Source organism: Corvus cornix, chromosome 4, assembly GCF_000738735.6.
Source record: "Corvus cornix cornix isolate S_Up_H32 chromosome 4, ASM73873v5, whole genome shotgun sequence".
Classification (NCBI taxonomy): Eukaryota; Metazoa; Chordata; class Aves; order Passeriformes; family Corvidae; genus Corvus; species Corvus cornix.
The window spans coordinates 11,028,094-11,142,749 of NC_046334.1; the positions used below are offsets into that span (position 1 = coordinate 11,028,094).

The 114,656-nt window shown below is 42.0% G+C and overlaps 2 protein-coding genes across 4 annotated transcripts; one reads left to right on the forward strand and one right to left on the reverse strand.

Annotated features, from left to right (window-relative positions):
- Positions 1-8,854: 8,854 nt before the first annotated feature.
- ELMOD2 (ELMO domain containing 2) lies at positions 8,855-19,558 on the forward strand. 2 transcript variants are annotated; one of them, XM_039551001.1, is made up of 8 exons: positions 8,855-9,066; positions 10,217-10,245; positions 10,856-10,950; positions 11,720-11,849; positions 12,694-12,827; positions 13,395-13,463; positions 14,584-14,717; positions 15,113-19,558. In XM_039551001.1, the coding sequence occupies exons 1-8, from the start codon at positions 8,922-8,924 to the stop codon at positions 15,268-15,270; spliced, it is 894 nt and encodes a 297-aa protein (XP_039406935.1). In that variant the 5' UTR covers positions 8,855-8,921; the 3' UTR covers positions 15,271-19,558. The 2 variants fall into 2 exon arrangements, with proteins under 2 accessions (XP_039406935.1, XP_039406936.1); XM_039551002.1 differs by having other exon boundaries at positions 8,855-9,000.
- Positions 19,559-23,701: 4,143 nt separating this feature from the next.
- Positions 23,702-72,177, reverse strand: TBC1D9 (TBC1 domain family member 9). Of its 2 annotated transcripts, none has more exons than XM_039550927.1 (21): positions 71,894-72,177; positions 57,952-58,062; positions 53,277-53,395; positions 51,534-51,762; positions 50,293-50,554; positions 48,987-49,194; positions 45,970-46,176; positions 44,345-44,515; positions 43,745-43,895; positions 42,035-42,249; positions 40,472-40,589; positions 39,272-39,557; positions 38,426-38,555; positions 34,814-34,912; positions 34,623-34,691; positions 33,087-33,327; positions 29,433-29,498; positions 28,081-28,167; positions 27,115-27,189; positions 26,875-26,975; positions 23,702-25,955 (listed from the first exon to the last, which is right to left on the reverse strand). In XM_039550927.1, exons 1-21 carry the CDS (start codon positions 72,018-72,020, stop codon positions 25,233-25,235), a joined length of 3,795 nt encoding a protein of 1,264 aa, XP_039406861.1. In that variant the 5' UTR covers positions 72,021-72,177; the 3' UTR covers positions 23,702-25,232. The 2 variants fall into 2 exon arrangements, with proteins under 2 accessions (XP_039406861.1, XP_039406862.1); XM_039550928.1 differs by lacking the exon at positions 71,894-72,177 and adding an exon at positions 60,184-60,223.
- Between the last annotated feature and the right edge of the window lie 42,479 nt (positions 72,178-114,656).

A 114,656-nucleotide genomic window follows, 5' to 3' on the forward strand; every position in this document is an offset into this window, starting at 1 on the left:
CCTCATCTCCTTCATCTTCTCTTTGAGGTCCTGGACCACAGCAGAGACGTGAACTTTCAGCGGGCCATTGATCATGCTGTCATAATGCCTGAGCTTGTTGGCAACAGAGTCCACTGTTTCTCGGTTATTGTCAGCATCAATCGTTGCAATGAAGGTGGTGTATTGTGATGGCCCTAGCCTTGCCAGGTTCCACATCATCTGTCCTGTGCACCTGACCTTATCGGGGTCATTATCATGCTGTCCATCCTTCCCAAAGAGTACCTCTAATATTGCCACCTCTCTTAGCTGTTGGATCCCTTGCTCGAGTGTCTTCCACTGCATTCTATGATGATACTCCTGCATTCTTTCTTTGTGAATGAACCTTTCTCTCACACTCATTAAGAGCCGCTCCCAGAGAGAGAGAGGCCCTGGCTCCCTCACAAATATCTGGTCCACACCTAGGTCCCGGGTCAACGATCCCAGATACCTTGCCTCACCACTATCCAGTTGCACACTTGTACCCATAAGGTCCCAAACCCGAAGCAGCCAGGTGGTATAAGGCTCACGCCCCCTTCGCACAATGTTGTTTCGCATAGCACGGAGACTGTCGTGCGACAGGGACTCAGTGATGATTTCTGGCTCTGGCTCTCCTGCTGGTTGTGAGGGCCCTGGTTGCCCATCATCATTAACTGGTCGTACTGATTTGGTCTTACACTTCCTCCTTTGCACAGGGGCGACTGCTGCTGGCTGTGGTTGTCCTTGTGGTTCAGCTGAAGCCTGGACGGTTGTAACATCCGTGGGTTCCACTGCTGCACCATCGGACTCACCCTCTTTGGGGCAGGGAGAGGGTTTTTCACTAGCTGAGGAGGTGTATTCCCTTAGCAATTGGCATATCTCCTGGCGCACCTGGCCCATCTCCTGGCACATCTCCTTGCGCACCTGGCCCATCTCCTGGCATATCTCCTGGCGCACCTGACCCATCTCCTGGCATATCCCCTGGCGCACCTGACCCATCTCTTGGCACATCTCCTGCATCCCTTTTGCCAGTACCCCCACCCAGTTTGGGTAGTCCATTTCTGAGGTGGACTGTTGGGCGGTATCAGTCTGTGGGGCGGGATCTCTAGTGTCTGGGGCTGTGGCAGGCTCTGGCTCTGGGGCAGGATCTCTAGTGTCTGGGGCCGTGTCAGGCTCTGGGGCAGGATCAGGCTCTGGGGTAGGAACTCTACTCTCTGGGGCCATGTCAGGTTCTGGGGCAGGATCTCTAGTCTCTGGGGCTGGTGTCCGGGTAGATATCCAAGCCAATCTCAACTTATCCTTGAGTACTAAATAGAGTAGGCCTATCAGCAGCAGATGGTTAGTATTCAGAGAGAATTTAAACCCTTCGAAAATTGATGGGGTGGGCACAAAGAACTGGTTGAGGGGTTGGGAGAAAACTTCCCCTGGTGTCATTTCCTCACAGAAGGTACCATTGTTAACATAACCCCAAAAACATGTGCTCAGTGTGTGATAGCTGTTTATCCATGTGCCCACATTCCGGAGGAAGTTAAAAACCCATGAATTCCTCACCTTCTCGACCCATAACGCAAGCTGGATAACAGCAATGGTAGCCTTAGTCAGAGGACCCATATTCAAGTAAGGAGCTGCAAAGGGGAAGAATATAGCCACGGCCACATGCCACCCGAACCAGGGTAAACTAGACCACATAGTGCTGCCTAACAAGGTTCCAATATGCAGCACACAAAATAAAGTTATCAAGGAACTGTTATTCCTTTTTCACCTCTATCTCTTAATGCCCTCAGGCCCCACATTGGGCGCCAGAATCACGGCACCGCCCTCTTTTCTCCTGTCGCCATGCTCAGCTCCGTCCCACGTGACCCACTTCTCTTTCTCTCTGACTCTGACGCCGCCATGTTGAAGAGTGCTCCCGTTCAGGCTTTACGGTGGTGAAAACCTCGCTCCCTCTGTGCTGCTGGCTGCATGGTGTCCTCTTCAGTTCAGCACGAAGTGTGCTGGCTGCAGACAGGAGGCTCTGCCGGCTCCCGCTGGCTCCGCCGGCTCCGCATGGAGAGGAGAGGGACCCGCCTGTCCCCAGAAGCCGCACTGGATGGGTTTAGCTGTGAGCAGTCCATGGCTGGTTTTAGCTGCCTGCGGCTCTGGGACAGTCCCCCGCAGCGACCCAGGGTCTGTGCCGCAGCATTGGGAAAGGGGGAAAGGGGCAGTGGCCCCGGCCCGGCCCGGCGGGGCCGGGAGGCTCGGAGCCCCCCCCACCTTCCAGCAGGCGAACTCCGACCAAAGGGGAAATCCCGCCTTTCTGTGCGGTTTAAATATGTAAATTGTGAGAAGCGTAATTGGTCTTAAAGACTGTCCATCAACTCAGGGTCAACCCAACACAATATTAAAGACTGTTTTTTCACCATCACATCCTCGTGATGCACCCAGGTTTGCCTTTTCAGTACCATCCTTGAATCGGCAAGCTCCGCTTAAAAGGTACCATTGGCAAGTTCTCCCGCAAGGGATGAAAAATTCACCCACCATTTGCCAAGGGTACGTAGCCCACATCCTCTCCCCAGTGCGGAAGAGATTTCGAAGGCTGTGATATTCCATTACATGGATGATGTCTTAGTCTGTGCTCTAGAACAAAATTACCTAGACATAACATTGCAACAGACCATCCAAGCTATTGAAAAGGCAGGGTTTGAGATCCAACAGAAGATACAATGCGTTTGCCCATGGACTTTCCTTGGACTCTGGATAGGCGAGCAGACTGTCTTACCCCAGCAGCTTACCATCAAAGATGACCCAAAGATCCTTCGAGATCTCCAGCAGCTTTGTGGGTCTATTAACTGGGTTCGTCCTCTGCTGGGAGTGATGACAGAAGACCTCGCGCCACTGTTCAACCTTCTCCGTGGCAGCGAAGAACTAGACTCGCCCAGGACCATCACCCCAGAGGCCCGAGATACTATTACCAAAGTCCAGCAGGCGTTGTCATCCCGCCAGGCTCACCGTGCTGAACCAACCCTGCCCTTCAATTTCATTGAAGGCCAATTTCATTGGGCTGATTTTCCAATGGGACACTGCCCAAAAAGACCCTCTGCTCATTACTGAATGGGTCTTTTTGCCACACCAACCTGTAAAATGTATCACCACACCACAAGAACTCATGGCTCAGCTCACTATGAGAGCAAGAGCTCGCCTCCATACCCTCGCAGGGTGCGAATTCACATGCATACACCTTCCATTAACCACGGAGCTTTGGAGCATTTGCTCCAAACAAATGAGCACCTCCAGTTTGCCCTAGACAGTTACACCGGTAAAATTTCCATACATGAACCAAGTCACAAGCTGTTTAATTTGACTTTTAATTTGGCCCCAAATTCCTTGCAAAGTCAAAAACCTCTCAAAGCCCTGACAGTATTTACTGATGACTGCGGAGGGTTCCTCAGATCTGTCATAACTTGGAGGGATCCTGAGACTTGAAAGTGGGAGTCCGATGTCGCTGTGGTGGAAGGCTCCGCACAAATTGCAGAATTAGCAGCCGTCGTCAGAGCTTTTGAAAGGTTTGAAGAGCCAATCAATTTAGTTACCGATTCGGCTTATGCGGCTGGAGTAACTGCTCAGGCAGAACATGCTCTTTTAAAAGAGGTGTCCAACCCAAAATTGTATCAGCTACTTTCAAAATTAGTTTACTTACTCTCCCACTGAAAGCAGCCTTTCCATGTTACGCATGTGAGGTCACACACCAACTTTCCTGTGTAGGTTACGGACGGTCGAAGACGAGAGATCTCTGAAGTCAGATCTTGGGACACATGGTTTATTGCAAAGGGTGTGGGTATAGGGGCACTGCTCAGAGCTGCCAGACTCAGCTCAGAGCAGGCCCAAGAGAGCAAGAGAGTAAGCGGGTAAGAGTGAGAGAGAGTGTAAGAGCAAAGAGAGTGAAGAAGAAGTAGTAAGAGAGACTGAAGTCCTGGTTACAATACAATAAATCATCTTCTGTACTGAATATTTTAATTGTCACTAACCAATCTAATACAAGATACAAATCCTATAGCATTTACATACAGCCTATAAGAGTTCTTATATTACCATAGTGTGTTACATCTTAACTTCTAAAAACTACTCTTTGGACCCCTTCTGCTGAGCTAGTAGGGTCTGCTCTGACCCTTGGACCTGCCTGCAAGCAGAGGGTATTGTTCAATCAAGAGGGGATTACCTTCAGTCGGCCATACCATTGTTTTCCAGTTGTTCAGTAACTAAGACTTGGTATTTCAAAAGTGGCTTTCATTTCGATGTTGCCTGTAGTTTTCATATTCCCAAAATCTTTTGTCAGGCAATCATATTTATAAGGCTTTCCTGTTTCATCTTCCCCAACATTCCTGGACCCATCACCAAGGGAAACTGGAGAGCTGATGCTCTGGCCATGCCTGTGCAGGCTCCCAGTGTGCCAGACATCTTTGCACAGGCCAGGCTGAGCTATGCATTCTATCATCAGAATGTCCCAGCCCTAATCAGAATGTGTCAATTGCCCCGTGAACAAGCAAAAGCAATTGTAGTGACTTGCCCTAATTGCCACATCTATCAAGTACCATCACTAGGTTCTGGGGTTAATCCCAGAGGTTTAAACAGCTGCCAGTTGTGGCAGACTGATGTCACCCACATATCACAATTTGTCAGATTGAAACATGTTCACGTATCAATAGATATATTCTCTGGAGCCACTTTTGCATCAGCCCATGCAGGAGAAAAAGCAAAAGATATCATAAAGCATTTTCTCCTTGCTTTTGCCACCCTAGGAGTCCCATCTGAAATTAAGACTGATAATGGCCCTGCTTATGTTTCCCGCAGACTGCAAAATTTCTTTAGTCAGTGGGGCATAAAGCACAACACGGGTATCCCCTATTCCCCCACAGGACAATCCATCGTAGAGCGGGCCCATCAAACTATTAAAAGAGTCATTGATCAACAACAGGGAGGGGCAGAGATAAATTCTCCAGTTGAGAGACTTTGCAAAGCTCTTTCTACAATCAATTTTTTAAACAGCTCGTTCTCAGAGCCGACCCCCAGCGTAGTCCGGCATTTTACAAATTCCAGCCAAGCCAAATTAAAAGATCACCCGCCGGTGTTGATCAAAGACCCCGAGAGTCACCAGGTACTAGGCCCTTTCCCACATATCACTTGGGGGAAGGGATACGCTTGTGTTTCTATGCCATCAGGCCCAAAGTGGCTCCCAGGGAAAAATATTAAACCATACCTTGGGTCGATGACACCTGCCCCAGAAGACCCCAAAAAAGATGACAGCACACCACAATCAGACAAAGAAGCTCCCAAAGATGAGATCAGTGCCGCCTGGAGACAAAAGCAACGCAAATCGACTGGCCATGACAGTAACATCTAAGCGTCTTTCACCAGGCAGTTTTTTTACATATAAACCCCCTGTTACTTACCTGTATCTGTGTCCCATCCCTTGTTTTTCCTATTACCCTACCCTTAACCACATTCCCCATCCCCCTTATTTTAACCCTCCCCCTTCCCTCTCATTTCTCTTGGGGGGGGGGGGGGGCAGAAAGGAACCAACAATTTTCTTTCGAATTTCATTAATAATTTTGCTTTAAAAAGCCCTAGAAGAGCCAATCCCAACCCCACATACCACGATGATTGCCCACCTTCCGTTCCTGCTTGCACTATGAATCTCCATGGAGCTACCACCTGTCATTGCATAGTAAAAGCATCCATGTGATGATTCAAGAAATACAAGACCATGCTAAAAGCTGCAAGTAAAGAAGGAACCAAAGTGGTTTGAGGATCTCTTTATCTCTTTAGACATTGGGGGTTGGAAGGGTGGCTGAACTTCTTGGCCTCGTTTTGCTTTATGGAATATTTATTTTTATGTGTTTGTTTAATTCCTTTAAAAGGTTGCTTTTTAAATCTTTGAGACAGGCCCTTTCTTCAAAAATACAGAAGGGGGAAGTGTTGCAGTGTGTGAGATTAATGTATGCTGTTCCTGTGTTTTAGATTGGCCCGTTGGCCTCCGCCCCTTTGTACCTTATCTGGTCCCCATCTAAAAAGCTCCCTTCTCCTGGTTCTCCTATTAGTTTCTGTTCTCCTGCCTGCCCTTCTCTCTTCCCCGTTGGTTGTTGCACCCTTGTCCCTCCCTTACCCCACCTCCTGGCCCTCAGCCCATTGGTTCTGGTTTCTTCCTGCCCATAGGAACCCTGATAAAAAGTTGTACCCCTGCTCTCCATTTGGTCTTTTGTTGTTTGTGCGGGGACCCTCCACGCGTGGAATAAACCCTCGTAGCTGGAACCTATACAAAAGACCCTTCTCGTTTCTTTTCCACTGATCGCCGCATAGTGGATGTGTGAGTGAGTAGCTGCACCACCTCGAGTGTGTGTCTGTGCCTTTGTTTGGCCCCAGCGCCGAAGCAGCTTCCCCCCCCCCCAGCTGGGGATGCTTTTGGAAGGTCACAGCATTTCACCATCTCGCTCCGCCCGCAGCATTTAACTATAAACATAATGAAAAAATATTCATGTTGGTATGAAGGTATTTAATCCATTAAAAGATGCCATGGAGCAGCAGAACAGTTTAATTTTGGTATAAAAAAAACAACAAAAGTCTCATCAGCTAGAAATTTCCCTGTGTTATTTGTGCATACCCATGCTTTAAGGATGCACCTGCTGGACTTCCTAAAATTCCAGTAGCTCATGCTTTTAATGAACTGTCTCAGCACAATCCATGCGTGGGCATAAAGACTGACAAGAAGGACCTGACCACCCTTACGTTTCTTCACATTGTTGCAATTCATCTGCCTTCCCAATATCAAACTAACACCCTTCTGCTGCTGGTGTAGCCAGGACTCCTCTGACAAGAAGCTTTCAGCCCAGCTGTGTTTAAGCACCACAGGAGCAGTGTGCTGCCAAGTTGTCAGATGGAAGGTATAGCACCATCTTTTTTTCCAGGAGTATTTGCTCAGAGCTGTTTCATATACAAGGTGGGAGCTGTAGCTTACACCCAGGTCCCGCAATACAGACAAATTCTTTCCTCCAGTTTCTGTTACCAGTTCGTAGGCACAGTATCTTTGATTTTTTTCAATATATTTTCTGGGGTTTGGCTATCTGTCTTGGTTATGGGAGAAAATTCCTTTAACAGGAAAAAACTAAAACTACACTAAGACCCCAACACTATCTTAGAACAACTTATATGCAGGTAATATGATAAAACCATCATATCATCTTGCCACCAAGTAAGAATACTTTTAAATAAATACTTTCAAGCTTATTTTCACACAATGCTCCAGTGCTTTGAAAGTCAGATTGCTCCCATAAGCAGTTACATTGCCTCTTAACATGCAACATGCACCACCTCTCCTCACTTTAAGAGTAGAAATAAGATATGCAAACAATTGAAGTTCACACAGCAGTGGTTTCCCCACATGAAACTCTTCACCCCTATGAGTGTAGAAATCCAGAGAGAGGATGCCAAACATGTTGGTCCATGCTGTGAAATCCTCTGTGGGACACAGGCCACCAGGCCTGCTGTGTGACTTTTGATTTTGTGTAAAAGGTACTTCAATTTCCACACATCAAAAATATATCAGAATGTGGTCAAGCAAGTCTGCCAGCTCCCTTTCAACACTCCAAGTTTTGCATACAATTCTGTGTTCAAGCCATGTTTACTGAAACAATAATTAATTTTACAATGGAAGTAGTGACTGGAACTAAATGGAACACAGGCTGAACCTCCATTCAGCAAAGGCAAGGCAGGATCCATGGCAACACACTCCTTAAAATCATCTAGCCCAACTGCTGCAAGATGTGGAATACGTAAAAATTTTCTTAAGAAAGAATGTCCTTTGGTGTTTCGATCTTTATCTAATTTCAAGTCTAACTAACAAAAAGGGAGATTTAACCCATGAAACAGAGCACCCAACAAGCTCTAGGTGATATCCAGGTGCTGGGAAAACAAATTACTTTTTTGTAGAATTGCCTTGTTAAGGCAATTCTTGTTTAGGGCTGGACATGCTTCAATGATCTCAGATCTTCACGGATCTCAGGGATGTTAACAAAGCTTGGGAAGAAGGATGTACCTGTGGACACAGTGGATGTCCCATAGTGCACACCAAAAATGCAGAATTTAGGGGCCACAAGGACATCTGGCAGAACTCCCCAGATAAGGAAGAAACAAATGAAGACAACTCAGTAATTGTGCTGAAATCGGCTCCAACTGGGTAACAGGTAATTCCGGCAGGGGCAGATCCCGACCAGTTCACGGAGCAAGGACCCAAAAAAGGACACCGGCCCAAAAGGAGAGAGAGACTGAGCATGGGGTTAGTTACCATGGGAAATGAGAGAATCATTCACCAGCAGAAGATAGAATACTAATTAGTAAGAGAACTATGTAACTTGTAGCAAACACACTAATCCCTTTGTTTGCTAAAATGTATAAATAGGAAAAAACTGTGATAGTTGGGGCGCTTGATCTGTGGATTATCAGGGAGCACCCAGGGTTGTGCAACTCTGAAATAGATACTCGATGTTTCTCTCGAGTATTGGATTGCTGCACACCGGGCGATGAATCCGGTTTTTGCGGGCAGCAGTCACAGCGCTGCCCGGCCCGGAGGGGCAAGAAGCGGGCGGGCGGCGGGCGAGGGAGCAGCAGCGCCCGAGGCCGATAACGGCCGCCGGGAAAGGGAAGCCTCTCCCCAGCCGGCACTTCCGCCTCGTCCCGTACCCGCGATCACTTCCAGGTCGGGAGTTGGCTTCCGGCGGGATGCGGGGGGCGGCCGGGCCCTGCTCGGTCCCCGCCGTGCTCTGAGGGGCCGCGGCGGCCCGGCCGCGAGAGGGCGCCGGCGGCAGCGCGCGGTGGGTGCGGGTGGGGCGGGCCGAACGCAGCGCCCAGGGCCGGGCCGGGTTCGGGCCCCGCCGGCGCGGGGCCGCCGCCCGCGGAAGATGTGGGCGCACATCTGGGGGTTCCTGTACAGCAACTACTTTCGGTTCTGGCTGAAGTGGATCCTGCGGCTGCTGACGGGCAAGTGCGAGCTGCAGCGCGTCCTGGGCGGCGCGGAGGCGGGCGCGCGGCGGACGCTGAGCATAGGTAATGGAGGGGCCGGGGCAGGCAGGGGCCGCGAGATTGCCTCGGAAGCGTCGTGTGGAGCAGCAGAGTCACAGGATCATTTAGCGTGGAAAAGACCTCCAATATCATCGATTCCAGCCAGTAACCCAGCACTGCCAAGCCCACCACTAAACCATGTGCCACATCTTTTAAATCTCTCCGGGAATGGTGGTTACTCCACTACTGCCCTGGGCAGCCTGTTCAGTGCTTGATAACCCTTTCGGTGATGACACTTTCCCTAATATCCAACCTAAATTTCCCCTGGCACAACCTGAGGACGTTTCCTCTCCTGTCACTGGTTACCTGGGAGAAGGGACTGAACCCCGCCTATCCACAGCCTCCTTTCCAGCGGTTGTAGGGAGCCATCGTGTCCCCCCTGAGCCTCCTGCTTTCCAGTAGCTGGAAACCAGTACCTGGTGTGCATCCCCAGAATTGTCACTCTTCCTTTCATCCCAGCTATCCTATGAGAATTCTAAATCAACGCCAGAGCTAGCTTCCTTGTCTGCTTGCTAAGGAAATTCCAGTGTCATCAAAAAGTGAATCAGAAATCATACCTTTTCCCCCAGAGTCTTCTCATTACTTTGTGTACATGTTTTTACCTTCCTTTACTAAAAAAAATTCACACTGGATAGACATAAATGCATTTTTTGGAGGTGAGGGAGGAAGAGTGATTTAACTTACAATTCTGCTTGATGCAGAATTTTGATCTAAAATAGCAATTGAAGAAACTACTGAACATTTTTGTGGTTTTAGAATAACTTGCGGAAGTGACTGTACTTCCTTATTCTTCAGTAATAAATACGAAATAATTTCTGAGAACAGGAAAACATCAATTGACATACTTCTCTCCTGACACCTTTTCAAATTTGTCTTGGTTTTGTACCTGTAATTGATGCTTTAAAAAATCCTAATCCACTTTCAGCATTGTACTGAAGAGTTATAAAAAAATCTGTGTAAATTAAGACATTCTGTTACCTGACAACATGTTCATTTTAAGATTGAGTAATTTTTTATTATATGTATAAAAGGGATGTAAAGTTTTATAATACTTATATACTGCAGGAAGACTTATTGTCAGTTATTTAAAATAGTTCACTTTAACTGTGGCATCTACTTTTTTTCCATATTGCAGAACATTCACTGGAGTCATCAAAAAATAAGGTAAGAGATACTAGAGATGAAACTGTAATAAAACCTTTTTTCAGAGACAGATCCCAGAAAAATAACACATGCATTTACTTCTTGAGAGTGGAGAACTGAAGAAGAATAAAGGGCAGAGAGGAGAAAACTTGGAATTTTGTGTTCTGTATGCTAGGTTTATTTAAGGTTTCTCAAAAGCAGTCCCATGTCCTTTCAAATGTTTCTTTCATTGAAATCTCAGCTTTGTTAGCTACCTGTCTCCTAATTCTGAAGCCTTTTTACCTTGGCTGCACTTGTTCCAGTTGGACTAGGAAGAACATATTTCAATTCAGCAGTTGAAAGCAAACAAGAATCTAGACCAAGCAACTCTCCAGCTCTGTATTTATTCTTTATGCAACTCCTATGTAAACATTGTTGTTTACAGCCTAACAAAGTTACAAATTATGCTTTTATGCAATTATTGCAGATCTCTTATATGCAATTTGAGCCAGTGTATTGTAAGCAATTACCTTAAATTGACCCTTCTTATAGTAAATAATACACACAACAGATATACAGAAGCTGAGCAATAATAATAAAGTAGATGATGTCTTCATTCCTCATTAAGTCATATACTGTATTAACTTCCTAGGTTTTAAGAAATGCTGTACATGTTGAAGAAGCTGAAGTGGAGAAGTGTGTCAGAGATATAATGAAAGAAAAGAAGATTGAACAGAAGGATACAGGGTGTGTTTGGAAACCTCTCTCTGTTCTCACTTCTTAGCATGTTCTTCCAGTTGCTTAACCTGATGCAATATTTAGGCCATTCAACACAGGTATTCAGAATGAAATCTGAAAATAAGATGTGGTTATGTCCTCATCAGTTCTAGAAAATGAGTTGCAAAGTTGTAATTGATGTGGATTTGGGATTACTGTATCTCTGTTTTGCGAGTCCCTTCTGTTACTCCATATTTCTAGCTAGTATGATTATTGCGTAGGTTGATTACAAGAACTATGTAATTCCTTAGATATATTTGAGAGAGTATAGTGATGCCTGATTAATATTTGCATTCATCTGCATAAGTAATTAGTGAGTGACGGAATAACCAAAATTTTAAAGTCTAATGAAATTCTTCTTTGAAACTGTAAGTATGTCTTACAAAGTTTGAATGTAAGACTTACAAAAAGTTTGGGGGTAGGTGGAGGTACAGGGGTCAGGATGATATATAGAGTTTTCTTACGTCATAACAGATTTTAGCTTATTTTTTTTCTTCTGTAATATAGGGTAATAGAGTCTGACTGCAGCACAGGAATCAGCTAAAGATACTTAAAGTATGTAAGATCCATGTGATAGTGTACCTAACCAGTATGCTGTAGTTTGAAAGATACGCACTTCCTAGTTCTGGTGTTTACATTGCATTAACATAAGAAAGGTCTTATCTGGTAATTCAGCAAGAATTTATGGCTAAGTAGGCCTATTTAAAAACTTCTCTATGGTGTTTTGTTATTATTTCAGGTTTAAGACAAATTTGCATATATCCTTACTGCAGATATCAGGTTATAAAAAACTGTATTTGAATGTGGAAAACCTGAGGAAGGTCCCATATGATTCAGAAAATGAAGAACACGAGGAACAGTTAATTGAGGTGAAATAATTTTTTAAATACAAATGCTGTTTGTTTTTTTTTCCCCCTCCAAGTCCAATACATTGCATGAACTTATTGGTAGCATTCTTACCAGCTGATCTATTTAAAGCTCTTTTCTACTTGCAAACTACAAAGCCGTTATAGAACCGACACACTAAAATAAAACCTCAAGCCAAAAAAAAAAAAAAAAAGGTAAACTAGAGTTACTTGCAATGGAATTATTTTGTGTGAAATTAGACATAACACATCTAAGTAGCAAAACAGGTTTGTTATGGGTCACTGAAGAATCACTGCTAAAAAGGTACTTAACCTTATGGATACATCTAACTTTGTAAACCACTAGTTACTAAATTAAAAGAAGACACTAATTTTTTCTTATTATTGCATCCCAGTCAATGTCAAGGAAGATAGTTTGATGCTGGAAGATAAAAACTACTTAACTATTTTCTTAGCACTTCATAATTATCTCAACTTGCTATGGAAACCCCAACCCTGACAGGTTAAATAAGTATTCATTGAGAATTTGTATTTCAGTTTATAGCTGTCCTATTACAAAATGATGCAGAAATTAATTTCTGAGGTGAAACAAGTCTTTGTTTCTTTGGTATTCATACAGCATCTTTGTCTGTGAAGGGAAATTACCACAATTAATGTTAAATGTAATAACTTTCATAACTGCTGAAATGAGACATTGTAGCAGACTCCAGATTGCTACTAAGAGAAGAGCAGCATGCACATTGTATCCTGTTCCTTGGTGAATGGTTTCTAGTGTGCAGCAGCAAGTGTTCTGAGTTATGTGACTTGGAATACTTGAGCAGCATAACATGGAAGTATATTTGTGCAGCTCTGGAATTTGCTGATGCCTTACGAGAATCTGAAGGCCAGAATCAGCAAACAGTGGTGTGACATCGGCTTCCAAGGTGATGATCCCAAAACAGACTTCAGAGGAATGGGGCTGCTGGGCTTAGTGAATCTGGTGTAAGTGAAAAGAAGTATTTCATTCCTTTGTAACTAATTTTCATTATCTGTATTTTCTCTAGTTAATGATATTTCTAATAAAAACTGAATAGAAGCAAATAGAAAGCAGTATGTTCAGCATCTCTAGTGGCTGCACATTGTAAACGTGGTGTGGTTGGGTAAGGACAAGAAGTGAGGGGAGGGACAGAAATTTGCCCAGGACAGGTTATTTTTTTGTTGCCATATGATAGCGTTAGTAGGTTGTACCTAACTTGTCAAAAGCTTTAAAAATTCCTGAATGTAAAAATGCCTACTGTAATGAAAAATAGACAGGTTTACATATCTTTGCTAAGATAATTTTTGGACTAGGTTGAACTTCATATTTGATGTTCAGATCACAATGATTTTTTTTTTACAGTATTAGTTCATGCTGAATATAATTTAATTTTCTACCTTTTCCTTGGTTTTCATTTTGTGCTATTTTTCAGTTACAGGCTAGTTTTCACCTTTAGTTTAAAGCTACAGATTTTAATGTTGAACACAGTATTTTTTTTTTCATGAATTTAAAATAATATTTTACACTGCCAGGTATTTTAGTAAGCATTACACCAATGAAGCTCGTCAGATCCTTTCTCGATCAAATCACCCAAAGCTGGGGTAAGTCACTCTAGGATTTTTTCTGGTCTTCTATGTAAGAACTCATGTGAAGACTGCTAAATATGTGTCCAGAAAGTAAAGAGGAAAATATATGTGAGTTTTTTCCATTAAAGAATGAAAAAAGGGTCAAAATAGGTGGGAGAAACCAACCACAGAAAGCAATTTCTAGCTGGGAACTAAGTGCAGATTTTTTTTTTTTTTTTTTTCAGAATGGATTTGTTGGGACAAAAATGTTGCAAAATATCATCTTTATTTAACACAGTGAACACCTTTAACATTATAGTTAGTTTTATTTGTAATAGACTTAGATTAGATTTAGAAATTCATACTTCTTTTTCACCTTCTTACTGATCCTGTGTTGGGATAGTATAGGTTACCTCATAAGGTCCTTTTTTTTTTTGCTAGGTTCCTGCTCTGTACTAGGTATTTACAAACAGGTGTTTTGTTGTTGTTCAGCTTTAAATTTGTTTTCGAAAACTTTGCATATTTGAACATTTAGCTAATTTTACAGGGAAATACACTCTCAAATCAGTCAGATAAAATAATCTGATCCATCTAGTCCCTAGTTAACTTGATGACCTACCAAATAGCAGGAGCCCTTCATGACTTTGATTGTAAATAACATTACCCTGTGCAACTCTGTCATGAACAGGATATGTGAAACTTTTTGCTCAATTACGTAACTATATAATTGGCACAAATTAATTAATTTTTACTTTTCCTTCCTCCACAAACACTTTAACTGTTGTTTAGGAATTTCTATTATACTTTTTATACCATGTAACAGAAAACCAGATTCTTTCAGCTCAAACAAGAGGTTGAAATAGCCATTCCATTTATACTTCAACAATGTTTTTCACTTCCAGTTTTTAATATTCCAGCAGATCTAAGGATTTCAAATGAACAAGTTGAAGTCAATGTTGATTAGCCTTACCATCTCAGTATTACAATAACTTTTACATCGTTGGATGCACTAGGGAATGGTCTGTAGACTGGAATCACCTCATCAACAAGTATTACAGGAAAAATTTTGACTCTCACAGCTGTCCTAAAGCAGAGTGTGCCAGGGAAGCTTTTATGTCTTTCAATCCATAAGGTAAAACCATGATTTGTGTTGCAGATACTCCTATGCCATAGTTGGGATCAATCTGACAGAGATGGCATACAGCTTGCTCAAGAATGGTGCTTTAAAGGCTCATCTCTACAACATGGTCTCTGGGTTGCCACAGATGGAGCACTTCCATCAGTTTTACTGTAAGTATCTGTAGCTTCTCTAGAACAGACTACTCAGCGTAGGCTGCAACTTAGAGTTTGGGCTCTTTGGAGTGCATTTCCACTCTTTTCTCATTAGCCAGAGGAAGCTGTTTGTCTTCTGCATCAGGTATTGGAAATGCACCTGCTGCTTAAACATTGTGCTGCAGAAATTATGTTTAAGGATAATTTCTGTGGCATTCTATATTTTAGAGACTCCAGTCTGAAAACTCAATATTTATTCAGCAAGCATCCAAAAGCTTGCTGTAGATCAGGGTGGGATAGTCCTTGTTTTAAGGGGTTGAAGAGAATCTCAAGGACCACTCTAGGACTGGCTAGATCAAGGCATGAAATTTTGGAGGTCATTTTTGCAGATCTGTATTTTATTTTCTTCACAGGTTATCTAGTTTATGAGTTTGACAAGTTCTGGTTTGAAGAGGAACCAGAAAGCATTATGCACTTCAACCAGTACAGAGAGAAATTCCATGAAAAAATTAAGGGACTTCTACTGAATTGCAATGTGGTACTGACCTTACAAGATACAAAGAAACCTTAATTCCTCTGCAGTATATGAGGTTCTGTATCAAAAATCGAGTGATGCATTTGGATGGAAGTCTTGTGTTTCACCAAAAACTGTCTAACAATAGAACTTTTTTTTTTAGATTAAAAAAAGGAAAATTAGCAAAATTCAGTTAAGAAAGCTTGGACAATCAACCTCTGTTTACAGGTATTTTTATGCTATTCTCCAAAGGGCAGCTTTTTGAAAAGAAAGTGAAACATAATCCAACCAACAAACTAACAAAAAAAACAACCCACAAATCTGAAGAATCTCTGGATTGCTTACTTTTAAATTTTATTTTATACTTCTTGGTGCAGGGAAATTGAGCAGGTATTTATGCTGCATCGTATTTTCTATGAATAGGTTTGACTATTAATGGTCTTTTAAAAGACAGTTTAAGTTCAACTTTTCAACTTTGAATTTAAATTCCAACCTTTTAATGTAATAGTTGAAGTTCAGTTTTTAGTTGAAATTATTGTGGTTTTAGATTTTTTGTGTTCTTGTTCCTATATATGTCATTGATTGTTCACTCAACAATGTTGAATTTCTTTGTAATTAAGAGGTCCTCAAAGGGGACATATTATTTGTTTATAATTTTGGAGAAGAGGCTTAATCTATCAGCGTACTGATGTATTTACTAGAAATGACTTCTGGATAAGGAAGTTTATCTATGGATTTGTACCAGCCAATTCCTATGCTTGGAAGAAGTTTAGTTTGCAAACAAACAAAAAGAACCACGTATCATCAGCATGAGGATAAGATCCTCAGGCTAAAGCTACTCTTCCTAAAAGTATTCCTACTGTAAAAACTTTTGATTCTTTCTAATCTGACTTCAAGTGCTGAGCATGATTGACTCAGTATCTGTTGTCAGCCCTTTCTTTTAGCAGCTAAGGGGGTATTCTTAGTGGGAGGTACAACAGATCTAGTTTAGCCCTTTTATAAAGTTTAAAGAAAAACCTTTATTGCAGCCACAATCCTTATTTTGTAAAAATGAATTCACATCTGAGTACAAGTCTAAAAAAGATGTATTTTCCATGGAAGGGATGCAAATTTGATGTGTTCCTTAGTCGTGCCATCCTCAGACAATCTAGTAAATAGAAATTCATGCCTGTATTGTGACTAATTATTGCTTAGAGCAACTTTAAATGGATTTGGTATGACCATCACTTTGTTTTCTAAGACCTTCTATTAAATAAGTGCCTTCTGCAGTTTTCAATCAGCTTTTTATTTTGATTCTTCTAGCTAGATCACAGCCTTAGAAACTTGAGTAATTTCAGAAAGATTTTTTTCACCATATACCTAAATAGCTTACAGTGGCACAAAATTTGTAAGCTAATACAAGCTTTCATATTTTTTTTTAATCATCTCAGGTAAACTAGTTAATTTCTAGTCAACGAGTTCTCCAGAAGAGATTCCTGAAGAATATAAGCATTGAACACAGTAAATGCAAGCATGAGAAGGAAAAAAAAAAAAAAGATAACCCCCTTTTTGTAATGAGTGTTATTACACTACATAAGTATGAAAAATAATATGTAATATTATTATAATACGAATTTCTTAGAGATCATCAAAACCCACTTGGACATGGCCCTAAGCAGCCTCCTTTTAGGGACCCTGCTTTAGGCAGGGGATGGGACTTGGGGATCCCCAGAGGTGCCTTCCCACCCCAGTAATTCTGTGAGTCTGTTTTATGTAAATAGTGACTTGTTGCACTGCATCCACCCTTGTGCTCTTGATCCATTAAATGCTGGGGATCTCTTGCTTGTGGGGAAGCCCCTGATCAGGGTACACAGTACACGTATATGGGGTAACACAGTTCTCTTTTCTTTTTATGATTCCTTAGGTACAGACAAGAGTCAAACAAGTTGGATGCGTGCAGGGTGGGGAAGGGGTCAGTCTCACCTGTGTTGGGTTGATGCTGTTCTACCAACATAAAAAAAACCCCAAAACCCAAAAAAAACCACTGTGAAGATGGTCATAGGGAGAATATTTATGGTTTGCCCTGACTTGTAAACTGAGCAGCTGAACTGGCCAGATTAGATACAATCTGACAATGGGAAGCCCAGTTCTTTTGCTACTCCCCTGTACTTGGATCCTGGAATTCTCACCAGTGAAGAGCTGAGGTCCATGGAGAGCATTCTGGGATTCAGGTCCTGTGGTGGAGCTCTGTTTCTCTGAGCCTTGCAGATACTGGACATGCCACAAATCCAAGGAAGGAAGGAAGTGGAAAGTGGACTCTTCCCAGTGGCCCAAGTGGTTATTTTCTAGCCCCAGCTTCTCTTGGGTTTGTCTCCATTAATAACTTTCTCTACTGTTTGTAGATCTCCTTTGCAAGCAACATGAGACTGACATTTTGAATTTCAGAAGTGACCCCAATTATGTTTGGCAGCAGCCAGCAAAGGAGATCCTATTTGTTTCCATCTACTGCCTGCCAGCTAGTTACAAGATTGTTTGAGCCATCTCTAAAGGCTCATCTGAGCTGTCTGCAAGCTTTTTTTTTTTTTTTTTTGCAACAGTTGCAAAAAAAATCTGCACCCATGTATTTTCAGCATTGAAACTTTCACTGGACTCCTTGTTCGCAGGGAGACTGACATTTAACTATTGCTGAGGCTTCTAAAGCCCAACCATAGAGTTTCAGTATTCCTATCACACACCTGAGATGTTTTAGTGTCAAATGTAGTTCATGCTTTTAATAAGATGCATCTTTGCTAGTTTTTTTCTTCTTAAATCAATAGGTGATCTGGAAGTAAACTGTGGCAGTACATGAGGAGAAAAAGTAAATGCAACCATCATCAGATGAGTGAGACATATGGGAATACATTAGTTTGCATGTAGTAATTAAGGTGAATGTTTATGTTAGGCTCCAGTGCACCTTCCCAGGAAATCGTTAGAATTTGCATGTGGTTTTGTATGATCAACTAGCCCAGTAATTCTGTCTAGGAGTCACTCACTATATGTAGACTAGTACTGGGTGTCCCTGTTTGCACCAGTGGTAGGTTAATTGTATTATGGTAGTAGTTAGAAAATGTATTGAAAAAGGTAAAATTGTGTTTAGAGAAGGCAAGAACAAGGCTTTACTAGTCAGTGGTATTTTATGCTAACCGTTGAAGGGTGACAATCCTAAGGTTATGAAAGACTGGAAATGGAGGTAGGACGCTTTTTTGCAAGTTGATATAATCTTTAAACATCAGAACTTGTTGCTCACAGGTTATTCTAAGGGTCTTAAAAGCTCAGTAAATTGTTGTTTATAACCATCATGTTTTAAGTACATATCTTACTAGAACTTGCAAGTGCTGTTAGTTTTCTAACTTGCTGCCTCTTTAGAACATTCACTATGTGAAAGCTTGTATGCAATAGTATTTTAAGAAAAAAAAATTAAAACTGGAGACAAGGTGGTTCTCTAAATTTGTTGTTGTTCCTGTAGCAACTGTTTAAACAATAAAAGATAGTTTGTTAGTGTATGCTTGAAACATGGTGCCACTCTGTGAACAAAGATGCTCATAGGGATGAAGATAAGCAGAAGATAAGCAGAAGTTTACCACAAGCAATTGTAAAATCTAGTCTTTCACTAAGTAAACACATTGTTTCAGAAGTAACTAATTTGATTGGAAAGCCATCTGAAGACAATGCTACTGAGGAAGAAAGAAACAATGTTTTTAAACTGGTTGTGCTTCTGTCATCTGATAAAGCCATGTAAAGAATAGGGCATTTTGTCCTAATGGGCAATAGTAAAAGGGGTCAATTTAAACACCTCAGATAAAGAGTTTTGGACTTTCAGTCTTTGAAAAACAAAACAAAAATGCAAACAAAAATTAAATGCACACACACAGCCCTATTGGTTTTCCAAATTTTCCATCCTAGTTTAAATAAAATTTCACCAAAAAGTTACTTAGCCTTGTTTTAGGAATGATGACGAAAAAGTTTGTATTTAGGTAGGTGGGAGTTGAGCAGTCAGTATTCCTGACAATACTGCTAGTGCTGTGTGGTGATGTAACTCGTGGTTTCCCTCTGTCATTCTTGTTTGTGTTGCTGTAGTACCATGGTGACCCATCTTTGGACTGGTTGTTTCTTGTGCCAGTCTAGATACTGTCTTTCTCTAGGGAATTAAGAACAGCCCAGCCCAAGACAACTTGTGGGCAGTTTCTTATGACACTGTGCTTAGATAGCTGCATACTAATAGGAATTCCTGTTTACCACAATATAAAAGCAATAATGTAAACCGTGATGTCTGTGTAATAGAGACGTTTACAATGGTAGCAAATAAAGAACGGGTTATTCCAAAATATTGACAACAGTCGTGTCTTTGGCCTGCTAGAAAATGTAACAATTTTCAGTTTCATGCACCTGCACTGGGATATGAGTGAAAGCTTTATCCTACCTTTTTTCTTCCTCCCGTCCTCCCCACTTGCCTCCAGCTTGCTTAGAGGTCTACAGTTCTTGAGCCTGTTATGCAGATGGGCTACCATACTCTGCTGCAAGTGGTAGAAGTTTATTACTGCTTCATTTCAGTTGCTTTTAAAATTCTCACTTGAAAAGAAGCTCTGGCTTAAGCTTAAAAAAAAAAAACAAACTAGCACAAAAAAAACCAAAAAAACAAAAAAACAAAAAAAACCAAACCCAACTCCACAACACAAAAACCCCACAACCAAACGGAACCAAAACCCTCCAAAACCCCACACCAGTAATTTTGTTTGAAGGACCTGGAAGTTAACTCTCTGAGGCAACTCAAAATGTGAGCGTTTTTGTTCAGGAAGAACAAAATTTGAAAGCTGGAGAACACCTCTGGAAAAAGAAAGAGAAACCCTCATGTGTTGATGGTTTGTTGTTTTTTTTCAGACTGTATCTTCTGGCATGCCTTCATACAAGCTATGTTAAATAATTTGCTTGGGGTTTTTTAGCTTATTTGTCTCTCTCAGGCAGCCTTTGTTTCTCCTCTTGAATTCTGGAGAACAAATGCTCCTATTAATGTACCGAAGTGCCATTTCATGAGAATTACAAGATCTTACCTGGAGCAATTTTTTATTTCTACAGAAGCACAGAACAGGCCCTGCCACTACAGGAACATCCCAGTCCTCCAAACTCCAAATGTTGGGTTGATCAGTTACGCAAATGTGTTATTTTAGAAAATGGGATGAGCAAGCAGCTACTCAGGAAATCTAAACTGAGATACTGAGTACTACAGGAAAGAGAAGAACCAGAACTTAATTGTCTTCTAAAGTGACATTCTTAGAGATATCTGCCACCATTTATCAGGAACACCTTGCACTGCAGTTAAGACTGACTAAGCTGTATTTCACAGCTTGTATTCCAAGCTCTAAGCCACTCTTGCACAGCAATGGTGCTGCTATCAGCACATGTCCCAGTTTTCTATTAGTTAGCCATTTTCCAGTGTGATGTTCACTGCCACATTTTTGTTTTTTTACTATTTGCTGTCGGGCCAATTTCTGGTTTTGCTATTGAATAAATTAACATTTTAAACCGTGGCACTTTTGGCTGGGGTAGAGTTAATTTCCTTCCTGGGGCTGCTATGGGGCTGTGTTTTGGATTTGTGCTGAACACAGGGTTGATGATACAGAGATGTTTTTGTTATTGCTGAGCAGGGCTTACACAGAGCCAAGGCCTTTTCTGCTTTTCATGCTGCCACACTGGTGATGAAGTTGGGGTTGCCTGGGAGGGTGGGAGGAGACACAGCCAGGACAGGTGACCCCAACTGACCAAAGGGATATTCCAGACCATGTGACATCACACTCAGTATTTAAAGTAAAGGGAAAGAAGGATGAAAGGGGGCACATTTGGAGTGATGCTGTTTGTCTTCCCAAGTTACGTGTGATGGGACCCTGCTCTCCTGGAGATGCTTGAACACCTGCCTGCCCATGGGAAGCAGGGAATTCACTCCTTGTTTTGCTTTGCTTGTGTGTGTGGCTTTTGCTTTCCCTATGAATCTGTCTTTATCTCAACTCATGAGTTTTTAGGCTTTTACCCTTCTGATTCTCTCCCTGATCCCACTAGTGGGGGAGGGAGAGACTGGATGCCTGGGGCTCTGTGGCTGCCTGGAGTTAAATCACAATGTTAAAAGTCGTAATTGCAGCTTGAACTATATAACACTTGACTCAAGACTATCTTCCAGTTGAAAGAAACAGAAATAGCATAGAAGGAATGTTCTTTCCAACCAGAGGATAAGGCTCAATAATAGATACAACTACTTCACTTTCATTCTCACCATAACACTTCTGCTCCCCTAAACTGGTGAGCTCTAGTCACAGACCAGCCTTTTCCCTCAGCACCAGGAATTGACACCAGAATTTGAAGGAACACTGGAACCTCATACTCTAACCAAGCAAAAGGCCAGGATACCATGGCACACTCTGCCATAGTCTAAGCTGACCTACCAACTCATACACAATTCCTAGCTTTGTCTCATTTGTTCAAAATGTTTTACTCTAAGCCCAACTAGTCCATGTTTCTTACAAAAATGGGTACAACATATCAACTACTTTTTATGTTAATACCTAATTTCTGATAAAAGCTGTCTTCTAGCTACAGCATCCCTTGTTAGTACTGGATAACCAAGAACTGGAGCAGACTGGGCACCACAGGGATGCCAGAAGTTTGCAGAGCAGCAGCACCAGGATTCACCACGGCACATACAACCCAAACTTGTTGAGCTGTTCTCCCTGCCTTTAATACACTGGGAGAGCCTTCTCTGACCTACTGCTTCTGCAGTCAGGCAAGCTGTAGATTTAGTGTTTATGCAGCAGCTTCGTTGTGTTGCTCTAAGTATTCTGATGGAATTAAAACTTCCTGACTTTTTTTGTCGGTTACTGTATCACACCTACTGCTGAGAAACCCAATTACCACAGTTCCATTATGATGCTGCAAAATTAAAGATTAGTAATGAAGGCCCTCTGACAGGAGGGATCCAGAAGCTTGTGGAGTACTCAGGAGGTACCAGACCTGGCTGCACAGCCTTCCAAGCAAAAGCACAGTCTCTTTGCCTGACCAGCCACTTTCAGGCTGCTCCCGTTCTCTCCCACAGTTCCTCACATGCCACATGATATATCCCACACCAGCCTCCACCATCTGAATTTATGACACAACACCTGACTTCTACTGTAACAGAAGCTCCAACATCATTGTGTAAGAACTCATGAAGTGCTTTACACTTTACAACAGTTTTGATGTCATTTTTTCAGTAGGTTTAATACGTCACATAATGAGCTTCTTATCTGTCTAACACAAACATTTGCAAGTCTCAACCCTCAGCTCTAACACCTAGAACTCAGGAGCTGCAAGATGCTACAATGAAGGAGGTAAGTGCCACAGAACTTCCAGGTGTTAACAGCGTCTGACTAAGGTGGAAGAAAAGCCATAAAGAAATATTCTCAAGTTTTTTCTTTTTTTTTTTTTAGTAGTGAAAGTTCTATATAAAATAACATATAAAAAAGCTCTATAAAATAGCAGCCCCAACTGAACAGTACGATTCACAGAATAAGGAGACTGTATCTCCAAGCACATAAAGCACAAGACAGAGGTACTTCTAAAGCCATACTCACTTTCTGTGTAGCACACCTGCACATACAATAAGCCTTTAAAAATATTCACATTTTTCCAGAAGTTTCACACCATTGTATGCTGGTCAGTTGCATTCTTGTGTAGCTTTCTGTTCACCAGCTCCCAAACAGCTACTAAAGAATAGGGCACAGCAGACCTTGTCATCAAATAGGCAACTGCACAGTGGTCCTGATCAAGTGAGCAGCCTCATCCAAACAAACCTGGAGCAGATCAGCTCACCTGGCTGCTACCTATAGCAATGCCATTCTTAAAGAGGACCAGGCTCACACTTGGGAGCTTTCCTGATGTGATCAGCAAGGTAAGGAAAGCTACTAGTGCAAAACAGAAAGAAGTTGCCTTGACAACTGGCTCATGTTACACCAGAGATCCACTTGTGTAAAGTCTTGTTACAGTAGCCGGAACAGCACAATAATTCTTGTGAACCGTTGCATCCCCTGCCCTGTAGGTGGGATGGGAACAAAGCTGACAAGCCCTTCAAAGATAAATGTTTTGGAGCTGTGTCCTGTGTGTCTCTAGGGGTGTGTGTAAGCTTGCTGATAGGCTTAAATTCACCTTACCACCTAAAAGAGCTGCAAACTTAAAAAGGTCAGTAGTCCACTTAAGGATGTTAATTCTTACTGCTGAAGACTTCCATGACAGCTTATTCGGCTGCCAGGCATTACAATAAAGCACCCCACTCTGGCCTTGGCATCTTAAATTAAAACAAAGTAATAGTATCCAAAATGGTGATCATGGCTTCAAGTTAATATCAGTATTTAATAGATATGTTCTGTCACAGCAGAAAGACTATACTGCTTTTTCATACTGTTACCGGTAGATGTACTTATATTTGTCTGTGTAATAAAGCACAACCACCTCATTTTCCCTCTAGCATGACTTTAATAGTTAAAAATCAAATCTGTGCAGTGTACTTTATTTGTTCACATTACCTATTTGTGGTTAAAAACCACTTCATCTGACAGTTTAAAAGCATTCTTTTAAAATAAAATAATTAAACATAGCTTGTGCTAAAAAAATCTGCAAGTTACATGGATGCAGTATTATACAGGAGTATAAAAAAATCAACAGTATTCTACAGAAAATATTCTCAAAACAGCAAATAAAGATTAGGCATGTAGGCATGATCCTGAAACAAACAGATACGAATTAAAAAACAGCTAACAAAATTTAAAAAAAAATCCCAGATATCTGTATAAAAAAAGCAAGGATTCAAAGTGCAGGTGCTCCAGTTTTCATTTTAACATATTATTCAGTAAGTCAATACAGGATATTATTCATTTCATATAAAGTGACAGTGTTCTCAGTAAGATTTAAACATTCAGTTACATTATCTTGGAGATTTTTTTTTCATTACTGCTGCTTTACACTGTAGTAAATAAAGATGTATGCAATACAGGCTTTTATTTTCTTAATCTAACAAGGATATAATAAGTTGGTGGTAAAGGTTACTTTTAAGAACTAAGCTATATTTACTGTAGATCCAGCCTTAGAAGTAGATATATATAATTTTTTTTTAAGCTTTTAAAAACAGACTTCACATTTTGAAAAGAGACTCTACCAATCTGTTCTGGGACCTGCATACACTGTCTTTGGATAACACCAGTAAAGCTTCCAAGTCCATTGGTTAGGAATACAGCCCTGGGCTGTATCTCATGTTGGAGATTTTGGTGGCCGCAGCTGGGAAAGGGCTTTCTCTCTGCTAAACCCAGGGAAAGGCAAGTGGGCAGAAACCATCACGTTAATCCACATTTGCCTGATGTGGCAGCTAGGTTGGGATGGACTTCTCACTTTTACTTGAGCATACCGGTCCTCAGGCAGAGGAAGTTAGGAGCCAGGCAGGTGTCACTGAAGTGGTCTTTCATATATTCAAAAAAGTAAAATCAAAGCATACGTTCAAAGCCTCTTTGGAAAAAAATTGTATGAAATAAAACTAGGCATCAAGGATGTTGCCTGGAACTTATTTTCACCTGAGGTCCTTTTCAGGTTGACAGCGTCCCCTTAAATTTTAGGCTCTTCCCATTTTGTTAATTTTTTTTCCCAAGCATCAGATCTCTATATATGTCTATTTTAAAAATGCACATAAATATTGGCATTAAGTTTACATTTAGAAATTAAGAACTAATCTTTACCATTATACACTGACAGCAATATTAATAATACACACACTTCACTGACAAGCGTTATTTTTTTTCTGTATTTTGAATAAAATTTGCATTTGTGTCACATTTCCCACAGAAAGAGTGATTATACTTGAAGATAGTTAAGTTTGCACCCCAACATTTTCACATTAGTGAAAACAACTAGGTTTTGAAAATACCAGGGCCTCTGCCAGGTACTAATAAATAGAGAATAAAAAGAAAAAATAAAATAAAAAAACCAACTGCCTTTTATCCCGACATAGTAGAGATTTCATAGTCACTGGCCGAGGTTATTGGTTTACCCCTCATCCTTATGTTTTTAGCATTAGTAATCCTAGCCATCATGGACACAGGCTTGTCAAAGTACCTGACCAGCGCTGGCTCAGTCAGAAGGGAGGCTAAAAACTGTTCAAAGGTGATGGCCCAGTCCCTGTCAATGCTTGTACTCCTGCGGAGGGCAGGGGTGTGGTTGCTCCGCACCAGAACTGTGTCCTCCCCGATGTCCTCACAGTGCAGCTTCTCCTCATCATGTGAGCCTGCGCTCAGCACCGAGTAGGAGGACATGGAACTGTCATCTTTCGTGTCATCATCAGAAATGAGCATGGAAGAACAGGCTCCATTGTCCCTGGGAGAAGAGTCTTCCAGCTTAATGTCTTCCATCTGCATGCCCAGGGCGCTGTCAGTGCAAGCGGCCTCCTCCTCGCTGGCCATGAGGCTGCCCCGGAACGCCTTGTGCTGTTCCAGGGGGTACTGCTGGTGCTCCTTCTTCTGGAACAGCTCGCTCTGAATAGCTTTGCTGCAGTTGTTGCTGCTGTCTGTGTCGTTGGGGGGCTGCACGCTGAAGAGCTTCCCAACCTCCCCAATCTCCAGGAGCAAGCTCGTTACCGCAGCCGTAGCATGGTACAGGTCCTGCTCGTTGGGGTCTTCACTGAACATGTTGTACATTGTCTTGCACAGCTCAATGAACTGCCCCTAAACACAGGGGGAAGAAACAGGAAAAAATCATGCCGACATCTTCCAAATCAGTTTTAAAAGTCTAGGATTGAGGCATGACACAAGAGTTTATGTGACTAAAGAGAAATTCAAAATAACCCAGGTGCAGTCTAGGAAGCATTTTCTATGACTCAGCAGTCAGATATGTTGTGTTTCTCAAGGGTATTTAGAATAAATTATTGGATGCTTTGTCCAACAAATATAATTCTCTGCAGCCACAGGAGGGCAACAGAGGGTGAGCAGTGAGACACCTCGCACTCATTTTGGTGAATTTTCTTGCAGCAATGATGCTAAGTATAACTAAGGGTTTGCTAAAACTGATGAGAAGTAATGAAAAATGAAGACCTGCAGCACTCTTTAGCTGACTGAAGTAACTTAGCTGGATACAAGTCTTTTGAAATTCAAAACTGATGAACTAAATAGGAAGATTTGCTCAGGGCTACCTTAAGTAAGAATCATTGTTCTACAGGGAATAAACCTTCCCTATGTGCTCTGGAGGAAACAGCTATCTGAGTGGGTCCCCTCCTCCTTAGCAGCTGTGGATCTAAGGGAAATGAGGCTGGCATTACAAATTACAAAACATAAAATACTTCTTTCAGGTTATGTTTATTAGATATTAAGAGCTGGCTCGTGATATTCAGTGTCACATCCTTTTCTAGAGATCAAAATAATATGTTATCATACCTATATGTGAGTATCTCATTTTTGGGATGTTTTGGGAGCTGAATGCCAGTTACAGCATTTTGTAAACAGTAAACTTCTGCAATCAGCTAACTGCTGCTCCGGTAAAAAAGTCTCTGCTCAAAATAACACCTTTGCTCAGTGTTAATGCATTGAATATTTATATATATGTGAAGAAAGTTGAAAGTTAATGACAAGTAAGTGTCAGCAGAAGTACCTGATTCAGCTTTGGCAAGTCCTTTGTGGTTTTTGCTTTGGATTTATTCTCTTGGCTCCACATTCTCAGGTAATTTCGATTCTCTTGTGAGCTCTTCTTGCCTATTGCCAACAAATTACCCAGAGATGGAGGAAAAAGTCCATGAAGAAACCTTAAATTATTACTTTTATTCCTCACTTTCAAAAGCAGCATCTTTACATGAAATGAAAGATGTAACTCACACAGAGACACCAAGCATACCTTTGTCTGTTTTCAGACTCACTGTAACAAACCCATCATCTACTCCATGTTTGTTCCTGCTGTCTAGGCCAACAACTAGGAAGAGGAGGGGCAGGGGGAGAGAGAGATCAGTGTGGGTTTAGATACACACATTGTTTTCATGTGTACAGTGCAAAATAATGAAATGTTTACAAATATTTACAAACTGCAAAAAAAGCAGAGTAAAAATTATAGGAATAAATGATGATTTTTGCTTATTCTTATACCTGCTCACAAATTCAATTTAATTTATAATATCACTACTGAGGCTGGCACAATCTTAGGTTTAGTTCGTGTAGTACAATGATTAACCTGTGCTAATACAACACAACTCCTAGCATGATACATGTTTGGTGATTATACTATTGCATCTTCTTTTGCCTCTCAGGACTTAAAATTGCCATTTCTAGTCTATTAAGTCTTATCTGTACCTTCAAACAACTTTCCTCCCACTTGTAACATGAAGGATGGTTTATATTTTTCTTGAATCAGAAAGAAACTTCACATCAAGTATCTCAAGAAGGAGAAAACCATTTAAAGCAGCAGCAAATAGATGCTGGCTCTCATTAGGGCACATAAGATTTCAAACTGCTGAGCTACATTTTGATGTATCTTTTGCTCTCAGTTTTTTAGAATGTTTTAAGTTCTGATCCAAACACATCTTGAAAGCCAATCTATTTATTCTTATTCTCTACAAAATTATTTCTACAACACACTGATGGCATTATTCTGAAAGCACTTCAGCAATGCACAATTCAGTGGGATTCTTAGTATACACATGCCCACACCTCTAAAGATATCAACACATCTACAGATGCTTCTTAATTCTTTTTACAGAGAATACTTTGATAACAAAGTTTAATCCAGCTAAAAAGTAGCTCCCTAAAAAGACATGTTGATTGAAATGCATCACCTCATCTTCTCATACCCGAGACAAAAGAGGCCTACCATGTGTACAGTCTGGTGTGATGTCCTCAAAAAAGTACTGAGTAGCTTCAAAAGCAGAGTCTGGCTCTTCTTGCTCAGGGGATGGATCTAAGCAACACAGTAAAATTCTTTCATTAAAATTTCCACCCTTCAATTAAAAACTGAAAGGTATTTCCATTAATACATTTAGAATGTTGATTTCTAGAAGTAAAGGTATGAGGGTGTGATGGGCTAGGATTCATCTCTTCTTAACTCACAGGAGATAAACAACTGGACCTGAATTGTCTCCTTCCCAACATCCAATACTGTCTCATATGGAGTTGTTTGCTTTCAGAGGCTTGCTTACCCATCTTCCCATGTCTACTTCCAATACTTTCTTCTGTGCAGCTCAGTGTGTCCTAAGCAGGGTGTGAACTCTTTCCTAGCTGGAAACAGTCTGTCATCGTTTGGTATGAGCTTACCAGTCCCCAAATATGAGAAGCTGCATTCTTAAGAATAGATCTTTTCTGTAATAGTTCAATTTTTAAAAAAATTTAAGTATTTTTAAAAAGTATTGTAAGTATTTTTTCCCAGTTAAATTACTTAATCACTCAGGCTTACCTCCAAGCAAAGCCAGCTGGGAGCAATCAGGGATGCATGTTCAAAGCATAGAAAGGTGAATGTCCTCCCAAAGTTTTTAGATATGTTTACCAGAGCATGTAAATGTGCACAAGAATTAAACTACCCAAGCAGTTGCAACGTTCTTAAAGTGCAAGTTCAGAGAGGACCGTGGTAGGTTCTTTATGGCATGTGTGCGACAAGCCAGAGAGGACACAGTTCCAGTATAGCATTTTCAAAACTGTTTTGAGGCGTTTTCATCCCCTCTCCACCCTTAACTGCCTCTGTCACTTAGCTGAGTCCAGGTTTGTACAGCTCTCTGGAAAATACATCTATGAAACGATCTGGAGCTTCCCTCTGCAAACAGTTCTGCCAGCCCAGAGGGGAAACCAAGAAGCAAGCCTGGGGACAGAAATGAGGAGCCAGGACATGCAGGAACATTTCAAACTAGTTTAATTTTCAAACTCTTAAATAGAGTGCATTATGGCAACAACGAAGAACACTGGATTTATGCCTGGGGGATATCACTATCCCAGCTTAACAGGCAAGAGACATACAAATGTTTGTGGAGGAAGCAATTGAGGGCTGTGAGGGTGCTTTCAGACTTTCCAAATCTCTGTCTGGTTAGAGTAGAAGCTCTCTTATTTTACTGCTGCATAAACAGCTACAATAATTCCCACAAATTAAATTTTTAATTGGGAAAGCCAGTCATAACAACTCTGCTCCAAATTCCTGTTCTCAGCAAAACAAGAGCTATTTTAACATCATTTACTTACCAGGCAAAACATGCATTTTATACAGTAGCTTCAGCTTCTCTGTGAGATCTCCATGGCATGCTGCACCTAAACAACATTACATGCAGAACATTACTACTCAGCATTCCATGCCATTTTATTTATTATTGCTGCAATATTTTGGTTTAGAGGCTGCTATATGCACTCTGGGAAGTACTGTACCCCTCTACAGTACTTCCCCAGCTCGAGATCATATGGCTTGACTTCTAAGATCATACAGTAGAAATAGTAAAAGAGCACAGACAAATCTACCCTGAATTTTGTACTTCAATCTTGGGTCCTTTATTAAATGCCTATTTCGTAACACTCCATCTATGGTTATGGCATTATCACTCAGAAAGGCCTCCAGCTGGAACATAACATGACCTTTTTTGTGAGAACTTCTGACTTTCTGATCTGAGGATCCAATAACAACATCACATGTCTCAGAGCATTAAGATATTTACAAAAAAAAAAAAAAAAAAGAAAAAGAGAGAAATTCAAGTAAACAGCATTTATCATAGCTTAGCCATGGACTAAACTGATGTTCAGGCAATATTTTCTGGGGATTTTTTCCACATCAACCCCTATTCTTTTGTGGACTACACTACAATTAGCTGTATGAAATCCAAGAGGTCTGTTGAAGCCCCTCCTTCCAATTAATTAAATAGATAGTACATAATTTTAAAGTGATGAAATAACCAATAATCAGACTTTTTCATAAATCTCACTTCCTGTGACATGCCATTCATAAATAAATGAATTAACCTTCAATAATTAGATTGTGCAGAGATTTATTTTATGTTATAGGTGACTGTGTCAACTTGCCTATGCAAACTACAAAGTGTAGTGTGGCAAGTACTAACAATCACAGTCTCTTGTAAAGCTTAACACCCCAATAAATACAGATGTTAGGCCAAACATTAGCCGTTCTGCTTTCAACATGGTCCTTTTTAAGCACAAAACCTCCTTATGTTCCTATCTGGTGTATCATACCATGCAGATAATGCTTTCCTGTGGGGTATGCCCAGCCCCCACCCTGGAGGGACATCTGCTGAGATAAGGAGAGTGCCTAAACCTCCCAGCAGAACTCCCCTGGAAAGGGAGCTACTCTTCAGTTACAATGAGAAGAAGACAGACCCAGAATCCTCTGGGAGACCCTATGCAGATCCTTTGTAGCCCACTGGACCTTACCCTCTGATACCCATCCCCTGTATCCCTATAAAGCTAGCCCCCTGCCCCTGTGAGGGCAGAGAGATGCTCGTCCCTGGCTCCCCTTCGCCGAACTAATAAAGCTACCTCGTGTGGAACAGCTACACGGGACTCTCGTCTCTCTCCCTGGTCTGGCCTGGAGGCTGCCCTGCAGAGCTGAGCTGACAATCACTAAAGAGCTGACAGCTTCCTAGCCAGCAGCTGAGGGAAGACACCAGGCCTCGGGAAGACGATCTCTTTTGGGACCATCTCTCCGGACCAGTCACAGCTTCCTCGGTCAGAGCTACTGACCCCACACCAGCTGCCATACTTTCCCTTCTGGTAAAGGCAACATGAAGTAACCAAAGGACAGAATGGGCTGCACTTCTGCATCCTCCACCAACAGGGAACTGCAGGGAAACAGTCACCAAAACAGGATTCAGGGCACAGGGTGACATGTGTAGGCTTGCTCGTCTCTCTGTCCCCAGATATGAAGAGAACTGAAAAAGCTCCATAGCTACTGTTTGAGATCAATCTGTGTGTGCTTTCTGATGCGTACTTTTCCTTCCTCCTAATGCACCCCTTTTCCTTTTTGCTCAAAATTAGGAAGAGCATTACCAGCAGGTCAAGGGAGGTGATCCTGCCCCTGAAAGGCTTGGAGAAGTGGTGAGGTTAGCACTCTGCTTTTTGAATATCCTCCTGCATTCTGTGGTTGAAAAAAACCTGTTTGCAAAAAAAAAATACACTCAGGTACTCCTTGCAAGACACAGCTTTCATGGTGCTGACTTCGGCAGGAGGCTCTGACAAATGCTGCAGTCAGCAGCAGCCACTGGAGAAGTGGGAGAGCTGTGTGCTCTGAGAAGAGAGTATTGCAAAAACCCGACGGGAGGCAGGAGGCCACTTTGAATCGATGTAGAGATCTCTGTAGTTTACTTGGATGTGCAGTCAACAACTGTCATGCTATAATCCAGTGTGCTACAGGGGTGCAGGGGAGCTTTGTCATGAGTGAATAACCCAAAGAGCTCCTAACCAAGGCTGAAAACCTCTCCTGAGCAGCACAACTCACTGGGCAAACCACTCCTATATTTGGACTATATTATTGCAACAGGGCACAGAGTAAACATAAAGAATACACCAGTAGGAAGTTCTTAAGCTATTTGTTGTAGGGACAATGAAAAAGAAATGGAATTATTGAAAGTCCTGGGGCATGGTGAAATATGCTCAAACAGATCCATTGTTCTTTTGTTGACTGCGTTGTCCTTGCTACTACTCACATCCTTCTCAATGAATAAAGGGGTCAGCAGGCTTGACTTATATTTTTGGGGGAAAAAAGGTTTTCAAATTATACTACACTGGGCTTAGTTTCTGAAAAATGTGAGTTTGCAGAATGAGCATTTTTGATTGTTTTGCCCACTGAAGATTTTAATTCAGTCATGTTGGCTTATAGCCACATTTGTGCATTTTACATTCATTTCTGTTCACAGTGCTCAAGACTAGCCCTTGTTCTTATTACTCATTACTGATTCCAAAACATGCTGTCTCGGTCAATAACTGGTTGACTGTTACTAACAGCATCCTGTAAACAGGAAGATTAGTTAATTCCTGGGTCCTCAAAAAGCCATTGAGTGTTACCTGGCAAACAGTACCTCAAATACCAATCACTGCATCATGGGAAGCACTGGGATTTTTTGGGTGGTGTGAAGGGGAGGTGTGCAGACAGTTTTACTGTCACAGCTATTTTGCACTTAAAAGAGAACAGGTGCTGTACAGAGGTTTTAATGCAAGGCTGCATTTGGAGCCCTAATGCTTAAACATACTGTTACAAAGAGTTGCTGAAAGCCAGACTGGGAAACCTTTTCACTGTCAAAAAGGATCAAAATGTAGAGCTGGAGGAAATTCCAGGCTGCTGTGTATCAACATGGTAGATGGTGAGATGTTGGTCACTTACAGCGGACAACTCCTGCTATATTCAAAAAAGAAGTGGCTGGCTCCTACCTCATCTGTGCTTCTTCATGTTAATCCTGGGGCTCACCATGTTGACTTTCATGCCCTGAAATCTTGCTTCTTCAAGACTAAAAACGCTCAGCCTCCCTCTCTGACCTGCACCTCCACTTTCTCCTTTTCAGGGGACTTCCAAACTGCTTTCTGCAGTCTTGGTTACTGATCTCAGAAGCAACAGAGGTAGCAGCTCAGACTCTAACTGTGACTAGGAGTAATACACTGTTAAGCACACGTGTTGCAGTTAATTTTGTGTTGAAAGTTAGCAGTCAGTGAAATCCTCAAGTCCTAACAGATCTGTTCACATGTTGTCCTTTTCCAGCGATACACCACTGGCTAATGTAGATTCACCTACTAAGACCAGCCTAAACCCCAGAGGGAACCACTGTCACAGGCATGACAAAATAAGCTGAACAGAAACAAACTGGTTTGTCACGTTGTTCTGAAAGTGCTGTGGATCCTCCTTACTTAGCCCAGAGACGAATTCACGGAAGTTGATGAGCAGGTCTCCGTTTTCATCCAGAAGCCTGAACAAGCGGGCAGCCAATATATCTGAGTGAGTTCCACATGCCCAGGGGAAGAGGAGGGCAAACATGCCCTTGAACTGCTCAAAGTCAATGCGGTACTGCTCCAGGTAAGGCAGGCTGGGGTCGTGCCGTTCCGTGGCATTGCTGTTTCCTCCCCAGTAGCAGCTGGTCAGGTGTTCGGCCTGAACAGAAGGTAAACACCATGAGATTGTCAGCACCTCTATAAACAATTCATTGCTCTCCATGATAAAAAAAATTCCAAACAACTCTTCCCTGCATTCTTAAAACAATGCAAGATAACACATGCATTTCGATTCACCCAGCCCTTCCACTTCTGGAAGCGGTTTCTCCTCTAACCAGCATAAAAAAGCATCCCTCTATAAAAAAACAAAAAAGAAGGTAAAGCAAAACTTTTTCTGCTTCCCAGTCAGATGAAACATGAAATACCTGTTTTGGTCAGAGCTGTGACTTCACAGGCTTGTTGTGCTTAGTCACCCTCTGCACCCTCATCAAGCTGTCAAGTCAGAAGTCTCATGAAATCTTTATTTAATCTTTAATCATATGGAAATAGCTGTTTATTTGAAATATTTTTTGTTGCACTGTAGATTCTCAAAAATACTGAATACTGTACTATTCTTTCAGTCTTACTGAAGTCAGTGGAGGTTCTGGAGCTGATTTTGGCAGAATCTAATTCAAAATAATTCAGAAGCTTAGAGAAAAAGATCCCAGCCCTGCACAGCAATCAACTAGGGAGGACTGTCTGACTTGGTCTCACTTATTTCTGGAAGACTGAAAGAAGGCACTGCAGGATTTGGACAACTTGGACTTGTCGTTACAGATGGGAAATTAAAAGGAAGTAAATTCTTCATCATATTAAAAAAAAAATTCTGTTATAAAAAAACAGAGGAAGAAAGTAATTTGTTTTAAGACGTTGTGGATGAAGGTGAAGTTAACGCATTTAAATGCCCACCTTTAAATTTGTGGATCTAATGGCAATGCTGTACAACCAACTTACAAAGACACATCACTTTGTGACATTAAATTCCCATGTAATGCATTAAAGCATTAACAATGGCAGAAATAGGCTATTGCAATAAGAAAGTATTAACTGTCTGAGACAATAGAACAATTGTGATAAATTTCAAAACTTGGGTTAGGTAGAGAGAGACATATGTTTAGTTTCTAATGATTGATCAAAAGCCACTATCCACTTTTTCATTTAATAGTTTCATCAGTACATACTTTTTTTCTGTGGACAAATCATCTAGTGAATGAATCCTTTCCAGATGTTTAAAAACTGCTTAAGGTTTTTTTTTTTTTGTATATCAATAATACAGCAGCTAATTCAAGTTTGTATCAAGATACCCAATAATAACTGACAGACTTGACCTGGTGCTTAGACAAGACAGAGTCCCACATCAAAAATGAACATTTACACTTCCTGGAGGCACATGATCTTATCTTCACTTAGCTTTACCTTGAAAAGCGCATATAGTTCCTCCAGTTCATCAATAGTAAAAGAAGTCTCTGTCACAATAGTTCGTACCTTTTGAAACACACAACATTAACAGTTAGAGATTTGAAATCCATGTCTCACTGAAAAGTTAATTTAAACTTCAGAAACTGATTGAACTTACTATTTGCAAAGAACATTATTTCAGTACTTACCACATTGCGCTTCGTAGTATCTTCAAGGGTTTGGATGACTTTCAGTCTTTGTTTGAATCTCATTTGTTCAATTAAATCTGCCCGGATACTTCCGAATTTCTTGAAAGAGAAAAAGTAGTACATGATTGTCTGTGTATTAATATTCAGAATATTTAGATTGCCTTTAATGTATTTGAGAAATTAATTTAATTACATGATGTACCACAAATGAAGCTGCTGTTAATGCATTTTTCTAACACATTACAAAGTTACAAAGACTAGATTTTATTTTTCCCAAGAACTTATTTTAATTTGAAAGGTCTTAATTTCAAACTCTCTCATTTCAAACTGTAATCTCAGTAGTTAAGAAACTTCTTGCTGGGCAAATCTCTGTGAATAGATTGTTTCGTAAGTCCTCCTGCAGAGTTTTATTTCAGCTTGTCCTGGAATGTCTCATAATCACAACAGAAAGAGGATATTGAACTAACTGGATCTCTAATGGCTGAGACAGTACAGCAGTCCTTACATTCTGAGAATCTGAAACCAACTAGCAAGATTGCAATTTCCACTAGGAAGATATTCTCTTTAATACCCAAGTCTTACTTTCGAAAGTTTTATCACAATGCACGTAACAGTGTCAGTGTCCTGCGCATACTACAAAAGCATCCTAGGGGGAAAACCTATTAGGAATAATATTCTGTATTTTCATATGCAGAGGAATGCCTGATCCCTAAGATTTATTTTTGTAGAAGTATTATAAGCAGAAGTTTCTTGCCATCCAAAATCCACTTGTAACACTGAGGAATGCACAGATGATCAGCAGGAACAATAATGCCAGACATCAACTACACCACATGTAAAGCTATAAAGGGGTGGCAGGACACACTTTCACACAAGATGGGTTTATATTTCCAGTGCAAGTGCATCTACATAAGCAGGTCATTATTTCCTGGCACATTCTTGTAAATGAAATTAATGCTAAAGCTGCATTTATAGATAAAGGTGTTCACCTTTATCATGTACCTTAGCAGTAGAAAGAGGCTTCATGTACTTGTGAGCGTTTTGCAAATAAAGAAGTCTTCTGACAAAAATGGCATGTAGATAAACCTTCATGAATATCAAGCACCACAGAGGTCACAAGACCTTGAAAAGACAGATCTTTTGTGGCTTTTAGGCCACACCTATTCCAGTAATCAGAGTTTATTCACTGGTCTGGGGGCCAAATAAGAAGGTCTGTTCACATCCATAAAACTAAAACTCATGTAGTCTACCAAAAAGGAAGGTTGCAGGTGATTACCTTCTGGAAATGGTCCTTTGCCCAGGCAAAGTTTCAAACTGTACAAGGAGTTGTTGGAAGGGTGTCACCTGTTCTAGGTCAAAACAGTATCAAACCTTTCCACAGCACAGACCTTTGAGTGTCAGCCCTTTAGTTAAAATGGCCAAGATCCAGATACCACTGTACACACAGCTGAAGTGTTGAAGGCCTATTTTTTTTCCAAATTACCTAACATACAAATTAAATGAGTTAAACACATAACAGCTCTGATTATGAGTCTACACTCCTCAGCTAGTGAGTTATGCACAGGCTCTTAAAACTGCAGCGATTATGCATTATTTCAGCCACTTCTACTATAACTATTATGACACCAGGACCTATGGCTTCTGAATTAAATACAAAACTGAATGAAAGGATAAGAGAGTTCTTACTAAAAACTGTTTTCAGTATATTAAGAAAGCACTGGCAGTGTAAAATGTACTTGTTATGTATATGCTCTTATTTAAAGACTGTTTCTCCTTTAAAAGTAGAAAGCCTGCTCAGTATCATCACAGAGAGGGGTGCTAATCACTTATTTACCAAAAAATTCTTCTGCATCACTTCAACTTTTACTGGAGACTTCTCATATATGCATCTAACATGACTACATAAGAGCTGGACTGTGTCAGAGCATGATGGAAAGCAGATCTTTATAAAACAATTCAAATATTGTGCCTTTGCCAGTGCCATCAAGTTCTCAGACTCATCACATTCCCATGACAAATATCATAAGACAGTCAGAAGGGACAAAGTTTTCCCCTCTCCTTGGGGATGGTGTGTGTATACTTGAGGGAAAGCAAAGGTCTCCAGAAAAATCCCATCTTTTCTTCAGCTGTAGGTCTTCCTATTATTTTCAAATGATAAATGTCTACAAGACTAAGAATAGATGGTTACCTAGCAAGTACTCTTAACAGTTTAAATTCCAAAAAATAACAAAAATATGCTCACTTAGTTGATATTTCATTCTTTGTAGCTGTAACAAAGATAGCAGTGAGTTCTCAGCCCTGACTGCACATACCTCATGCAGAAACATAACAGGTGTAACAGATGCCTTAAAAGTTTTTGAATCTTAATAGTTTACTAAAGAATTGTTGGGGTTTTTTTTAATAAATTAATTAACAGCAACTCTCTTGAAACTAATTCTCTCTTTGCAAACAGCTCCTGCTTTCCTCACAGTTCCTCATTCCCCATGCTACTTGTTTTGCCTAATTATACTGAAGTGCAGTTGGTTATTTACCTAGAAGGAGCTACAAGGTTCTGTGCTGCAGAGGGCCCAAAAAGACAGACTGGCTCTGCATGGAGTCAGGTTATTCATCTTAGAGCAGTTACGCCAATGCAAGCAGTCTTCATGGTGAGGAAAATGGGAAAATGTAAGGGAAACACAATTTCACATAAACTCCCTCCTGGCCATTCTGACATCTACCAAACGTCCATCTACCCTGATACACTTTTCCTTTTAGCACAGAATACACAAAGGACTGCCTACTTCCTTATTAAACATGGTACATTAAAGCAAGGGGGGTTAGGGATATAGGAAGTGCCTTTGACAAAACTGTGCCATTGCTAAGTATAAACCAACTTCCTGAACTAAAATTACTCATTTACCCTGCATGTCAATAGAAGAGAATAATGTAAATTAAGGAGAAAAAATCTTTACATTTTTTCCTTAATTTTCATAAAAAATGGGTATGTCAGTGTAACCATCAGAGGTATTTTAACTGATGACATTTTTTTTAAATTTAAGGACAATGAAACCAGTCTGCAGATTTTAGTTGGTTTTGCAGGCTTTGTCCTGTCCTTTATAGATATTAGTTATTACTAGCTCCTTTCACTTGAATTTTTTTTTAGCTTTGGTGATAGTAGAGAATACAGTCACAATCAGCCCACGGTCACAATCAGCACTTGTTAAGAAAAAAAAGGCAAAAGAAACAAAGTTTCACTGATAATAGAAAGGTCTTCTGAAATCATACAGATTTCACTACTATTTCAGTTTGGAAAAGCACAAAAAAGCTTAAATGAGAATTAGCGTTTTTCAAGTTAAAAGTTCAGCCTTTTGTTTGTAAATCACTTTTTGGCCGTGGGCTGCTCTCCTTTGAGGCCTCAGACTTCTCTATGAGACAGCTCCAATTACAAATTTTGGTTAAAGGAAGATGAAAGTCTAACTCCTCTTCCTTGCTCCATTTCAGCCTTCTCAGATGAGTCTGCCTTTCTTCTGTGTCCTTTCTGTTTCAAGCAAAGCCAAACCATAGAGCATCAAATCCTCTGTGAAGCAGAAGTTGTGTGCATTGGCAAGTTCTTGTTAAGAAGTCTTATCCTACCTCATAGGAAGACCTGATTAGCCTGAAGATATCCACCTCAGGATAAGGCTCTACATCATCACTGAGCAGGGAGTGAAGATGAGGAATGGGAGGAAGAGTGCTGTCCTTATTAGTTATGCTGTCCAAGTACCTGGTGGGGAAAAAAATAAGGAAATGAGAAACCCAAGATAAATTTGTACACCCTCCCTTCTGAGGGTTAACAGCATACAGGTCGCATATTGATTATCAAATGTAAAAATGATCAAGCCATTATCTAGGAAGAGTAAGGTTATAGTACTGAAATTTATTAAGAAAAAAATTCCAAAGTTCCAGCAGCAGCTTGAAAACTGAACACGCTACCAAGCACAAGGAAATCAGAGGTTACACTCAGCAGTATTAGTTCCGATTAAATGACTCAAGCCACTCTATCCATCATCATCCTGCTTCACTGAGATCTGTTTGTTCAAGATCCTACCTAATTCTTCTGAGTTCTACTTAGTCTACTCCCAAAACAATCTCCCTCGACATCAAGGCTTTTTCTTAGTAACATTTAAAAGGCAGCAGGCTGAAGTAACAAAACTCATGTAATCCACTAAAATAATGAATCAAGTTAAATTTCTATAACCAGATTTGGGAAGTTTATTTGAATGTCTTGAAAGAAGGATTTATGTCTTGTTGGTCACTTAGCATTATTTTAAAATAATGGAAGGACTACCTTATGTGGATGAAAGGGGACTATAAGCATGTAAAGGATTTACATATATGGTACCGGTTTAAATTTAGTATTTCAACATAGAATATAAATCAGAAGAGCAAGCAAAAAAACCCCCAAAAACATGAAGATACTTAATTTTCTGTAATAAATACCTTCCCAAGACTGTCATGGCTTCTCCATCATCTTTACAGTTAAGCAGCTTGTCTACATTAGCTTCGAGGACAGCAAGTGCTAACTGAAATATCACCTTTATTCCTTCACAGAAGAAACAATCCACAACCACCACTGCACTTTCAAATGGCATTACACTGAGGAAAAGAGTGAGGAACCAGGACAGGGAGATGGTGGAGATTACACCCAAGTCCTGCATGCAGTCATAAAGCTGTGGAATGTAGTCACGAGCCAACTCTTCAAAGACACCTTGATCAACCAATGCTCCTGTTAAAGACAAATAAGGCTAAATTAATCCAGGAGCAACTGACACGTTGCCATTTAGGGGAGGAAAAAACCTTCTATATATCCTATGTATATAAATAAAAAGCCTAAGAATATTTTGCATGGTGCTTATGCACATTTTCTCACTTTCAAATAAGTAGCGGATTCTGTTATACTACTGAGCTATATATACAAATTGACCCATAATAAGGTTTTTTCTGTTTTAATTATATACTCCATAATAAATAAAAAAGGATTAATTTGGTCTAGCACCAGCTGAAGTTAAACAGTGGCTTGATATTATCATTACTAATTGGAGTAAGACCTCAGCATCACCTGTTGAATGAGGCCAAGGGTGACTGTGAGGGTTTAGATTTACTTCAAGAGAACCCCATGTTATACATGCCATTTTAACCAGGACAGGAAGAATAATTTCTAAGGCTGAGTATCTCAAGTATTTGTGAGACATAGTAAAAACAGATTCCATGATACACTGAAGTCACTCACTTCCACATACGCAAGGAAGCTCATCTGACAACAACAGCTTTCTGAAACTTGTGCCCTTTCAAATCAGAGGCACAGGCACAAAGACTTCTACTGCAAACTGCTAAAGCTCCTGTTTCCACCTTACCAGTCAGCTAACTGGATCATCTAAAACTCAAATTTTAGCCTCCCATCTCTTCTTAAAAATCTACTTTGCTTAAGCACACTTTAGAATGCCATCTGATCCTAAGTAAGTGATAAACTATTAACTATAACAGTACCTCTTCAGGAAATTGTCTTTATTCTCCTGAGCAAGCTGTCTTGTCACTAGCATGCACAGATACATCTACCCACATATTTGTTTCAGTACAAATACCACCAATTAATTTGGTTATTTTTTGTAGGGTCGTTTCAAAAATGTCCCCATAGCATACCAACAACTCTTGTGTTGTAGTAGTCAGGCAGCATACGCTCACACAGAGCCACCAGCAGCCAGAAAGCTTCCTCCTCTTTTGCATAAAGGAGGAGCACTGAAGTGACAATATTCATAGCCTAAAAGAAAGGGAAATACAATTATTCAATATCTAGTGCTGTACCTGGGCAGGTAAGTGGTTAGGAAATTAGCTACATCTCTCCCTGCAGATCCCAAACTGTTCGAGTACTTCCCTGTAAAAACAGCAGTGTTTCCCCGTGCTCAAAGAAAGGCTTAAGAAAGCCTCAAATCACAAAAAAATTTTAAGGTTTTTCCTTAGTTTTGTTGTTTTACTGGGGTTTTTTGGTGGGTTTTTGGGTTGGTTGGTTTTGTGTTGCGGATTTTTTTTTTAAGAAATCAAGATTTTTTTCCTAATCAAGGGCTGACTCAGGTCTGCAAGCATCACTGTTATAATGATATTGATATTCTGCCATAGGTGCTCTTGGGGAATCTGGGTCTGGTGCAGCCAAAACACCTCCCACAGCACTAGTCATGTGCCTGAATTCTCACTGTAGCTGGATCAAATCTCAAGGTTATTAATTACTGTGACAGCTTTAGGGACCAGTACTGAAGTGTCTTTCCACTGCTCCTCTGTTAAATAATCTTTGCAAACATTGTAGCTATTACTTAGTACCACACTTTGTTATTAAATAATTTATGATGGTATCTGTTAGAACTGCTTGCAGTATATTGCATCTAGAAGTCTTAACAGTCAGACATTAATCAGGCTTCTTAATACTAATGCATTTAAGTCTCCTCTTTGCAAAACTATGTAGGAAGGAAAAAAAAAGGCCCAGGTGATAAACCAAAATTACATAGTAAGAAAGAATGATTTAGGACCAGAAACTAAAGTGACTTGAATTATGGACATAAGAACCTCGAAACCATGCACAGGGGTCAGCATTAACTCTACAGATATATGGTTGGGACTCACAGTCATATCTCCTAGGACGCTTTATTTTTTGCCAAGTGTTTGGGGTTTTTTTGCTTCCATTTTTGTTTGTTTTCTTTTTTGGTTTCTTTTTATTGTTTTGAATGATTGCATGGCATCATTGAAAGAGGAAGGGAGGTTCTGGAGTGTTATAACTTATACACTGAATAATAATTCATGATAGGATGAATAGATAAAAATAGACAATAATTTAAGGCTCAACATAAAGTGTTTTGGTTTTCAGGAGATTTTTTGTTAATAAGGAAAGAACCTCTTCATGGTCCATTGTCATTTTCTGTAGACAGCTCTGTTATCATCTGTCCAGTTTCTAGATTTATGAGCAGAAAATATGCTTACAGAAAACATCTCTCAACATGTGTGGCTAATACTACTGTTAGAGCAGGTCCTTGTGTGACGTCCCTCTGGCCTCAGCACTCCTGCCTCTCTGCAGCACTGAGGCTTGAGCTCACAGCACCATCCACACCTCAGTGTACTTCACACAGCCAAACACTCATGCGCATGACTGAAGAAACACGACTGCAAGAAAAGAACTGGAATTCCAGAAACTGAAGGAGTGCAGGGTATTTCAATTACCTGACAATATCCTATGTTTGGATTTCTGAAAGCATAAGCTGTCAAGACTCTCCTTAAAGCAGCAATACCCATCTCATTCTGGAATGCAGGGTGTTCTGGAAGGGAGCGGTGCAGATCCCTTTCTATCTCTTCTGTAGCAAGATTGTATTTTCCCATCGATTTCTCCACTAGGTCCTCATAATAGCCAGGATGAGTGGCCATTTCATTAATGGCTCCTAGGAGAGAGAGGACAGTATTAAAACCAGGAGAAAAAGGAAGATTTAGCAGGTACAGCATTCCAACATTATGATCTACTCCCCTTCCATTCTGAATGTTACCAAGAACTTTGAAAGCAAATGTGAAAATATTATTTCTTTAAAGGTGATTAAAAAAAAAAAAAAAAAAAAGATGTGCCTTGATGATTATCACTCCTTCCTGTCTTCTCTACAGGCATTTTTATAATGAGGTTAAAATCTCTCTCAGCCAGAACAGGAGGCATGAAGAACAAACCAACTGTGCAGTCACATGGTATCATGAGCTCCCTCTGCAGCTGGCTGTGGGTTTTGTTATCCTAAATAACTCAAAACTCGTCTCTGAGAAAGCTACTTGCCCTGAGGACAGAGTAGATTAATGTTTGGTTGCAGAGAGTATGGTATGTCAGCAAAAAGCAAGAGACAGAAACTCATGAGCTCTATTCCTACTTCTGAAAATGACTCTGTCATCTTGGGCAGGGCACTCAGCCTGAGAGATACCACTGCATGCTCCCAGAGTTGCTATGAGATTTCACTACTGACTTTACAACTTCTCTGGAAAAGAAAAGCAAGTGTCAATAGCACAAAGTAATGTACATAGAAAACACAAATTATAGATACACTGTGAATATTGGTCCAAACTAGCTGTTAATAGGACACAAAAAAGAGCTGTGCATTCCTGTGTATATTTTCTGAAAACATTTCTTTAGTGCCCAGCAGCAAAGCGAAGATGTACATGACTATGTATTACTAGGGAAGAAACAGAAAACAAACCTGAAAGCATCATGTGCTCATACCCTAAGTGGTGTAGGTAGCTGTGGTAACTATCTTGGGGAGGGTAGAGCTAAAGAAGGCGTATGGTGATAGGTAATGAAGAAAGCCCTAGGTAGGACTGATTTCCATATAACTAATAATAAAATTCTTCAACTTCAAAAAAAAAAAACTTTAAGTGGACACAGATCTAGAGAATCCTTTTTAGCACAGAATCCCAGACAAATATTTTCCCACCGTTTTTCACATAATGGAAGCATCTAATAAAATGTTACAGTAGCTTTATTATCAACAAAAAAAAAGGTAGTGGTTACATGCAACATACCTAAACTCTGGAATTCCTTGCAACAATTGCTGTGAAGGCCAACAGCTTAACTGGATGCAGAAATTAATAAATAAATGGGAATTAGGCTTGCTGGTGGTTGCTGAACATCTAGAAGGTCCCTACACTGCTGGCTTCCAGTTACAGAGTGTGCATTCTGCTTTTTATATATTCTTCCTTAATTATGTGAGCCTGTTTGAGAAAGGGTATTTTCTGGTCTGAACGGAAATCTTGTCTAAACCTGTCTGATGCCTGTTAACAATCACAGCCTTACTTACTCCAAATATTTTCAGACACTTACTATGTGCACCTTTAATTATCTTTGAAAACCTTTCTTCCCTCATGCTTTTGCTTCTATCCCACAGACACATTCAACTGAAAACCTACCTGAAAAGAGCAGCCAAAGATCCCCTCTCATGCTTTCTGGAATGCCCTTTAGCACAAGGTCTCTTGTTTTCTCTGTACGATACATACAAACCCCTTGGCCATATTCAGCAAAGTGAATCTTCCAGGCCTGTTCCTTCAGGAACTCCTTAGCCTAAAAGCAAAGAAAGGCAGGCACAAAGATGCAGCTTCTCTTTCTAACACTCTGACCCACTAAAATCTTGAGTGCTAAAAAGCCTGCAATATCCTAACTTTCCAAGTGAGCAAGAAATAACTTGGCTACAGTCCAGTTATGTTTTAATGGGCTGCCTCCTCCCATTTCCTAGTTTCTATGCCAGTAGACCTTGCTGTTAAGAGAAGCAGTTATACTTAAGAGCAGGAATACAACCTCTCCTTGTATTACATCCAACTTGCTTTTATGTAGTGAAGTTATTTGTATGGGTAAAACAACAACATGTTCAAGCCTTTACTTCTGTGAAAAATACTGCCTTTTCTTAACTGTCTGGCAGAACAAAACTCTTCTGGGTCAGAAACATGGGTTTTAAAGCAAACATAATTTAACAGCTTTTTCAGTCAGGTGGAGCACTCAGAAGTGTATTTTACCAGCTTAGGGTTGAACTCCTCAGGTGACCTGCGCCGATACATTGTCATTAAAGCCTGAGTTGCTGTTGGAATGCCATTATCATTGAGGTTGAACTGTCGCTCTCCCTCCGACTCAGAGCTCAGGCTTTTGTGAGGGCTGGCAGAAATTAAACTACTTGACCTTGTAAACACCTGTAGAAAGCAGTCACAAGCAATACAGGCATAAAGATGAGCCAGTGTCTGGACTTCTTACTTCACTTTACTTAAAAAATTATACATGCTAACAGTTAACAAAAACATATGGCAGCAGAAATTAAACCAGTACAGAATAATGAAATAGCTTCCAGTTTTTCAATAGCTCTCCTGAAACACAACCACATTCTAGAACTAGAATTGCTAAGGTAATGTTAACCTTAACTAGCCCTGGGCAACTGAACTAGCTCCCTTGGTCTGTCAACATCATAGGACTGTTAGATTGTGATTTGGAATAAAAGGATTTTCTGACTTCTCAAACAGCTTTAAAACTGCATCACAGTAAAATCTCACAGAGCAGTTCACACCAAATGCCTGAAATTGCAAATAGGCAATCAGGCATACCTAGATATGTAGTCATATTACAAATTGTAGTAAATGTTTACAATTAATTTGTGTTTATAATTCAGTAGGTAGAATACTTAGATCCATTTACGGCAAAAGTTCCAGCACTATACATGCCTATGTGCTCTGATACACAACAACACAGTAATTACACCTCACCATCAACAAAGCAAGTAAAAACAATTATTTTAAGACACCCGTGACAAACAGGGTAGGGCTATTCAGGACAATACTATGGTATGGCTTAGTATAGACTCGGAATGTGAGATCTACCTACATAAAACCAAAATGATACACCACAAAAGCGTTTTCTCCTTTGAGATCTAACTACTATACTTTGCTGGGTTTAACAGAACTGATGAGGTCGTTATATGAAGCATCTGAATTTCATACTTAAAAGCTGGAATTCAGCAGAAGGCTTGACATTCAAAGAGCCTAAGAAAAATGTATCTAATCATATCGTTTAAGAAACATTTACTTTGCACACATATATAAGGAGGCAGTTCAGAATTCGATGTTCAGGACAGGGCTGTTGTTTTCTTGTTAGGTCAAATGTTCCGAAGTGCACTAGCAGTGCAAACCTGCTCAGCGTAGACATTATTTTCAGAAAAATCAAAAGATGGGATTTAGCAGCTAAAGTCTTGAATAAAAGGAGTTTCATGCCAACTGATAATTTCTTCAAATTATTAAAATTCCAGAATTCCATTTGAGTTGGACAAATTAATAGATATTAAAAGCACTATGCAATTAACCAGTTAATTAACTATGACACTTTCTAACAAGATACACTGTAATTTCAGAATGCAGCAGCAAGAATTAGAGTAGCTCTTCCTCAGCAGTGATGATTTCTCTTAGGTTTAACATGAAAAAGACAGATATCCCAATTGACAAATTTGAACACTTCAGCTCAAAGGCATTAACACAAAAGAGGTCACATTTCTGTGCCTAAAGGTTTAGCTTTGCAAAAACTTCAAGGTGTTTCCTGGTTCCTCTCTCCCCACACCAGTTAAAATCCCCTTCTAGTAAAATATTCATGTTCCTTCACATACCTCATCATCTGAGCTGATATAGCTTCCAGAAATATTTTTATCCAAGTATATTTTTGAAGTGGTTTGTTGCAGAAAGTCTGAGATCCTCTGTACAAGAAAGTCTCTGTCTTTCAAGTTGGCAAAGAGGAACGTCATTCTGTTTTTCGTGCTGATTGACAGTGGGCTGGGCAGCACACTGGAGCTGTCTGCCTTTTCCACTATTGTCACCTAGGGAGAAACAGTTGCTACAGCTTAAGATCTTTAGTTAATCAAGATGCTTGGTCTAAGAAATCATCTTAATACAATAAATCCATGCTCCTTCCATGCTTATATCTAATTCCTATGGACACCTCTTTGCCAGAAAACATGGTTTGCATACAAGGTCTTACAAGCCTGAAAGACGAAAGCTTTCATCCTTCAAACAACTGGCTTCAGTACATTTTCCACCAAAACTCCCCTGCACTACTCAGTTGATTTTCCTCAGGCTGTATTTTAAAAGAATCAGTAAAACAAAATTTCATCTGTGGGATACAAATCTTTTTTGTAGGACTTCCAAATCCCTCTCCTGCTTCCTAACATCATCAGCACAGGCTGAATCCACAAAAACCATTACCTACCTTTTACTGCCAATACATATGAATAAACCATTTTTGACATGACGCTCCTGTACAACTGTATTATAGTTGTATTCTGTGAAAACAGTTGCACAGTGTTATTTTAACTGCATTTTCACAGTACACAGAAACTTGCAACAAAGGGAAACTAACCCCATGTCTTCCCTTGCAAAGGAAAATAATCTAACCCTGTGAGGTAGAGGCTTCTGTTCGGCCTTCAATTGTTAGGGAAGTGGTCACTGATCTAACTGAACTCCAAACTGTAAACAGTACTCATACCACAATCTACTGAGTACAGGGAACGAGTTCCCTGAGATTTTGGTAAAGCACATTAACACAAAGAAATCTCAGGGATAAGTTATACACTGTCGATGAATTATATTAAGAGTTGTGTGTCCTAAACGTTACCACTATTAGCCTTAAAAATATATCAATCCATCAAGTTTGTGCAGTTCATACATTGAACAAAACACTTTTATGACTTTAGATGATTTCTTAGGTAATGAAAACTGACTTACTGCCTTCAGAATAGAAAGTGGCACATTTAATTTTGCTAGGACTTTTACTTTTGCTCCTTTAACCCTTTTTAAAACAGGAATCAATGGTAAGATGTGAGTGCTATAATATTAATAGCTCTCTAGCTAAATGGATAGGGTAACCATTTTTCATGCATTCTCTTTGAAGACTTAAAGACTGCAGTGCACCACTCAGGTGCTAAACCATTTCTCTGTTCTCCCCACCTCCCTTTATTCTTCTGTTAACAACAAATCTACTAGTTATTCGTTAACTTAAAGGACTTCACTAATAGCGTATTGAAGTTAGCTTAAAAGTGTTCCCTGTGTTTTCTGTTCCACTTAAAAACTGTTTGAGCGCAATCAGCACAAAAGACAGACAAGTTCTAAAGGCACAGGACAGACACTATTAAAGCAAGCTTAATTATAGCTCTGCTATAATGAGAGCTGATATCCACTTATTTCCTATTCAGTAGAGACACGCATATCTGAAGTGCTTTGTCTTGGAGAGGGCACCTGCTGTAGGTACAGTAAGCAGCGCACTGAAAAACAGTGAAAAACACTGAAAGCCACTGAAAAACATCTGTCCCCATCATAATTTCTGAATCAATGCTTTGCTATTGTCTCATCTGTCAAAACACCTCCAGGATATTACAGAACACTGGAACTAACTTAGGGTCTAACCCAAAGCTTTAATTAAATAGAAAGCTTTGCTTTAATTACTAATGGTACTGATCAGTTGTTCTGAGGACTGGCACTACCCCCTGGTATACTATTCTCCTTGCTGGTGCTGAGACTTAAAGCTGTTCATAAAGAAGCACTTATTCCTTCAGCTACTTCTGTCTCTTCAAGCTTTAAAGCTGCTCCGAATCCTGTGCTGCTGTGACTGTGGTTATCAAAAGCAGTTGCTGAATCTGCATCCAGGAAAAGAGGTCCTGTTAAATGAAGACTTTGCTCTCCTCCTCCACCACTTTACCTGCAGGACTGCCATTCCCTTTGCTTTCCAGACAAACAGTGCAACCATAGTCGAATGTCTCATCCCAAACAACCAAAGTCGTTGCAACAAGTTGCTGAGAAGCTGTACTTCAAAGTTTTTTTAACAAGTACCCGTTTTAATGATTTGTGGAGGAAAACAGTGCCTTGAAATATTCTGTGGTTCTTCAGTCAAGACAAACTGTCCTTGGTTACATCAGCTTTGCTACTACTTCCAAAACTTTCTTAACAAAGTTTTCCATTAACCTACAAATCAAGTCAACCACAAAAAAACTCCCCAACATAATTATTTTTTTATTGCATCAAACATACTCTCCATACCGAACATCTGGTTTAAGTAACCAGCTTTAAAAAGGGAAACACACCAATTTGAAAAATGTTGACAAAATATTTTCCACATACAAGAATAAACAATGGCAAGTCTGTGTGAAGAGGCAATTCAAAACTTTAGGATTATGAATCTTTTTACATCTGACAAAAGCAAATCTTAACTGATAAGATTCTTTAACAGAATTTCCACTCATCAATCTGGGAAATTTCACCCTCCACTCCTCCCTATGAGGCACAAAACATGGAAAATTGGGCTGTAAATCAGAATACAAGTTATGAGAGAGGAAGAACTCAGAGAGTTATGAAACTGATGGAAAAAACTCCATGTGAATTTTAGTAGTAGGAACTGAGAACTAAGATACGCAGTCATTAAATATTACTTAGAACACATCAGAATGGCATGCTCACAAGAGATTAAAAGCATGAAAATAGGCTTTTCTCCAAAAAAATCAACAAAAATAAACAAATAAAAAATAAATAATAATAAAAAGACTCCACCAAAATAAAAAAATTCAAAGCTAGGCTGAAATATCTAATAAGATATTGCTTTACTACTTGCCCTATAAATTTAAAAATACAAATAACTTACCTCTCGAAGAGGGATAATAAGGCTGCACAAGTTCTCTTCTTTACTAGTAAAGCAAATGTAGTTTGTAGAAACAAACATCTGACCCAAAATATGCATTTTGTTGAATGGAGTCCAAAGAGTACAGTCAGTGTGTCCATCTAATTTCTCATCCTTGGGAAGTCGGAACAATGCACGATATCTCTCGCTCTTTGCCCTGGCATCAAGATCCCTAAAAAACCCACAGAAAGATTTTCTTGTTTTAAGGAATATATAATACACTTTAAGATATATTTTATGCAAATCATTGCAAGCTACCTGCAACTCAGCTAAGCAAGGAGTGTACAGCAAAAAGGTGGAAATAATTTGCATATAGGGGAGGTATAGGCTTCACTTTTGGAAGGTTCTAAAACTACATGAAAAAAAAAGTCTGCCATGAATGACTTAGACATTCATGCTGACTTCTCAGAGAGGAAAGACTGAGTGAGTTTTTCATATTCAGCCCTACTGTCTCAGAATATATACAGTGAATCCATTTTTTGCTAATAGTTATAAAAAATGCTTCTTTGAGGCTTATTTATTAACATGATGGAATCCTTAAGGTTAGAGTTTGTTAACAATTTCAAGACAGTCTTGATAATGCATTCAGTGCAAAACACTCAATAGTAAGGACAAACAAAAGTGATATAATGCATTTTGGATGTCACTAAGTAATGAGAAATATAAACAAGCACTGGCTATAATTCTGTACGGTACACTAACATGAACAACATATAAAGAAAAAATGTAAAAGAAACTAACAAGCTGAAGTATGATGTAAAAAAAGCAGAAAAATTTTCCAGGTAACTTTTCACCCCTTCAAATTTTATGTCAATTTTTGTATCACTGTTACCTAATTCTAGATAGAATTAATAACCTAGAGTAATTTCTCAATTCCAGCAATAAGACCAAGTATGAATGCTAGGCACATTTCTTAACAACACATAAATCACTTTATTACCTACCCCTACTGACATAAAATGGCCTTACAACAGATACCTAAATGCAGCCAGTGTCAGAAGATACACTAAAGAGCTTCTGAACAAACGAGCATTTGGCTCAAGTAACTTTATTTTTGCAACATGTTAGTATTCAAGTGTTTTCCCTTCCCTATTTCAACCAGATACCAAGTAATTATATTTAAATAATTACTCACATTTTGCCACTGCTGGAATCAACTATTCCTTTTGGAGTTACAGTAAATGGCAGCAACACTAGAAAACTTTTGGACAAAATCCTGCAAGTAAAAGGACTGAGGAGGAACAAATGAGTAAGAGCCAGTGATACCTACCGTTTTAGAGCAGATACTTTTTTGGGGGATTTCTTTTTCAGTTTGGGTAATGACCTGTCTTGTTCAAATCCTTCATTGTCCAAAAGCTGTCGCATAGCTATATTGGCAAGCTGTTCCATTAGTTTAAATGTCTCACTGATATTAAGGAATACTGAGAAGAAATGTTCACTTGACCTTGTGCTCACTTTGATCATATCAGGGAAGAGCAGTGTAGCATTCTTCTCAAGCTGAGTGATATCAACCCAACGGATAACTAACTTTGCTGAACAGGAGCAAACAAAAAAACAAGATTCAGTACAAAAGAGCATATTCAGGAGCTTTTAGCTTCTTCTTCCTGTAACATGCATTCAGCTGACTTTTTCTTGCATCTTGAAAAGTTGGGAGCACAGCATAAAGAGACCAAGTTTGTACAAACAAACCATTATCACCTGACAAGCAGCAGATAAAAGAGTTTAAATATCATTTACTTTATTTACAGAACACCACACAAGCATTACAAAGCTAGACGAGCTAACATGACTTATCATTGTCACTGTACTTGCTCAGACTCTGATGTCCTCTTTTCCTATGGAAGCAAAGAAACACAGTCTAAACACATCAGACAGGCTTGTGTTATTTTTACACAGTAAAAAGTTTCAAATATTACAGCCATGACAGAACCTTAGCTTTTCTTCCAACACCAATACAGGTGGTGTCCTTATAGCAGGGGCTAAATCCCAGGACTGATCCATTGCCCGTAACCAAATACTGCTGAATTGTTCACCTCTACTGTGCTTTGAATTAACTCCCTGTAGAGCAGACTGGTTGCAGCCACACTATGCAGTTCTTTATTCTGGGTCTCCTCTGAAACCTTTCTGATGCTCTGGTGTTGTACAAATGTAGCTGTGTCATTTAAGGTTGCAAAGTCTGCCAGGATAGTACTTGAGGATTGTGTAAGAGCAGAAGGAGCCAGAACTGGTGTGATCTTGTCCCTGTTCCCTTTCGGGCATAGCCCCTGAGGTGAACTATGTTTCTAGACAATGCCAGGTACTGTTTTACACAGAACTACTTTGAGAAAGACAAAACAAACAAGAGAACAAGCACACAGATAAGCACTGTGACAATCAGGGAATTCTCCCTGCTTCTCTTTTCCTCAGCAGTGTCTTTGTACCTTCAATGATCAGTACATGAACAGTAACAAACTACAGGAGATTTCCTAACAATTTTTAGATGCACAAATTACCATTCCACTGAAAACATACCTTCCCTGCCCATGAGGAAAGAGTAAAAGCAAAGGTGATTAATGCTGAGATACACCCAGCCCTGACGGGGAACCTTCCCCTTCCAGTAACTGCAGGAGTAGTAGTTCACTAATTTCTCTTCTTCTGGCATTCCAAACAGCTTGTGAAATTTCACTATGGCTTCCTTGAATTTTTCTGTGTCATCGTCCTCTTTGATGCCGTTGATTTTGTTGTACTCAGCAATGATGCCCTGGTAGGGAATGGAAGAAGGACACATACTGTTAGTGGCCATGGGCTATCAGATATCCTAATTCCCACGGCTGGCTGGGCCACAGGCCACAACGGTTATTGCAATGCCAAGGAAGTCTTTCAGTCATTCTTTGGCTTATGTAGTTATTTACTTTATTCAAGGCTTTCTTTCTAATGACCTTACTCCCTACTGTGCATATGTCAAAAGCAACCAAACACCAACCCCTTGCCAGTACCTTGTTTTAAATTAACCAGCCTAACTCAAATACTCTTAACAGCTCAGTAAAGCACCTATGATCTGTAGTATTAAATGACTTCTGTGACCCCTCTTATTGGACCTTGAGCAAAGAAGAAGAGCAGAAGGGGGGAAAAAAAAGAAAAAAAACCAAAGAAATCTTCTATTAGATTAACTAATAGGATGGAAAAAAATTCCCATTTTCAGGTGCAGATGAAATTCATGAAATTTGAAGTGGCAACAGGTAAAAAGATGTTTTTTGATATCTCAAAGACTATGGTCCCTTCTGTTCTATACTGAAGCTCTACTTGATTAGCTTATTTTCCCAATCTTCTTTACAATCATCTCTATTGTCTTTTATATTAAAGTTATTAAATGGAAAGTGACATTTTGCCTTTAACTTGCTCCATACTTACGTGAAGGGCAGAGTATAAGACAGAGAAGCATCGTTCACATTTAGTATTTGTCCAACTCTAAGAAGTAACAATTTCCTTAAAGGATTATATTTCAAAACACAGATGTCCTCATGTATAAGGTATTTCCATGACCATCTATAGCCCTCATACCTGATTCACTGGTAAAACACAAGCAACTGTGGGATTCTTAAGAGAGCTGACTTACTATATGAAACATTAAAAGAGGAACGAGGCAAAGCCAGGGCTTTGAACACACACTCAGTAAATAGAGTAATTTTGCTTACAATCTTTTACCAAAGTGTTTATTTTTAGATAATTATTAGTACCGAAAAAGTACATTTTGCCAGTATGGCTATTATCTGTCCTATAAAGAGAAAAAGAAATTCTGAGAAAACCAACACCCCCCCTTCCCACCAAGCAAACAAATCAATGAAACAGCAACCCTTAACACCTGTATGAAGTGTAAATGCCAATAATACAGGATTTAGCTACACAGAAGAGGGGGAGGAGACATTATGAGTGCATTTAAAAAAATTGAAATTAAGCCTTGCAATGGAAAAACAGTTGCACAGACTACTGTTAAAGTTTAAGACAGTCAACACTGCAATTGATTTTAGAACTTAAAAAGCTTTAAGCCCTGCCTATATATTTATATGGGTTTTTAAAAAATCCCACTGCTGTAGCTACATGCACTAATCCCAGTTTCCCTGATTTTTTCACACGTTGCTACTTAGCATCTGGTATTCCATCAAAAAGGCAGAGCAGCCTAGGGACTACCAACTCCAGTTTGTTTCAAATTCACATGAGTTTATCTTCCACAGTCATATTTATCATTAACAACATTTGTAGTAATAAATGCACTACCTGTATTTTTCCTCTAACAAATGTGTTTATGTCATTCTCATTTTCAAAGATTGAAAGAGTTTGCAACAAATTCTGTTCCAGCCATTCCCAGTGTTCAGTGATTTCCTTCCTCGAGCAACCTATATTAAAAAAAAAAGAACCAAACCAAACCAAAAATGAAAAAAGAAATAATTCATTAATGTCAATGTCCTTTTAAACATAAACAAAAAACTCCAAGAAAACTTGCCAGTAACTGGAGATGCAATATTTTACTAGATGCTGTCCTTCTGGAAATTCCAAAATTTTCTCACATTGTATTTAATTTAACGACTCCAATGAAGGCAACAGAATGCAACATTCTGGGCAACTTCTAGGGGAATGTCACAATTCTGGTGGAGCACAGATACATAAATCACATTGCAGAACAGCCTGCTTATGTAATCAATATTTCAGAATCAAAAATGATTGCCACTGCTGCTTCTCCTTAAAACTACTGGATGCAACCAGACCTTTCTGGAACTCAGGAGGTGATCTGAACACTATTTTATTTCTTGTTGGCTTTTACACTGCTGTAAAAAGCAATGATGAAATGCATGAGCTATGTATATAAAACTAAACTGTCATCAGAAAAATTGCTTAGCTCATAAGAGCAGTGACAAGCAGTGCAGACGCTATCATGATGAACTGTTTCTTAAAGCTGTCTCCTTCTGGTTTGTGGTTCATGAATTATTTTTCATCACTTCTTCTGAAACTGCTTTGTTTGATTATTCTCAACCCGTAACAATACATTTCTTTTTTCCCACTGCTTTTTGTCTCCATTATCTTACTATTTACTCTCCCAGTCTCCTCTACAGCAGATCATGCAATCAGCCCAAAACCTACACCCCAGTTCTCAACAATTCATCATCACAGGATAGGTCTTTCTCTTTGCTTTGTTTACTCAGGATTAGAATACACATTTGCTGCAATGTTTTAAACTACAGGTTATTTTATCTCTGTTACTGGAAAGTTTTTGCCTATCTTAGCGTATCAAAAGTATTCACCATTTTGCCATCATTGGCCTCCTAGGAAAATTAAGCTCTTCCCTGGCTCTTAGGGAAGGGGAAAACACCCAATTTAACAGTTAAAACACTGCAATTCGAAATGTCTGACTGGAAATAAAAATGAAAATCACTACAACATAGCAACTTGCATGAAAATGCATATAATTACCATTACCACAAAAACCCTACAGCAGTTCTATACCTGAAAAACACACAAGCCACTGTAAGAATGACAGATTTTATAGGTGGAGAAGGATCTAAAAAAGTTGTTAATTTCCAAACAGAATTTACATATACCACAGTTTTTGCCTTAAACTGAGCACTAGCAGACTGGGAGGGACACTGGCATGGGAGACAGCAGGGCTGCTACAATACGAAAGGCTGATTGTGTACAACACTTTGCATTCCTAGCTTATCAGTATGCTTAAAATTGTTCTTCCAAAGTAACTAATAACAATTCTCCTGTATAATTCAATAGACAGAACTCTAAGCTGTGACACCTTTAACCCAACACTGCACTGGAGAAAGGGCTGTTAACAAGACTTCTTTCCAGAGCTATAAGGCTTCAGATCTACCAGCCAGAATTCTCATATGTCCTAGATCGGTAGAGTTAATATCCATGAAAATTCACATCGACATCTAATTATAAACAAATCTGTCTAAACAGTCATTTTAGAGCAGACAAACCCCCTTGGATTACTTTCACCCTCAGAATAGTCTTGTACTGAGCAAGACCAAATGTCATAAACAAATCATGAAACAATCACATTTCTTCGAGTCACTCTGTACAGCTACCTACTGAAGATAATTTCTTTATTGAAGGCAGAGAAAAAGACAAATTTCTGTAAAAATAAGAGATTAGAAGTACCAAATAACCAGCAGTCTACCCTTAGGGAACAGGGAGGGATAATGCAGGACAAAATCTGAGTTGCATAGCTAAATGCAGCCAAAGCCCTTAGTAACCCGTATAATTTTAACAACCCTTGATCAGTTCAGAAAGAATTGCTTTAGTTGCAAATTCATAAAATAACCACAGCGCAGAACCTTAGGGAGCACTGGGCTGCTCAGCTTCAAAGTTGTATAAAAAGATTATTTGCTCTCCGTAAAATTTTACCTCCCTGTAAGATCCACACTACTCCCCTCAGGTGACAAGACTATGCTAATGCAGTCTCTTAATTTAATGAAAACAACTAAGCCATCAACGAGGTATTAGGAGACTAAAAGTTCAAGGAACACTCCACAAAATGGAATCAGAGATATATACATTAACTACATTAGCAACTTCAATTAAGGCTAAGATTCATAATTGAAGAGCATGTTTATTAATACTAGCTTAAATTTAGACAGAGCACTGTACTTCTACATAAAACCCACAATATCTTTCTCAGAAGAGAAACAAAATTCTTACAGTTCAGCAGCATCATAAATTTCTACATATATGGTACATTTATTTATTCTGGGGCCATAACTCATAACTCTGCTTTCCATTTTATGTCCCTGCTTGAGGACACACTGTAGGTATAAAACTATAGTCATTATCTATAGGTGTCATGCAAAAAAACCTAAAGAGAAGTCACATGGCCTATTTCCAAAGTCTTAAAAATAAATTCTGAATATATGCATTGTATAAGGGTCTTTGAAGAAACACTATTTTGTTGAGAGCTTTGTGATGCGCTATTTTCTTTGGAAGGGAGTCTGCAAACAACAAGAAAACTTGTGTCCTCAGCTGCCCCCTTTCAAGCTTATGGGATGGAGGTGGTTACTAATTGCTGTGCACTGACATCTGGATGAAAATAAATAAACATACAAGCAAGTACTTTTACCCTTCTTTCTCTTCTGAGATCCATGGAAAGCTGACATGCATTACATATGGTCACAGCAGAGTAGATGACAGTACAAAGCATGCCATTAAATGCAGATTTGGGAACAACCTTCTTAATACTGACAACTTCATTAATATCTGGTTTTAGTATTAGTTGTCACTAAGGGTAAATTATGTTATTTTTATTTTTAAATCTTCAGGGAGTTGGTATTAACGGGTGTAGAAGGGAAAAAGATTGTTTGAAGTGATGCATTCTTTCAGGTCTGATACTACCAAAAATAGTATAAAATACTTGCTCTAATAAGAGCTATTAGAAAAACTTCTGATTGGATTCAGAACGCAATACTTTGATATCACCTTGTCAGACACAGAAATCATATGCTCCTAAGAACAGAGCCTGCTTTGAACAAAAATTATTAGATCTATAGCAAACCTTCATCTATTCCTCCTTCTCTTCCCTTTCCAAGAGGGTATTTGTCTGGAGGAAAAGTCATCCAAATAATCTAAATGTCAAATTTTATTGGGAGAACGGGCACTAATGAAGTGGCACAGTTAGGCCAGAAGAAGCAATAGCTTCGTTAACCAGCATTTTTGAATGTCAGGCAGCACTGAGGGTGCTGGAGGTTACCAGGCCATTAAAGAGATGATAGGTATGTATGCACTTCTCATTTGTTCTCTCTTCTCAATTTTCTTCAAATGAACAGAATTTTGGCTGTTGCCAAAAATGTTGTTGCCAGTGGAACTTTTGAGCTGGAGGAGCTGCACTGAAAAGTTTCCATTTGCTAAGACTGAAAAGCAATACTATCAAACCAATGATCTGACCTGACAAGCTTGGCTAGTAAAAGCTAAATGACCTGGATCTTCTGCATTTAACTCCAAACACTATTTTCAGAGACAGCAGACAAAACCAAAGACTAACTCCATTCTGTTTTATGCTACCTGCAATAGGTACCTGACCACAGAAATAAGCATTTAGTACAGGATCTGATACATGTGAAAATCCTATTTGATGTACAAAAATATCAACTCAATTGTTTTCACTACTATAATGACAAAATGAGCTCTCTTACTGCTAGATCTGTCCAAGCTGGAGCATTAAAGACCAAAACTCTTGAGTTATTCCATCTCTGTAAGAACATACACTTCTGTAGTTAACTTTAACTTAGCTACCACCTTGCTGAATTCTAAGTATGTTATATTTAGAAAGACCATACACTGCCTGAAATAAACATCCAGGAGGTAGGGCATCCCAGGGATCTAGATGGTATTAACCTGCAGGAGAGAGAGGAAATGTCACACTGCTTGCTATTTAGTATTCACGTGAGTGCTGGGGCTGCACTTTCTTCCTGGTTACCATTGCAAGGGAAGCCAGGTGCCCTGTCTGGGTAACTAGGTTGCTATAATCCAAGTACTCCTCCCAGCATCCTCTTTAGAGACACCCCATCACCCAGGAATGCTGCCATCACTTCAGAAGTGCTGCAGGAGTGAGACCCGGATATGGAGAAGAGCATGCAAGAAGGAGGAATGGGTACTGCTGGTTTGGGAACATCTTTGGGAGAAGAAAAGTGGGAAGTAACAGATGTTTCTGTCCCGGCTCCATGGCCATTTCTAGTTTCATTCAGTCATTGTGCATAACACACCCCCCCATGCTGGCATTCAAGGTCTGACTATCAGAAACTCTGGAGAATCCGAATTTTATCACTACAACAGGTTTTCATCCTGACCCATTTATTTGTCCTGAGATGACTGTGCTCAGCAGGAAGGATGCTCTCTTAGCTGTGACACAGTATCCAGGAAGAATAAAAATCCACGTCAGTGTATTTGTCCTTACCACAGGCAATAGTCCAGTAGACCAAGGAGTCTGGTGCTTGGTAGAGGATTCGATATGGTGCCACTCTGGCACTGGAGTCCAACACGACGTCAAGAGTACCCACAAGGAGACCTATGGAAGAGGAAATTCTGATGAACGTACAGTGATGGAAAATCCAAGATCCCACAGGAGGGGGCTTTGCAGCCCCTCCCCATTCCATTTCACCTTCCACAGCAAAATGCAGATCTATATATTCCTTCTCACGCTTGTAGTCTCATGTTGTAAAGAGGAAGAGTGATTTAACAGGGAAACATCTTCAGTTTAAACAGGACTTCAACTCTTTGATGTACATCAATGCTAGCACAAAGATGGGCAAATGAAGATGGGCAAAAGTTAGTTGTGTTATAAAATCATGTTTAAAAGTTATTTAGTTCTTTCCTGTGTTTCATATAGTGCTGGAGCCCTGAGCAGTAAAAAACCTACCAACTACAAACCCTCCTCCAACACCAACAAGAAACCCCAGACAATATACCCTATAAGGGTTCGAAACTCAAATGTCAGATAAGTAAAACTAAAGACTTCCAGCAAAAATAATTGTGTAACAGTCTGATTATTTAGGGTAGGAAGGATCAAAATGCCTCAGAGTCAAGCTATTTTTCAGATGAAAGGATACTGAGGAAAGACAAAGCCATACTGTTTTCCAGAAGTAGCTTTGAAAATTCTTTGCTCCTGAGGGAGCCACCAACAGCTGCATACCAAAAGCTACCAACAATTCTTAACTATATTTCCACATAGTCTAGATCCTATTTTTATAATAAACTACACATAAAACAAAACTCTAACCCCCCAAACTCTCTCCAAGAAGGACCTATTTATTTTCAAACTATGTAAAAGTTTTCCCCCTTTTCATCTCCACAAAGAATTTTCATCTCCCCTGCAGATGTCAGATTTAAACTCTCACATTGAAAGTCTCAGCAGATTGTTTCAATTGTTTGAAAAAAAATTGAAATATATAAACAACAAATAGATGAACTTTCAGGGATTTTTTTTTGGTGGAAATATTTATTGGGGTAGAAATAAGGGTTTTTTTTTAAACAGCTGAAATAAACTGCATGCACCAAAAAAATTTTAAAACACTCCTGTTAAAAGCTCTCTTCTCCTTTCAAGTCCCATGTTTTCATCTTTTACTGTCATAGGTTTATTAGTTCCTCATTTTGCTCTGTCGTAACTCATATACAGAATACTGCTTCCCTTGCTGTTTTTCTTTCAGATTTGTGCTGTGCATCATAAAGATATAAAAGCACTACCCTTTTTCCATCTCAGTAGGTCCCTCAAATCTGAACTGAAACTGATACTAAGAAATACCCCACCTATCAGTGATTTTGTATTTCCCCCATTCTATGTCTTTTATTCGTATTTTGTTTTATATAGATCTTCTCAGGTTGGATCAACTGTAATCTCTTTCTGCTCAATAAATTAACATGCACCACTTCTTAATCCAAGAATTCTGAAACACATGAGAAACAACTTGGGCACAACATCAGGCCTTAGTAAGGTATGCTACAAAGCTGTCTGATAATTATAAGATCCAAACATAAAATATGTAAAATATCCCAATGTACATAAGTCTCACTAGCTTTAGTTGCCCCTCATCTCTCACACATTCTGATTACTGGTTGTACACTGACAAGCTGCCTCTGAACAATTCTCCACCAGCCCTTCTAGATACACCCTGGCTCCTTCCAAACTCAGGAGAATGAAGTAGGTTAAAATGTACCTTTAATTATTTTTTTCTCTCCGAGTTTCACAAATGCAGTATGGGCCTGGCTCAGAAGACACATGTCACTTCAACCAAGGGCAAAATCCTCAAACACTTAAAGCTGCCAGTACGGCTCAACTGGAGTGGGGACTAAGCCAGACACTACACTTTGTTCATCATCTGGGTTTGCTGCAAATACAGCAGGAATATTTTCTTTGTGCTTTTCAACTTCACATGACTACTGACAGTAATAAATATGCAATAGGCATGATGTAATATCTAAATAGAGTTGTATGCTGGCCAAATGCAATCTTCTCTGAGATACAGAAACTGTTAATTCCCTGTACTCTTTAAAAATACGCTTGTTTCTTTCCTCCTGCTGTATTTCCAAATTCATTGGCATGTGGGCGATCCTGCCAAACAATTCTGCCCCTAGCTCTTGCAGCGCTGTAAAAACTGGGATATGCAGGTAAGATCAGGAAGTCAGAACAAACCTACTGACTTGTACAGCAACATCATGCTCAAAGGACCTTCCCATCCTACTTTCTTCTCCCCTGGATGTGGAAGACAGAGGAGGAACATCCTCCTGTGCCACCAAACACTGTAAGACAGAGCAATGCATTTAAGAAATGTGAAGAGCACTATGAAAAAAAACCACCAACAAAAGAGAGAAGCCAGTATTAACTGAAACAACAGATGGGAGGTAGGAAAGGAAAAGAAAACAAAGACTACTTTCCAATGGTGCAGTAAGTAGGAGTTGGTCAAGGGCTTTTCAGAAATTTAAACACGTTGAAAAAATAATCACATAGTGAGGTTAAAGGAAGAAAATTGACAGAATTCCAGAAGATTGCATGGAAATTCAAATCCGAGCTTACCAAGATAATTGCAACTGACAGTTTATCAGTAACATTTGACTTGTATCATGCAATTGCTGTTTTGACAGACGATATGCGTGATATTAAAAAAAAAAGTATGTGTTTTCATGACATGAAAACTTTGTGCAACCGTGCAGCTATGCCTGCTTGCTCTCCTTCATGAACTGTTCTTTCTTGTGTTGTTAGGTCAGTGTTGGTTGTTTTGGGTTTGGGTATTTGTTGTTTGGTTGGGTTTTTTTGCAATGCAGACATGTGATGCAACCAGAATGAAATCACAGCAGTTCATACTGATAATCTGTTTGAGGATTTTCTATATGAAATAAAAATGAAAATTTAAAAAAAAAAAAAAATTTAGAGCATTTAATACTGTTCATTAGTTCATTAATTCTTCATGTAGCAAGTACCTTTTCAGAAGACACGATTACATAACTGAATTTCTATAGAAACAGAACAGGCAACAAAGAATCATATTCCTCAGATTAGACTGGCCCTTGGGCAAAAGCCAGTCAATTACCCAGGCATCAAATCACACGACTACACTGATTGCAAATTTTTTCCCATTATTTCATCAGCATTCATATGCATTCTGACTGCATAATGAAATAAGGGGAGAAATTTCCAGTGTAAGAATACTAAATCTGCGAGCCATGTTGAAACGAGGTTTTCACAAGAAAAGGTTTAAAGCACATGGCATAATTTGTAGGATTAGCATCAGGCTAACTGATGGGAGCCCCAGTCCTGAAGGCACTCAAGCACAAGTAACCATATATGTTGGAACAGTCCCATCACATACACATGCCAGATTTGTAGAGCAACCATGCCTATCCATGGGGGCAGGAGTGGAAAAGGGAGGGCTAATGCCTTCACTTTGCTTGATACAACTTTTTAATAAAGTCAGTGTTTTGCAAACTTGAATTCTAAAGTGAAGGTCCAGAAGATTCATCACTATTCTCTTTCTTTTCAGTAAAACATAGGCATTAGCAGAGGAAAAATAATGATATATAATATCTGGAGCCAGGGAATACAAAGCCACAACTGGCTGGGGGCCTGGGCAATTGCTCTTGCATCACATTACTGGAAGGACATACAATGCACTAGAGGGAATTACTGGAAAAGGGGTTCAGTTACCTGATGCACCTTGTGCTGAAGGAAGAAATCACACTATGCTTTACTTATCTGACCACATTCAGTGGCGGCTCACATTTAGTCATAAATTGGAGGGGGAGCCTATAACACTTGCAGAAAGTACAGATTAGTAGTCTTTATTCATTAATTAATGATGTGCTCTACTTGTATCCTTACAACAGTAACCAATTTTCAACCTGTGTTTTTTGCTAGAAGGGATTATGACCACATGAAGCCTGACCTCCTCCATAACACAGACCCCCTTAACAAATTATTCCTATCTCACCAAAGGGTATTTTTCAGAAAGGTAAGTCATCTTGGTTTGAAAACTAAGCCAATAGCTTCAGCCAGTTGAGATTCTCCAAGCACCACTGCAGTCCTTGTGCCTTGGAGACCAGTATTCCAGATGGCTTACAGTCCAGACTGATTACAAACTGATTTCATTACTGTCCACAAACAGTAATGAAATCAAGCGATGACCTGTAGAATCAAGCTGGTACATTTTAAGTTACCACTGAAAGCACAGACACCTAAGAGTACATGGACTCAAAACCTGGCGTAAGTCACAGTATCTGTGACTATTTGGACATCCATGGCACAGATCTTTGCTGCGGGAGTATTTCTCTCTCTTTTCTTTCTTTTAAAATATAACTAGTGATTATTCTTTATCTTTCATAATAATTTGCAAGTGTCTTTGTAAAACATCAATTACTGGTGTTTTTAAAGGAAAAGCAAGTTTATGCACTGTACACATGAACAAACTCTTTATTACCAAAGGATTTTCTTATGACAAACACTAACCCTCTTCCACAGAAAGCTATGTTTTCATTTAAAACCACAAAGATTAAGTAGTCTTTATCATCCTTCTACAGTCCCCCTCACAGCAAGATTATATTTGAGAGGCTTTGTGTTTTACCTGTTCAAAGTAAATTGGATTACATATTCAAGAGTAAGGATCTGGATTATATATTACCTTTAGTGCACCCTAATAAAACACTGAAGCCAATGAATTATAATAAATAATGACACTTCAAAGCTTAAGAATTACCAGCAGCCGTGGCTTTGTTGCACAGCAAGCACCACCAAAAAGCTTGGGATGGCATCAGACAGTGATGCTTCCTAGTCAGCTCTAACCTCAGAGCACAGGTGCTTTCAGCACACACCAGCGAGCTGCGACACATTCATTCTTCAGTGACGCAGGCAACCTGTGTCACACCTTGCCTCGAGCTGAAGGACGTCACCCTGCAGTTGCTGCCACTGACTGCTGTGTCCTCCCTTCCTCCAGTTTGCCAGACATATGTTATTCACATGGCTCCTGGGAGAAGAAGAGCCCTGCCCTGTCATGTCCTCCTCCCAGATCGACATGAATCCATACCGCAAAACACCTTTTGTTAGAAGATTTTTATCTAAAAATGTCTTAACAAAGAGCATACACGTTTTTAGCACACAGAGCAAATACAAAATCATACCCCGCAAAAGAGGTGTGATATAGTACAGGTCAGACTGTGACTCTTGGAGTCATGCTCATGAGCTATCACTCAGTCTCCTGGATGTCAGCAGCCTATTTGTGTAGGAGTTCAACACTGCAACCAGGAAAACTTGGAATGTCACGTGTCACTTACAAGAACTTTTCAAAACAAGCACTGTAACATTCCAACACTGAATCAGAAACATATTGCTTAAAAGGTCCCCAGTATTTAAAGCGCGCTGATGACTCCTCTTTCCACTAAAGTAAGATGGATACATAATGAGCTCTGGTCATAAACCTGAAACACCCACGGCACCTATTTAGATTGTGTATGTCAGCTGATTTTCAAGAAAGCTTCAATCAATATGGTTGATTTAAGCCATATTTGCACTCTGAGCATTCAGTTTTATATTGATTTAATGGACAATTAATAAACTCTTCCTAAAGTTTACGCGTTACTTCCTGAGCTATAAAAACAATAACTCATAACAACACATGACTAAAACATACAGCACAAGGGATCGTTTTTCACCGTAACCGTAATGAATCGTTACTCTTCCATTCTTTCTCAAGGCAGTTCATGTGATTAGCTCTCTCATTTGTTATTACAGGATGAGGTCATCCCATTACTTGTCTGTCAAAATTCAACCTAGAGGAACAATCTGAACTCCACAGGTACTATGGACAAATCCTTTTAAAAGGGAGGGTCAATTCTACTTGATTTAATTTCATGGGAAAGCCTATATAAATGGGAAATATACACCACACAAAAATAATTAGAGCATTCACTTTCAATACTGGCAATAACACCCACAAAAGTAAGAATATAACCTTTTCATTGTGAACACAACCCTTAAAACTTTATGAAGGGCAATACTTTTTTAATAGGTGTTCATTCATATAAATGAAGGTAAAATGACCTCTAAAGACTTATTTCCTAACTGTCTTCCTATGTGGCTTATATGGGCATCTAATGTGGTATCAAGAAAACCAAATTCTTCCTCTGAACTTAAGGCAATTAATATTTTTAAATTAACTAAGAAATTAATAATCATATAGATTTCTTAAATATATGTATTTCTTAAATAATTAAGAAATTAGGATTTGTTAAGTTTTCCTCAATGTCTGCCTTTGCTGCTCTCTCTTCCTACCAACACAGTTCTATAGAGCACTGATTTGTCCAGCCACCCTTTTCTTTGCACAGAAGTTTTCAAACACGTTCAGTGAAACTGATTTTGAGGAAGAATTGTCACTCTACTGACATTCAGCAAGAAAAGCAGCAAAGCCAGTACTTAACTTTGTCTTCAGGCTGATGAGCACAAATGAGAGGAGACTGAAAACCTAACCACTAATATTTAAAGAAATTTATATTTAATATAATATAATATTTAAAGAAAAAGCTTGGGAAGGGCCAATGTGATATCTGGTTCAATTACCAAGGGATAAAGCAACAAACAATAAAGCTTTCATCTGCCCTTCAAGTTTAACAATTGTGATTGAATCAGATTATCTTCCAAATATGTTAATTTAAAAGGGATCAGCTATACTTGTTAAGGTGTACAAACAACTCATGACCATCCCTGTAAAAAATCTGTACCTTAATTTGAACCTAAATCTGGTTGGGTTTAGACTTTCAGCTTTTACAACTTTTTGCAACTTCTTCTGCTAAGGTGAAGCTCACTGAAAGAGATGATCACCAATGGGACATGCCACAGCTACAAGTATGTGAAAGCTTACAACACAAAGAAAACTGATCTTTAGACAAAACCCCAAACAAATTATATCTCACACTACTGAAAAAAAATTTATACTACAGATCAATCACACCAGAATATATGAAATTATGGAGAAACAGTGAGAAAAATATAGATGGAGTTAACAAATGCCTTCTAGGTGTGATATAAACAATTACTCATAAGTTTGTAAAAAACACTTAAGAAAAGCATAATCAAGCATCACAGATCAAAACAGCAGAGAAGTCACTGAACTTCACTCACAACTAATTATTTTTAAGTATTCCATTCTGTCAGAGTAGCATAATCAAATTTAATAGATTTCATGCAACAGGAAAATTTAAATCTGTATCTGCACCAACATAAGATTCAGACAAGCTGTGTAAGATGAAAGAACAAATCAAGTAAGTATGAGCAAATTAAGAAAAAAAAAACCACCAACAAATCCCAACATCACCACTGCTAACCTAAGAAAAATTATTGTAAACTGAATCTAGTCAATGAAATCGATTGAGGACTAAAGTGGGCACAGTAAACTCAGCTTGAACTCAGAAGGAACAGTCCTGAAGCATGTTGAAATAGTTTCAGAAAAAGAAAATTTTAAATTCTCATAGTTCTGTCTGAATACCTGCAGACAGATCAGATTTCAATAAGCTATCAGAGGAGGCACTTTACCAGGGAAATGAACAATGCTGAACAGAAGATCCCAGTAACTGTGGCTGATAAAATACTGGAAAAAGCACAGGGGAAGAACAAGACAGACTGTGAGGAAAGAACAGTAAAATCCAAAACATTAAAAATGTACTAGCTGAAACTGAGATTTATCTATCTGGAAACTTCAGGAAAAAATAATCACAAATCCAGCACAGAAAACACAGTCTTTCCTTTGGAAACAAAACAAATGGAAATATTTGGAAGAAGTCCTCTAGAACCTAAGGTCACCTAAGCACCAGATTTAAAGTCCAAATGCAAATATAATTTCTGAATATCAACATTAATCAGACAACAGAAGTATGCTTAGTAGTCAACAAGATAAAGAAAAGCAAGATTTCAGTCAAATGCTCAGGGCTCTTCACACACATTGTATCACCATGCTTTAGCAAAGTCAATGGCAGAGACAACTCCTTTCTATTACAGGAAAAGCCATATGAAGTGTGATACTGTGAAGGATAAAACCAAGTAGATTCAACCTGTACCAAATATTTACAAGAAGAAATACCACATGAGAATACACGTTTAAATTAAGTTCCAAATACATTTGAGTATATGCTAGCACACTTTGTGAAACCTTTTTTAGTTCTGCAGGAATCTAATTGAAACCATCAAGGGCCCAAACCTCTGTGAAATATGACATACTCTTACAGGAATTCGTAACTGGACAATGGAATGATGGAAATATGGAAAACTGATGTGAAGAAGTGCTACTTCTACACCTTTCAGTGTGGGACCGAAGAACAGTAACAAAAACCCTGTAAGCAACACAAACTCTGGTATAATGCAGAAAATTAGTAAGTGGCCTAAACATTGATTGCTTACTGTCTTGTGATCCTGTGCAACATTACCAACAGGGTTTCCTACAAACAGAGATCTCAGGAGAAATAGCAGGCCACCCTGGAATTCCACATGTCAAACAGTAACATTATTTGAAAGGCAAAAATGGCAAAAGGCAGCTCAGCTCAGCAGCCTTGATGGGCCACACTACTCACAGCATAGGAGATGAAGTATCATTCAAGGAAAAGTCTTTGACCAAGAAGCATTAGAGGAGAGAAGGCAAAGCTACACCAAGCAACATCTCAGGCACTGTGTCTCTAGAGCCAACAGTGCCCTGCTGCAAAAGCTGGAGATGAAGACAAGCATTAGACAGGAAGCAAGACACCTTCCAGCTGAGGAACTGGGAAAAATCTGGGAATTCAGAAAGACTGTGAGTCAGTCTGGGGAATCAAACAGCAGTTCAGCCCTGGACATCTGCATGCTCCTTGAAGTGGAAGTGCACTGGTGCGGAGAAGCAAACACACCCACAGCAGATCCTAAGGAGCATCAGAGCAGATTTGGTGTACTGACAAATGACAGCAGAGCATAAGAGACTAACTTCCACTCTGTGGGCCAAAACAATCATGGAAAGCTGATAGACAGGCTGCCCACCCCTATCCATTATGCTAATTGCATCCATTTTGATAAACATTGTATTTCAAGTATCAGAAAGCACATGCTTTCTACTCAAGTCTGACACGCAAAATTCCAACTACTTGAGTCAACAAGGGCAGAAAGTGTCAAGTTTGTTAAAACACGGACCATTCTTTGTTCAGGCCAAAAAGCTTTTCTAAATCTTAAGCATAAAAAGGTTTTCAATCAATGTCTTCCTCAACTGTCTGAGCTGACAGGCTGCAAGCAAAACAGAATCTTAGCTCTAAATGTGAGCTATTAATTGTGTTGTCCCGCAAGGCTGCAGAGAAGTCTTTCAAGTTAGAACACTGTCACAGTATTAAAAATTATATTAGATCTGACATTGATATGTCGCATCAGCCAGCAAAGCTCAGAACCTCTCCTTTTTGCCTTTCCAGTGTGGAAATTAAATGACAACTTCTTCTGCAAAAATATCTGGGGAGAAGTAGTATTTCATCAGATCCTTTTAACACCACAAGTCAGCAAATTTCCATCTGCTCTCTTCTGCTTAAACATTTGAATCATCCTTGGCAACATTGCACGGACTTACAACTCCTACTGCATCTCTCACATAGGCACTGTCGCAGCTGTAAGCATATATAACCTATTTGCAAAACAATTCACTCCTAAAAACAGTTCTTGCTATCTAAGAACAACTTCTTTCCCTTGGAATTCAAAGATCTCACAAAAACATTTTAAACAAAGTTACTCAGAATTTCATCTCCACTTCACACACACGAATGTACACAGGCAAAAAGGAGCACAGTAGCCACCAGCTAATTGTACCACGCCCTCAGTCTCCCTTCCTGTAAGCTCTAAGTGAATACATTGCTCTACCATCAATCACCAGACACAATAGATCCTTACTATAATGTCTCCAAGTAGAAGTTTGGCAAACATTATCACAGCACAGCAGCAAGCAGTTAAGAGACATTTTTAAACCTATTTGTTGCTTCTGAATGCAAGATACACTTAATAACACGAGCCTTTTAGCTGTTTATAAAGTTTATGACATTCAAGATCTTTACATCCATAAAAGAAATACTGTCATACAGGGCACAGTGCCCAAATGATGGTAGAGATCTGGGTTTGTGTTCTGTCCAAATGTCTCTGCTTCAGCTGATGCAGGCTGCTGTGTAAATAAATACACCACATTCCTCTGGAGAAGGAATTATTTCATACAGGCCAAACTACCAGGCTGCCCAGGGAAGCAAGAAGAATATGAGGAAAGAAAATACTTTCTTCCTTGTTGGTGAACAAAAGGAAGATGAAACACTTGATCAAGGGTCACACAGAAGCAAAATGGCATTATGTTCAAAATGGCATTATGTTCAAAGCATGAAACAATTTAATTACAGAGCAAGTTCATCAACCATCAAATACTTTTAAAGCAGAAAAGTACTTTTTTTGGCCTTGTCCTGGAAAATTAATGCAGTGATGCAAGATAATGTGAGTCTGCAGAACAGCTATGAAAATCCGATTTAAAATCCAATTTACAATCTTTCCTATTTTCCTTTTGTTAAGAAGAAAAATAAAACCCAAACAACCCTTCAATTAAGGCATCCTTACAAAGAAAAGTCCTACTGATGTGACTAGTACTGACATAGACACAATAATTTAAATGAGTCCAGACCCTAATTCAGTATAAAAATGTATCCACACTGCTTATTAGAAAACCTGTATCTCTGAAGTAAACTACTGATCAAATACACCTTGTTAGCAGAGATGACTTCTGTGGACTCGCTGATCAGCACTGCCCTAACACATTAAAAGATCATCATCATTCTCCTAACTTGTTACGACACAATATAGTGGAGTATTTAAATAAGAGAGCTTCTCTGTTCAACTGCTACATAAACCAAGGCCAAGAGGAGAGAACCAGTGTAGAAAGGGTGGATTTTCCACCCCTTCCCCCAAATTGACTGATACTCCTTTTCCTGCAAAGCATTGGGGCACTCAGAGTGGATCCAGGAGAACAGGTAACTCGAGTACTGTTCCTCTGCTCCAACAAAAACCCAACAAGAAGTACTTTCACCCATCCCCAAGGCTACATAAAATACTCGGTTTTGGACTGAGACATGCCAAAAGAAGTCTGCCATGATCACAGATGGAGAGAAGGGCATTACACTTAACTCTGACGAGTTTGCTGATGACAGTTTCATGGCAAACCTAGATTTGAGGGAAATGCCAGAGAATTGATGCTTCTCATTGCCTAGCCACTGCTTAAGTTACATGGTGAAGCCATCTAATGTCATCAAACCCACAGTCTCATCAATCTGAAAGTAAATTCTCATTCTACAATTCAAGACAAATGACTTCAAGAGTCAATAATGAGGGAGTAGAAGTCAGCAAAAGTTAGATCACAAAAAAAAAGGACAGCTGTATTTACATCCTCTCTTGCAAATATGAATTGAGATCATCCCTAGCACAGTTAAAAATCTTGTATACAATATCTCTAGTCAACTTCAAGGACATAGAAGTTGGTTTCCCACAGAGCAACCAGGCCAAATTTTACACCATATTCATGGGTGGCTAACTTCTTAGATTATATCTGAGCAAATTTCAGCATTATGTCACTACAGAAAGTGCAACTAAGGAGAAAAAACCCAACCCACCACACCAAAGGTTCTTTTTTTCCCCCTGTTTACTTTTGACTAGGTAACCTCCACCTTCTTCACAAGATCAGTATCATCTAGAGAGCTTCCAAAGGGTCATCCTAAATGCTGTAATTACTACAAATTACATCTCCTGTGTACCATGTCAGCAGATTTATTTATTCTTTAGCTCAGGATCAGCTAGGTCTTTTAATACCTAGTCTTTCCTACCAAGAACAATCCACTAGCTTTCTCCACCTTCCTTGTCCCTCAACTGGCAGACAACAGCTGTTAAAAGTACTAGTAGAAAATTCCAGTATTTCCATGAAAAACAAATAAACCTAAGTTCTACCTATTACTGTGCCTGTCAAGTTGGGAGTGGCTTGGAGACTCCATCCATCCATCCATCCATCCATCCATCCATCCATCCATCCATCCATCCCTATCACACTTTTTGTTGAGCACTGTGTCATAAACCCTTGACATTTTAGCACATGGTCTGGTAAGTTCCCATACATTCCTTTAAATACTGCCAACTCTAATAAAGTTAGTCACATAGGATTGATTAGTTACAGTTTTGGTAACATACTGAAAAAAGCTACAACTTTTTACCAGCCCTTTTCTGTGCAAACAAACAAAACCCCTGGAAATGGACTTGTTGCTACTACATCAATGCCACAGCAGCTGCAGTTCCAGGTAAAGCACAGGCACTAGTAAGAGCTACATGGAAAGCAGATTTCAAAATATGTGGAGAATTTCACCTTCTAAATAATACTCACTATACAGACCTCACTCACATACTAAAATAATGGATACAATGCACAAATATTTAAATTCCAGAAGGGAAGGGGTAATGCAGAAACAAATAACTATTTCTCTATTCTGAACTTCTACCAAATGCTGAAAGCTTATCTGGCCTCCACAAAAAAAGGAGTGCACATTTATGAATCCTACTTCCATTCAAGGACAAAATCTTCCAAAAGTGTTTTCTCCATCTGTAAAGTGGTTTCACCAATCAGACTATTACACATACAACTGCAAGAAGATTTAGGTATGCATGCACTGTGCAAACAGGTTGAAGAACAGAACCCTAAACTCTCAAAATGTTTCCCCAGTAACTGAGAAATGACTGGAAAATGGATGGCTATCTCAAACCATCTCTAATTCAAAGATAAAAAAGTCAGAAAGGTAGAAGAGCGCTTTGTCAGACCTTGAGAGGCCAGGGGGTAATCCATTAAAGGAGAGCCTGAGAAGAATTTTTCAGTAAGCAAAGCAGGGGTGAACTTTTGAGGCAAGACACGTTTTTTATGGATTTGCCAATCCTGTCCACACTTCAAAGATTATAAATTTTTTTTTTTAAAACTACAACCAATGTGGAGCGGCTGTTGGTCACTTCCCACAGAAGAATTAGGTAGTTTATCAACACACAACACTGACACAAGATCTCAGCAGACTACATGAAAACACACTTCACAGCGGTGCCTTAGTTTAGAACTGTTTACAAGTCCATAGAGCACTGAAGGGCTGAAGAAACACTTAATCTCACAGCAAACATGTGCAGGACCTTGAACCAAACACAGATGCAGCACATATGTTTAGTTCGCTTAGCCTGGAGTACTAGTTGTCATGGAGTGTGTGAAGATGAAAGCACAGGTTTCAGGAGAATGAGCTTGCTTATTCTGTACCAATTCAAGTACCAGTGGAAACACCATTGGGTTCTGCATCTCCAATCTCATATAAATACCTACATGTTGCCTAAGAAAGGGTGGAAGACCTCGATGAATGTATATGCACAGTATTATTAAAACCTACATGAGTATGATCCAAACCTCTACAAAAGCGTCTCCAGCTGCCAGCAGTCAGAAACAAAGCATTCAGGGAACACACTTCACAAGGACATCTGGAGAATACGGAGAAGCCGAAGCAAATCTGTTCTCTTCGTAAATTTCTGAATTACTACATTGTCTTATTTTAGGGAAACCGTGCTAAAGGTTTGGCAACAAAATTTTCTCAGAACCTGGGGCAAGTCACACCCTGACGTACGGAGCCATCGGTCACCGGTGGTCTCCCACACAAGGCTCCAGCGCGTAAATCCTCTTGGGAATCTTGGCGCATTCCACGCGCCTGAGCTCGGGCGGCCGGCAGGATCGGGGAGCGCCGCTGCAGCCGCCCCCCGGCCCCTGAGGGACCCCGCACCCCGGGAACCGCCGAGGGCCCCGCCCCGGCCCCGCTGCCGCCGCCCTTACCCGCCAGTCCCCCGCCGCCGCCATCGCCGCCGTGCCCCTTCCTCCTCTGCAGGATGAAGTAGGGGTTGGCCCGCTCCGTCACCCACAGCGCGTTCGCCAGCAGCACCTCCTCAGGGTTCACCCACATGCTCCCGGCGCGGAAAAAGGCGGGCCCGGCGGGCTGAGGGGTGGCTCACGCACGCACCGCCCGCATCAGGCGCCACCATGCCCGGCCGCCGCGGCAGACAGCGCAGCCCCGCGGGCACCGGCGGGCACCGGGCGGAGGCAGCAGCCGCATGCCCCCCGCAGCCCCCGCCGCCTATCCGCGCTCCGCCGGGCGCGGAGGGGCGGCTGCTGCGGCCCGGGGCGGCGGCAGCTCCCGCCGCAGCGGTGACATCAGCGCCGGCCCGGCCCCGCACGCTCCGCGCTCCCTCTCGCACAAAGCCCGCGGGACGGCCGCGCACCCGCGCCGTGCGCGCCGCCGATCGCTCCGCCCGCCCCGCGGGGAGCACGCTCCGCGCCCCCGCACCTGAGCGCAGGCACGGGCACACCCGCGGCGAGGCCGCGCCCGGCATCGCTCCGCAGGGACACTGCGGGCAAGAGCCGCGGACCGAGAGCCGCCCTGCCTAGGAGGACTCGGGCTGCCGGGAGACCACAAGCGGGACCCGAGCCGGCAATGCGCGCTCGCACTCCAGAAAGCCAAACGTGTCCTGGGCTGCATCCAAAGCACCGTGGGCAGCGGGTGAGGGAGGCGATACTGTCCCTCTGCTCTGGTGAGACCCCGCCTGAAGTGCTGCATTCAGCTCTGGGGTCCCCAGCTTCCTCTGCACACAGTCTGAGAGAGTTCTGGTTGCTCATCCTGGAGAAGAGAAGGCTCGGGAAGACCTGACAGCAACCTTCCGGTACCTGAACGAGCTACAAGAGAGCTGGAGAGGGACGTTTTGATAGGACAAGGAGTGATGGCTTCAAACTGCAAGTGGGCAGGTGTAGATTAGATACCAGGAATAAATTCTTCAGTAGGACGGTGGAGAGGCACTGGGCACAGGTTGCCCAGAGAAGCTGTGGATGCCTCATCCCTTAAAGCATTCAAGACCAGGCGGGATGGTGCTGGTCTAGTGGGAGGTGTCCCTGCCCATGACAGGGGGTTGGAATGAGATGATCTTTAAGGTCCCGTCCAACCCAAACCATTCTAAGATTCCCCTTTTAACAGCCTGCCTTGAAAGATTTGGCTTTCTCATCCTGTGGCTCAGACAATTTTGTAAAATTGGGTGTTAAAAGGAAGAGCAGGCTCCGGTCTCAACCTGGAAGGAAGCCGTCCACAAGGGGAGGTGACACTGCCCTCTTACCACACCCCTTTTCTGTGCCTGTTCTCTGCCATGCCCACATCATGCTTGAAGTTCACCTCTGCTGCTGAAGACCACATTGTGCCTACTGCTAAAGGTCTGGGTAATTTTTGAGGACCTGAAGAGCCCTAGAATAAAGCACACTCAAAGGGAACATGAGTGTGTATAGATAACAGATTTTCTACCCTTGCAGCTCTGAATGCTATTTGATTTCCAAGTTGTCAGGAAAGGACTAGGCACACTGACCTCCCTTTAGGTGTAAAACTGTTACTTTCCAATCAGATAGGCATCTTTGTTTTATTAAAGATGTTGATAAGGCTAAATTAAGCCCCAAAGACAACATAAAGCCATGTTCTGGGCACAAACTGCTGATGCAGGCTATACTTTATAGTAGAGTCTAGCCTTTTATCAACTAGTGCTGGCATGGAGCTGGTATCCACGGTCCATCATGTGGAGACAGAGACACGGTCCTGGGAGAAATGACTTTTCATCTGAGGTAGCAGTCGTGGTTTTTACTGTGTAGTAAAAAGTTCAGGAGAGGGAGGCAACTGTCCCTGATGTGCACTTAAAAATTGCCAGTTCTTCTGCTCTCAGTTCCACTGCTCGATGGAGAACGTTCATCATCATTGGTGAGGAGGGCAGCTGCACCTTGAATGGAAATGCAGAAGAGCCTCTTCACCCTTTCTGAATTTATCACAGAGTGAGATTATTTTGAATTTTAGTACTGTTGAAATGACCTCGCTCTCAAGGGGATTTTTAGGTGTAGTATTTTTAAGGAAAATTTTTGAACAAGAAAGTTTCTTATAGCTTTGAGAAGAAACGTCAATTTGTTTTGTTTTGTTGTTTTTTAAACCAGGTGTAGCTAAAAACTATATGCTAAGTACCTTGAGAGTTAAATTCTAGCCTGGCCTAGTAGTGGCAAAAATTCCAAGTAACTTCCTTTAGTAAAGGCAGGACACACAAGGTTCCTGTGCTCTTGTAGGGGTAGTGATGGCAGTACTGGAGATATTATCCCTCCAAAAATCTGCAGTAGAACTACTAAAACCACACTAGCATTTTGGGAAAGAATAAGCACATGATACTCTGCTGTAGTTGCAAGCAGTGATGAAGTTAATTTTCTTTGTGAACCATGCACTTGTCCTCAAGCAGGAAAAAAACTTTATCAGAAGCTGGGCACGCCTGCTTCCCACTTCTAACCTGCTTTTCAGCAGTGGGTACAGACTGCTATGAATGGAAAACTGTAAGTACTGAAAACTATTAGTGCCAATTAGTCAGTTTTATATGCAAGGAGGGTGGCATATTACTGGCATAAAGAAAAGCATAATTTGTAATATCTTTCATATTTATCTTCCATTAAGCATTGTAGAACATTTGAATAAAACTCGAAAGAAATGAAATGTCATCACGCAAGTAAATGGCATCGAAAATGAAGGTGTATTGTGTCTTTTTGCTACTGCATTGTAGATTGTATCAAGGCACTTCTAAATGGAAACCTGATCTGCTTTCACTGCAATGTAAAATAGGTGTTGTGCTGTCATGGCTGACATTTTGTTGAAGCCAATGTAAATATTTTTTTTCCTGCATGCCCATCACATATCTTTATCCCTCATGCAAAACACTTGTCTGTGTGTTTTGGGTTTGTTTTGGTTTGTTTTGGTTTTTTGTTTGGCTTTTTTTTTTTTTTTTTTTGAGTCTTCATGCTCAATCATAAAGTTTCAAATGTTTATTTTTCATCTTGTAGTTTGGGAACTGAGTTGGTTTTGCCAGCTCAAAAGGACCTGGTTTTTGGTAGGGAGGGGCACAGAGGTAGCTTCTGTCAGAAGCTCCTGGAAGCTTCCACCATGTCCAACAGAGCCAATCTCTGATGGCTCTGAAAGATGGACGTGCTGCTGGCCAGAACTGGGCCAATGAGAGAGGTTGGTAACGCCTCTGTGATGACATATTTAAGAAGAAAATCAAAATGAAGTGGGGCACAGTTTTTTTCTAGTCAGAGAAGAGGAGGAGGTGAGAACATGTGAGGGAAAACAATATGGAGACACCAAGGTCAGTGGAGAAGGAGGGGGAGGAGGTGCTCCAGGTGCTGGAGCTGAGATTTCCCTGCAGGCCGTGGTGCAGACCATGGTGCAGCAGCTGTGCCCCTGCAGCCCATGGATCCATGGGGGATGCAGAGATCCACCCGCAGCCCATGGCGGAGGTGCCCACGCCGGAACGGGTGGACGCCTGGAGGAGGCTGTGATCCAGTGGGAGACCCGGTGGAGAGAGAGGGTCCTGCTTCCAGGCTGGAGCAGCCTGTCCTTGGAGCACTGCACCCCGTGGAAAGAGAGACCCATGGCGCAGCAGTTTTGGGAGGACTGTTTGCCCATGGGGGGGAATTCACATTGCAGCAGTTTTGGGAGGACTGCTGCTCGTGAGAGTGGACCCACGCTGGAAAAGTTCACAGAGAACTGTGTCCCGTGGGAGGCACCCCACGGTCTCACAGGGGAAGGACCCCTCTCCCTCAGCAGCAGCAGAAGAACTCAGGTGACAAACTGACCAAAACTGCCACCCCCCTGTCCCCCTCTCAGTGGGAAGGAGGGAGGGGTTTGGGGAAAAAAGGTGTTTTTTTAAGGGCTTATTTTACTTCTCATTATCCTCCTCTGACCCTGTTAGTAATAAATTCATTCTGTGCCTCTAAGATGAGCCTGTTTTGTTCTTGGAGTGTTTTCTCCCGGTCCTTATCTCAACTCATGAACCCATCATTAAATTTTTTTCTCTCCTCTGTCCAGCTGTGGCAGGGGAACATAAGCGGCTTTCGTGGGTGCCTGGTGTTTGGCCAGTGTCAAACCATGACAGGAACAAAGTAATGAACTTCTGGTCAGTCCCTTGAATTATTTTAAAATCTGAAATGGAAATAAAAGAATATTTGCCCCTGCAAGTTTTATAATATTTTGTTGAAAAAAATGTACAAGGTTGGAACCTCAGTGTGGTTTTAACACTGAATGGGGCTGTTTAAAGTTCTCTATGCCATTAGATTTAGAACTACAACATATGTCATTCAATTTTGAAAAAAAAAGAAATCAGGAGCAGATATCAACACAAACTGAGGAGTTATTTCACATAACATATTATAAACCTCCCAGGGAAGAAAATAAACATGATTCTAGAACGACAACCATTCTCTGTAATATCATCATACTAATGGACATTAACATTACTTTAGAAGGAAAAAGATGCAATAAAGAAGACATTTTATCATTTATTTCCCAGAAGACCTTCTTACAATGGATGTCTTCATTAGACACAGCCAACTGGCATTTGCCAGTGGTTCAAGACAGCCATTCAGTTGACTAGGAGCAAATATAAAACATCAAAAGTTTGAAAAATTATCTTTGAGAAATGCACACCTTACTTAGGCTGAAAGAACAGGTGTATATATTCAGGAGAAACAAACTGACTCCAAGCTTGCAGTCTGGATGAGGAATCTACCTTTCCAAGGAAGGTTAAATAAAAAAGCTTCGTATTCTGAGATGCATTTTTTTAAAATTCTCTAAAATTATGACAGCTGTTCTTCTGTATGCCACTTACTACTTTTTTTCTCATTGTGAATGACAGCTTTCTTAGGCTTCTTTTTTGGTGTGAAGTTCTGCTGTTCTTTCATGACAAATGGACTTGTTACCGACTGGTAAAAAGTGTTTCCCTATATTTAACTCCCCTTAGGTGTCATATTGACCCCTTTACTCTTTATAAAGCCCTATTGGTGTTCCAGGCTCCCCATGGGTCAGGCAGGTGCCTGTCCACAGCCCACACACCTTTTTGTGGACTGCCCTGCTTCCTGAGGTGTGTTGGATGACTCACAGTTTCCAGCTCTCCTTCATGTCTATACCATCCTTTGAACTCTGATAATTTCTGGAGTGTAGGTGTCAGAGGTGGACTCTGTTAACAGAGATTTACCAGTTTTGCGTTTGTTTTGACAGAAGCGAAGTATTTGCTAGTTTGGAGACATTATGTCTGAATCCTCTTTTTTTTTTTTTTGACACAGCACTGCACTGGGAACACATTGAGCCTTTTATCCAAAATCCTCACTCCGATAAACTTTCCAAACCAGTGATCCCTATTTTGGTTTTAACTGACACCCTTTGCCTTATGTCTGGTTTATGGACATAAGCACTAGGCTATAGTATAGTGATCCGAGTCTTTACATCACTATTTACTATCTTGTCAATCCCTATGTAATTTAGAAAAATTGTCATAAAGTTTCTTTAGCACAGAATTGATCATGTAGAGTATTAAAATTATACAGGGACTCTTACCAACTTTCCCATGCACTATTATCCCCTTATTCTCCAATACCTCTGTGGGTTTGTTTTACACCCACGTGTTATGACCAAGTTAATTTTATATACAATCTGTCATTACAATTAAAATTTCTTCGGCAAAATCCAGACATATGACACCAACCCTACTATTTCTATTGACCAAAGCTTTCACCCTGCCAAAATAGAAGCAAGCTTTGTTTGACAGGACCTACTTCCCACAAGACCATACCTTGATTGTGCAAGAACAATTATATTCTCATCCTGGAACTATTTGTTAACACTGTGGCAGATTAATTATTCTGTTATTGTAACAAAGTTCAGTGATAGACTAACCAGTCCATAGTTTGTTAAGTCTAACTAGCTAATTAATAGAGCTGCTTGTTTTCAAATGTGGAAACTGCATCACTACACAGATAAATGTTTAAGTATTTCAATGTCTGCTATATTCCAGTGGAATGAAAATAGAAAAGGTTTAAGAATGAAAACTCCAAAGAAGTTATTAAATTTCCTACAATAACAAAGCTGACAATGATAAAGCTGAGAAGAAAAACAGCTCTTTGAATATGACTTAGGAGACTACACTCAGCTGAGCCAATGTTAGTAACATAAATGGAAAGCCAACAAACATTTGATGGCATCTGATATTTTAATGTAACAGTGCCCTAAAAAAGGCACAGTTACCATGTTTCAGTGAGATGCTAGGGGAAAAAAAAAGGGAGGTATACATCTTGGCAAGAGCAGAATTGCCCCTTTTTCTGACATTCAGTGATCCAAATCCATCTTGCACCTTCCTTTTGGCACCTTCAAGAGCCACCAGCAGCCAGGCAGATGAGAAGTCACCAAACCAGTTCAGCCAACAAATTCCTTGGCACTGCTTCTTTAGCATGACATGAATGAGAAAGCTTGAAGACAAATACTGGCATGGAATGAAGTTTCTTTCAAAGATTTTGATGGTTTCATTACATGCTCATGTAATCAACAATTTTAACCAGTTGGACATGACAGATTTCTTGAAGAACAACATAAGTTATGTTGGACAACAGAGAAACACTGGTCTTAATTTGGCTTTAAGAGTGTTAATACTCAGTAATTACGTACTCCAGAATCCGGTCATTAATTACTTATGCTAAGTACCTGAATTTAAATACTTTGATATGTGTCATAAGACTTAGTTAGCATTGCCCATTCATTAAGTGGTTAGGTTTGTTTATCCTTAAATTCAGAATTTTTTTTTTTACCCTCTGATGATGTTCCTTGCTTTTCTGTACACTGGTTTTGTTATCTGTGTTGTCCTAAAATAGAGTGCACATCTGATGTGAAATAATTTAGAGAAGCAACACTCCATGAAAAATGAGGAACAAACCTACCTGCAGAAACAAGTAAAAGCCAAGATACTGGTTGGTCCATTTACACATTTGTGTATTAAAGGATTTACAGAGTTAAGTCAATTTGCAGTTATTTATTGGGACAAATGGTGTATAGTTGAATAATCATTACCTTAAGTATTTCACAAGTTACTGTGATGTTTGTTTTTCTTTCTTTTTACTCAGTTTATTTTATCTTTTTAAGTGTCTGAGATGTTCTCTACTTGCTTACAAAGTATAAGAGTGTGTGGCATACACCAAAGAAACTCATACTGCAACTCCAGTGCAATCAGTGAAGCTAGATTCATCCTTGATGTTTTTTTCTGTGACTAAATACTTAAAAAATTATTATGTGGCAGCTGGTATCTGAATTGACACTTAAAAACTTCTGTTACATGTTCTTGAAGGAACTAGATGGTTGCTGTAATGCTGATAAAATTTGCTTGGCTTGACTCTAAATGATCGGTAACTGTTTACCACTTACTTGCCTGCTTATTGAAAATAACATGACAGCACCAAGATTAGTTAAGATACTGAAATCTGTAGAGCTGAATTCTTCTGAAAGTATTGCATCATTTGAAGTGGAATACATTAACCCCCCCCATAAATTATGTCAGTGTACTTGGTATAATTTAGGAGAGGATTGCCATTGCAGTAGTTCCACACAGCCTTGCAAAAACCCAAGTAGATGAATTGGTTTCGGCTAATTTTCTGAACAAACCATGTAAAGGAACACTGACCTGGTTCCTCTTCCTCCCTCTCCTTCTTCACTGACCTTGGCGCTCAGTGTTGTTTCACTCACACATTCTCACTCTTCTCTCTAGCTGCAATTGTGTAGTTGAGGGTTTTTTCCTGTCTTAAACCTCTTATCCCAGAGGTGCTGCTACCATTGCTGATGGGCTTTACTTTGGCCAGCAGCAGTTCCATGTTAGAGCTGGCTGGCATTGGCTCCATCAGACATAGGGGAAGCTTCTGGCAGCTTCTCACTGAAGCCACCTTGCTACACAAACCTAATACATGAGTTCTCTGAAACCTAAAAGAAGAAAGAATGCAAATTTTTATTGTTATTGTTATTGGCTTTGTAGATCAAAAAAAAACCTGATATATTTCAGCATTCACCAAAAAGCTGTGGACAAAGGAGGCTTTGAAATGTGTGTCTGTAACTTTGGGATGAGATGGTACCCAGTGTGATGTCTACTGGACCCGTAGTAAATCTGAATTTCTTAGGAAGTTTGAAAGAGAATATTTAGGTGAAGGGAGATAAAAAGTCTTTGATTATCAGAGGAAGGGAAAAGGTATGAATCAATTTTGCAAAGCAGCATGGAAACATTTTGAGCTTAGTCTCAAAACAAAATACCTCAACTGCCCCCCCCTTCACTTGCTTGAAGTTCAGAGCTATCCCGTCTCCATTCAGTCTCTGGGATTAACTTTCCTCCTTCCAAGGAGGTAGCTGAGGGAAAATGAGCCAGAAAATGCCTGGTCACAGGTGTGTTACTTCAAGCGAGCACTGGCTGGCTCCTGAGCTACCAGGAGTTGCAAAAGTCACTACAGGGGGACTTTGCCATGACCTGGTGGATATTAAGGAGAGGGTTTAGTCACAACTCACCCCTCAGCCTTTTTGATCGTTCTCACCTCTTGAGTCCAAGCTGCAAAATTTGGTATTTCTTCATTAGAATCATCTTTACTTTCTTCCACCACCCCCCTCTCCCTGTAAGCAGAAGAGAGTAGTAGTTTATTTTGGTATTACGGTAGTGTATTGTCTTGGTTTGAAAGACAGGTGTCTGCCAAGGAACGCAGGAGTCTGCCTTGAAATGAAAAAGAAAATGCAACCCCCTTCCCTCTGAATTATAATTTTGAAATTAAGGGGCTTTCAGGCAAAGATATGAGGAACAGGAATAACAGTTCTTTATTATTTTATATATGTGTGTGTATAACAAGGCAAACAAACAACAATATCTATGGCAGTAACAGCAAACAGAACCACAAACCCAGTCCCAGCCTTCTCAGCTGTCAGGCCCTTTCCCCTCGGGTGCAGTTCCGCTCACAGCCGGCAGGGGCGCTGGCGGCTCCCGGTGAGCAGGGCAGGTGCTATGGTTCCCCCGCGGCTGCAGGGGGCGCTCCGGAGCGAGCTCGGGGAGCACGTGGCAATGGCGGCCTGGGATCCTGGGAAGAGATGGAACAAAGGCTTCACAAACCCCTGGGCAGCCGATCCCAGTGTCCGGCCAGACCCTCGGAAACAGCATGCTGGAACAGCAGGGACAAGCACAAATCCCAGGAGGCAGATGAGATGTATCAAACTCCAGAGCTGCAGTGGAACCCCCGGAGGTCTGGGCAGGCAGGATGTATGGGGCTACAGAGTAGTGAAGGCTTGAAGCAACGGTGGGGGCTGGGTGGCTGCAGCCCAGCTCCCAGCAGGGCAGGGGAAGGCGGGCTTGGGAATCCTGAGGTTTCTCCAGTAGAAGGAAGGCAGCTGGAAAAAAGCAGAAGCCTGACGAATTCCTTCCAGCATCTCTCTCCGTCCAAACACCGGGAACTAACAGCCCACAAGCCCAGGTGAAAGAGAGTAGCCGGATGGACCCCTCCTTCTGTGGCCAGGTCTTTTGTTTTTCTTAAGCACCCAGTAATTTGTCCCCTTGGCAACATGTATGGGGAAAATTCTTTAAGAGAAAAAGAAAACAGGAGAACTCCTAAAACCCCAACATGTGTCTACCCAAAAGAATGTAGAAACCAATACCGTGGATGCAATTTCTGCACATCTCCTGCTTGAGTACCAGCACATATCATTGTGCAAGTTTCAGAAAAACACAGAAATTGGCTGTTTGAACATAAAACCACAAAATTAGTGGTAAACTTCAAAGTACAACTCACAGCTGCCTCTCCCTTTGGAGGAAATTTCTGCTGTGGGCTTTGGGCAATTATTTCATATTTGCTTGTGATTGTGTTGTGGCTGCTATGGAAGGAGTTGCTCTGTGCTACCTCTCCTGAGGGAACTCTATGGGAACAATTTGGAGTGAGGGAATAAGGGACCAGAAGGCACTGGTAAGAATAAGGAATATTCCCCTCAGGAATATTCACAAATGATTCATCACTCATTTGTAACCATTTCCCTTCCATCCCACTACCTAGGAAAATCTATCTACAATAAATCAAATGTTGCAGCTGACTACATGTATAGGCAGAAGTTTTCTACAGAAAATTATATTTTGGATCTTTTCAGGTCGATATTCCAAATGGTGTAGAGCTCAAAAACCAAGTGGAATTTTGTGAAATTCTCCTCTTTGCTTAAAAACAGCCACTGAGAGCAGTCATGGAAAATATCAGAAATCTGTTGAGAAAGTCACACAGCCAGCAAGTCATGAACATGCAGAGCTGTGGCAATTGGATTACAACTTCAGTGGCAATTGAACTACAACAAGAGCTTCCAATACAATTTATATTTTATTTTGCTCTTCATTTGATTTGCAATTCACATGGACTGTTACATCCAAGATGGTCTTGATAACAGCATTTCTAGGGATTCATGGCATTTTGTTAAATGTCCTGTAGGAATTCTGACATCTTTTTACTCTTCTCTGCTCACTTACCTTGATGTAGCAGAAAAGATATGTAAAAGTTGATCTGTTCAAGAACAGAAATTTCTGTTAAATGTGTGCTGATTTCAGATGGGGTGGAGTTAATTTTCTTCACATCAGATAGTATGGGTCTATGTTTTGGACATGTCAGATGTTTTAAAATGTTTTTTGTTCTGAAAATCTGCTACATTTTTTTCTTAGTTTAGAGAGCAATGTATCAGAGGTATGCTAGAAATCAATAGTCAGGAAGAAGTATGTTTGCATGAAGAGCTCTATTTCTAATTTTAGGGGTAGAAATTTGTGTTAGAGAAGGCCTTTAGAACACCATACAAATGAAATCTGCTGTATCAGAGAGGATCATACCTGTGCTTTGTACTGCACGTGCTCAAATTTGTTCCTAAACCTTCCAGAAATCTAGTATACTTGATAGACATACTCCAAGCTGCACTCCCATCCTGTTTGCCACTGCACATGAAGCTATGTGTAGAACCTTATTGTCTTGGTTTTGAAGACAAATTTAGGAGAAAACGCCCTGGAATGAATGTTTCATCTAAAAAGAAGGGCTCCAGTAATCCCTTTTTGCCAATGAGAGGACTTGAATACCTGTGGGTGAAAGTGAAAAAAAAGTAAAACTGTTTATTAACAAACCAAGATACCCGCAAAGCACAGGAAAAAAAATTGAACCTTACACCCCACTCCCCTCCCCTTGCCATGTGGCCAAGAGGCAAAGATGGCAGCTGGCCTTCTTTGTCTCAGGGGATGGGAGGAACAGGAGTTCAGATGGCCGCTCGGGCAGAATAGATGGGAACCTTTCTAGCATTAGTCTCTTCCTCACAAGTGGTGGGTTTTAGTGTCCTGTCTTGTGTAGGTTCAGCTTCTCCAAGGTCTTGGGTTCAGGCAGCTGGCTCCCTGGATGGGCTGGAAAGAAAAAACAAGCCAAGCCTAAACAGTTCAAGGGAAAAAAAACCAAAAAGCTGCTGAGATGATTCGCAGTACAGCCTCCAGGCTAGGGGAAGGGAAGAAAAAACTTCTTGCTTCAACCTAGTTGTAGGAGCTTGGGGTGTGGGTTCAGTCTGGACAGGGCGTAGACGGTCGGTTGAGGCAGTGACGAGAGATCTCTGAAGTCAGATCTTGGAACATGCGGTTTATTGCAAAGGGCGTGGGTATAGGGGCACTGCTCAGAGCTGCAGCTGGCAGCTCTGAGCAGGCCCAAGAGAGCAAGAGAGTAAGCGGGTAAGAGAGAGCGAGAGGAATGAGAGTGAAGAAGAAGTGATGAGAATAGGATGGAATGGAAACGTGAAGTCCTGGTTACAATACAATAAATCATCATCTGTACTGAATATTCTAATTGTCACTAACCAATCTAATACAAGATACAAATCCTATAGCATTTACATACAGCCTATAAGAGTTCTTCTATTACCATAGAGTGTTACATCTTAACTTCTAAAAACTACTCTTTGGACCCCTTCTGCTGAGCTAGTAGGGTCTGCTCTGACCCTTGGACCTGCCTGCAAGCAGAGGGTATTGTTCAATCAAGAGGGGATTACCTTCAGTTGGCCATACCATTGTTTTCCAGTTGTTCAGTAACTAAGACTTGGTATTTCAAAAGTGGCTTTCATTTCGATGTTGCCTGTAGTTTTCATATTCTCAAAATCTTTTGTCAGGGAATCATATTTATAAGGCTTTCCTGTTTCATCTTCCCCAACACTAGTGAAAAACGAATCCAACAAAAGGAACAATATAGTGTCCTGGTCCATGCCACGGGAGCACTCGAGAGAAAGAGTTTGAACCAAACCGCACCAGAGCCCAAGGCTCCCTGCCCCACCCCCTGGGTCCATCTTAAAGCTACAGAAGCCATTTCCGGGCATAAAGCAGACTGTTAGGGAATAAAGTATTATCACAAAACCACCCCAAGACACTTATGTATTGACTTAAACTGTAATTTTACACATTACACTTGAGGGGGTGTAGACACCCACAAACAACCTTTTTGGTAAGGATTTTGAGCTTATGAAAATTTTAATAACTTACGTTAGTGTTACTTTTTCATTTGCAAAACATGAACTTTTGTAAATTACAGATAATATATTTTATCTACATGCATTTATTTATAGACAATGTATAAGAAGTATTTGCCAGTACTAAAGTGTGACAGTATGCAGTGAATCATTTGCCAATTTTATTTTCAAATGAAAATATCAGTAAACACACTGTGATCACATTGCCACAGCAGAATTTCTGACAGTCCTGAATTGCAACATTTTGGAGAAACTTGTAGTTTTAGAGGTTTCTGAAAACTGAGACAAACAGGAAGGTTATGGTTCAGATGTAAGAAAAAAAGAGTTGAGAGGTTTCCGAGCTATGTACGCTACTGTTGTAAGTGAAGTACATCTAAAGTAAATTAAAGCTCTTATTTTAAGGTAAAATCCAATTAAAAGTTTAATATCTGTATCTTAGTTTGAAGGACAGGTGCCTGCCAAGGAAGGCAGGAACCTCCCTTGGAATGGAAAATATAATCTCCCTCCCTCCAAATTATTATAACTTTGAAATTACAGGGCTTTCAGCCAAAGATATGGGAAAAAGAATAACAGCTCTTTACTAGTTTGTACATGTATAACAAGGCAAACAAAAACAACAACAGCAGCAGCAGCAGCAAGCAGAACCAGAAGCCAGTGCCAGCCTCTCTCGGCCGCGGGCCCTTTCCCCTTGGGTGCAGTTCCGCTCACAGCCGGCAGGGGCGCTGGTGGCTCCCGGCCGGGCAGGGCAGCTGCAATGATTCTCCTGCACCTGCAGGGGGCGCTGTGGCGCGAGTTTCGGCCGTCTCTCTCCACATGGCAATGGCAGCTCTGCCTGCAGAAGAGATGGAGAAGGGGTTTCCTTTATGAATCCCCAGGGGCAGCCGATCCCCCTCTGGATAGTAAAAGGAGCTGTAGAGGAAAACCTCGGAAACAGCAAGCTGGAACAGCCAGGATGAGAAAAATCGTAGAGTGGTAGATGAGATGTATCACAAACTCAGCAGCTGGAGCTGGAGCTGCAGGTTGTCCTGGCTGGGGGTGAAAAGCTACAGTGTAGCAAAACCCCTGAGCAGTGGCAAAGAAAGGACAGGAGCTGGGCAGTGGCAGCCCGGCTCCCCAAACAAGGCAGGGAGAGGCTTCCCAGGATTTCTCACCATTGCTGGCTGGTCCCTGGGTCCAGGCTATGCGGAGTGGGGTAATCTCCAGCAGGGAACAAGGGTGTTCCCAGGTGCTGGCGCGGCACGCACTGCCTCTGGGCTTCTCAACAGCAGATCAGTGGAGAAATAAGCCAGCAAGCCCAGTCACAGAGCCGAAGCAAAAGAAACAAAAAGAAACAGGCAAAACCCACAGAAGCAGCCATATCCCTGGTCAGAGACACCGGCTGTATGTGTCCAGTCGAACAGCCTGCCTAGAACGAAGGGCTTGCCCCTTGCCCTGCCCCCAACTCCCTCCGGAAACCCCGCTTAGCTCCCAAACATCGTGATACCCCTGAAGGCAGGGAGGATGGGGGGAGGGGTAGCTGCAGCCACCACCCCAGACACAAACAAAACAAAACAAAGCAATACAAAAACCCAAAAACCAGTATGGGATAATAAGCCATCCCCAAGATATATCTGTCATTTTGTTCTGCTTATAATCAGCACAGTTTTAGTCTTTGCTACCTTGTTCTGCCACCCCAGGTAAAACCAGATCCCACTACTCTTTCAGATGATGGAGAAGTCATGCTGATGCAACCCAGAGGTTGCACAGCCATAGCTACAGGGAGCTTGTCTTCATTTGGGTTTCTTTGTTAATTAAGCCACAGTAAATCACTCAATTTTAACAAGCAAACAAAAGCACGTCTTTGGCAGGCTGTGAGCTGCTGCTCTCTCTCCATCCCACTCCTTCTGGCTGCCCACAAAGCAGCTGCTGAGAATCTGGGATCAGTGTTTCTGTCTCCACACAAAATACCTACTTTTACTGGCAACAATGCCAGGTTGGATGCTCAGACGGCTTCTCCACCAGTCTCCTTACTATCACACAGCTAGCCTCTGATACAAGGGCTTTTTGGAGCTGGAGCTAGACCTAGCATAGTGGCTGCAAGCTATGGAAACAGCTCCAGGTTAATTCGGTTCAGTACTTGCCTGCTTTCCAGACATCCAAAAAGGTCCTAATGTCTTCCCCTCTAAGGCAAATCTAAGCTTTCCCTTATTTATGGCACTGGATCAAAACATATTAGTATAAAGCTCCAGGGTACCTACTCTGATACACATATGCAGAAACAGCAAAAGCAACAAAAATGTTTCTGATGGAGGCTCATACCCCATCTAGATTACTGGTGGTAAGTCATCACTTGTTAGCATCGGAAGTCAGGGAAAAACAGTGCCTTGGAGCCATTCAGTAATTTGTGCCAGGACTAAGAGAGGAAGATGAATAATTTCTTCAACCCATTCTTGGCTACTGTGAAATGAAAGTGAAAGAAAGGGATGAGAGAAATGAAAGGAGAACACAGAAGGAAATGGCTTAAAGTTGAAGGGAAGAGAAGAGAAAAGTATATGTAAATATAGAAATAGAGGCAGAGAAAGAGACAACAAATAGAAATGTATGGAAGAAGGGATGAAGAACAACGAAAGGGAAGAAATTACAAGGACTGAGGCAGCACATCAAATTACCACAGTGTTTTAATGTTGGCAGATTATTTCAGTGTCTTGCTACCTGCTTTCTTGCATCACAGGAGAATTCAGTCAACAAAAACATGCTGGCAATTCATACCAAGATGTATGCAGTCAACTCTGCCAGGTCCTGGCAAGTGCAGGTGATGAGCAGAAAGCAATGCACTAGCACAAGGACACATCCATCTCTTTTTCTAGCTCCTCTGGGCAACTCAGTTTTGCCAGGGGTGGTTTCTTTCTGGCTGTCTTTTTCAACTTCAGTTGGAGGCAAATCTCAGTACTTTGGCTAGGATTACATAGGCCCACAGCATCAAAGGAGAGCCACTGTCCTCTCTATCACTGCATTATTTTTCTTCTTCTCCATCATGATGGGATGTGAGCAGGGTCAGGCTTGCTCCACCACAGCAGAATGAAGTTGCCTAGTTTCACTGCACAATTTCAAGGCAAGAAAAAAACTCCAAAATACAAACCACTAAAAAAACATGAATAGCTTCAGAAGAGAAATCACATCACACACAGAAAGCCTTATCCCCATTAATCCTGCTGCTTAGCATCAGCCCAATTTGAGTGGCATAAGCATCTGCCCATTACAGAGAAAAGGGTAAGAGATGCTATTCACTGAGGGAAAAACAAACCAACCTACCAAGAGCAGCAAAACCAATGTGACCTGGAGATCATAAATAATGTAGGAATTGAAGGAGTCATTCGATAATAGCGGGAAAGTGTCGGTTTAGAGACAAGTTTAGGAGAAAAACACTCTGGAATGGGTGTTTCTTCTAAAAAAAAAAGGATTCCAACAATGTCTTTTTGCCTATGAGAAATGAATACTAGGGAATGAAAGTGGAAGAAACCCCCCCAACCATTTATTGAGCAACAGAGTGCTCACATGGCACAGTAAAAGGTAAATAAATGTTACATATTGAACTGTCAGACCTTACCGCCCCCCTCCCCGCACACAGACACACTGGAACAAAAACCCCAAATGCCAGGGAAACAAAAGAAAGCAACAGCAGTTTACCATGTGGTGGGGAGAAAATGGCGCAGTGTCTCCGTTTGAAAGACAGGTGTCTGCCAAAGGAAGGCAGGAACCTCCCTTGGAATGGAAAATATGATCCCCCCCTCCAAATTATTATAACTTTGAAATTACGGGGCTTTCAGCCAAAGATATGGGAAAAGGAATAACAGCTCTTTACTAGTTTGTACATGTATAACAAGACAAACAACAACAGCAGCAGCAGCAGCAGCAAGCAGAACCAGAAGCCAGTGCCAGCCTCTCTCGGCCGCGGGCCCTTTCCCCTTGGGTGCAGTTCCGCTCACAGCCGGCAGGGGCGCTGGTGGCTCCCGGCCGGGCAGGGCGGCTGTGATGAGTCCCCCGCGGCTGCAGGGGGCGCTGTGGTGCGAGTTTCGGCCGTCTCTCTCCACATGGCAATGGCAGCTCCACCGGTGGGAGGGGAGAGACAGAGAGAGAGAGAAGGGGCTTTCCTTTGCAAACTCATGGGGGGGAAGCTGGTCCTGGTACCCCTCCAGATGGTGAAACGGGCTGTAGCAGGAACCTTGGAGCAGCGGCTGGAAGGGCAGGGGTGGGCACACCCAGGTTAGCAGGCAAAATGTATCAGAAACTCAGCAGCTGTAGTGGGATCCATGGGGGGTGTCCTGGCAGGCACCCAGTGCTGGGTTACAGTGTAGCGAAAAACCCGGAGCAGTGGCAGAAAAATGGCCGGGCTGGGCAGCGGCAGCTGGGCTCCCGAACGCAGCTGGGAGAGGCTCCCTCGGAGTGGAGAGGGGCACTGGGGTCCTGGGTATTCCCCTGAGGCACTTGAGTAGATGGTGAGGGTCCTTTTCCAGTCAGGTCAGGTGCTAATAAGGTCCCAGTTCAACAGCTGCTCTTACGAGCAAAGGCTCACTTGTGGTAGGAGCAGTAAGAGATAGAGGTCTGCTGGAATTCTTCCCCAGCAACCACAGACCGGCCGTCCCTCCTCCGACCCCGAGAGTGAGTGAGACAGAGAGAGGAGCTGAGCCCTGCCCCTCACCCCCCAGCCAAATTCTCATGGTATCTCTGCCCTTCCCTCGAGAAGGCCCCTCAGCTGCGAGAGCGAAGCCAGCTGCACTTCTCCCCCTCCTCCTTGGCTACATCTTTTGTCTCTCTTAAATATTGGTTGTGATTGTCTCTTAGCAAAAAATGAGACAAAATTCTGTGAGAGTAAGAAAAAAAAAGAAAAAAATCCTAACCTCCAACACGCAGGTTTTCAGAAAAACAAACATACAAACAAAACCCCCAGTAGATTCAAGCAGCAGTTCCGGCAAACAGATGTGAACCTGGTGAATCTCTGGCATCAGTCCCCTCTTCACAGCCGAAGAAGCATTTGTGCTTTCTCTCGCCATCTCAGCTTTTTCTGGAACATGGGGCCAAAATGGAGTGGCCTCTTGCCTTTCCTGCTGGTCTCTGATCTCGGACCAAAACCAAACCATCGAGTTCACTTCGAAAAGATGCTGAAGGATTGCTACTGCAGCCTCTCCAAGGCCAGGGAAGGGAAAAAAAACCTTCTTGCCTAAGCTAACAAAAACCCAAACTAGCCAAGCAAAAAAACCCCCAGACCTCACAGCATGCTGGACACCTGGAGAGTGAGGCTTTGGGAAAGCCTGCTGAAGAGCCCCAAAGCTCCCCCCTCCCCCCAGACCCACCTTAAAGCTACAGCAACCAATTTTGGGCATAAGGCAGATGATCAGGGAATAGACTAATAATCATAAAATCACCCCAAGACAGAAAGGAAGGTAGATTGTGTGAGGGTTTAAGTATGACTGAACATGGCGATGAGACGCCAGAACAACAAAGAATTAAAGGAACCATTTCAGAAAGGGTTTCCTATCAGAAGGCTCAAAAATACCTTTGGAAAGAAAAAACAGTTAACAAACCAAAGATGACAGAATAAATAAAAGATGACAGCAATGATAAATCAGAAAGGGAATATAATATGCCTGTACCTAAGATTGATAGTGGAAGAATTTACTTAATAGATTCATGGAGAAAAATCATTATCTCACAGATAGTAAGTATATCAATGTGCACACCATGGCTGTCTTAATGGAACTAATTATTCTTGAAATCTCTATTTTGTCCTAAAAAGAAAAAAGTAGGATGTATTGAGTTACTCTTTCAAAATAATTTGTCAAGAAATACACGTTTCAAGTAGTATTATATGCTCCACTAAAATACAAAAAAGCTGCTTTGTGTTTTTTTTTCCTATGCAGCATCCAGAAGCAGAGTTGTTAGTGGCACATAACCAGCAACAGGAAACCACTTTCAGCACTTGCATTAGTTTTTCTAGGTATGACTAACTAGGAAATTGTTTCACAACAGGTAGGGCACCAGAGGCATTACTTAGTCCTTAGCTATGCTGGGTAGTTAAGCATACTTTTGAAAATGCAACACTATCCCATAAAATATCAGCTACAAATTATGTAGGGCAGTCCATAAATATAGCAACATACAAAAAGAAAAAACTCCTTTCTAAGTAATTCGTCGGGTGTCTTAAACTGATTCCAAGGTTGAAATAATTTTAGGTACAAAACACTGAAAATTTCTATTAACAACAGCCAGTCTTTTAACAAGTGAACATTTTTACCAGTTGGAAGCTCTGAAATGATTCTCAATACTGTTCTAAAGTTTCCCCATGGATAAACATCATTAGTTTCTGTAGTGGTTTGGTCCAAAATACTCATTACTGTTTATCTGCTGAGAGATAAGAATTAGGAGAAATGCAAAGCAGGCACCAAACTTGAAAGAATATGAAGAAGTTTACTAACAGACCTAAAAGAAGGAAAAAAAATTATACCACACCTTCAGAACTCTCCTCCCCCCACCTTCCTCCCTTCTCCCACTGACAATGTGAAAAGACAACTCCTAAGATGTTCAGTCTGTTTACCACTTCCATAATAACCTTGTTCAGTCCATTTAGAAAGAGAAGTCTCTTCTTGCTCATGCTGTGAAAACATTATCACAACGAGACAGCCACCCACTTCCAAATATTGTTCAGTCCATTTAGGAAGAGGAGTCTCTCTGCCTGCATGTGAGTCCCTTCCCCCGACTTGCAGCTTGTTCAAGGTCATACACAGATAGCAATTGGTTTTCCCGCGTTCAAGGGTCCACTCTTGAAGTTTTTTGGGGTACAATTTTAAGGTTGAGCCGTTCAGAAACAAAAACAGAGGCCCTTCTCCTTCCCTGGGAGCAAAGGGTCTTCCTCATCTTCATCGTTAGGACTATCTCTGGGAGCATCTCTAGGAACTGAGGTTTTCTCCTTTCCCATTTGGAGCAAAAGTCCTCATCAGGTTCATCTCTAGGAACTGAGGTTTTCTCCTTTCCCGTTTGGAGCAAAAGTCCTCGTCTGGTCCATCTCTCCCTGTCCAAACTTCTCATGAAATTACAGCTGTGTCAGCATCTGCCTATCTCAGCGCAGGTGCTTTTGCTTACGAGCTGAACACTCCACCCCCCATATCTTCATGGAATTACAATGGGATATTCTTATATATCATAGCTTCACAACAGAATTTCAGCTTTAAGCACCTCCTCTCTCTCTTCCCTAGGGTTTTCAGCTCTTCACAGCAATAAAAAGGGTTAATCTCACCTCGGCCTTGCAGCTTTGCAGCTTGAATGTTGAATTTTTCTTATCGCAGTGGAGCGGGGGGAGAGCCAAGCCGCTCCGGCTGCCCACGGCAAGGCAGTGGGGGGGTTCCACGGCTGGAACAGGTCCATGGCTTCAGGATGGCCGTGGCCCGGCCTGGCCTGGCCCAAGCAGGGCCTGGCCGGGCCTGGTGGCCCCCACACGGGCCCGCAGTCACCTGTCCCAGTGCCGGAAATAAGAGAGCTTGGGGGAGAGTTTGCCTATTCTTAAATGTGTATCACAGAGGCGGTCACAACTTTAAGTGGCTTAAAGAATTGTCCATATTCAAACTGGCCAGCTGATAGGTTCTATCAGGTCCCAGAGGAAACTGTAAGCACCCCTTAGCAAGGACATCCCTTCCGGGACTATGCTTGCTAACCTATGACAGTTTCTCTGTAGATTTATGATGTATTATTATATTGTATGCACATGCATTATCAATAGCTTTGTAAACTCATATTAATGACTTTGGTTTGTCCCCTTCTAGAAGCTGTCAAATGTCAAAGAAAAACTTGATGACCTGTGGGTTTTTTCTTCCCCATTCAGAAGCATTCATGGGCAGCAACTATATCAAAAGTCCACAGCTCATAGCTCATTACAAATCACCAACCACAGACAAGAGAAAATTAGGATTGAAAATAATGACCATAAAATATTTTACTTTGGGTTTTTTTCCCCTGTAGAAGCACAGATGGCTTTCACATAAAGACCAAAGTCTGTGTCATTGCATATTTTGTAGTGTGGAATGAAGGCTTAAGCATTCAATCTCTAAAATTTTACAAGTAATTTAGGAGAAATAGCTATTTTATATCTCAGAACTCAGCTTTTCTGGCAGCCTATCTTTGCACAGAAGTGATATTTCTGTAGACATGAAAACAAGTTGTGGAAATTCAAGGAAGTTAATCAGAACATTTTAGATTGAAAAGTATTGAAGGTAATCTGGTACAACAACTTCAGAAAAGATTGGATCAATTTTATATAAAATAATCACTAGCCCTAACATATTTCAAAATGCATGTGTGTATAATGGAAAAATCTCAGAAATCAATTTGTTGGTATCTGAGAGAAAAGCAGCCAGAAATGCTTTTCATTCTCTGCACAACTTCCTGACTTATTTCATTTGTGGCTTGCTCTGAAAAGATGAAGTGTAATTGCTCTCAAGGCAAGAGGAGAAATGGAGCTTTTCAGAGATTGGAAAGTCACGTGTGTCTGGATCACACTGATTTTTTTTTCTTTCCTAAAAAAAGCAAGGAGGGGGAAGGAAGCAAGCTCTTGATACAGAAAGAAATTGCTATAGAAATGAAGACAATCTCACACAAACACATAGCCAGATATTAGAACTATGTAATCCTTAAGGTCCCTTTCAACACAAACCATTCCACAATTCTATGATTTTGGGTAACAGAAGGCCCAGCTGTTGCTTGCACGTTTCAGGAAAGCAGTCACAGGCCTTCATGCCTATCTACATTTTTATAGTGTTTTCTTCTCATTCTGACTGATTTCTGGTGTATGTAAATATCTCAAAGGCAGGTGCCAAGTGGATGGTGCTAGGCTCTCTTCAGTGGTGCCCAGTGACAGGACCAGAAGCGATGGCCATAAACTGAAACACAAGAAGTTCCACCTCAACATGAAGGTAGCAGAGCACTGAAACAGGCTGCCCAGGGAGGTTGTGGAATCTCCCTCTCTGGAGACATTCCAAGCCGACCTGGACACATTCCTGTGTAACCTGATGTGGGTGACCCTGCCTTGGCAGGGTGGTTGGACTACATGACCTCCAGAGGTCCCTTCCAACCCTCATGTATTAGGTTACAATGTAAGATGTAACAAAAAGAATATATTCTATTACCATCTATGTAAGCTGTTAAGATATAGGGGGCAGTGTTCTTTATCTTCTCCGTGACTCATCCCTGATAACTCCCTCTGGAGAGCTATCTCCGCTAATGGGCCATCAAGGTCTCACAGAGTGACTCATGGAATTACATCATCCCGTTGTCAGATGCTCCGCCCAGGGGGAGGAACCAAACATTCCTACCTGGATATAATTGGAGGCTTGGAACACCATAGGCAGCATTACCACTGGATTCCCAGAGGAAGGGAGCTTGATACCCACCACTGCACCTCCAGAGAAAGACCAGACCCTTCTACAGGATCACTGCTTCAACAGCACCACATCCATCACACCAACAGGACTGTAGCCACCATTTTATCGGACTGGTGCCACCACCCTGACCAACAGGGTGTCAGGTTATGTTCTGACTCCTTGTCAGTTTAAGCCAGTGTTTATGTACTATTGCCTTTATTTTAATTTTCCCGTTAAATTGTAGTTCTTACTTGCAATCTCCCACTGGTTTGCTTTCAAACTAGTACACCTAAGAGTTCTGTGATTGTTTTTGTAAAAAAACATCGTGTAGTTGAAAATGCCTCTTGGAGCCAAACCTTCAAGTTTCAATAGTTGGCTCTAAGCTTTAGACCCCAACCTCTGATTATGCCTGCAAAAATATCTAATACCCTTCGTTCAAATCTGTGAGAGTCCTCAGTGTCCCAAATATAAAGGAAAGTTCTGACATCTTCAGATATCAAACACAACCTGGGGTAAGAACAACACTGAAGGGATCTGTGAATCAGAAACACCCTCGGTAATCATCTGTAATAGATGACAATCAACAAAGTAAATTCTGTTTAAGCTTCGAGTTGTGTCTCGCTTGGATCAAAATTAAGAAATATGCATTTCTAATGCAGAAGGACCTTGAGAGAGCACTTCCCTGCAGACCATCATCAGGATATTGAGAGGGTGATGTAGTCAGTCCATGACATTTAACATATACAAGAAACAGGAGTCCCAGTCACAGGTGGATAATGTGCAAAAGAGTTAGGCATCTGTTTCCACCACGTTTCCTGTTAAAAACCAAGTAAACCCCAAACCTAGACAATTTGTAGAGGGGCATTTACCTTCTGATCATCTTGATAATAAAGTGCCAGTAGTAGTTCCAGAAAGCAGGAAAAACCAGTGCTAAGGAAACATTGTTCTGACCTAGTGAGGTTTTCAAGGGCTGGCTGCCAGCTCTAGGTCACTCTCTCAGCATTTCCTGTCTGCTTTTTAGTAGCTGAGTATCAAAGTAATTGGAGAAGGAGGAGGAGAAAAAAGGTAAGGGGGAAAAATAATAAGTGGAATCTGGTAATCTGTTCAAAGAATGAAACTCCAGTGTAACAGATAACCTGTGTAATAATTCCAAACCAGCTCCTCAGACACATTTAAGACAAATTCAACTTCTTCAAGCTTAAGTCTGAAAGTGAACTATATTGATCTGGATTAAGTGCCTACTTTTTTCCTCCCAGAATAAGATTATGCTCCAATGAATCCTTCCGATACAAATATTGCAGTATAAATCCACACCTCCCATGACCCACCTTAATTTTCATGTGTAGACCTATGTTTTGAAGAAGGACAAAATTAAAAATTATTGCTATTAAAAGTATTTCCAAATGATACTTCAGCAGCTGCATCTTAGTTCATGAGCATGGGTGCAGGAATAATTTCAAGGTTTGGGATTTTTCCTTTGATTACCAATCAGTAGACCCCAGACCAGGGTGAAAACAGAGTGACACCATGGGGAAGAAAACAGTAGCTTCCACCTGGTGCAAATCAACACATCAACAGATTTATGCTGGTCTATTTCAGATGTGTCTCTGGACTACGATGATCTATATTTGAAACTTGGTATTTTGTGTTCACATGTGCCAACATGGACAGTCTCCCTTTCTGCTAATGGCCTTTGTAACCAGGGGTGCCCACATTTTTTCCAGATGTTTACCCACATATTCACATGGAAGGTGGTCTGGTAATGGCCAGAATAGTATAAAATATCTGTAGGATATTTTCATGGAGGAGATTTTCATTCATGCCTCACTCTGCTTTATTGTCTGTGGTCCTGAAATACTTATTTGATAAAGCTGCACTGCCTGCTTAACAAATTGCATCTCTCAAACTTATTTATGAGGGATGACAGATGGGGCTACAGTGCAGGGGAACACTGATGGATGGTGGGAGCATATTACGACACCATCATGGGCATGAAAAATTATTCTTTGATTATTGAGAATGAAGAGGCCTCTCCTAGCATAGATAAACTGCTGCACTCCCCATTATCTGCTGCATCTCCATTGTCCTCAGTGCAAGAGGAAGGACTGACAAATCAGGGAAACATTATTGCTAATTTGCATTTATCCAGCTTATAAAAATGCATCTCCTAAAGCTCAGAGGTCATGGAAGAGTACTTATTTACAAGTCACTTGGCAGAAATATTTTCTTTTTTATAGCATATATTTCAGTGGTAAGCAGCATCAGAGACAGATTGAAACACTTCATCCCTTTGAACGTTTAAACCTCTTTTTAACAATTACATTAGTTCAAACAACAGCCAGGTCACTTCCATGGGCTTTGCTGTGCTGCTCGATCCACAGCCTTGCCCTTGCTCTGGATCTAGATTTCAGAGTGCATTAAGCAATCTATCTGCCCCCGCCTCTGCATCCTCTTTGTGAAGCACATCACTGTTCTCTCACCTCTCTTCTATCTCCAATAGCACCTGAGCCTGGGTAGGAGTTGGAAAAGGGGGGGGCCACTCCACTTAGCATGAAAATATATCTTTCTATGGCACTGTGAACCAGAGACATCCAAAGACAGGGTCAACCCTGTCTTCCCTCTTCCCTCACTGAGGCACATAAAGCGTTCTGCCCTGCACAGTGAGGGAGGTGCATTTGGAGAGGAGTTATCCTTCCTCTGCAAGAAATGAAAACCTCTACCTGGTAAAGGAGGGATCCAGGAGAGCACATTGCACATCCTGACTGTTCCGCATGCCCAGCAGCTGAGTATCAGCCTTGGAGGCAGTGCTCACTCATCTGTGAAGCTCAGCAAGCTGACAAGAAGGTAGTTCCTCCATGGGTCAGTGACCTTAAATTTCAAAGGAGTGAGGCAGTGAGCTCAGGAGGAACAAGAACCTGTATGGGGGCAAAGAACCTGTTCCTACAGAGATATCAGCCATCAGTCAAGACACCTCTGCAGCACCACTGGGTGTCAATGTGACCCCTTTTCTGATGGGTGCCCCTCAGCCCTCCCAGCCACTGACTCAGGCAATACCACAGGTCAGTCTTTATAGGGTGAGCACAGGGAATGATGCCAGGGATGTCACAGCATCCCCATGAGCATCTACTCGGCTGGATGCAAAGGCACATCCATGCCATGGAGGCAGCAGGACCTCTCACAGGGGGGCCCCACTCCAGCACTGTTTCTTTTATGTGATTTCACCTTCATTTGCCCACCAGAGCTGTGCAGGGAGAAGGCAATGACTTCTGAGGTGGAAAAGCTATTTGCAGGACATACCTGCAGAGAGCATCCTTCTGTGTTGCATCAAGCATGCCGAGGTCTGTCAAAGAGTGTCATTTCCTTCCTCTTTTAAAAGAAAGCACCTCAGAAATATCAGGCTAAAAGCTTTCCCCCTCTCTTCCTTGTCATTAATGGCAGTTTTGTTTAGCTACTAGCCCTAGCAAGACATCTTTTCATGTAACTTAACATACACACTGCCTGAAAACATGTATAGAAAAGCTTATTTACTTGAATGAATGACTCAGGGACTGTGTGCAGGGGCAGTGTGCTCATTCACACTTTTGTTGTTTTGGTCCTGACTCCCAGTATCCTGAGCACTGGTGAGGAGCTCACAAGGGGATGTGAAGGGACTGCCAAAGCTGCAGCAAAGCAATGCTCCCTGCCTGGCACACAAAGCAGACCAATTTACTGGACAGGGTTTTGGCATCCCCGCCCTTGTCCTTGCTGTTTCCAGCAGGTTGGCCACATCTGAGCATGCCTCCTCTTCTCCTTTTGCTCATGTGGGTAGCAGCCTTTGGCTGAGTCCCATGTAAGAAATCAGCAACAAGGAGCAAAGACTTTTCCAGAATTAATTAATGGGAACAGGTAACTCTGCCAGCAAAGCATTATCTGGCAGTACCTGTCAGGCACCAGTGCCCAATCTGCTCACTGTCAATTCATTCCCTTGTTTCTTCATATGAGGTACTTCAGGTTTGCCTGTACCACACTTGGACAACAAAGCATTTGCTGTGCCTGGCCCAAGGGAACGCGTGGCCACAACAGGGTGCTGCTGCAGTGGTTCAGCACCTGCTCTGGCACCACATCGGCTTTTAGAGAAATTAGTTTCATTTTATTTACTTTCCAAGGCTCTTGATGGAGCTGCTGCCAGATGGTCTTTCAGGTACACCCTCAGCACTTGCAGCAGAAAGATGTTTCTGGCACTGGGGTGTTCCTCCCTGCTTCCATCAGCACCTCTGGCCCAGCTCCCCTGCCTAACCACAGCTCAGAGACCAGCTGCTCATCCACAGGCATTGAATGACACTGAACACTGGTGCTGGAGGGAGATTTTAACTGCATCAGTCCTGGTAAAGCAGATCTGCCCCTTTGGGCAAGTGCAACTCCTCCTGTCAAGGGGCTTTCCACACTCCTCTGCCTGACAAGCTCCCACAGCTGGGCACAGGCACTATGGCTGATCCTCCACCATGTCCCAGAGCCTGGCTTATAGTTCTCCCCAGACCATTCCTACTTCCACAAAGACCACAGTCACAGTACCACATTGCTCACAAGGGCAAAAGATTTGCTTCATCTTTAGCCCTGTCCAGTTTTTAATTTCTCATTTTTCTTGCTAGAAAGGACACACTGCATTTCCAGCCAGACAGTCCCTCTAGCCCTTTGCTAATCACATCCTTTCCTGGGGAGGATAAAGAAAGCTGTTTCTGCATTACCTCTAACAGTCTGGGTTTTTTTTAACTCACTACCCATAATTTAGTATAAATTTATTTATTTTTTAAAAGCCCAGCTCCATAGTTAAGATCAGGAGCATATCTGGAGGTAGGTAGAATCATGAAAATTCCTTGTTAATCCGCCAATGACTTTGGCTGGGCTGACATTTTCCTGGCTATTTTTAGAGTATGACTCAGACACTGCGCTATGGAGCCGGCAGAAATCCCTGTGGGCTGATACCAGAGCCCTGTTCAAAGCTGTGCTGAAGCATCACACAAGAGGGAAAGGGAGTCAAAACAGGCAAAGGATTTTGTTTACCTGCCTTTGGGGCTCTCTTTAGAAAAGCAAGTAAACATGGAAAATGAGGTATTATGGCAACATAAGGGGTATTAGGAATGGAAAGGGAAATTGTCTTACCTGGCTCTGACAGGAATATTTCCATCACACCTTTTTGGGCTGGTGGATAAAAACACAGAGCCTTATGAACGCCTGCTCCTAGATGTGCAGCTGAAAACCCAGAAGACAAATTTTAAGGCTTTTTTTCCACAGCCAGTCCTATGAGTATTTAACTGAAGCCCGTTTCCCTGCCTGTGTGAATGTCCATGGCACAAGTCTCAGCTCCCACCTGGTCTCCTGACCAGTTGTTACTGTGAAGAGAAGACTCACAGTTCTACTTAACGACTATTTGGTAAGATCCAAGGGTACAGATGGATATTGGGGTTGGGGGAAGAAAATGGGGACACAGGAGGAAAAGCATCAGTCTTTTGTGGACTGCCTTGTTCTCATTAATAACTGTTATGCATCGCTTCACAGAGGGCTGATGTGGTAACTTTGGGGGCTTGTTTTTAAATCCCTGTGTCATCTCCAAGACCTGCCTGCTGAAGCAGCACATCACTGGAGAAGAAGCTATTCCTGTGAGCCAGGTTTCCCTTATGAAAGATGATGCAACCTGAGTCCTCATCAATCAGCTTTAATGCCAGTTAAAGTAGTCAAACCTTCCCTTGAAAAAATGCCCTGGTTCCTCCAGTCACTGGATTTTATTTTTATTTTTTTCTTTCTAATAGCAGAAAATATATTTGGCCTGAAGTGTAATGGAAACTTTGCTGCATCCTGAAAAGAAATCATCTAAATTGTTACCTATTACTTCAAACAGACAGCAAGGCATTTCAGTACCCAGCCTGGACATGGGTACCCTGGAAGCTCTGTAAGGGTGGTGAGCACATCCCCCAGCTTCTGAAGAACCTGACCCTCTCTTCACCCTGAAAAAGGAAGAAATAAAAGCTATTTTAGCAGAATCCACCACAGTAAGCTGTTCTAGTGCACACAGCAATGGTGCTTAGGGAAAGGTGAAGCTATCTCCTTACTATCACCTGTCCCCTAGCTCTCACACTGGTTCTGTGTGTCACCTGGGTTTGCTGGGCTAGTGATTACAGCCATGTATTAACTAGGGCTTGGAATTAAGAAAAATGCTCTCCACTACAGATCCGTAACACACCATAATTAACATTAATCATTTACTTACTGTCATGATGCTACTGATCACTCCACACCTTCCCTGCTACCTTGTGCTATCCAAGTCTCAGCACCTTGTTCCCTGACTTGCTTTGGGATGCCAGGCTGTTTATTCCCCTAGCAGAAGCAGGGTTTTCCTTAATTTCTTTCCCTCTTACCTGGACATATTCTGATTTTATTTCATGAGTGAGCTCCCTACTGGTGCTGGGGTGGGAGGGAGCTGACTGAGCCTGTGGCAGGGGGAGGCTGTTTCCAGAGTCAGCAGCACTACATTGACTTCTCTCAGGCAAGGACCTGGCACTCAGCCTGCCCAGGGAAATGTTAACAGTGGCTCCAGAGTGAGACACAGAACACTCACAGCACATGTAACTGGGCACTGCAGTAATACACAGGAATGGCAGAAACCTCTGGACCCCACCAGCCAACAAGTGACAAGCAGAAAGCTTTGAGCCCTAAGGAGTTTTTGTCATGGTTTGTTTCCATCCTATAATTATTTTAGTTCTAGTTAGTTCAACTACAGACATTACTTGTGGCGCCGTCATCTTAAGCAGTAGCAAATCCCACAGATCAATAGGATATTGCATTATGTTATTTCCTTTCATTGCTTTTAGGTCTCACATCTTCCATGGCTTTATCTCAGGCAGAAGTAAATAACTAAATGACTGTTTTCTGCAATGGCATTTTACACATCCCTTAAGCTTTCTCTACAAAACAAACACCCATTTTCATATCCATCTTTAATGGGGGTAGAAAGTGCTTAGTATCCTACAGTATTTATGACTCTCTAGGTGCTTCTCATAGGAGATATCGGTTTTCTGAGGACTGACTAGAAGTGCTCAAAGCAGACACAGAACACCAGCTAACATGAACCCCAGTGTCATTTCCAGCTCCACCCCAGGAGCCAGCTCTCATGGCAGCCGTGGCTCTTCTGCCCATGGCAGCTCCCCAAGATGAGTTGCAAAAAAATTCCCAATCAAAAAACTCCACTGTACTTCAAATTCATTCATATATATCCTAGAGAACCATCTTTTTCTGCACCTTTTTTGTGATAATCAAACACCTGGCCAGAGTTGCCTGAGCACAGCCAGCACAGAAAGTTGTTGCTGCAGAAAATAGCTCCTCTTGTGTGATCAGAATATGAACAGCTGAGAACTTGCACTAAAAGGAAAGAAGAAAAAATGCATGGCAAAATACAGCAAAGCAGCCAGGCTGCCTTTGACCAGCAATGTGCTGCCAGCTCATGGCCGGAGTACCTCAGAGGGACACTCTAGAGAGGACTCCTGCCCTTATCCTTCGTGGACTAATTAAAATGCTTTCAAGAGACTGCTCCCTGCAAAAAAAAAAAAAAAAAAAAAAAAAAAAAAAAAAAAAAAAAAAAGACTGGAAAAGACACTGGAAGGCCTGTACAGTCCCTGAACCTCCCTGTTGGCTTGGTTTGGATGATGCTCATATTTATCTGGTTTCCCAGATGTGTGCATCAGCAGCAGGAGGCCTGACTGGTGGGGGCAATTTTCTCTTGCGCTGGGACAGCAGGAGGAAGATGAACCTTTCCACATGGTGGTCTCAGGACCTGCATGGAGGAGTTGGCACTTCCCTTCCAGGTTCAGTGGTTGCATCAGCAGCACCAACTCTGGGCCCAGTGGCACCACTCCTCTGCAGCACAAGGAACAAGCTGGGCAATTTCCTGGGATTGCTAGCACTGGCAACATAAAGCTACAGCCATTCAGGTACATTTTCCAAGCTCCTTTCCCAGTTTTCTTTTCACACCTGTTCCATGAACATGTGCACTCCAGAATCACTCTGGAGTTCCTTGCGTAAACAAAGCCAAACACTTGTTGAGATGAGCAGGCTGAGCCATTATTACCTGGGCTTCCTCTTCTGTACTTTCCCCTATCCAAGCCACTGCTCCTGACATATAACTGAGCAGCAGCCTCTGTTCCCTCCCCAGTCTCCCTCCCAGTTCTCCTGTAACAATATCATCTCACTGCCACATGCATGTCCTGCCCCTTCTTTCCTCCTCCTTGCTTCTGTTTTGCAAGCTGAACTACATCATATCAGGTATCATACTGCGCTGATTTGGCATGGCCTGGTTTTTAGCAGCGGGGAAGGGCCACAAAAGTGGCTTCTGTGAGAAGCTGCTGCAAATTTCCACCATGTCCAGCAGAGCCAATCTCTGATGGTTCTGAAGATGGACATGCTGCTGGCCCAATGAGAGAGTTTGGTAACACCTCTGTGAAGACATATTTAAGAAGCAAATCCAAACAGTGCATGTGTGGATACTAAAAATCGAGGAGCAGAAGAATTTTCCAGCTGCTGCAGCATCCTGTGAAGTTTTTCTTTCTCATGCAAGCTAGCTGAGAAACAGTTTGAGATTTTTGTAAACCAAGACTTTATCTCACAGGTGCAAACTTGTTTTCCAACTATTGTTTTTGGTACACTAGAGAAAATATTTTGAGTGGGCGTTGTGGAGCCTCCACCTATCATTCTAGAGGGTGGTTGATCAAGGGACCAATTGTATCATGCTCTCTTGCGGACCAAGTTATATAATCCAGCTTGTAATTAAAATAAAATAATTCCATTTCTCCTTGGACCTCTGTCGTGATTCTTGCCGTTTCTTGGTACAACAGTGACATGTGTGGGCAGTTTTTTTCCCAGGGGTGGCAAGCTGCCGCTGCTGGGGGCATCCCAGCACTGCGGGCAAACACGCGGCCACCGTGGCCATTGCGGTGTGGCCCACAGTGAGCTTTGCCTGCCTGGCCGCCCCTAGCCAGCCATGGTGCGGGCAGAAGGACAAGGGCAGCGGCTTCTCCTTCCTGGCGCCCTGCATGAAGGGAGGTGTTGAATGGTGCCAGCGCCACGGCGGCCACCACCACCCACGCAGTGATGGCGGGTCCACATGGCCGGCAGCAGAAACATGGCGAGCGATTCTCTGACGTGGGACCTAGACGAGATCAACCTCTTGGCACTGTGAGATGCTGCAAGAATCTTTGAATTAGTGAAACTTGTTGATAATGACACCTACAAGCAGCAATTTTTCTTCTAGTTGGAGAAAAGAGGAGGAAGTGAGAATACGTGGAGAAAGACATGGTGGCACCAAGGTCAGTGGAAAGAAAGAGGGGGCAGAGGTGCTCTAATCATCGGAGTTGAAATTCTTCTGCAAGTCATGATGAAGACTATGAAGTCACAGTCTGTGAAGACTATGGTGAAATAGTCTGTCCCCCTGTAATCTATGAAGTCCACGGGGGATGCAGAAATCCACTTGCAGCCCATGGGAAAGGTGCCCACACCAGAGCAAGTGGAGGCAAGAAAAGATGCAATCCATTGGGGGACCTGAATAGAGAGAGAGGGCCCTGGCTTCCAGAGATAGAGAGAGAAAGCCCTTGCTTCTAAACTAGAGCAGCCTATCCTTAAAAGACTGCACCTCGTGGACCAGTGACCCACGTCGCAGCAGTTCTGGGAAAACTGTTTTGCCCGTGGGGGGGGACTCACAGCATAGCAGAAAGAAAAGACTCCTCTCCCTGAGCGACCTGAAAAAGTTCTTGGGTAATGAACTGACCAATACTCACTCCCCCTCCCCGTCCATGCCCTGTCTCCCTGCGTTGTTGGTGGGAAAGAGGGAGGGGCTGGGAAGGCTTATTTTACTTCTCATTATCCTCCTCTTACTCTGTTAATAATAAATTTACTTTATACCTTTAAATTTGAGCCTGTTTTGCCCTTAGAATGTTTTCTCCCAATCCTTATCTCAACTCATGAGCACTTCAGTTTTTTTCCCCTCCTCTGCTTGGCTATAGCAGAGGAGAGTGAGTGAGTGAACGGTTTTCATGGGTGCCTGGTGTTTTAACCAGTGTCAAACCATGACACACACACACATATATATATATATATATCAGGTTTTTCCAAATATCCTGCTCCATTGTAGCTATTTTAAAGGCACAATTCTTTAAAGCACATCTTGTTTGCAGCTGTTTTCATGTGATGATTTGCCACATGACAAGCCAAAGTCAGGTAAACAGAAGGAATTACAGCAGTAACGGAGAAAAGGCAGGGAAGGAGGGGAAATACTCCCGAGCATCAAAGGTTCTGCAGAAGTGAGCAATAAAGGAAATATAAACATTATCCAAGGAACAGATGACCTGATTGCAACCTCTCTGAGTGGGAGTCAGGAATAATGCCTGTGGGGTTGGAACAGCAAACTGGGACTGACCAAGAGACTGGAGGCTGAAAACGCATAGAAAGTATTAGAAATTTAGAGGACACCATCTACTGTTATGTTGTCCCGGGGTGATGTGATGAGGCTGCTTGTCCCTTAGGCGTCCTCTCAGTGCCCAAGGCCGCTGTATCTTTAAGACGGACCCGGGGAACGGGGCCGGAGCCGCAGGACCGGGTTCGGGTCGGTTCAGCGGCTCGGTCCAGCGGCTCTGGCTGCAGCGGCGCTCCGCCGTGCTCTGCAGGGAGGGCACCGGGGCCAGGGCACTGCTTCTTGGTGGTTTTTCGTTCCCGCTAGCTTGGGAAAAGGTTTTTTTTTTCTTTCCTTCCCCTGGCCTCCCTACCTTCCTTCCCTTCTCTCTGGTCCGGGGAGCTGCGGGGTGGCCCCGGCTGGTCCGAACCCCGAGGAAAGCCAGGCCATTGAGCGAGGGGACACACAGGTCTGCCAGCTTCGCCTGCTGCGAGGAGGAGGACCGGCGCTGCAGAATCGACAGGGTTTTTTTCACATCTGGCCTTCTCCAGGCTGCTGTGTGAACTCTCATTCTCCTTCCCGGGGACTGGGGGCACCAGTTGCCAGCCCGCGTATTTTTCTTCTCCAGGCATTTGTTGTATTTTTGAGTTTTTCTGTTCTGCTGTGGGTGGGTGTCTAAGTGTGTGGGTAGAGGATAAGTTTCTGGGGTTAACATCTAATTGTTTTACTCAATCCTTTCCGGTTCCTTGCAGGGACTGCTCCCCACCCCCTCCTTTTCCCTTTTTCCCCCCGTTTTGTTCTGTGTTAATAAACAGTTCCTTTTTTTCACTTTCACCTGCTGTTATCAATTTGTCTCATTGGCAGAGGAAAGGGGGAGGCCCCTTCCCTTTGGAGGAGGTGCTCATTCCAGAGCGTTTCCTCGTAAAATTTTGTCTCCAAAACTGAGACATATGTCTTACAAATGTGGGAAACAAAGGCACCCAGCAGATCTGCAGGCAGCTCACAGATCTGGCTCCTGCTCCTCATCCTTCACCGATCTTGAAATAACCTGTCCTGGGGGCCTCTCTCCTGCTGAAATGCTGCCCCAGCCTGAGCTGCTGGTCTTCTCCTTTGGCCACCAGTATCCCTCCAGCAAGAAAGTCCCAAACAGTACCTCCCCCACAGCCCTGCTCAGCTTGTGCCCTCACATCTCATACCTGTGGCCCAGGACAATCAATTCCCAGTTCCAATGGTTTTCATAAAAAGAGCCAAAAAACCTCCTTCAAACACCTCTTCCTTAACACACCCAGCCACCGAGCTCACCACTGAACCCTCCCTTCAGCCAGTTTACCCCCTGAAATCTTAATAAAAAAGGAAATATTTTAACACGTTGATTTCAAAAGGTTTTTCTTCCTTCCTTCTTTCTTTTTTTTTTTTTTTTAAAGAGGTCAGCAGTATCACCTCCTTCTGAACAGTAAAAATGGAAGCATGGACTCTGTTTGTGCTTTAAACACTAATAGAAGCTTTCAGTCATGTCCTGCAGCTCAATACCAGCAGCTTCTGTACCCCCTGTTCAGTGTCAGAGCAATAGCCCTTTAAAAGGGATTAACAAATTTAGTGAGAAAGGAGCAACAGGGGTGACAACATTTACAGTAAAGTATTAAAAGTAAAAATTTAAAAAAAATAAAGGAAAAGCATTTGACTCTCTGGCTATCAGCAAGCACTACAAACAAAAAGGCAGAAGCAATCCCTGTTTCCATCCAATTTAGAGGATAAACAAGACAGATAATATTTCCTAACACCAGCAAGAATAGCCATATTTGGGAGAGTTTCTGGCATTACAACCAAGGGCAAACCAAAAGGAGCTGACAATTCTTCTGCTAGAAAGTCAAAATCATATTTATGCTTTGCATGCAGCTTGTATTTAATATGTCACTTGTGTGAAGTCAGACTTCACATCCCTGAGAGGGTCAAATGCATTTCTGAATTTCTCTGATTAATATCTCTAAGGCCTGAGGAGCGAGATTCAGTACCGTTGATTTGCCTTGCTCCTTTGCTGGTGAGGTTTCGTCTCAAGGCACATGATCTCACTGCTGCACACGATTATAATCTTTAACAGAGGAGAGAGAAATTCTCATTGTCAGAGTGAAGCTGCTTCGCCACTGATGGAGTTTGGTGGCCAACAAAACGCATGCACAGCACTCAGGGAATAATCATCACCCACCAGCCATCCCTGTTTCCATGCCCTTGGTTGGTACACTGGACACTGTCAGCCAATTTGCCCAAACAAAGCCCATACTAAGCAGGACCCCAACTCAGAGTAATTCTCCTCCTCACCCTGACAAGGATAACAAGCCAGACTCCAGAGAATCGCCCACAGAGCTGGACAGAGACTGTAATACCCCATCCCAAGATATTTTGGGTAAAAGAAATATGGCCTTTTGTTAAATAATAGGGAATGCAAAACAAACCCCAGGTGCTGGGGTCTCCTCCCCTGCCATGGAGCCCTGGGAGAGGGGCCCTGTGGGGGGAGACACGGGGTTTCCCTGCCCCTGGTCACCTTTGTTTCCCATTGGTTGGTTTGGGTTCCCTGGTGTGGCCAAGGACCCTCGGGTCCCGTGACTGCGGAGTTCCTGAGCTGAGCCCCGGCCATGCAGCTGGAGAAATAAAGATCTCTGAAACATCTACCACGAATCTGTCCATATATACTTCCTTTCCACGGGACTCCTGGTTTGAAATATGCTTGTTGCAGTAATCCCCGCTGCAACACCCAGGAAAGTGAAGGATCCTGGGTAGCAATGCACAGGTATACTCAGGGAGCATTTTAGACCATGAGCTGCTGGCATGGTTTAGCCCCAGCTGTCAATTAAGTATCACACAACTGCTTGCTCACTCCCCCTCATTCCCAGTGGGTGGGGGAGCAGAATCAGGAAAAAAAAAAGAAAAAAAAAGTGTAACACCCCCTTCCCCCAAACCTTTGTGGGTTGAGATAAGAACAGTTTAATAACCAAAACTAATTAAAATAACAATGACAATATATAAAAAAAACTTAAGAAAAACAGCTGATGCATGATACAATTGCTCATGACCCACTGACCAATACTTATCTGATCCCGAAAGAGCGATCGGCCTGTTTCTGCGTAACTCCTCACACTTTATATCCTGGGATGATGTTCTATAGTAGGGGACATCATTTTGACCAGTTTGGCTCTGCTATCCTGGCCATACTCCCTCCAAGCTTTCTGTGCACCTCCTCGCTGGCAGAGCATGGGGCACTGCAAAGTCCTTTATTTAGGGTAAGCACTGCTGTGGAAGAGCCAACACATCAGTGTGTAATCAGTGTTATTCTCATACTAAACCCACAACACAGCATTGACCAGGTACTTAGAAGAAAATTGACTCTATCCCACCTGAAACAAGGACAGCTGGGCAGACTACTCCAGCAAGGGACAACCAGCTTCAGGGAAAAAATACATTTTCCTACAGTCGAAGCACAGGCAAATCCTTAACACCCTGAAGAACAATGCCCCAGCATTGCTCTGAGTCTTTTTCTTCTGTCAAAAAGAAGGTGAACAAAGCCTAGGCATGGCAAGCAAAAGGTAAACAAGCAAGCAGTACTCCCCTTTTGCAGGCTCAGTGGGTCTGTGCCACCAGCCCCCAGAGCTACTGCAGATGGCCTTCCAGCTTGCAGAGCATCTCCCTCCCACACACCTGGCTCAGCAGGAAGGGCCCCAGCTGGACCTTGCCAACAGGCATCTGGGGAATTTGGGCAGTTGCTTGTATTTAAGACTTAGCTAAGTATAAGCAAAGAGAGAAGTGGTTTGGTTTTTTTTTCCCTTGGCACTAATGATCCTTTTTAAAGCAGTTTCACAGCTGAAAGTCTGTCGGGGTCAATTTGCCGTAGGAAAAATCCCCTGCTCTATTGTCCTTTAGGACGATTAATTTTAAGCCACCACCCTCATCAAAGCAGCACTGTAGCCAACACACCTCTGTGCAATTCTCCTCACCCGCTCTTTGGTATTTTCTGACTCTCACATTCAAGCCAGGTTGAAAACAAAACTCATCTCAGCCTCCCCGGGTGCGAACAACATACCCTGCTCCCAGGTGGTGGGAGGAGGGAGCTGGTGCCAAGCACCTCTCTGCTGGTGAATGAGTGCACCCCCGGGTTGGGGGGATGAAGTAATTCACACCCTGAAGCTGTATCGCCAGCCTGTGTTGTACCTCGGGGATATGAAACAGCCTGGAGAGGTAGGGGTGATGGCTGAGCTGATGAATGGTGCTGAATTAGCTCTGGTGGAATTGTGTCCAGTAAAGGTTCATGTACAGATGGAGGCCTCTCATGGCTGGGCTGAAATAGGACATGAGATCCAGTATGCTACAATGGCCATCATGATCTAATTTGGGATTTTACTGGCCTCAAAATTTCACTCCCATCTGAGTGCAATTCCCAGTGCAGGGTAACTCTGGCAATTCATGTCTGGGCCTGCCTGCACAGTCTGATCCATAGCCCAAGCCATGCAGAAATAACCTGCTTTTAAACGGTTTCAGGGCATGCACAAAGAGAAGTTTAACCAATTTATTTAAAAAACATCTTTCAGTCAAAATGTAGCTGAAATGTGCCATTTCCTTCCCCTATGGGATCGAGCTGTGGTGGGGGCTGCAGTGTTGGTCTCCAGTCCCACTTTTGTCCCTGTCCTGCTGCTCACCTCCTGCTGAAGCCACTGTCATCAGGTATCCTGGCTGGGTTTTGCTTCGTTTTACCCGGTTATGACCTGGGGTAGCAGTTCTGCTCTGCTCTACCAAATCTGCTGGCTCCTGGGCAAGACACACAGCTTTCCTGGGCTTCCTTTCAAACACACCCTGGGCGACCCAGGGAATCTCATGAAGCGGCTGACAAGGGCTAATTGCAGCCTTTTAATTAAGTGACCTGCAGCCCTCAATCCCTATCCCGCAGGTGCGGTGCTGCTCCAGAATATGTAGCAACTCACTCCCCAAACCTGGAGGGGATGGTTTGGTGGCTTCCTGTGCTTCCTCACCCCTGCTAAGATGCTCAGAGGAGGCTTTTCCCCACCCATAGGATGGACAAGGAGGGAATTCCCCGGGCTGTGCGCAAGGGGGAACGTTCCAGGGAGAGCAGAGAACCCTCCCACAGCGGGACTTTTCACTTGTTTAACACGGTAAATAGTCACTGAATTGGCTCAATATATAAAGCCGGGCCTAGATGGGTGCCAGATACACCGTGGCGCGGGTAGCCCCGCCCGAGGCTGGGCGACGGATTCGCGAGGCAGGAGAGCCTCCTGCTGGAGAGACACGGCGCGGGATGCAGGATGCGGGATGTAGCATGCAGTCAGCTGCCTCTGCCCGCTGTCCCCACGGAGCGACAAACACCCTTTACCGCTGATTTTTGGAACCACTTTCTTAAGTCCTTGAGGCTGCGCCCCTGCCTCCCATCTCCTCCAACCGTTATTCCTTTGCCTCCAGGAACTGAGGCTTGGCACCCCATGGCACCTCTGGAGGAGCTCCAGGATGCCCAGGTAGGGGGGCACTGCTGGTGCTTGGGGCTGGGGCATGCAAGTAACATCCAAAACCCATGGGAGTGTTACTGTGTTACTGCCACGGGGCTTGTCTCCATCCTCCTTTCCTGACATTGGGCTCTGCCTGGGGACTCCATGCCATGCAGTTAAGGAAAGGGCAGTGAGGTCTGGAGAAAGGCAGCGAGGACATAGAATCATAGAGCTATGGAATTGTTAAGGCTAGAAAAGACCTCTAAGATCATTAAGTCCAACCATTAACCCAGTGCTGCCAAGCCCACTGCTAAACCAAGTTCCTGAGTGCCACATCCACATCTTTTTGAACCCTTCCAGGGATGATAATTCCACCACTTCCCTGGGCAGCCTATTCCAATTCCTGACCACCCCTTCAGCAAAGAAATGTCTCCTAACATCCAATCTAAACCTCCCCTGCTGCAACTTGAGGCCATTTCCTCTGTCCTGTCACTTGTTGCTTGGGAGAAAAGACTGAATCCCACCTGGCTACACCCTCCTTTCAGGGAGTTGTAGAGTAATAAGGTCTTCCCTGGGCCTCCTTTTCTCCAGTATAAAACCCCCCAGCTCCCTCAGCTGCTCCTCATAGGACTTGTGCTCCGGACCCTTCCCCAGCTTTGTTGCCCTTCTCTGGTCATGCTCCAGCACATTTACATCTTTCCTATAGTGAGGAGCCCAAGACTGAACACATGCTAAGGCATGGAACAGCATCTCACAAAATAAGACTCAGTGAGCTCAGGCCCTGCAGCCAGGCAGCACTGACACCTGTTTTAGCAGTTGAACTTGATGATCTCAGAGGTGTTCTACGACTCCATAATATAGTAGACCTTTTTAAAACGAGGTGAAGGGAGTCGACTTGTCCTGGTGTTGCTCCTTTGTAGGTGTCGGCTCCCAGCCCTGGTTGAGTCAGACTAAGTGGGCTGCTGGTTGGAGCCAGCACGGCTGCCCCAAGCAGGGACAGAGGAACAACTTCATCTGAGCTCTGGGCTCTCACAGATGAGTGCTGGGGCTCTGCCAACACATCTAAGGCATTACCGCTCCCAGATGGCTGCTCTGTCCCTCTGCCAGGAGGGACATGCTTCCTAGCTGGAGCAGGAGGAGGGACATCTGCCTAGGCTTCAGCCACCAGGAGTTGCTGCTGGCCTCCCTGTGCAAGCTTGCCTTTGCTCTCAGGTGAGAGGGTGGACCGTAAAGCCAAGCTGCAGATGCAGATGCCCAGGAGGATGTCCAGAGGAGCAATGCAGCCTGCAACAGGGAGTGGCCCCGGTACCTGAGGGTGGTGACACTTTGCCCACTTCCATTGCTGCCCGGATTTGCCAGCAACTTGTTTGCACAGAGATCAAAGCTGAGGAATGAGCATTTTGCAAAATTATAGCCTCACCTATTAAGCACTGATTTCTTACAGCTGAATTCTGATAAATGCACTAGCTCATTCTTTTGGGCCATGAAGTGCTCAGGGATACCCCAAACCTTGATCTCCCCATGTTAGAGAATTGCCCTCTCAGTGTTTTTTTCCAGAGCAGCTTCCCGAGACCCAGCACAAGTGAATGCACCTCCTTTTTGGACACCCTAAAGGTGCATTTTCTTTCTTAGCATGGTTTGGATATCATGGGACCCAGAGTTGCGCATACTGCTGTGCAGTGCAAACCTGGATAAATTCCCTCTGAATCCCACATCCTCTCCATTGACTGTGATGCGTCTGAGTGTCACCTCCTTGAATAGGAGGAGCGAGTACTATTTGCCTTATTCTTTCTGGAAAAAAAGCCACAAAACAACAGAGCACAGAGCAGCACAGATTTAATTCCATATTTTGACCAGAAATTAATTCCATATAGAGCAGAGAGTGATGTAGCACGAGCCCCAAGTATGTGCTTGCATCCTGCAATGAATTGCCTGACACTCTTCGTTATTTATAGTCCTGGCGGCGTTGCCGGCAGCTCCGCGTGGCGCTACTTCTGCTGCGCTACTCTCTGGTCGCCCCTGCCTCCCGCCAGCTGTGTTGTGTGCAGCTCACACGGCAACTGCGCACAGCTGCCTGCCAAGGAAAACCGGCCCCGCTCCCCCCGAGACAGCTAGGAAATGCAGGCAAGGAACAAAGCAGCTGGCAGTCAGGGAGATGCGTGGGGAAGAGCGAGACCGGATTTCTTGGCTAGCAAGACATAAATCCTCTTTCCAAAGACAACCTAGGGTTTGTTTTGGTGTGGAGGGCTTCTGCTCTTGGAGCAGGGCTGGTGGGATGGGAGCCTCAGGCTGTGCTGCTGACTGGAGTTGGGAGGAGAAAAGTAATTCCCGGCGTTGCTGATAAAGCCACGCTAAATCGCACGCGGTTTTCCTGCTCTGAGCCAGCTGCTGCCCCTCTGTCGTGGACAGAGCAAAGACGAACGGGGTGGGGGTGGGTGCATAGGAGCAAGGAGGCAGCAGGGTCTGGGGAGCTGAGCGTGAACTGGCCCACAGCTGCTGCCTTCCTGGTTCCTGGGTGGAATCCAACTTAGGGCTCCAGCCTCTCTGGCATGTTGTCACCTCGAACGCGGCGCTGTGGCTGGAAAAGAGAGGTGTGTGTGCTGGCGGCACCAGACAGAAAGCAAAAAAGGTGGGCCAGGATGGGGGCAGGCTGGGACCCGTGGCAGGGCTGTAGCTTGAGCCAGGAGTTGGCTCCTTCAGGGATTTCTCTCTGCCTTCTTTTGCATCTACTGGAAAACTTTTCTGTAAGTCTCTTAAATTACATTTAGGCAGGATTTTTACTGTACCTCAAACCTATTGCAAGCAGCATACCTATGCTGGATGACAAAACAACCCCGGGCTCTCCCCCTCGCCCTGCTCCCAGGGATACACAGTGATGTCTGATAAGACAAGGGAAGAGCAGCTGGATGCACGGCAGTCATCTTTTAAGCTGTTTTAACACATCATGCCTAGTGTCTGGGCTGAGGCTGCAGCTCTCCCTTGAGGTAGCAGAAGCATTTACCTCTCACACAGCTGCTGCTTTCTGATTAGAAGCAACTGAAGGGCAGAGGGGGCCAGAGCAGTAATGAGCTGGAGAGGTGTCATGAAGGCCAGGCTGTCACTTGGGCCCCTTCCCACTGTACCTTCTGCCTCCTATGAATGCCAAAGTTTGCAGTGGCTGAGTTCAGGAAGAAACTACTCACAAGTTTCACACATCAGGAAATTCCAGGTTTACACAGGCTGTTAGAAAATACATACAACACAATAATCAGATTTGTTTTATTAAAAAACTCGCAATAAAATTCCTTTGAATTCACCATCTTAACTTTGAGAGTTGCAATATTTTACTAGTACATAAAACACAGTCTCACATATTTACATTATAATCCTCTATATAACAAAAATAGCCATGTTGTACTACTGAATAATGCTTCCAAGTATTAGCCTCAACATTTCAGTATTTCCCCCAGCTGAGTCACTGTCTATGCTCTTTAGCATTTACAGTATCTAACAAAGCAAAAAGGACACAAAATAATAAAAAGTATGTGTCTCATGATTTCAGGCAAATCCCTTTAAGATGGTAGTTCTCCGACTCCCACATTTTTCAAGAGAGATAAAGTGCATTGCAGACAAAGATGTATACATTATAAAATGTCAGCAAAGAGTTAAAAGTTTATTCGCAAGACTGTACAGGAAGGAAAAAAAGGCAAAAAAATCTTCACAAACTGCTACTGCACAGTTTTGGCAGCACGTCACAGGTAGTGGGGAAAGGGAGGGAATGAAAAAGCCAACTACCAGAAAAAGGATGGCCCATGCAAATGCCACAGTGTGACTTTGCCATGGCCTTTTGGTAGGTGTTTCCTAAACCAAAGCTGCAGCATAGCCAGAGCCACAGTGCAGGAGTATAACAACCCTGCATCCCCCCAGCTTGCTGAAGCTGGTGGCTCTGCCAGGCAGGGACAGAGGGCTGAAGCCTCCCAGTAAATCTGCTCCTGCTGTCCAGAGCAGGACTGATTACCTTGGAGAATTTCACTGGGACAGACCATTGTCTCTGAACTGGAAATTATTTTGTTAAGCTCTGCACTGATCCATGTGGTATTTATTTCGTTTGGGATTTTAATTTTCTTTATAACACTGGCATTTGCTGGTATGGCTCTGCTGCATGTGAGAAGAGACACGGCTGGAAAAAGCTTTGTAGCCATCACTGAAAACCAGGATACTGCTGCTCTGTTCAGGAACTGCATACAAGTGGGATGCCACTTTTTTTTTTGGTCTGCTTATAAACTACTCTAAATAGAAATAATTCTCTTCTGGAAATGGATGGAATGTATATTTTGACAAGTACAAAATTGTTTTAAATGTTCACTAAATACAAGGAACATCTTGGTATAAAAATAACAGACCCACCCACTGTCCCCTCTTTACATATCTAATTATAAAATGGTACAGTCATTTCAGGTTCCTAACATAAAACGAGAATTGAGGATGGTATTACATACATATACAAAACATTTAGGTATTTGACATCTGAAATAACTGTATACATTCAGAGCAAACAAGCATCTTGATCTGGCTATTGTGATTAGTGCTACACAGGACTGAAGAATCAAGAAATAAAGAAGAAAGAGAAAACACTATTTCTCCTTTTTTTTCCTCTCATTTCTTTTTCCATTCACTACAGAAGGAAGTAACTTCCACCAATTCACAATTAAAATACTCGAGAGAGACAAGATTATATTCAGATGGAAAAATCATGTTGGCTTTTCATTCAAAATCCACATCTTTCATTTCTTTATTTCTCCCTTTGAAATACAGCTCCTGCTTAGAAGGGTGTTTCCTTGAAAAAGAAATGGGCAGATAAAGGGGCCAAGTGGGTGTCCAGCCCAGCAGGGTAAGCAGCACAGCAGAGGGACAGCCCTCACCCTTGCCT

What these genes read in the sequence shown, in the direction of transcription:
- ELMOD2 (XM_039551001.1), top strand. Translation starts at nt 8,922, where the DNA reads ATGTGGGCGCACATCTGGGGGTTCCTGTACAGCAACTACTTTCGGTTC. An exon ending in ACGAGGAACAGTTAATTGAG is followed by an intron (nt 11,850 to 12,693) that starts GTGAAATAATTT and finishes ATATTTGTGCAG; the next exon opens with CTCTGGAATTTGCTGATGCC. An exon ending in GCACTTCCATCAGTTTTACT is followed by an intron (nt 14,718 to 15,112) that starts GTAAGTATCTGT and finishes TTTTCTTCACAG; the next exon opens with GTTATCTAGTTTATGAGTTT.
- TBC1D9 (XM_039550927.1), bottom strand. Translation starts at nt 72,020, where the DNA reads ATGTGGGTGAACCCTGAGGAGGTGCTGCTGGCGAACGCGCTGTGGGTG. An exon ending in TTGTTAGAGGAAAAATACAG is followed by an intron (nt 51,763 to 53,276) that starts GTAGTGCATTTA and finishes ATTCCCTACCAG; the next exon opens with GGCATCATTGCTGAGTACAA. An exon ending in CAAACATAGGATATTGTCAG is followed by an intron (nt 40,590 to 42,034) that starts GTAATTGAAATA and finishes CCTTTCTTTTAG; the next exon opens with GCTATGAATATTGTCACTTC.